This window comes from Telmatherina bonti (assembly GCF_933228915.1).
Source record: "Telmatherina bonti genome assembly, chromosome: 13".
NCBI lineage: Eukaryota > Metazoa > Chordata > Actinopteri > Atheriniformes > Telmatherinidae > Telmatherina > Telmatherina bonti.
The window spans coordinates 35,062,102-35,182,101 of NC_136611.1; the positions used below are offsets into that span (position 1 = coordinate 35,062,102).

Sequence of the window (120,000 nt, forward strand, 5' to 3'; positions counted from 1 at the left end):
TGTCCAAAGACATGCATGTTCGGTTAATTGGTTACTCTAAATTGCCCCTGGGAATGAGTGTGAGCATGAGTGTTTGTCTCTGTGTGGCCCAGTGATGGACTGTTAAGCTGTCCAGGGTGTACCCTGCCTTTGCCCAAAAAGACAGCTGGGATAGGCTCCTGCAACCCTGATTTGGATTAAGCGGTTTGGAAAATGAAGATTTTTAAAAGTAATTAAAGATTTTTACGTGTAGATAACCATTACGTTAAGTTAAACGTAACAATAACATAAGGCCAACTTATGCTCAGACTTACCATTAGGCACAACTAGGCGGTAGCCTAGGGCCCCCAGTTCTTTAGGGCCCCATAAAACTTGTCATAAGAAAAGAAATTGAAAAGGAACCATCCCACAGTAATACTATTCAGTGAACAAAGAAAGATAAAAGCAGGAAGCTGCCCTCAAAGTTACGTGACGTGATGATACATTCTTCGCTGCAAGTGCACCAACAACGTCGACATCTGTTGGGGAGAGTCTGTCTTGTGGAGGTAAATGACTAGTGAGTGTGAAAAGTGTGTCTGCTATATTAGAAATATTTCTTTATTCTGTTAAAGACGGGAAAGCCTATTGATAATTTTGTAGTAAACTTTGAATTTTCTTTCTATTTGTGACAGAGGATGTGAAATTTCAGGCTTCAGGGCTCTTTCTAAAATAACACGTGTTTCAAAGGTAACTTTGGCAAGTGTTTTTAGCCTTTACTGTGTTATGCAAATTTTTCAAATGCCAATTTTTTTCCCTTAATTTCTTAATTTCTCATTGTATGGCTGTCTTATTTTCTGTATTATTTTGTTAATTATTTTTAGATTGAGTGTTAATGTGTGTGACCGATGTGTAGACTGTTGGAAAGTTATGATAATATGGAACATAATGCATCCCGTATTGTTTCAAATCCAGGACGCAACATTTCTCTATCAAAGAATAATTCCGTATTTTACAGGATGGGTGGCAACCCTAGTTCTGGCTGCATGTTCATCTGCAGCTAATATCCTGTAGCTTGAACGTGCTAGCAGAGAACTTTAAAGTTTCCGACAGTCTTGACCAGGGGTCGGCAACCCAAAATGTTGAAAGAGCCATATTGGACCAAAAAAACAAAAAACAAATATCTCTGGAGCCGCAAAAAATTAAAAGCCTAATATAAGCCTTATCATGAAGGCAACACATGCTTTATGTATCTATATTAGCCTGCTATCGAAAGGACTAAGATGGCTACAAATACATAATGAGCCTTAATGATAAAATGTTTATTTTCCCCGCTGCACATCCTGTAGAGAATAACGCACCATGTGACTACTCTGTTGTACAATCCCGTCTCATGTTTAACTTCATTACAATTACGTTGCATTGATTAAATTAAAACAATGCAATAAAGAAATCTGATTTTTTTTAATGTCATTTTTATTTTTAAGAATTCGAAAAAAACAAAAAGGAATGTGCATAACGCGCCCCTTATCTGGGTAACAAACAGAGCGCAATAAAACGCAGCCTGCATTTATAAAAAATAAACCAGCAGCCTTTCAAAAAAGGTAAAGTATATCAAATCAAATTAATAGTTTGATTTCTGCCAAGCAAGTCAGTGCGAGGGTAAAACGCAGCAGCATCCTCTTCTCTTTAGACACGCAACCAACGCAGCTATCCTCCGACCTGAGCACCATTACCAAGTGTCATTCCACATATATACTGACAAAAATCAGAAATCATTTTATAAAAACATCCACTTTGTTACTCAGTCTGTGTCTAAGGATGATGTTCTTACCCGTTTAATGTGACTTCTGTTGTCGGACATCACTGGTCAGCTTCTCAACATGTAAGATGTAACTTGTGCTGAATTAATGTCCTTGATTTGCTGATCGGTGATGTTGCCGCCATTTTAATGGTCCTTTCCTTCACTGTCTTAGTGGAGAGGGGCATGTCTCTGATTTTCTGTATGATCTCGGTTTTGTTTTTGAAGTCTGGAAATACGTGTCCTGATATGCTGATGACTGAGTCCTTCATGTATCACCATCTGTGAACGGTTTTCCACAGTTTTCCACGCTTTATTATCTCCCGGGTTGGAGATGCAATCCACTTAAATCTATTTTTGCGCTTCTCGAATTTCTCCAGAAGTAATGCAATCACACATGCTTTCCCTCGAAATGTCTCTCTTTTACTCTTTTTGTTATTTGACAACTTCTCGCTACAGAGCAAACATTCAGGCAATCCTTCCGCATTGGCAATGAATGCAAATGATTCGGTCCAAGAAACGTTGAATCCTCTGTTCTCCTCGGTTAATTTTCTCTTTCTCCCTTTGGGATCCATGTCCCATCACACAGCCGCTGGTTTGTTTACAACGACACCTGCCTCCTCCCGCCCTGCTGACAGGCTACATGTGTCGCAGGCGATGACGCAAATCTTCCTTGACAGAAATGATGAAATTTAATATTTATTCTACACATTTTGACAGCGCTGGAAAACGTTAAGAATGTTTGTGTCATGTTTGTTCTCCTACACAACCAGATCAAAACAAAAATATATATCCCTCCCCCATCTTTTTCCATTTTTTAAACATTTTTGAAAAAGCTCCAGGGAGCCACTAGGGCGGCGCTAAAGAGCCGCGGGTTGCCGACCCCTGGTCTTGACTCATGCATGCAGCACTGTAAGAGCAGTCCCTCCCTCGGTAACAACCTGCTGCATCATCTGTGCAACATAGCGATACTGTACACTTCCATGTTGGCTGTCACCTTTCTCATGTTGCTGCATCGTTGAAGCATTGTTTTTATCTGAGGAAACACTGGAGAGTTTTGTTCTGGTTGATGGGTTAACACACCTATTAAATAGTAAGAATTGTAACTACTTTCTGAGCCCATTAATAATCTCGGAAAACAAAATTTGTTTTCTTGGGAACACAAGCAAAATTTTCCCGTCATCGCGATAAAATTGGTCAGTGGCTATATTCTCTTTTGATATTTCTTTAAAGCATTTGGTACAGTGGAACATCAATTTTTACACCATTCACTTGAAAAGCTGGGGTTTGGGGAGTTTTTCTGTAACACTATCAGAACCTTGTAAAGCAATTCCAACTGCTCCATTAAATTGGATCATCTGCTACATTTTATATCCAACGGGGCATCATACAAGGCTGTCCAATATCTCTTTTTCTTCTTGTTGCTCAGCGGTTGTGCTCCCACATAAAATCAAGCAATTCACAGGACATTTCTGTTGCAAACAGGACAATCCTTATTAGTCAACTTGCCAATGACATAACAGCTCTCGGATACCTTTAGCGATTGCCCATCTCAAGTCATTTTCCAAACCCTCGGGTCTCTGCCTCAACCATTGAAGGAATGCAGTGATGATCATATCTAAGATATCGCAATCAAAAACTCTGTAACATAGCTGATCTCAGAATTCATTGGTAGCAAGAGAAATGAGATGCAGGAATGTCTTAATAATCGCATAATCGAAAAATTATGAGATTAAACGCTTTAATGAACTATTAAGAGGACTTAACTGTTGATTTCAATACAATAAACTACACGTTTAAAATCAACTGGATAAAACATTATTTTAAATGTCCCACTTCTTTATGGTACAAGATTCCAGATTGTGTATTTTCAGTGGTAGGTGGCCTTAACTTTCTTTTACTTTGCAATTATAATTTAACAAAATTCCCCTGAAATGATCTACCTTTCATAATCAAGTGTTACTGGCAGGTCTTTAATCTATAAACACAACATCAGTCTCCATAACTGTATCATATGGAACAATAAATACATTCTGTATAAGAATTATTCAATCTTTTTTCAAAACTGGATTGATGACAACATTATCCAAGTAAACCAGTTGTTTCATCAAGATGGACATTTATACAGCTATGCTGAGTTTCTAAAACATTATGGAATTCCTGTTTCACCAAAGGAGTTTTCTTTGATTTTTTATGTGATCTCAGGTATCATCATCTCTCTGTTCAGAGGTGCTGAAAGTAGCTGCACTTCCTTATCCACAGGCCAATGAAACAAACTTTGGCAAAGCTTGTCTTTTATCATTTCTATCATCCTCCAAAAACGGGAAAAATTGGACAATTCGGGACTTTTTTCTCCAGGAAATCACCTGGTTGGGTTTTCAACTTCAACTTTATTTATTTATATAGCGTCAAATCACGGCAATGCCATCCCAAGACACTTTACAGACAGAGAGGAAAACATAATGAAAGTTTTCTTCTGAACATTAATTGTAACAACGTGTGGCTATTACCACAGAAGTTTTTCTTGACTAATAAGGTTAAGGAAATTTCATACAAAATGTTGCACAGGTTTTATCCAACTAATCACTACCTTCAAAGATTTAAATGTGATATAAGTACTAACTGCTCGTTTTGTGATGTCCAAAGAGAAACATTATCACATATATTTTGGCACTGACCATATATAAAGTGTCTTTGGGGTAAATTTAGACCACATCCACTTTTTGATATGTTGGGAAAAGTTTGAAACTCACTTCTTTTTAATTAATCTGCTACTTATTTTGACTAAATTTATCTATAAATCTAAATTCTTTCATCACAAGCCAAACTTCACTGAGTTGATCCTACATGTAAAACACTACACATGTTCAGAAACAGACAGTAAAAATAAAGAAGTTTAATTTATTTCTGCAAGCCTGATGTACTTTAATTTGATGCAGTAATAACCCCCTGGCATTTTGTTAATGTGTTGTTGTGTTTAATAAAGTTTATTAAAAAAAAAAAAAGAAGGAACGAGAGAAAGAAAACTGCTAATTGAGACCTAGAGCTTCATTTCCTTGCAAGGTATTTTCTACAACATTATTTAATTGATACCTTAGTTTAAACTGCAGCTGGTGCATCCAATGTAACTTTTATACAGACTAATGTTTGTTTCTGTCCTCTGCCACTACGCCACACGTAAAGGATAGGATAAAGACGTACGTTTTTTTTTTCTTCTTTTATTTTAATCTCCTCGTCGGGAGAGGAGGTGAGACTTCACATCCTTGGTGTTATATGTTTTGTTTAATAAGTAAGTGGCTGTTTTCTGGGTAATTATATGGTTGTGATATTCGTGCTTTGCAAGCAGCAACCTCTGGCAGTTAAGGTTTTTTTTTTTTTTTAAGATGGCGGGGTGAGATGACGAACTTTATGCAGGCTCCAGGACGTGGCTGTAACAGACCTTCCTAAATTAATTTTTAAGTATGGCATATGGTATGTTATGCTATAATGATTTTTTTTTTCTTCTTTCATTGACTATTGCTAAGAACCAATAACCATTTATTGGTGTTATGTTTTCTTTTAAAAAAAAAAAAAAGGGGCAGATATTACAAGAAATTTTATTTTTTCTGCTCCTTTTCGAGCATGGTGCTCTGTTTATTTTTTATTTTTTTGGGGGGGGGGGTTGGGTTGTACTGTAAAGTCTTGTTTTACCTTTTGTATGACCATAGAGATATAAATTAATTATATTATAAGCATCCTTAAACAAACAAACAAAAAAAAAAACTAGACTATTGCTGTTATTACATAACAGCAAGTGTGAATGTGATAATGTGTAATTACTGATATACAATGCAAAAAAGCTGAAGATGTAACTGAAATTAGGGGCAGCACAATCCAGCAGCTAGCAGATGTGCAGCATTCTTTCTAATCTGATAAAATATAAAAGAAATTCAAAGAAAATTTTTTTTTGAAGTGACAAAAATTGCAGAGAGAGAGAGCGAGAGAGAGGAAGAACTTCTTGAAGAACTAAGTTATATTGTGCAGAAATATTTGGTGAAATTTCAATCGTTGGAATTGAACCTACAACATCCTGCTCAAAAGCCCATTCTCTGAACTGCTAGAAAGCTCCTTATGCACAAAATGGACCAATTGCTGGGCTGAATATCTATCTTTGAATAACTGGAAAAGTTTAAAAGTGAAAAAAGCCAGAGCACATATCTCATGAATGACGTTAACAGAGGTAACTGAGTTGACTTGATATAACAAGGTGAACCCCCTCCCCCAAGTTTCTTTTTTAAATAAAATTGCAAAAAGTCTTAGCTGATACTAACTATGCTGATTTAGTAGTAACAAAATGACATTGCTGGTTGAAGAACACAGCTGGGAGCAATCATCTAACTTGACAAATTGTGAATGGAAGCAGCTTCAATAAAAGTAAAGTTCCACCAAAAACTTATGTAAAACTTGTTAGTTCATAAGTAGCACAGGGTCATGTGTACATGACTGTTGTGAAACTCTGCCAAAATAGCAATAGAATGAAGGTTGCCAGTATTAACAGGTCTGCCATTTACCAACCACTGGTAACTGGTGCAATTAACAACAGCAAAGCATGCTGGGTAGATCCACCCACCACAAAGTTGTCAGTATTTATAGTGCTTCCCATGTACCGGACACTGGAAACTGGTGCAGAGCTCTAATATTTTTTGCCATTGGTATAGGAATGCCTTTGCCACCAGTGTCTAATTAGCAGAATTCCAAAAAAGATGTGAAAGGTTTAACCTCTGTCAAGAAGCTAAATATAGTTTTAAATAGTTTGTAAAAACAACATAAATTCTGAAGTCAGTAGTTAAATTGCATTAATCATTGAAGAAAACCATTGCAGAAAACAATTTAAAATTGCCTGTGTGATCAGTTACAGACTTTATTGTTCAACATTAGGAACTTTGTTTTCTTCGAAGCATTTTCACAACAAAATTTTAGTATTGAACTGTCATTTATGGACAGTTTATTTTTTGTATTTGAATTATCATTTTGTATTAATTGTATAACTTTTCAAGAAAGACATTATTTTATTTGTAGTGACAGTCCACACTTTAACTGCACAGCCTGCAGCTGAAGCTGAAGCTGAAGCTGGATGGAACAGAACTTTGATGGAACAGTTCGCAGCACTCTATGTGCAACAACTGGAATTCCATCAAAATGCACAATGTTTGATGCTGTATTTGAACCCGTGCCTTGTATACCAATGCGTACTTGTGTACCAGTGCACAAAATGGACCAATCGCTGAGCTGCGATTGTTTTGTCCAATCACAGGAACAGATTTGAAAAAATGACAAAAACTTAAATAACTTGAAAAGTTTAAATGTTACAAAGACCAAAAGTCATAGCACATATTTCCTGACTGGGCTGAAAAGTTGGTTGAAGTGAGACAAAAGATGGAGGAGCAGCATTTTGAAAATTTTGCAGAAAAGACAACTTTTTTCCATCTAAGCATTTTTAACAATTTAAAACAGAACTGTCATTTCTGCACAGTTTATTTTTTTACTTTATATAAATACTTTGTATTAAGTGTACAACTTTTCAAGATCAACATTGTGTAGATGTTGTATGTGCAGACGACACATACTTTAACTGCATAGTTTGCAGCTGAAGCAGAAGCCTTTTGATGGACCACTACACTACACTCTGGGGGTGTTTTCTCAATTCAGGGTCTGCACACTTTGAAGTGCGGATTCGTCAGCTGCATATGTCATAGTGGCGCGCCAAGTGCTCTCTCAATTCAAAGACTCCTTCGAGTCCACCCCTCAAATGCACACTTCGTTTGGCTCCAAACCTTCGTCTTCGTCGTTTAGCTTAAAACGAAGGATACAAGAGATGTATCCTGTGCGCCCGCCTATCCAAGGATTCATTGCGTTCCTGATGGAAAAGAATATGCAGCAGAGCGCCGGTGTCGGTACCCCACCAGCCAGACCATTTATTTATTTATTTTCATGTATACACACACATATTTGTCCCAGCAGACAAGTTGGGAGGACACCAGTATTGAGTCCAATAAGCATAAATGAATTTCATTCCAGTCACCCTCAGATGCCTTCGTCCCCTTCCATTAAAGAAAATTGATTTGGCCTTGTGATTGGATGAAAGTCCTTCCAACCAAATGCGGACTGGACCTTGCAAAAATTCAGCACAGTGAGTCATTTTTTGCATAATGAGCTGAAAACTGCTTCAACGGGGTTTCGGAGCTCTGCACCGCTTTGGAGTGTCCGGTTCAATGTGCACCACTGTCCAGGATATCTTACCAACACCTGGTATAATATTCTTCCCCTGCAGAGGCTGTAGGTGGTATGTTACTTTGTTTTATATTATAAAATGAGCGTACATAAATTATAAGTCTCTGACTCCAGCTTATTTATTTTCAAAATATTGGTGTTCCTGTGTGTCCCTATTGGGTTTGCATTACTGCAGATGTGGTTGGAGAGGGGGGAGGCCAGTGATTCCACCTTCTTTCCTAGCTGCGGTGTCTTTGCAGAGGACACAATAATTGCCATCAAGGAGGAGGTGCAGGAAATGGAGAGAAATAAAGACCACCCTGACAGAAATTACACTAAAGATAAAGATAAACATGTGCATAAATAAGAGTTCTCCACCTCTGATGTGTTGCATAAATTCTGGAATGAAAGCAGCTGTTTGGTTTCAATATAAAAAGATGAATTTAAGATTGGGGACAAAATAAATAAATATATCAGTGATTCAATTAAAAAAAAAAAAAAAAAAAAAAAAAAAAAAATATATATATATATATATATATATATATACACACGCACACATATGTATTTATATATATGTGTGTGTGTGTATGTGTGTATATATCTATATATATATATTTTTTTAATTGAATTACTGATATATTTATTTATATATTTGTGCATTAATTTCCAATTTTAAACAATGACACATTTAATTAATTTATTTAATGTTTTAACAACACATTTAATTAATTAATTAATTATTTATTTAATTAATTCATTGTGGCACTTTTACTCCTCCTTATGTTCTGACCGACCCACCAGGGACACACCCACAACATATCTTTTCTATACAGTCCACCCTACAGCTCAACCTTTTAACCGTTATACAAATAAGGTATAACTTTTGATAAGTCAGTCAGTTGTGGAAATGTCTTATAGGGATTTTTATTTACTGCATGGTCTTGAAATCCAGCTTTGTCTTTTTATTTCAGGGTTCCCTGGAGATGTGCAGCAGCAGTTGGTGATTACAGAGGGAGTTCTTTGTAAATGGAGTCTGGGCAAGCAGGGTCTTGAGTCCCATCTCATAATAGAGGAACCAGTGGAAGTATAGTCAGCCAGGAAGGAGCATAGTTGATGATGGACTGGTGATGATGGCTACTGTGAAGATTATAATCGAGGCTCAGATTCTTTTTCATAATCAGCTCATCTTTATCAAACCCAAACTTAAAGCAACACAGTGGTAGAAGTTCTGATCAACAATCCTGATGAAGAGGACCAGAACTAACCAGTAATCCAGACCCAAGAATTTATTTACAGCCAAATAGTGACAAAAAGACGTCAGGCTCTTCACCAAAAAAAACCATTTGTCTGATTTTGAAACTGAAATGGAGGGTGGTGATGAGGACTGGAATGACAGCAGGCCACATGGGTCAGATATAAAGAGTGATGTGGAGAGTGACACTGCCATGATCCCACTCGGCTCTGAATGTGGTGAAGAGTTTCACTCCCAAAGATCTCATCAAAGACGCTTAACTAAAAGGTCTTTCAGCTCTGTGGACAAGGAGAAATGTTTAAAAACTTTGCAATGTGTCACTTTGCAGAAAAGAGTCCACTCAGGCAACAAAAATGTCAAATGTGAGATCTGTGGTAAAACCTGTCTTCATAAGGTGAATCTTAGAATGCACATGAGAATCCACACAGAAGACAAAGCATTCAGCTGTGATGAATGTGGACACAGATTTACTCAAAAGGCTAGCTTAAACCGACACATGAGAATCCACACAGGAGACAAACCATTCAGCTGTGATGAATGTGGACACAGATTTACTCAAAAGACAAGCTTAAACCGACACATGAGAATCCACACAGGAGACAAACCATTCACCTGTGATGAGTGTGGACATAGATTTAGTCACAAACATAGCTTAAACTTGTTTGTGACTAAATCTAATTCATGAGAATCCACACAGAAGCAAGACCATTTTTCTGTGAGCTTTGTGGCTAATTATTTAGGCGGCGTATTACATTAAAACGACATGCATGTCCACACAAAATAGAAGCTGCACAGATTTAGGATTTTTCTTAAAATCTGTAAACAATGGGTTGTGTACATTGTAGTTATGTTCAGGTTCATCTGGGTTGTCCATGATAGTTTCTTACGATCACCATCATCAAGATCACCATCATCCAGTTTTAACTATCTGCTGTATCCCAAGCACACAGAGATTCCTCCACATTCTCTGAATGATTTGAGGATATTATACGTTGTAGATGGTGGGATCTTAAAATGTCTGCAATTGTTCCACAGTTTTCACTCATTTGGTCTCAGGTTTGTGAACTTCTGTTTGCCTCTCTGAAATGCTCCTTATCTACCCAGTTATGTTACTAACCTGTTTCCAATCAAACTAATTAGTTGTCAAATGTTGCTTCCTGGATTTGTACCAGTTGCTTTTCCAGCCTGTTGTTTCCCTGTTCCAGCTTTTTACAAATCTGTTGTTGCCATCAAATTATAAATGCGCTCATATTTTCCAGAGTGATAAAATTTCTGTATGAACACTTTGTTTTTATGTTCAACTGGAAATTAAATACACGTTGACAAAACTCAGTAAATAATAGAATTCTCTTTTTTATTTACGCTTTACACAGTGTCACCACTTTTTTGTAGCGGGTGTTGCCACTTTACAGTTCTCTCTTTTTTTTTTTTTTTTTTTTTTAAATGGTTTTCTTGTTTATTACGGGGGTCTTAGTATCCTTGCCTTTTCATGTGTCCATTGTCCTCTAAGTGTTTTTGAATAAGTTTGAAAACTTATTAAATAAATATTATCAGAGCTTGTTCTGACCTTTTCCTCATAACACAACTATTCTTGTGAAACTTCATGCAAGATTTTGATCAACCTGGAGGTTAGTTTAAATAATGTTAATGAAGTGCATGCTGATTGGATGCCAGAAGGACAGCGTTGGAAGGGGTCGAGCTCAGTGCGTGTGAGGCGAAAACATCAACAGCTTGTGATGACAAGCTAACCTGATCAAACAGCAGCTTACTGAATTCGTAATGTTCATTTGTTTCAACCCAGCTCTGAGCCTGAGAATGGAGCCCATCTGGTGACATAAAAAAAAAAACAAAAACAAAAAACAACTCGCAGTTATGCATTACTAATGCATGGGAACGAGATACTTAATCGTGACCACGAGTTAATAATGTGTGGATCAACATAATTAAGTTGTGGCCTCATAAAAAAGAAAAAACAAGCAAGATCTTCAGACAAATTCCTCTCATTTCCACGTCAGGTTATTAGGCACTGGGCGCTAATATGTACCCAGATTTTGATTCAACTCAAACATACCAAGTTCATGTGATTAAAATTGCCTAATACGGGAATCTTGCTCATTAATTCTAAGTAACATGAGCTGTTTTGTCATTTTTAAATTGTAATTGTGTTTTTAAGTTCAATCAGCAGCTTCTACTAACATAAACTTAGTTTTTTTGTTACTTAAACATCTAATTTAGTTAAATTAATGATCAACTCTGAGTAAACTGTACTTTTTAAATGGTTATCTTATTGTAATTATTTGTTTGAGCTTTAACGACCTAATTTGATCAAGTTTTGAACTTGCCAAAACTCTAGTCAGTAAGGGTTTTAATAGACTGGCATTGATTAGCTCCTGTAGTAGCTGTCCAATAGTAGCAAGGTTGGTCGAAGCAGAGACTGGGACCTTGGACAGAGCGGGATGGATGTTGAGGACATCTTCAGACTCAGGCAACTCCGGCTCTTCCGACAGGAAAGGTGGAGCGGGGCTAGAGCTGTTGGATTTATGATGGGGCAGGGAGTCATCCAACTCCTGGCCAGTGTTAAACAGGTCGAGAGCCTTCTCCAGTGGATATTCGGTGACAGTGAACTACTCCTTGGCTGCAATGGTGACGAACTCCACACAGCGCTACTTCTCCTTCAGGCATGACATACAATTGCAGGAAGTTTTGGAAAACCGAGAACTTGGTTGAAGATAGTGTTAAAAAAAAAAAAAAAAAAGCATGCCCTCCCACTGCAAAACTGGAGTACTTCCATGTAGGTAAAGGTTACCCTTGACCTTCTGCACGATCTTCTGGAGGGCATAGTCCTAGTTGAGTTGTCCTTATGCCTTTCAGAGCTAAAGAATATTTTATTTTAGAACCACTAAATCAGCTCATCAGGTCCTTTGCATACACCTTTACTGACAAAGTTGACCAGCCACAGCCTATTACGAAAGGCTTCTTCACAAAAGGCACAATTGGGGGGAAATCCACATTAGAACTGGTGTCTTATTAGACTTCTTCCATTTATTGTTGGTCAGTATGTTTGTCCAGGGGAAAAGGCATGGGAAGTTCTCATGCTTGTCTAAGACAATGGAGCTCGTAGTTGCCCGCAGGTTCACTGAAGAGACACTTGAATTCTTGCAATGCTAGTTAGCTGAACAAAGACAACTGTTGCAGTTTATATTCCCAGAGATTACAACCTGTGATGGGGTTCTGTGCTGTACAGGAATATGGCACAGTCGTGGTTCCTTTGAGGTGGCTTTTTTCTGCGTCCCAATCCAATTCTCTGCAGTGCAGCAATATTTAGTGTCCAGCAAGATATTTACAATATGTACAAGTATTTTTCACCAATAGTTTCACAAATGTCAGCTCTGCAATCTCTTTCCATGTCCTACTTCTCACACCGTTGAGCTCCGACTGAGCTCCTTATGAGCTTATAGCCCCTCCCCTCAAACAGGAAACTTCCCTATTACCACATATAAATGTGTTTACTTAAGTTCCTCTTAGGTCCCCACATCAAATGCACATACAGAAAAATCACAAATTACACACATTTGCAAGTCGTAACCATTATTACAGTTATCTTAACACAAAGAAAATGAAGATAAGTGATGCAGTGCTGTGTTATACCGAGTCATGAGATGGTGACGTTATTTCCTCATGCCTACATGCATCGGCATCTTAAGGATGCCAGAATTTACCCAAACTACTAACGCAAGTGGAAGAAACACGGTAAGTAACCGTCCAGCAACCTATCCCCAGTATCGATAGTGAGAATACAAAGTGTGCACCCCTAATATTACGTTAAATGACAGGTGGATTGCCTGGAATGGGGCTGCTATGAGGTACAGCATGTGTGTCACTTGTGGCGTGCCTGTCTTCAGGAAACTAGTCAGATGAGTAGAGGTGTGTGTGTGTGTCTTTGTGTAGCGGTGTATGTACTCCGCATCGGTCGGTGGTGTGCGTGACAAGGCTTCTTTGACACACCGCCAAAGCACCGCTACATTGAGCATTATCCTTAACTCATCAACCCCTTAACAGTCACCCCCCAAAATGCCAAAAACGCTAACAAAGGCATACCCAAATTAAATTAGATACTGTTCTTTAACCCTTTGGAGTACATTCAAAAGCATGATCTCTTATTAAAGATAGTGTAATAATCGTCATCTTTCTTATCCAGTCTGGTCTGGTGTCAGAGGCAAAAGATCACCCACCACAACAGATTGCAGGTACAGACAATTAACTTTATTAGAACTACAATGATCTTCTAAAATGTCTGGAGCTGCAGCTGAAAAGAAAGACGTCAGCAGGCAGGGCGCTACACCACGTTCACGGTGCCCACACTGCAAACAAACAGTACAGTTAACACCCAAAGGCTCACAAGAGTAACTGCTCAGCACCACCACACAATGTACTGTATATTCACCATACACCACCCCATTTAGGACCACTGCAACCACAAGAAAGATCACACCCACGTATGACGGCAGGAATGTGGAGCGCCGCCTGTCTAGCTGGCTGCCCTACATAACTGTGCTGCAGACTTATAAAAGTTCTAAAAAGTATTTATGAAAGTCATCTTCATCTTCATGCCGCTTATGCGGGGTTGGGTCGCGGGGGCAGCAGCCTAAGCAGGGAAACCCAGACTTCCCTCTCCCCGGCCACATTTGCCAACTCTGCGGGGGGGATCCCGAGGCGTTCCCAGGCTAGCCGAGAGATATAATCCCTCCAGCGTGTCCTGGGTCTTCCCCGGAGTCTCCTCCCAGAGGGACGTGCCTGGAACATCTCACCAGGGAGGTCCAGGAGGCATCCTGACCAGATGCCCGAGCCACCTCAACTGATTCCTCTCTATACGGAGGAGCAGCGGCTCTACTCTGATCTCCTCCTGGATGACCGAGCTCCTCACCCTATCTCTAAGGGAGAGCCCGGCCACCCTGCGGAGGAAACTCATTTCAGCCGCCTGTATACGAGATCTCGTTCTTTCGGTCACGACCCACAGCTCATGACCATAGGTGAGGGTAGGAACGTAGATCGACTGGTAAGTAGATCGACTGGTAAATCGAGAGCTTCACCTTCTGGCTCAGCTCCTTCACCATGACAGACCGGCGCAGAGTCCACATTACTGCAGACGCCGCACCGATCCATCTGTCGATCTCGCGCTCCATCTTTCCCTCACTCGTGAACAAGAACCCGAGATATTTAAACTCCTCCACTTGAGGCAGGACCTGACTCCCGACCCGGAGAGGGCAATCCACCCTATTCCGGCTGAGGACCATGGTCTCAGATTTGGAGGTGCTGATTCTCATCCCAGCCGCTTCACACTCGGCCGCGAATCGCTCAAGCGAGAGCTGGAGATCACGACCAGATGAAGCCAACAGGACCACGTCATCTGCAAAAAGCAGGGACCCAATCCTGAGGCCACCAATTCGGATCCCCTCATCACCTCGGCTGCGCCTAGAAATTCTGTCCATATAAGTTATGAACAGAATCAGTGATAAAGGACAGCCTTGGCGGAGTCCAACCCTCACCGGAAACGAATCCGACTTTAAGGCTGAACGATTTTAGAAAATGATCTAATTGCGATTTTTCAAGCAGATATTGCAATTTCGATTCTGTTCACGATCTTCAAATTTCAGCTTTAGTGTAATATTTACAATGTACAGTAACATATACAAACCTGACATAAAATGGCATCATACCATCAAGACATTTAAAGCCATTGCTCTTATGGAAACTTACAACTAAAGGTCAGAACTGCTTTTGAATATATTTATTAACAAAAAATATGATGTACATTGTTTAAATTCCTTGACCAATAACTGCAATTAAAGACCGAAGAGAGTCACCTTTGACCATCTTACTTTGAAGAAAAAGGTAGTGTAAAAATCCTAAATTGTGTTAAGTTTAAAATAAATACAAAAAATAAAATGTCAAATAAGTAATATTTAGAATAACAAAATTCAATAATTTAAATAAAGTAAAAAAAAAAAAAAAAAAAAAAAAAAAAAAGGGTTCTGCACAACAGTATTACAATGAAGTATGACATGGTCAAGCTTTATTTGCTCAAGAGATTTAGCTATCAACATTTTTACCAACATCTTAAGACAACCCTAGATAAATCTGAAATATCTTTATAGTAAAATTCAAAAGCAATGGTAATAAAATTAAACTCTTAAAAAATACTATAAAATTATCAAGCACCCAACACAAAGTTCCAGTATGCAAAATATGCACAAGTTTCAATTTGAAATAATTGCAAAAGTATTTTTTTAACAAAAGCTGACAAGTTCAGCTGAAACAGAAAGAATAAAAGTTCAAAAGTCCTTATTCAACTAGTACCTACTTCCCTGATATCTCTACATAACTTTTCACAGATTTTTTGACAAGAAAACCAGCATGTCAACTTTTGAAGGTTTCAGACATGAGCGCTGACACGTAACAACGTTGCCACTAGCGCTAAAAAGCCTCTTGGATGGCGAGCTGGTGGCTGGTATGCACAGAAATTTACGAGCCAGTTTGCTCAGCCATGGAAAGTTAACTTTGTACATTCTCCACCAGGCCAGTGGATCCTCCTCTCCATCGATTGTAGGAGTCATTAGATAATTGTCCAGTTTAGCTTTTATGGCATCTTCCAACTGCATAGTGAATGAAGGAGGAGGACCAGCCTTGCTTTTGAAGAAGCTGGCCAATGACCTCTTTCCCTTCCCAGAGGTAGGTGCTTCTGCGTCTGCTGCATCCTGAGGTGTGGGATCTGTGGTGCTGAGACGGGCCCTCTTTTCCTGCAAAACATAGCAATACGACCTGTCAAAGCTCTGTTGTCTGATTTGATTTTGAGATATTTGCATTTTATGTAAACAAAAATACAGATCAGTGGAATAATATCACTGTATTGCATTTTGTATTACTTAAAATTACACAAAGAAACAAGACAAGTTACCTTTCGTGCCATCTGCTCCAGTTCAAGTTTCACTCTTCCTTTGATTTCTGGCATATTCTCTGCCCTTATGTAGACAGTCTTGAATCTTGGATCAAGGAAGGAAGTAATGTCCAGTAGCTCCTGGGTGGCTGGGTCACTGTATTTATCTTCAATGTAGCTGAGAGCTTTTGACTTTATTTCCTTGGTAAGATCTGTGTCCTCGTCGCTTTCAGTCAGGGTGGATGTTTTCAGGAGATGGAGAACTGGTTTCAGATACGGCAGACTCACATAGACAGGGCCACTGTGAATTCCTGAAGAGGACCAATGGATTTATTTATTGATTCAAGGACATCTGTGTCCTGCCACGTGGGGACCAGGTGACGCGTCTTCTTGTCTTCAGATAGAACAATGCTTTGCTCTGCTCCAACACCCTCCCAATCATTTTTTGCCTTGAGCCCAATCTCGTTGGACATTCTGTAATTAGTGAGTGCTCAGGTAAATGTAATTCTTGCTGGGCCTTATGCAGTGCTGTCTTCTTTTTCCAGCTATGAGAAAAGACTCCGACTATCTGTTTGCAAAGTCCTGTTGCCCGTTTAACTCTTGTATCATCTTTAACAGCATTTTCTGGACAAAAAAAGAACAAAAACATAAACCTTACTTGAGCATTATGGACTGATATAAAATAACAACAACAACAGGAAATAATAAGAATAATAATATTAACTTTGCCAAGAATATTTTTAAGCAAGGCAACAAAGGAAATGAAAGAAAACCATATTTCAAAAAGCAGTAAATAATTTACCAAAAGCACAGAATACATTGTTCATTATATCTTATAGATGTTATAGCTTATTTATTGTTCATAGAAATACAACACTGAAAAAAAACTGACGATACTGACCACAATTTGCACACATCATAAAGTTAAATCCATATAAATAAACAGCCTAACATCCACTCACTTCGACTTACCAATGGCAAGATGCAGCCTGTGTCCAAAACACTGAAGTCTGGTCCATTCACTTAGTTCCGCGGCTTTGATGACGTTTGCGGCGTTGTCGGTTGTGATGCACGTCTGGTCCTCTTCTTTCAGACCCCAACCTGACAGGCACTCTCTCAATCCCATCGCAATATTTTCTCCAGTGGGAAAGTACAGACAGCGACTTTTCAGTTCAAAGTCGTCATTTATAAAATGCACAGTTAAACTACAATACGGTTCCGCCGTTCTGCTTGACCACAAATCCATAGTTGTTGCATAATACTCCACATTTTTCAACTCACGAACCACTTTTTCTTTACACTCCGTGTACAGCTGTGGGATAGCAACTTGGCTGAAGTAGGTGCGTGAGGGAAATGCATATCTTCTGTCTTTGTTCTGACGAGGTTTTTAAATCCGTATTTGGTGACGGTGTTGATAGGCGCCATGTCCCTGGCAATGTATTGTGTTATGGCACTTGTTATCTCCCGGTGTCTTTTACTGCTCTTGTCATATGGAGTTATGCTGGCAAAAGATGCTGTAATTGTTGACTGTTTGCTGCAGTGGGCTTGTGCATCCTTTTCTCCAGACTTTTTACCGGACTTTTTTGTCATGCACTCCGCATGCAAATGTCCGTGGTGATTTTTTAAGTTCCGAAATAAATTGGTTGTATTTCCGCTAGACGTTGCAATTTTACAGGTTTTACACAGTACCTGCTTCTGGTGCACGTCTGCAGCCTCAAACCCAAAATATTCCCAAATGACAGACGTACTGTTTTTCTTGGGAATCAACTCCCTTAGCTCAACTTCTCGGTCCGCTGAAGCCATCTCAAAACAAGTAAAATTCCCAAAACACGAGGAGCAGGTTAATGCTGATTGGTTGGAATGACCGAGCCCTGAGCAGCATGCTGCTTCTGATTGGTGCGATTGGAAGCACGGTAGGGAGGGGGCATATAAGTGTGTGACAGTCAAAAGAACAGATCCTGGGTCAGTGGAAAAACCGCTGCTTTGGCGATCACGTGATGGCGTTGTCTAAAATCGCAATTTCGATCTGAACACAATAAATTGTTCAGCCCTATCCAAATTACTACCGGCAATCCGAACCAAGCTCTGACACCTGTCGTACAGGGACCGGACAGGGGGTCCGGTACCCCATACTCCCGGAGTACCCCCACAGGAGCCCACAGTCGAATGCCTTCTCCAGGTCCAGAAAACACATGTAGACTGGTTGGGCAAACTGGTGTACATATGGACACTCTTATGTTGGAACATGGTGATCGTTATGGACAATCCATGACGAACACCATTTGGGTTCGGGGGGGGGGGCATGCCTCCCAATCACTCCCCTCCAGGTCTCACTGTCATTGCCCACGTGAGCATTGAAGTCCCCCAGCAGAACAATGGAGTCCCCAGAAGGAGCACCCTCCAGCACTCCCTCCAAGGACTCCAGAAAGGGTGGGTACTCTGAACTGCTGTTCAGTGCATAAGCACAGACAACAGTCAGGACCCGTCCCCCCACCCGGAGGCGGAGGGAAACTACCCTTTCATCCACCGGGGTAAACCCCAACGTGCAGGCACCAAGCTGGGGGCTGATGAGAATGCCCACACCTGCTCGCCGCCTCTCACCATGAGCAACTCCAGAGTGGAAGAAAGTCCAGCCCCTTTCGAGGGTACTGGTTCCAGAGCCCAAGCCATGCGTCGAGGTGAGTCCAACTATATCTAGCCGGAACCGCTCAACCTCACGCACAAGCTCAGGCTCCTTCCCCACCAGGAAGGTGACGTTCCACGTCCCTAGAGCCACCTTCTGCGGCCGGGGATCCTGCTGCTGCCCAGCTCATATTGCACCCGACCCCTATGGCTCCTCCGGCAGATGGTGAGCCCACGGGAGGTGGGGCCCATGTAACCCTTTCGGGCTGAGCCCGACCAGGCCCCACGGGCGAAGGCCCGGCCACCAGACGCTCGCTCTCGTTCCCCACTTCCAGGCCTGGCTCCAGAGGGGGGTCCCGGTAACCCTCGTCCAGGCAAGGGAACGTTTCTGCCCGAATTTGTGTTCATCATAGGGGTCTTGTGAGCCGTACTTAGTCTGGTCCCTCCCCTAGACACCTGTTTGCCATGGGTGACCCTACCAGGGGCATAAAGCCCCAGACAACATAGCTGCTAGGACCTTTGGGACACACAAACCCCTCCACCACGATAAGGTGACGGCTCAGGGAGGGGATTTATGAAAGTTGTGCTCTAAAATAAAGAGCACAACTTTATTGTCAGACTGGGACAGGATAAGTCATCACTATCTCTTTTCCATATAATTCTTTGTTTATTTTAGAGCACAAAATTTATGAAAGTTGTGCTCTAAAATAAACAAAATATAAGAATTATATGGAAAAGAGATAGTGATGACTTATCCTGCCCCGGTCTGACGACAAGACTCTCCCGTGGGACCAGAGATTTGAAGTCTGCAGGACCAAGCAGTGATGTGGCTTCTGCCCAAAGGAATGTGCTGATCAGGGCTGATCAGATCTGTATGCTTGATGGCATTTTATTTGGATGCAGTCTGTGGAATGGACGTAGGAACTCTGAGATACACCAGCCAAGCACTTGCTAATCCCCAGTCCCTCGCTACCTAAACCAGGCATCCAGCCTCCCCTCCTAAACAGCAGGAACGCAGCTCCCCTACTCAGCTGTCTGCGCTGCCGGCAGCACTTTAAGCACCCACCCGCCAGAGTGCCCCCCAAGTACTTGCAAGTCAGAGGATTGCTTGTCGCACGCTGACAGCCACACCGAGATCCAGCCTCCTCCATTCCTCCACATCTCTCCTATTTCTCTCTTCTGCTGCAGCCAAAAATTCGTCCAGCCACTCTCCTCACGGGTGGACAGCATCAATCATCAACTCCAGGTCTGACACTCCCACGCTACAATAGCATTCTACATATTTACCCAGACCTTTCAAATTTATTGTAACTGTAACCAGCATAAAGTTATTATAGTTAGAACACAAGTAAATTTAAGTTTTTTTGGTTCACCTGAGTTTTTTCAATATGCTGCACATGTAAAATGGACTGGAAAATCAAATGTAGCTGTAGCATGAAGTCTTACCTATTACCAGTTAAAATTTGGTGACAATTATGTTCAGGCACTCCCCACTTTGGATGGTTACAACTTTAAAAAGCTCCACAACACTTCAACATACAGTCATCAAGAAGACCTTTACTAAAAGGTGGCATCAAGAGGAGTCCTGATGTATATTCATATTTTCTTTCATCATTATTGAAATTTACCATGTAGTGCATCACTGGACCCCAAGTTTTCAAACAAACCAGGTCCCACCTCTTTAGCAGACCAAACAGAACTAATGGAAATGTGCCAACAGTGAGAACGTGAACAAAGAAAACAGCTGACGCAGGCTTCCGGTGAAGGATGTGAAGAAGAGCAGACGCGTGCGAGGGGTGCTCCCACTACATATGATACTTATCCCGCCATATGATATCTATTTTGTATATTGGCTTAAGATAGTCTTAAAGACATCTCTAAAGCTGATCGAAAGTGTGGAACAGCGGCCCTTTCTTTGAAGTATGCCAAGATCTAAGAGACAACCTCAGGCCGATTCACTGAAACACCATGCCCAAACAATGGAATCCAGCATGGCGATGGTCCAGGAGTCAGAGACCGGGATTTTGGCGGAACTGCAATAGGCTCTACGGGCATTGATCAACAACGACATGAGACGGATGATCAAGATGGCGATTAATAAAGTCCTGGAGTCGTTTAAAAAAACTTTGGAATGACTGGAGTCGCACTGGGGTGACCATAAGAAACGCATCACGGAGTTGGAGGCTGGGCTCAGCAGCCTTAGAGACAGGCTGCTGACGCTGGAAGGAACGTGTGAGAAGCTTACAGCTGAGAATAAGGCCCTCCTCAGCCGCACAGTCGAGGCTGAGGATCGGAGCCGCAGATTCAATTCAAGGGATACAAATATTGATGAAAAACATCTTGAGGGGCAGAATGCCACTTAGTTCATGTCGAGATTTTTCCCAGAGGTACTGAAAGAAGTGTTCCCATCACCTCTGGTTCTGGATATAGCTCACAGGATCGGCCCAATTCGGCGTGATGGCAAACCCAGGGTGATGATTGTCCGGTTTCATTACCTTCAGGATAAAGTCAGGGCCCTAGCGGCTAGCAGAAATCATGTGGAGTGGCGAGTAGAAAGGATCAGATTCTTTACGGATTACAGTCCTTTTACATCCAAGCAACACGCTTCCTACGCAAATGTGAAATCCTTATGGTGTGTTCAAACCAAGTGCGTTTTGAGCGTCGAAAACGCTCAAAACGCTGAACGCTCGACGCTGGTCACTAAACTGCCACTTTTGTGTCCGACAGCCAAAACGCTCCCAACGCTCCTGCCACATCTGCCGCTTGTGTCTGGAGCATGCGGCAAACGTGGTGGAAAAGAGAGGAGGGAGGCGGCGCTTTCCTTCAGGTCAGTTTGAATGATGGCGGATTCAGTAGAGATATGGCATGGTTTTATTTAATAAATAAAGCTAGAGGACGTTGTCGTAGGGCAGTAATAGTCAGTGTTAATGCAACAAGAGCCGCACTCAGCAGAGATCCGCCGCCACCACCCCCAAACAAAGCGTTGTTAAGCAACGTATCCTGCTACGTTGCCAAATCAGTAAACCTTTAGCTTTTTAGCAAGGAATGGTTATCCTGATTATTGTATGGAGTAATGGCATCTCAGCCCCGTGTCTGGGTTCACCACAGGAATCCTCCAGGAGCTGCGAGCTGATCGCTCTGATTGGTTGAGGCCCCGCGTCGAGCGGCCAAAGTTCAGCTTTGTCCATCTCTGGCTTTTGAAGTGCGTTCCGCATGGAACGCGCGTCGAGCTTAAAAAACTTCTTAAATTTTCAGCGCGGAACGCCGACGCCCAAAACGCGATGCGAGAAAGCTTGACGCCCCCTTGCCGCACCTCCCCATAGACTTTACATGGAAACCTGCCGCTCTTGACGCTCAAAACGTATTTGGTCTGAACACACCGTTACTGTTTCATCAGAGAGTCAAGTTTCACTTCCTCTACCCAGCTGTCCTATGTGTGGAATATGGAAATCAGACTTATTACTAAATCCTCAGAGGAGGCCCAGCAGTTTTAGGTCTAACATTCTACTTCTAAACAAGGAAGATGGTGAAAACTTGTGAAACACAAGTAGGCTGAATGACAATATTGATTAATAATGAACAGTATCAGTAGTAGAGTACTTTGAATTTTGTGTTGGACCCCGCCTATTTCCCCTTTTTTTTCTTTTTGTATCCATTCTTTAAATACAATAGTTATGGGAAAGGAGAACAGGAGGGGAAACTTACCTTCGCTTTGTTAGATTTTTTTCTTTTTTCTTTATTCACACTTGGGGGTTAAGAAGAAGGGGGAAGAAGGAAAGGGGGAAAAAGGGGAAAGGGGAAAATGAATGTTAACTATATATGAAATTCATGTAAGATTTTTTTATGATTTGCCTTTTCCAAAAAAAATAGATTTGAAACACAAACAGCTGATGCTGCCCCAACAGAATGTCACATTTTTTTAAATACAAATACATATGTTCCTGATTAAATTATGGCAATATCAGACTACATGATGGTTACCTTGTTAGATTAAATTATCATAATTGTCATGTCGTGATAGGAAGAGCAAAGCTGCATCCATCACTGTGACCACACCATCCATTATGAATAATGTACTTCCTGTGTGGTAGCAGCCATTAAAAAAATACATATAGAAGTCTTTTGCAAACATTTACATGGCAGAGCAAAAGATAGATATAAGAAAATAAAACATGGGGCTCATTTGTACACTGCAGGAGGTTAAACCTTTAAGCTTGTCCCATTAGCATTTACATTAGCATTAGCATTATCTGCATCAAGTTAAGTCATGTCTCAGTTACGGCAAAAAAATACGTTTATATCAGTAGCTTACCGATTGCATTAATGGCGAGCTTAAAGTTGCAGTTGTCCCTCTTTCCAACCGCAGCAGGGTTGATACAGGGTCTCATTTATAAAACTCTGCACAGCAACAATGAGTACAGGTGGTGTACGTACGGAAAACAGGAAATGCGGCGCAAAGAAACTTCATGATTTATAAAGCAGTGTGCATGCACGTCCCATGCCTGTTTGCTTTTAAAATCAGTATAAACAATAAATTTTGCGCACGTGAGGGAACATCTTGCCACACGGTAGCTATAAAAAGTCATGCAAACACCCTGATAAACATTAATCAATCTCATTTCCATGACGGTTCAGCAGGGACAAAAAGCAAATAAGAGGAATTTTCTGGAATATGAAGTAGAAATTCTTCTACATAACGTAAAATGTAAACAAATTTTTCTTGGTGGACACCGGATGGACATCACCAACGTCAAAAAGGTAGAGGAGCGTCAGCAGGGGACAGATGCTGCAACACGCCTCATCAGACCACCGGACTTATCCAGAAAGTAAACAAAAAGTGATCAGACTTTCTCCCTACATTTAATAAAATGTAGGGAGAAAGTGCATTACTGTCAAGAGGAGGAGTATGTATGCCAGGGAGGAAGGGTGACTGCTGCCCTCTCCCACATACTAGAAGCTAGTGTGGAAAATGAACGTGTAGCCTACACAGATACGCTGAAACCAGATGTGCCAGAGACCTCAAATGATGCTGCTGCTAGTTTATTCCTTTGTTTCGGATTATATAATGAACACACACACGTGAAACGTCTCTGACTCCAGTTTATTTATTATAAAAATATTGGAATTCGTGTGTGTCCCTGCTGGGTTTGCAGCACTGCAAATGTGGTTGAAGAGGAGGCGGCCAGTGATTCCAAGTTTTGCCCCCCAGCAGGCGTGTCCTCGCAGAGGACATGATAATTGCCATCAAGGAGAAGGTGCAGGAGATGGGGAGAAATAAATTGCCTACCGCCCTGACAGAAATTACACTAAAAGATAAACTTTTAAATAAGTCATTATTCTCCACCTCTTGTGTTGCATCACTTCTAAACGTAAAGCAGCAGTTTGGTTCCAACATGAGGCGATGAGTTTGAGATCGGGGACAACAGCGCTTGTCGCTGGTGAACGTGACACACTCCATTTGGTACCATGTTATGTAGCGTCTCCACTATCTTGCAAACATTTGCAGCTGTACAACAGGTTTCCTCCTGGGCATCAAGGCCCCTCCACCTGCATTTCATCTGCCCAATGGCCTCTACCAAGGCATGTCTAGTTATGGTGCACATAGTTCTGTTACTCTGAGCTCTGTGTTGGGAAAAGGAGTGATAAGTCCCATCCTAAACTGTCAGTCATTTCCGTTTGGAAGGTGCCGGGCTTAACTCCAGAGTCTACATGCGCCTTGTTCATCAGCAGGGACAGATAAGCTACTGTGCGCCTTTATGCATTGCGGTCCATTTTATGTCCAACCACTTCATGTTCTGTATCTGCAAATGGGGGAACGACTCTGATCATAGCTTAATGATGGGCAACCACGTCATTTTAACTGCAATTATTCATTTAGAACTTTATTAATTGTCATCTGGCTTTTATAACATGTAGAACTGCTTAGTTTCAGAACATATTTTAGTGGTTGACATTTTACGTGGTGAAGTAACAACATCAAAAATAATTTTGCTAATGCTGTTCATGTACAACGTTCTATTGAAAGTTTATATTTGATTTTGAACAGATGTCTCAATTTTCACATTTCTATTTTGGGCATGATTACGTACATCTCCAAACTTGCCCCCCCGACTCTCCGAGGCAACAGAACCACTGCTCCAGTTATTGAAGGAGAACAGTTAGTTCGTGTGGGGCACAAATTATGATGTTGCTTTCCAACACATGAAGGCTTTGTTGACACAGGAACCGGGTCATGTTCTCATGTACTTCAATCACACCAAGAATGTGAAACTATAGGTTGACGCCTCCAAATGTGGTTCAGGAGCAGTCCTGCTTCAGGATGAAAGTCCAGTAGCATATGCAGCCAAAGCCCTGAATGACACTGAAAGAAAATATGCACAAATAGAGAAAGAGCTGTTTGCTGTGCTGTTGGGGTGTAAACAATTCCACCAGTTCCTGTACAGGTGACAGGTGATTGTTGAATCTGACCACAAGCCTCTGGAATCAATCATGAGCAAGCCACTCGTGGTAGCACCACCTCGACTTCAGCGCATGATATTGCAGCTCCAGAGGTTTGACATCACAATCGTACATAGGCCAGGAAAACATATTCCTGTTGCAGACACCTTGTCCAGAAAACCACTTGAATGGACTGATAATTCACTGTGTGAAGGGATGGACTCTCAAATACACACAGTAATCAGAAATGCCCCCGTGAGTGACAGGAAAATGTCAGAAATCAGAATAGCGACAGCACAGGATGAACAACTGTCAGTGTTGAGGCATGTCATCCAGTCAGGATGGCCGGAGTTGAACAAAAAATGTCCTCCTACGTCCCTGGCTATTGGAACCATTGAAACAGGTTATCTGTGGCAAATGGTATCCTGCTAAAGGGAGATAAAATAATCATGCCACACTCCTATCCGAAATGTTGTCACGCATACATGCTGGACATTTGGGGATGGAAAAGTCCAAGCAGGGGGCAAGAGATGTTTTGTTCTGGCCCGGGATGGGAAAACAAATAGAGACACTGGTTGGGTCCTGCAGCATCTGCCTGGAACGGCGCAAAGCAAATCCTAAGGAGTCAATGTTGCCTTATCCCATCCCTGAGTGATCTCAGCAGGTGGTAGCCACAGACCTGTTCACATGGAACAATAACGACTACGTAGTAGCAGTTGACTACTCCTGTAGAGATTATGAGAAAGAGAAGACTACCAGCCTGTCATCAGCAGCAATTATTACTAAACTAAAAGCTATGTTCGCCAGATTCGGCATGCCCCAGACTATGATTAGTGACAATGGACCCTGTTACAACTCACAGGAGTTTAGAGATTTTGCACATGCATGGGACATTGAACACATCCCAAGCAGCCTGCTATACCCACAGAGCAATGGGCTTGTTGAAAAGACTGCAGATTGCCAAAGCCCTTATGGACAAAGCCCATGCTCAATGAACTGACCCATATCTCAGCCTGTTGGAATACAGAAAAGCACCAGTGGAATGCTTTCTTGTCACCCGCTCAATTACTGATGAGTAGGCATTTACGCTCAATCTTGCCAGTCTCTGAGAAGCAGCTGCAGCCAGAACTTGCACCCCGCAGGTCAGTCCATGCCAGACGGGAACTATGTCAGAGACGACAAAAACTGTATTATGACCAGGACACCAAACTGCTGCCTGCACTGCCATCAGGAGCGACATTCCGCTTCCGACTGCCATCTGGATCATGGAAACCTGCAGCAGTCACTGGACCAGCAGCTACGCAGAGATCCTACAACATTGTGACTGATGAAGGTCAGACATTATGGCAAAACAGGCGTCACCTCCTGCAGACTCAGGAGTGCAACGCTAAGCAACATGCACATGGCCACCAGAAAAAGATTGAGGACAGCAAACTCAAAGCTTTACAACAGGTCAACACAGATCTGAAGACCCCCAAGAAGCCTTCACCGTTCGTATCTACAAGATCAGGCCGTGTAGTGAAGCCCAGAGTTTTCTTAGATCTGTAAAATTGCTATTCCCAGCTGTTCTCATTATTGTGTTATTCTTCTGTATCGATTGAACGGTAAATTACAACACCAATATAAGCTGTTTGTTGTAAGTTGTTACGTTCATAATGTTCTACATATGTAGTATGTGCTGGCAGATGTCGCACCTATTTTGCTAAAGCCGCATCACTAAAAGATCATTTCTTTTGGATGCCAGCACTTGTGTGTTTTATTATAATGGAGAGGATGCACTATCTGACAGAGTCAGATCTAATTTGTAGCTGAATCTGTCTTGATTGTTGTTTGCATGTACAGTTTGAAGCATGTTGCTTTGCATGGCACTGTTTAAATGCATTCACCGCAGTTATTCATTGTAAAAGAAAGGGGATGTAACATCCAGCGCATATTAAGATCTAGCATATATATATGTATACACACATATGTATGTATAATTAAAACAATTTAGTGGGTACCTTTGCTCGAGGTATTCAATGTCCATGGCTACTGCGATGAAAATGAGATAGTGAAGAACATGCTAATTTAATTCATACTTGTGTTCACAGTATTAACAATAAAATTATTTCACTCCAATGACTTACCTTTAAATAAGTCACTTTAAATACTTCATAAGGTTTTCTCTTGATAGGGGTTGATGTTTTTCCACTCCAAAGACCTCTCTCATAGCTGGACAAATCAGAATCACGATTACTCCTAAAGTATGCTTAGAAAACATCTGCAACACCAAATATATAACAGAGACTCTAAGTACAGTCGGAAACCCTGCTGTTGTAGCAAGTAAATGATCAGATTTTGCCGTATTGGTTGTTTAACTTTTACTGAAGCAGAGCTATGGTTTTCATCCCAGGAGGGGAAAGAGGAGTGAGGAGATGGGTCTGCTGGAACGTAGAGACCCACAGTAGATTTCTACGATCACACATTTATGAAATGATGATTTCAGACGTGTGAGGACTTTATGAATGACTCCAATGATGATACCGTTGTCATTCTCAAATGCTCTACATTGTGTATCTGTTTTTAAATTTTACAAAAGTACTTTTTTCACAAAGTATCACAGCGCAACGTAAAAATAATGCTGTAACATTGTCTTATAGAGGCTACGCGGTGCGTCATGTCGGATATCTACGGTCAGAGAATCAGAGTAACTGGAAAACGCTGCTGTTTGATAAGCCATTGCTAAATAAATAATATTCTCACATATGATCGAGTTCTGAAAAATCTTCCATTTACAGAAACAATTTTTTGTCTAGCTTCTAAATCTCTGAGCCGTGTTGGTAACCCATGTCTGACAAACGTAATTTATTGAACATTAACCGTAAAATAAAAATATATGACTATGGAAAACACTGTCTAACACAACCGAATGAAAAACGTTTCTTTAGGCCATTTTAGGCAGTGCATTTGACTTACTTGTCAAGAAGAAAGTTGTCAACTTCAGCATTTTAAACCTTTTAAAACTCTTCTCCTTCTTCAGTTCCTTCTACCAGGAGAAAGCTAGTCCGATGTTGATCCTCATTTTTAGCATTTCCTGCTCATGCTGCCTTTTAAGTGTCCTTTTGGCGAAAAGGGCTCCCGTGCTGCTCCTGCATATGTGTGGTCCTCCATCTTTGTTGATAACAATTTAACATGATTTTTCCCGCTGACGGCAAGCTTGCTTCTAGCAGCTTTAGCCGTTTTAAAAGGGCAAATTCACTGATGATTTTTCAGCCCAGTAAAATGTCTAACTAAGGTAATTAGTAAAAAAAAAAAAAAATTTGATCTACAGTTTATAATGCAATTCTTGGATTAACTAAACAAGTGGATCGCATCTGGAGCTTTATATGAAAAATTGGCGACTATTTATTCTGCCGTTGGTAGGGTGGCCAGATGTCACGCTTTGTGCAGGATAGGACCGCATTTCTATTACTTTTCACACGTTCCACAAAATGGGGCGCTGTCCCGCAATATGACCAGTCTTCACTTTTGTGAAGGAAGAAAAAACAAAACAAACTTGGCTTTTACTGATTGTGTGTGGCAAAATATTTGACGGCTGTCACATCACACCGCCTATTGATTTGAGTTACACTCAAACCCAACTAGGAGGCGGTACTTAATGCACATCTAGGATGCACCGGTGCACCCACTAACGAAAACAAATAAATAAATACACCGATTGATCATGGAGGACAGGGATACGACCGCAGCGTAGAAGAAAAGAAAGTATTGTTACATCAAAGACTGGGAAAGCATAAATTCCTAGGTTAAACCTGTTCGAGGAGGTTGTGAGACGGTTTGTTAAAGTAATTTTTCCATGTCACATGGCGGGAAATATTACGTGAAATGGCACAAAAATCCGAGTCACAAAAAAAACGCGCTACTCAGAGGGAGGCTTTATAGTAACAGATTTGTTGTTTGGTTCGTAATTTTATTAACAAAGAGAAGAATAGAAAGTTTATTTTTTTTAAAAAACTGTGGGAATCTCACATTGAGGCGAGGCTCTGCGAGTTAGAAGCCCAGCTCCACACTCAGTTAGGGAAGCAGTTAGTCAGCAAGCCCCCATTAGCCAGTGCGGAGCTACCAGCCAGGGCAGCCATCCCGAGCCGTCCCTCAGCAGTTCCCGCGCAGCCGGGAGCCGAGGCGGGCTGGACGACGGTCAGGCGGAAGCATAGCCCCAAACCAAAACCCACTGGCCACCACCGACCTGTTCACGTTTCTAACAGATTTTCCCCGCTCGGCGACACACCCGCTGAGGCAGAAACCCTGATTACAGGTAGTTTCATAGTCAGAAACGTGGCTCTAGAGACACCGGGGACCATAGTCAAATGCATTCCTGGGGCCAGAGCGGGCGACGTCGAATCGTATTTGAAACTGCTGGCTAAGGCTAAACGTAAATACCGTAAGATTGTAATTCACGTCGGCGGTAACGACACCCGGTTACGCCAATCGGAGGTCACTAAAATTAATGTTGCTTCGGTGTGTAACTTTGCCAAGAGCATGTCGGACTCCGTAGTTTTCTCTGGTCCCTTGCCAAATTTAATCAGCGATGACATGTTTAGCCGCATGTCATCCTTCAACCGCTGGTTGTCTAGGTGGTGTCCCGATAACAACGTGGGTTTTATAGATAATTGGAGCGCTTTTTGGGGAAAGCCTGGTCTTATTAGGAGAGATGGCATCCATCCCACGTTGGATGGAGCCGCTCTCTTATCTAGCAATATGGACTCTTTCATTAGTCAGCTAAATTGACAACTCAGGGTTGGGATCAGGAGGCAGAATTGTAGTCCTACACACTTTTCTGCAGCTTCCCACCTGCCGCCGCCCACCCAAAACCCCATTCCGACCTTATACAACTTCCCAGCAGTAAGAATTAAACAACACAAAAACACTTCTGGGGTTAATCGTAAAAACCTCATAAAAATAAAAACAATGGATCTAATAAAATCTGAAAATAAGACAATAAAGTGTGGCCTACTGAATATTAGATCCCTCCCAAATAAGTCTTTATTAGTCAATGACTTGATAGGTGATCACCACATTGATTTATTCTGTCTTACGGAAACCTGGTTACAGCAAGAGGATTATGTTAGTATTAATGAAGCTACGCCAGCTAACTATTTAAACTTTCACATTCCTAGAACTACAGGCAGAGGAGGAGGTGTTGCAGCTATCTTTAAGTCAGAATTTTTAATTAATCCTAAGCACAAAACTAACTATAAATCCTTTGAATTCCTGACATTAAATTTATCTCATCCAAAATGGAATTCAGAGAAACCGCTCCTTTTAGCATTAGTGTATCGCCCACCTGGACCTTACTCCGAGTTTCTGACCGAATTCTCTGATCTCTTGTCTGAGTTAGTGCTAACTACTGATAAGGTCATTGTACTAGGTGATTTTAATATTCATGTTGACGATGAAAATGATAGTTTAAACATTTCCTTTAGCTCTATTCTAAACTCAATTGGGTTTTCACAAAATGTCAATGGAGCCACTCACTCTCATGGTCATACTCTTGATCTTGTTCTAACATATGGTATTGAGACTGATAAGCTCAAAGTATTTCCTCAAAACCCTGTCTTGTCCGATCACTTCTTATTAACCTTTGAATTCACTTTATTTGATTACTCACTGACCAAAAATAAATTCTACTATAGTAGATGTTTATCAGACAATAATATTACAAAATTTAAACAATCAATTGAATCAATTTTTTCCCCTCTACCATGTGTTAGCATGACTGAGAGTCCCCCTTTAAGCCTTACTCCTGCTCAGATTGATCAACATGCTCATACTATAACAGCTTCAATGCGTACAACCTTGGATAATGTTGCTCCCCTAAAGAAGAAGAAATTAGGTAAGATTATGAAGGCTCCCTGGTTTAATTCCCAGCTTCAAGCTCTAAAACAGGCATCAAGGCGTTTGGAAAACAGATAGCGTTCATCAGGACTAGAGGAATCTCGCTTAACCTGGAAAGAAAGTTTAATCGTATACAAAAAAGCCTTACGTACGGCAAGAACAGCTTATTATTCATCATTGATAGAGGAAAACAAAAACAACCCTCGGTTTCTTTTCAGCACTGTAGCTAGGCTTACTAGGAGCCGGAGCGCTGTGGAGCCATGTATTCCTTTCTCACTTAGCTGTGATGATTTCATGTATTTTTTCAGGAATAAAATTGACACTATTAGAGATCAAATTCACAATAATCTTCCTTCTACCTATAATGTTGAGCCTGTTGTGGTCTCCGAAGCATCCTTAGAACCAGGATCTGACTTGTGTCTAAATAGTTTCTGTCCTGTCCAACCCTCTGTGGTGGAATTATGCGTATAGTGTAGTTTTAATATGTTACTCATTTATTTAGTTATATTAAGATATATATTCTGCATAGTTAGAGTAGTTCAGTAAGCTTGCTTTAGTAGATTCATGCATAAAACTAAGTGTTCTGCTCAAGGCCTGTTTCAGCTTTGACTGTTGTTATCTCCAAGCTAGCAGTTGTTTTGACTAGTGCTGCCTGCAAGGGTTGTTTGTGTATGCTTAAAGAACACTGTAGCACTCTGAGCAGGGGCAGAGCTCTCGAGACCTCTCGCCCGCAACATCTGTACATGCCCAATAAATTGAACAGAAAACAGTTGATTTATAGATTTATTTCTCATCGGATAAATTCCACGACAATTTGGTGTCAGAAGTGGGATCCCATGTGTTTCTGCCGGGACCGGACTGAGGGGCAGGCTGCCGGAATCCAAACAGATTCATCTTCAAACCTCGAATAGGCCTTAAGAGTGACGAGGGCCACAGTCACCGGTTTCGGTCGATCACGAAGGGATCTCAACCCACGTGTGGATTTATCTGGTGAGAAGTATATTTTTCCAAAATTATAATTTGATTGAAAGTGGTTTTTGATATAATATTATAGACTGAGTGATTCTTAATACTAATCGAACTGAAACAGTTTTGTTTATAAAATTGTCCACTGTTTTCATAATAATGGTGGTTGTGCTCCTTTTCCCCAGGACTGACTTTGACAATAAATAAAAATAAAGCAAAATTAAAACAAAAACAGAGACATAGACTCTACGAGATCAGGTTCCAAAATGAAGCCCTGTGAGTAGTACTACGAGATCAGGTTCCAAAAACGAAGCCCTGTGAGTACGAGATCAGGTTACTAAACGAAGCCCTGTGAGTAGAAATACGAGATCAGGTTCCAAAAAGAAGCCCTGTGAGTAGTACTACGAGATCAGGTTCCAAAACGAAGCCCTGTGAGTGCGAGACCAGGTTACTAAACGAAGCCCTGTGAGTAGAAATACGAGATCAGGTTCCAAAAAGAAGCCCTGTGAGTAGAAATACGAGATCAGGTTCCAAAACGAAGCCCTGTGAGTAGAAATACGAGATCAGGTTCCAAAAAGAAGCCCTGTGAGTAGAAATACGAGATCAGGTTCCAAAACGAAGCCCTGTGAGTACGAGATCAGGTTACTAAACGAAGCCCTGTGAGTAGACTTTTAGGACTGACATAACAGAAATATAAGACCAGGTGACGATGGGGACTATAGGGGGAAAGGAGGAGCAACCTAAACCAAATTTTATGAAGGTGTTTTTACAGCAGCAATATGTAAGTAAACTATTTAACGTTCTGCTGTGAAGAATGTGGGTTTCCAGAAGGAAGCTTTATGAGCATGTATCAGATGAAAAAGTTGGAACAGGAAAAAAAAAAAAAAAAAAAAGAGAAAAAGCAAAAATACATTAAAGTGTGGGCTGGTTCACTCTCCATAAGAGGAATTAAAAATAGAGGTCTGACCTGCTATTCTCTGGAGAGTTGTGTGGAAATATTGTAGGAGATTTTTGTTGTTTTTGGTGACTCTTTTCATGGGTGAATTAAAACTGTGATTGGCTGGCTTGGTTGACGTCACAGGGCCATAGCGGCCATTCACACAGAAATCAGTGTGTGTGTAAGTTTGCTCATATGGTGGCAAGTCCTGTGAAGGATCTGCAAATGGTAAAGAACAAGAATATATATATATATATATATATATATATATATATATATATATATATATATATATATATATATATATATATGTTAAAGATTGAAAATCAGATCACGGGCATTTCTCCAAAAGATGACAGTAAAGCCTGGTTCAGGCAGACTCTGTTAGATGTGACAGAACGTGCCTGGATGGACCAGGAAAGAAAAGAGAGAATATTATCTTCCCTTAACAATTTAGTGAAGAGGAGGTTAGAGATTAAATGAAAGACAAATATGTATTATTGCAGAGTTTAGCAAATTTTAAGAAATTTAGAAAAAACTGTTGGAAGCAGAGGACGAGTTCAGAGCACATCTAACATGTTTACTTGAAGAGTGTGTTCATTCAAGGCCTTATGCTCACAGAAGGGGATGATGTCATAGCATTTTTAGTTGTAACAACACATTGGATGAAGTAAAGAATAAACCGAAAGATGAGGGACGTGATGTGTGGCGTTGGGAGCTGATTCTGTTGGGTTGGTGTGCGTTGCGTGGACTGGATGGGCTTGGGCTTCTGTTTAATCCCTTTCAGACATTAAATGGTGACTTTTGTTTCTTTAAGATTACAGTTACTTTTATGTTTATTATGACTAAATAAATTGATGTTGACTGAAAATAAACGGAGGAAGAAAGTGGGCTGTGCTTGTTAAATACCCAGCTGAGAGAGATCTCGAGCTTTAAAACAGGAACGACACACCAACATCATCTTCATGTGTTAAAGCTGCGTTATCTTCTTGGCGAGGTCATGTTCAGCTTTCCCAGGGAAACACTGACTTATGGATCCACTGCCACTATAGTCTCACACAGATACAGTTATGATCCAAAGTCCAGGATTTTCACAGCACAGAACATGGTCCACATAATATGTTTAACAGTATGCAACAGAAGAACATTATAATTATGAGACTATAATCACATGACTAAATGATTCAGATGCAGCCTCAGAAGCTCGTCTGCTGCACGGCGTCGACCACGGCAGCTCACCGCTCCTTTAACCCTTGTCAGCATGCACCATGGTCTCCACAGGGACCCCAACATGTTAACATGCCCGAGGGGGATTCAGGGGGTGGACTGGGGGAGGGAAAGTTTTGGTCTGGACCACTGCAGAGTTCTGGGTGTCACACATGCTGTCAGTCAGGACACTGGAGCAGAAACGGTCCCTACAACATGCTGCAACACTCCACCTCCCTCCTGTGTCAGCTCTGAGTCCTGGAGCAGGACCTGATATGCAGATGTGACTGCATGGACCCGGCCGCTGCTGATGGGGCCCGGGGATCCCAGAACCAGAGGGTCTGGCAGAGCCCTGCTGGTTGTGACTGTGAACAGTGTGGATATGGATTTTATGGGGGACATGTGGGCTTGGTTTTCACCTTAGACCTCTGGAGGTGATGGATCCTCCTTGTCCTCAGACTGACTGTGGGATTTTCTGGAAGTAAAAGACTAACGGATGTGGCCGGCAGGCAGCACGAGTCCCACCCCGACTACAGAGTCAGAGGATGTTTTCTGGAATAAGCTGCACCCTGATTCTGTCAGAAAGACTGTTGTGTTCACTCAGTTCTCTGTGGAAAACCTGGATCTGCTTCCTTGAACCTTTGGCCCCTCCCTGATCCTTTACATGTCAGTCTTTATTAATTACACATATGAACCTGATTTATCAACCAGGAAGCTTTAATAGACATGTGTTGGGCACTTCCTGGCATAAATTTCTGCTTGTATGCTGATTGGTGGGGGGGGGGGTGTGGTGACTGTAGTGGATCTGATTCCTGAGCAGACTGAGTGGTCCGAGCTGAATGATTATACACACCTACATATATTCCTGGCCTTGTATCCACATGACCAGGCCACACAATTAGGCCAGAGATCAAACATTTTCATTATTTCTGCTTAGCTTCATACTACACTTTGAACATGCATACAAAGTTCTGCAGTCCTGCAGACTTTTGCAACTGAATGAGGTCCCAGTATTTTCTCTGCTCTGCTGCTGTGCAGCAAAACATCAGTTCTTACAGACAAAACAACTTCTGGCACGCTCTACATCTCTAGCTGTGCCTTATCACAAAACATTTATCTTCAGTGTCTCTGACAAAACATGCACCAGGCAGGCTGTTACGGTGGCAAACCTGTTTAAAGACAGCACACAGATGATCTCTGAGTATTCCCGGCTCGTGTACATTTCTAAATTTTCAGCCCAGACAACATCAGGCTGCATTAACTGTATGACAATAAATAAGGTGGTAATTTTCCTGGCTTCGGTGTACGCCACTCAGGTGCAATATGACCAATCGAAGAAAAATATTAGGAAAGGTTGGAATCCTCCATGTTTTTATTTGCTGACGGCCCGGTGTGTTAGTCCTGATCTGACTAAGTTAGTCCTATTAATTTCACATCAAGTGCTTTTATTTGACGAAGGGAAGCAACTCTTGTGAAGGCTGCCAGTAGACAGCCCGTTCTCTGGCTCAACATGCTCAACAAACAAATATTTGTACCCTGTAGGTCTTCAAAATACCATAAACGTGAGGCCGATCATCTGGGATGATATTGGTCTTTCCAAGGTTAAGCTAGTTATGCTAGACCGTTAGCCTTGGCCTTTTCTGATACACACATTTGTGTTAAGTCCAGTGGAGAAGTGTGTGTAACAGTGAAAAAACAACGTTCTCAAGAAGGAGGTGTTGCTGTGTGTGTGGGTGAGTGTGTGCACGTGCACATGTGTGTGTGTGTGTGTGTGAGTCTTGTTGTAGTGGATGAAATCATCTTTAACATCAGTGTTGGATGTTTTATTCCCGATTTGACTGTCAATCGACACACAGTCCTACATCCAGCCTCTCTACTCCCTGGTCCTGTCGATGACACGCTCCATGACTGTGTGGCTGGACTGGCCATCCTCTGCAGCCCCAGACCTGACCTCTTTGACCGACCTCGAGTTGACCCTGACTTGATGGCTCCGCTCTCAGAACCCAGACCCAGGTGTGGGTTTTGGAGCACTGTGGAAATACCATGGTTTCCTGACATCTGATGGTGACCCAGTTCGTCACCGTCGCCTTATTGACTCCCTTCTTTCTGCCATTTTGCTCCCCTGACAGGTTGCTGTATACACATGTGCACTAACTCTTCTGACCCTGTCTCTACAGGTGACTCTCCTGCAGATGAAGGCTGCGTCTCTGACCCACCCTCCTTTTACAGCCTCTCACTTCCTCTTTTCTCTCACGGCCCACAGATGGAGAGATTTCCTCCTTGGTCTCTCTCAGGCCTTTTCAGGCCTCTTGGACCAAAGCACTTCCTCTCGTGCTGTTGTCCATGCGCATGCGTAAAAGGGGAGGACTAAATTGGTCCCCCCGTAAATTCTTTTTGCAGGTCCACCCGAATGGGCATGGGCCCCTCCGAGGCTACCCCTCCTGGCACGACCCTGTGTGATAGTAATGTTTTAACATACTGTGCTGATCTCATGTGAACCTTTTCAGGCATTTGCTCTCAGGTTGCTGCAGACCTTCCTGAACCAGCGTCTAAGTAGCTCCGTTTACTTCCGCCTGGAGACTTTGTACTGATGAGAAGCTTCAAACGTCAGTGCTGGGACCACCTATTTCACATTCTTCTGGCGACCCAGACAGATGACCGTGCTACTTGGCTACCGTAATACCATACCATTGCTGCAGGGAGGTTCCTGCACTGACCGTGGCTCCCCGGCTTGCTGCTGATCCTGACGCAGCAGTGTAACGCACCACCCGACAGAGGGCAGAATAATCCCTGTGGTAGCGTGGGTAGTGAGACAGTCTACTCTCACACCTGAAGACCAGCCACCGTTCTCAAGCAATCTCAGTGTGGAGTGTAATTAGCGTCCATCTGCAAAAGTAGCGTGCCAAGCTCCAACGCAAGCTCCGCCCACCCGGCATCATGGAGAGAGATCGACCCTGGCGTCCATTTAGGGTTCATGTCTGATCATTGACGAGCTCAATGTGTTGCTTGGTTATTTTAGCTATCATCATTGTGTTTCCTATTGTCTTCTTTAATCAATCTGCTTCACCCCCTGTTAACTGCTCTGCCACTCACTACAGTTCCTTCTTTGACCCGCGGTCGCTGAGTGCCCAGAGGGGTTCTGAGGGCAACCTCCAGCGGTTAAAAGTGAAGCCTATGCTGAAGTGCATTCAGCTGCAGTTGCCCCTTCATCCACTAGGGGCTGGCTCCGAAACAGAGCAAATCCCCATAGGCTCCCATGTCACCTTGTTCCCATGGGGGTCCTTTTTATTGACAGGTACCAATCTCTGGCTTCAAGGACGAAGGACATAGAACAACCACGGTTTTTAGCCGGTGATCAATGTGACTTAGCTTTAGCCCGCTTACCTCCGTTAGCTGGGTAGCTCCCGTTATCTCGGGGTTAGCTCGGTTAGCTTTTAGCTACAGAAGCCTCAGAGTTCACTCGATGTCCATCATCCGCCATGACGCTCACAGCCCCCCTCTCAGCTCCACCTCTTTGCCCATATTTGTGTTTTCCGGGCGAGACGACGCGCATGACGCTACCAACATGGCGACGGTAGGAACCGCCCACCGAACTTCAATTCGGCTTTTCAGAAACCTATGGATGACGTCACGGAGACCCCGTCCATCTCTTTATACAGTCTGTGGTTCTAACAGGTAGACGCGCCGTCATGTATTTCCCTGCTAGCACTCTGAGGAGCCCCTGTGCGGTCTACTCTGTCATTATGATACATGCGCCATGTGTGTGCTCTGGTTCTTTGGATGGCATGGTGATCGGTGGACCGGTTGCCAGTGGTGTTTTTCTGATTCCACCTCTGCGTCTACTTGGGGGACCATTTTTTCCTAAACTGGAACTGACTGGTCTCCTTCCTCCTACGTGGATAATAAGAATTCTCGCAGGTGGTCTTGTGTGTTGAAATTAGACCTGACTAAGGCTACTTTGGTGTTCACGTTTAACACTACCTCTGAACCCCTTTTGTCACATCCTCCTCCTAGTCGATATCGGGGTGGTACTTTTAGTAACTCCTGTTGTCATGGGAGGTTATTTGTGTATGTTCCGGGCCCTCGCCGGGACCCGTTAGAAGATTTTCTCTTTGCAGTGATGTTGCGTTGTCGCCTCGTAGCTTGGCTGAGTCCTATGCTGATTTCCCTGTTGTAGGTTTTTTCCCGGGTCCCACGTCTGAACTTGAGAAGTAAGTGGATGATTGCTTTGAGATGATGACTGGCATGTCTGCTCAGAGTAATAATTGGATATTGCTGGCTGAGAAGGTAGACGTGTTTGTTGGAGTTGCCTGTGTGGTCTGCCTGGGGCCCAGACCTGTGCTGCATGTAGTTACCCCTCCACCTGAGTTTGACTCCACCTGTATGATTGTTTACTTTCTTCTGAAAACCCTAACCCTATCCCTTTCAGATAAGTATTTCCTTGGATGTTCCTTTCCTTGTTACCCGCACACAGTCCCCTCCTCTCTGGTTCAGGTGTGACGACGTGAGATTTTACTTGCTTCATGAGCTCCTCTCCGGGTTCTGGTTTTGTTGGGGTTTTGGTCCGTGCTTGGTGTGACAGTGTTTATGCTGTTATTTTTCTGTGGCCTGCGCCGGCCTTTGGTGGTGGTACGGTGGTCTGGTTCTTAGGGGCGTGCTGCCATCGAAGTGGGCTGGTATATATGCCCCTGTCACCCTTCTCTTGCCTACAGCTGTCTTCCTGGGTTTCCCATCTGCCCCCTTATCCGGTCACTCGGTCCAGGCACTCTGTTCATCCTGACGACTCAGCTGCTTCTGCCGACGTCAACGCTATTGGGGTTCCATTGCAGTACTTGCTGCCCTTTTTGTTCTGTGTTTGCTGTGTCGTCCCGTGTATCAGAGCCTTGTTGGTTGGGCTGATTGACTCTGCCTTAGGATGTCGCATTCCTCGGCTTGTTTATTACTCTCCCTGCTTCGGATCTCCCTCCCTTTGATCCTTTTTCCTTCTTTTTTGATAGTGATGGCTTTTCTGATTCTGACTCTGAGACGTGAGTGTTTTTCCTTTCAGGATGATTTTCTTCAACCCTGCCAGGAGTGACCATTCTGATGTTTTAGTTTCCTGCATCTTTTTGGGTAGTTAGTGTTATTTTATGGGTTTGTTTTGTTGCTTTGTTATGTTCATGAATTGTGTTTCTTTTGTGTTGATCCTGAAAGGATCAAAAGGGGGGAATGTGGTGGAATTATGCGTATAGTGTAGTTTTAATATGTTACTCATTTATTAAGTTATATTAAGATATATATTCTGCATAGTTAGAGTAGTTCAGTAAGCTTGCTTTAGTAGATTCATGCATAAAACTAAGTGTTCTGCTCAAGGCCTGTTTCAGCTTTGACTGTTGTTATCTCCAAGCTAGCAGTTGTTTTGACTAGTGCTGCCTGCAAGGGTTGTTTGTGTATGCTTAAAGAACACTGTAGCACTCTGAGCAGGGGCAGAGCTCTCGAGACCTCTCGCCCGCAACATCTGTACATGCCCAATAAATTGAACAGAAAACAGTTGATTTATAGATTTATTTCTCATCGGATAAATTCCACGACACCCTCTGAATTAACTAAAATAATAGCTTCATCTAAACCATCCACCTGTATCTTAGACCCTCTCCCAACGAGTCTCTTTAAGGACATTTTCCCTTTAATTAATACATCACTACTAAATCTTATCAATATGTCTTTAGTGACAGGATATGTACCACAATCATTTAAAACTGCTGTAATCAAGCCTTTACTTAAAAAGCAATCTCTGGATCCAGAGGTGATAGCAAATTATAGACCTATATCTAACCTCCCGTTTATGTCCAAAATTCTGGAGAAAATAGTTTCCGCTCAGCTACATGCCCACCTGAGCAGAAATAATTTATCCGAGGAGTTTCAGTCAGGATTTAGAGCTCATCATAGTACTGAGACAGCATTGGTGAAAGTTACTAATGACCTTCTTATGGCCTCAGACAAAGGACTTGTGTCCGTACTTATCTTGCTTGATCTTAGTGCTGCATTTGATACAGTCGATCATAACATTCTGTTACAAAGACTAGAACAGGTGATTGGAATTACAGGTACAGCGTTAAGCTGGTTTAAATCATATTTATCTGATAGACTTCAGTTTGTTCATGTAAATGACAAGTCCTCCTCCCAAACTACAGTAAGTCATGGAGTTCCTCAAGGTTCTGTACTTGGACCAATACTCTTCGCGCTATATATGCTCCCTTTAGGCAAAATTATTAGACAGCATGGAATAAACTTTCATTGTTATGCAGATGATACTCAAATATACTTATCCTTTAAACCAGATGAAACAAATCAGCCCAATAGGCTACAAAATTGTCTCATAGACATAAAGACCTGGATGTCTAGAAATTTTCTCCTCTTAAACTCAGATAAGACTGAAGTAATTCTCGTTGGATCTGAAAAACTCAGAGCTAAACTTTCCGGTTTTGTAATGAACCTGGATGGCATTACTTTAGCTTCCAGTGCTACAGTGAGAAACCTTGGAGTAATATTTGACCCTGACCTGTGCTTTGGCCCACATATTAAGCAGGTTACTAAAACAGCCTTCTTTCATTTACGTAATATAGCCAAAATTAGGGACATTCTGTCTCAGAGTGATGCAGAAAAACTGATTCACGCTTTTGTTACTTCGAGACTAGATTACTGTAACTCTCTATTACTGGGCTGTCCTAAATATGCCCTGAAAAGCCTTCAGCTGATCCAGAATTCTGCAGCCAGAGTCCTGACCAGAACCAGCAGGAGAGATCATATTTCTCCAGTTTTAGCCTCTCTTCATTGGCTGCCTGTTGAATCTAGAATAGAATTTAAAATCCTTCTCCTTACATATAAAGCCCTCCACAACCAGGCACCACTATATATCAAAGACCTCATAGTTCCTTATATACCAAGCAGAGTACTTCGTTCCCAGACTGCAGGCTTACTTGTGGTTCCTAGAGTCTCAAAGAGCCGAGCAGGAGGCAGAGCCTTTGGTTATCAGGCCCCTCTCTTATGGAATAAGCTCCCAGTTAGTGTTAGGGAAGCAGACACCCTCCCCACCTTTAAGACTAGGCTGAAGACTTATCTTTTTGATAGCTAGGGATGGTTAGCATCCCTTAGTTATGCTGCTATAGGTTTAGACTGCTGAGGGACATTTCCTGATACACTGAGCTTCTTTCTCTCTCTCTTTATCTCTCTCTTTTACCCCCCCCCCCCCCCTCTCCATAACAGTGTTGCATCATTAACATGTATGTCTCCTGTCTCAGCAGGTCTCCTGGCCGGGAGTAGCAGTTCCTGTTGTCTGTTGTCTTTCTGTCCTCTTCCCCCCCACACAGCAGAGGCAGATGGCTGCCTGTCCTGAGCCGGGTTCTGCCGGAGGTTTCCTTCCTGTTAAAAGGGAGTTTTTTCCTTCCCACTGTCGCCAGCTTGCTCAGGATGGGAGATTGAGTTGGACTCAACTCAATCTGTTGGTTTCCTTATATAGGCTGTTATGAATTGGCCTTCATTATGTTTTCCTCTCTGTCTGTAAAGTGTCTTGAGATGGCATTGCTGTGATTTGACGCTATATAAATAAAGTTGAATTGAATTGAATTGAATTGTATAATTTCAAGATGGCAGATTGTCATCTGGCTTATCCTAGAATATAGAAACAAATCTAAAATGTTTCTTTTCATGAGAATGTGTCGGCTTTCTAGCGGAGGTCATAATACACCAAAGATAACCCACATATAAATACAGAAATCAATTTAGGCCAGTTAACAGCAAAAAATGTGACACAATGTCCCTTTAACGGCTGCACGCGCTCCCGCGGTCAACTTCTGTCAGTGTCCCGGCGCGAGAGGACAGCTCGTTTAGAGGAAAATGCGATTGTAGCTCGCAGTCTACCTTCCTGTAACAGCCTAATGCTGAAATGTCCGTTTTGTCGATGCCGTTGACTTATTGATCCGGAAAAGCCACATCTGTGAATGTCCTTCTAACTTCACCGAAGTAACTACACTTACGAGACACGGAGTCTCGTCCTTGTGTCTTCAGTGTCCTCAACACTGACCTGTCGGTGCGACCAGAGGAGGAGCCGCTCGCTTCGTTGCTGTTGGGGTTCTGGTCCTGGTTCTGCTCCGCTGTTGTGGTTCTGTTCAGAAAAACTCCAGTTCCGCTCCGAAAGCGAACCGCCAAAATATCGCAAAACCTCCATTAGAAAACCAAAACCAAAACCACGCGCAAACTGTGCGTTCAGGCATAAAATAACCTCAACTCAAAATATTAATGAAGTTCGGTGAAAGCCTGAAGTGATTAAAGTAAAACACGGCGACATTACCGAGATAATACGGGAAGCACAGAAATCACTTCATATATTCATTTAATTAACAGATAATAACTAAAAGAGGAGCGTGCGTGATTCCTTCTAGAAACTTTGAAGTTGTAGCTGCTCCATGAACGTGTGGACAGACCTGTTGGTCTTCAGCATTTTCTTTATTGTCTTATATATATATCTATCTATCTATCTATCTATCTATCTATCTATCTATATATATATATATATATATATATATATATATATATATATATATATATATGTATATCTATCTATCTATCTATCTATCTATCTATATACATATATATATATATATATATATATATATATATATATATATATATATATATATATATATATATATATATATATATATATGTGTGTGTGTGTGTGTGTGTGTGTGTGTGTGTGTGTGTGTGTGTGTGTGTGTGAGACTTACATTTTTTATATAATTGGGAGCAAACCAGAGTTAAAATCTCCTGGCACACAGAAACTCTGTGTCTGAGGTCAAAATCCACTTGGACAGGTTTGTGGGGGTGAATGTAATAACAGCTGACTCTCAAATGAAATAATGCCCTTTGAGAATTTATGAAGATTCCACATTTTATTGACTGAAATGCATCATCATAGATTCTTTATAATAATTCATGGACACTATTGTAAATGATATTGTAGCGTTCTCCATATAAATCTCTCTGTAATAAATTAATTAAATCCCATTAATTGGCCTTTACATCCTAAAGGCAAAAACATAACCAGAAGCAGCAACATGCGTGAACATCGTTTCATCTCTTCGTTTTACTTGTTAATCAGCTAAAGCACTAATGTGCAGCAAAAACAAACTTTCTCTGTTAAAATGAGCCTGATGTCACCTGTCGTATCAGTTTTGTGGCAAGAGGAACAGCAGCAGATTGGAGACACTGACTGACAAGGCTTTAACAGGCTGCGCGCTCCCGCTGCCGTTGAATCAATTTCTGGCAGACAGTGGTGTTGTACAACACCGGTTTGGGCCAGCGTGGTTACCTCTCTCTTTATATACAGTCTGTGGTGGTTACCAAAGAAATGGGGTTTCAGACAGATCCAAGAAATAGATAAACTAGGCTGCTGTGTGATGCTTTTCACATAAATGTAAATAAGTGAGAAAGATGTAAGAGTGGTTCATACAGGGAATAAATCAAGCCCAAATAAGCAACCAGTGTTTTGAAAACAAGCCCAAAAATCCGCAACCCGTGACTGATGATATTTACAAAAGAACAAGCCCAAAGTCGCTTATAATAAGCGGACCTGGCAACACTGTCACTGTGGTTTCTGAACGTCTAATCAGACACTAATGACTGCATTGATCACTGATTGCATTTTAGACATGACACGGATGGCAGGAAACTTCCTTCAGCTCAACCAGAACAGTAAACTGATGCAGTTTATGTCTCTTTAGACATAATTTATGTGTTTGCTACGTTGTTTAAATGTTTCTGATTTGGGGGATTTAATGAGTTATGTTCTTTTTTGTTCTTTTTATTTTCATGTTTTTATTGTATGAAAAGTACTTTAAAAATAAAGATTGATTAGTTTTAGATCTTTTTCCTCCCTTTGTTCTCAGGACTCTTCTCATATTTCTGATGTGTTCCTCCTGTCATCAGAACACTTCATCATGTTGAAGCTCAGCTCACCAGGAGGAGAGAGGAGGCTCCAGGAGGAACTAGAAGGAGGAGAAATTGTGAAGTTTTATGTTTTCTGATGAAGTGGAGAAATAATTTCTTAGTAGTGGACTCAGACCAGCAGTTTTTAACAAGCATGCAGTCAAATATCAAATTTCCATTGTTCATAATAGCAGCAGGTTCGATACCGCCACACAAACTGCTTTGACTGCTTTAAATTCCTTTTGTGGTTTTTGACACAGTTGACAACTGAGTGGTTTTCTGCAGCAGTATCTCCCAGTAAACACTGGTTTTGGCTTTTACTGTAGAAAGTTTGAGAGAAACAAAGTTTCATATGTTCTGTCCTTTGTGTTATTGCCACACATGGCCACAAGGTGGCAGCATTACACTACATGTGAAAAAACTTCTTGCATTTTGCGCTTTAATTTTATTATAATGTAATATTATTTAAGAGCATGGTCAAAGTAAGCCGGTACAGTTTGGTACTGGTACCACTAAAAGATTCAGTGGCGGTATGCAGTAAGACAGGAGAGCAGCTCATTCAGAACCAGTTACAAGCTCAGTCTGGCTCACAAAAGAGATCTGCAGCAAACAACCTTGTTAAAAATGCATTTTAATTTGCTCCAAATAGTTTCTGAACTTAACTGTGCTGTATTTTAGCCTATGCTGGATGGAACCTTGGCCGGGTATCTCCCTCTTTTCCTCAACCCTCTTACCCTGTTTCTCCCCCTCCCCTGAGAGAGTCCGCTGGTCTCCTCTGCGCCTATCCTTAGAAATATGTACCATACGTTTAAATGTCCTAAATATATAGGTCTGTCATTGTTAAAGTTATGTTTTCTGATGAATCTACAAACAACCTTCATTGCCTGGGATGAAAACTGTTTTTACTGATGTCCTGCTTGCAGAGCAAAGTCTCGCCAGAACACCAACAATCCTCACATAGCAGCATGTGGACATGGTGAAGACAGCTTACTGAAGTTCACACTGAGCATCAGAACGAGGAAGAAAGGGACTTTAAGTGACTTAAGTTGTTGGTCTGAATATTTCATAAACTGCTGATCTACTGGGATTTTCACACACAACCACCTCTAAGGTTTACAGGGAATTACTTGTAAAAGAGAAAATGTCCATCAAGCAGCAGTTTTCTGGACCAAAGTTTGCAGAATATCATCTCTGAATGGACAACACGTCCAGCCTGGAAGCAGATGGTCTCCAGCAGCAGAAGACCACAGCGGGTTCCCTCCTGTCAGTAAGAACAGGAAACTGAGGCTACAATTCTCACCAGAACTGGACAATAGAAGATGATCTGATGAGTATTGAAGTATATTTTACATATTCTGTCATTTCTAATCACAAGTATAATCTTACATATTATTTAATTTATTATTATTAATCAATATATAATCAATAGATTATTTTATTATGACCTGATGTGACTCTATAACAGAAGTAAAAACAGGCACGCAAAGAGAGCACAGAAGAGGCAGAAACAGAGTTCCTGAAGAGAAAAGTCAAGGACAGTGGCTGGACGGATGTTTCAACTGAAACCACACACACACACACACATGACTCAAGTGTAAGTTATCAGTCATTTTCACACAGAGAGGAGCAGAAACTCCTTAGAAAGTGGACAATAGCAGGTTTGTGGAGCCATAGGAAAAGAGTAGGGAGGATGCAACTTTCACAGGAACTTCACCTGCTGACTCAACACCAGGACCGAAGGAGAAGACCACGGTCCTGCAGAAGGAGCGACGCTCTCCACAGACATACACTTCCATATGAATTTGCATATTCATGCATGCACATAGTCACATGATTTATCCAGTATCAAAGAGGAGGGTTGACGTATGACAAGCAAGATCTTCAGGCTGAACCTGGGACCCTCGCATTTGATGTATTAGCTTAGCAGCTAAGGGTATCAGCAAGACCTCCTCTCGAGATATGTACAATCTTCTTTTCCTGAACAAAGAATAGTCAATTCTAACTTGAATCCTCTGACTTGGTCTTTTTTCTCATTTCAACCAGATTTGAATTATGTAACTTCTGATCAATGGTTTAATGTGTTTGCATTTTTAAATATTACAGATTTAAGGCAAAACAACAACAACAGTCTCCATTTCAGCTCCACATCTACATGGTAGGATCAGAATCTGCTGGAAACATCATGACAACATGGATCCATCCTGCCGTCAGGATCAACGCTTACATGACGTAGACACAGCCTACCTGAGTCCTGCTGCTGACCATGTCCATCCCTTTCTGAGCACAGTGTAGCATCTTCTGATGGAAACTTCCAGCAGGATGATGCACCATGTCACAAAGCTCACATCATCTCCACCATGACGATGAGTTCACTGTCCTCCAACGGCTCCACAGTCACCAGATCTACATCCAGTGAGACAAATCTGCATCAACTGTGTGATCTATCTATATGTATCATAAATGTCACATTTGCTTTATAGGGTTAAAAATGTATTAATATAAATAAAAATTAAATCATAATAAAAAAATGACTGAAAAATATTAAAATATATCATCATGCCGGGCTGCTTGTATTAGTTGTTCTCAATGTAAAATATATATATTTGTCATATATTTATTTCTGAGCTGCCTGAATCGACTTTACCTCAAAGAATCACCGAGAAGTTTCTTCATCTGGAGAAGTAGTTTAACCCGACTGGGACATCAGCTTTAGCTTCACATTAAAACGCTTTGACAGTTCAGACATGTTGATGGCAGGAAACAAGAATGTTTTTTCAAAGAAATATGCATTTCCAATCATCACAACTGGTTAGCTGTGATTAGCCTGGGTGTTCCTCAGGATGGACAGCAGGGTGTTTAAGTACAGTAACCGAAGAGAGGAGGAGTAGGTGAAGAGGGGCCAGTAGTTGTGAGGGTGGAACAAGAACATCTGTGCTGGTGTATCTGCACCAGTCAGCTGCTTGTGTCTGCATGATCAAAAATACATTCCTGCGCCGCTTTCACAATTCATCTCAAGAAATGTCCAATATCTCACAAATGTGAGTCCAAACCTTCATTTCAGCATCCTACATCTTCTGAACGAACAATTCTGTAAAGGTTTACCCCCCCATTCATGAATTATTAAATAAAATGCCACACTTTTTCCACATACAATATTTTATTTCAACAGACATGTACAGATGCTTTTCTTTGTCTTTAATGTTATTTGACTTTTTATTTAGTTCGTTTATTTATTCTACAGAAAACGAATATTTTACCATCTTTATATAATAGAAATATTCTATAAAAATCAACTCGTATTATTTTCTTGTCTTGTTTATCACTGAGGTAAACTCGGTAATTATGTGTTTGTGTATATATGAAATTGATCTGACCTTATTTTAATATGCTAAGGACTGCATGTCATTGTTTTGTCTGCAGGTTGGTACCTCTGAATGTATGAAACGCAGCATCACAAAAGTGACTGACTGATAGTGAAAACTCAGTGCTATCTGGCACCTTGGCACACAAGACAGTTTGGCTTAGACATTTTTTGTTATAGACCCAGGTGCATATCACCTGGAAACTAATCACAAAAATACGCAAAGAAAATATTCACCTTCTATGGAAGACTGTGTCTCAAATCTTGATGACTTCTTTGTCGCCCTCATTGCGTTTTCCTTTACCTGTGTCAATGTTTGATGTCTCAGCAGCCAGTCTAGCCTTGTTTATTGCTTGATGTAAAGTCTTGGAATGTACAAAATATGAAAATAATAGTCCATCCATCCATCTTCTGCTGCTTATCTGGGGTTGGGTCGCGGGGGCAGCAGCCTAAGCAGGGAAGCTCAGACTTCCCTTTCCCAGCCACATTTTCCAACTTTGCGGGGGGATCCCGAGGCGTTCCCAGGCCAGCCAGGAGATTTAATCCCTCCAGCGTATCCTGGGTCTTCCCCGGGGTCTCCTCCCAGAGGGACGTGCCTGGAACACCTCACCAGGGAGGTCCAGGAGGCATCCTGACCAGATGCCCGAGCCACCTCAACTGGTTCCTCTCTATGCGGAGGAGCAGCGGCTCTACTCTGAGCCCCTCCTGGATGACCGAGCTCCTCACCCTATCTCTAAGGGAGAGCCCAGCCACCCTGCGGAGGAAACTCATTTCAGCCGCCTGTATACGAGATCTCCTTCTTTCGGTCACGACCCACAGCTCATGACCATAGGTGAGGGTAGGAACGTCGATCGACTGGTAAATCGAGAGCTTCACCTTCTGGCTCAGCTCCTTCTTCACCACGACAGACCGGCGCAGAGTCCGCATTACTGCAGACGCCGCACCGATCCGTCTGTCGATCTCGCGCTCCATCCTTCCCTCACTTGTGAACAAGACCCCGAGATATTTAAACTCCTCCACTTGAGGCAGGACCTGACTCCCGACCCGGAGAGGGCAATCCACCCTATTCCGGCTGAGGACCATGGTCTCAGTTTTGGAGGTGCTGATTCTCATCCCAGCCGCTTCACACTCGGCCGCGAATCGCTCAAGTGAGAGCTGGAGATCACGCCCAGATGAAGCCAACAGGACCACGTCATCCGCAAAAAGCAGAGACCCAATCCTGAGGCCACCAAGCCAGATCCCCTCAACACCTCGGCTGCGCCTAGAAATTCTGTCCATATAAGTTATAAACAGAATCGGTGATAAAGGGCAGCCTTGGCGGAGTCCAACCCTCACTGGAAACGATCTGACTTACTACCGGCAATGCAAACCAAGCTCTGACACCTGTCGTACAGGGACTGGACAGCTCGTACAAGGGGGTCCGGTACCCCATACTCCCAGAGTACCCCCCACAGGAGCCCCGGGGGTCGAATGCCTTCTCCAGGTCCACAAAACACATGTAGACTGGTTGGGCAAACTCCCATGCCCCCTCCAGGACCCCAAAGAGGGTATAGAGCTGGTCCACTGTTCCGCGCCCAGGACGAAAACCACACTGCTCCTCCTCAATCCAAGATTCAACTATCCGGCGGACCCTCCTCTCCAGGACCCCTGAATAGACCTTACCAGGGAGGCTGAGCAGTGTGATTCCCCTGTAATTGGAACACACCCTCCGGTCCCCCTTCTTAAAAAGGGGGACCACCACCCCAGTCTGCCAGTTCAGCAGCACAGTCCCCGATGTCCACGCGATGCTGCAGAGGCGTGTCAGCCAGGACAGCCCCACAACATCCAGAGCCTGAAGGAACTCTGAGCTGCCTGAATCGACTTTAATTTTTAATTTGACTGCATATAATTCTAGATTTGTTTTATCAACCATCACTTCAATCTAGTGGACAAAACTGTTGTTTTTTACAGATTCCTTGATTGCCTGGAACAACTTTCTTAGTTCAGTCCCAGTCCCAGTCTGTAGAAATTAGCGGTCCGTCCATCAGGACCTGGAGAACGGTTTGCAGCTGTCTTTTTAATAACTCCATCAAATTCTTCAATCCTTAGTTCCTCATAGCATATAGTTTTGTAAATATCATCAATAAAAGAAATAAGATTTTGTACTTTTTCAAAGAAAACTTCACCCCTGATTGCGAAAACAATGAAGGGAAAATATTACTATAAAATTCGAATATTTCCCTTTTTATGTGGTCTGGATGGGTAATTTCTTGATTATTTATTAGTATTGAGTTGATAGCATTATATTCTTATCTACGTTTCTCTAATTTACAAAAGTATGAGGTTTTTTTTTTTACCTTTTTCCATCCAGTTGGCTCTGGACCTTATGAACGCTCCTGCTTTTTTTTTAAGATGAAGCTCATTCAACTGGGATTGCAGGGAATTCATCCTTACATGATCCTCTTTGTTCCAATTTGCTTGCATATAATATGAAAGAAGTTCTTTAGTAATATTATTCTCAATTAGTTCCTTTTCCTTAGCCATTTTTTTACTGAAAGGGGTGCTACTATGGTATTTGGAGTTTTCTGAGCTTTCTACAGTGTTACAGTGTTGAATCCTCATCAGATATGTGAACGACACTGTTTTTTATCACCTAAACGCATGTTTGAGTTTGAGTTTGAGTTCCAGCACGCTCTCCGTTCGGTTTCCATGGCGACGAAAAAAGCGTTGTTTTAGAGAGTTTTTTCTACTTGGAAATCCTTGTGACGTCCCAGTGGATAAGGTTCGGTGATTGGTTACCTTCTACTGGTTAACAAGGGCATGTACAAATACATCAGGCGGGTGGAAAACGTGGGATAAAGTTATTTCCAACGATGGCTGGTGAGTTTACCAAAGAGAGACATCCTGCTGCATTCCTTGCTGTGGGTTGCTGTTTTCCACTTCGTTTTCAGGCTCTGATTCAGGTTCCAACATGTAGGGCTGGATGCTATGTGCTGACATTGTATTTTGCTTTATTATTGAGTTCATATTAGCCTAATCCTTCTGTTTATGAGATGTTACAATGACGGTGAAAGCAGGTGCGGTGCGCGCTCCCGATGTAGCGCGGTGGCGGGAGGCGGGGCTTAATGCGGAAGCGTCTCAATCCACTCGTTTTGCCCGCAGGCTGATCTGACAGCCTACGGAGAGGGTCGGTCTGAGGTAAATAAAAACTTCCGGATCTAAAATCTAAAAACATTAGATTTTTCTTGTTTTTTTTCGGGGAATAGAACACCAAAACTGGCTCTGTTTTTCCGTTTGTGATTGTAAATGAAAAAAACGAAAGAAAAAAAAGAACTGGTTTCTGTTTTTTCGATTTTGTTTTAACACGAAAACACGAGTTGCCTGAACGTACTCGGACCGTGAGTCCGTCTGCTGTGAGTCTTTCTCATTTTCAGCTTCTTTTGTTGCCTTGACAGGAAATAAATTATCAGAACGACTGAAACTTTTTTGATTAAGTTAAGAAAGGAGGAACAGTGGAGGAAGCTGAGGAGCTGAGACCACGGGTCAAGTAAACAGCCTGTACTACAAAAGTAAACATGTAAATAAGATCAGGTGTGTTTATCTCTGTAGTCGTGCTCTTTCTCCACCACTCTAGACTTGCCATTTCTGCTGCTTCATGAAGTCTGTTTGGTGTGTGTGTGTGTGTGTGTGTGTGTGTGTGTGTGTGTGTGTGTGTGTGTGTGTGTGTGTGTGTGTGGAGCCAGAGGTGCTTTTAGATGCAGTTTATTGAATCATTTCATAGTAACGCACCACATGTAACTTTCAGTAACTGTAACACTGTTGGAATGATAAAAAAAAAAAGTAATTAGATTACTCTGTTACTGAAGAAGTGAGGGCTTAAAGCTGTTTACAGATCACTACACTCTGGTTTTACACTGCTAGGGTTGTATATGATCTCAGCCTTATTCTGTAGGTCTTCTGCTTATCTGATGAGTCTCTGTGGCCCGCTGTCGGGGTCTCTGATGTCCAAGTCGCTACACTTGAGGAACTTGCAGAGATTCTGCACTCAGCTGACATAATACTGTGTATTCTGCCAAATCTCCCAAAGATCTGTAGAGGTTATTTAAGTGATGTGAGTCTCTGACATGATTTATGATGTTTTTCAGAGCAGAGATGGCGAATCAGGAAGACCCAGAACTTGCAACAGGTATTACTTGTATTACCAGTATTACTTGAAGCCTAAACCGACCAATCACAGCTCTGGTTCCTTCTGCGGCTTCAGTTTAATCTTGTATGTTTGAGGATATTTTCATGAGTCAGAGATTCCCCTTATATACAGAAATTAACTTATTTATGATTTCGGATTGAAAATCAGAATAAACGAACCACAAACTTCACATTTAAGTTTATTTCAGATGTTTAAGTTTTTCAGAAGATTTATTCAGAATTAAATGGAAATGAAAATGTTATGTAAACATGGCCAATGACACATGTTGATCTCTTTATTTCTGTAGAAAGAACAGCTTTCAAGATTCGACCTGAGTTTGTGAAGAGGGTGTCTGGACCAATCCTTCATATACTCTTAGATGACCTGGAAAGAGATCATGTTTTCAGTGCTTTTGAGAGAAATGATATACTTGAGAGGAACCAAACCAGACGCGGTAAGGCCCGCGCCCTCATTGACTCTGTGATCCGTAAAGGTGATGTGGCCTGCAAGATGATGTTTAAACATCTTAAAACCAACGATCCCAGTCTCTACTTCCAGCTGTTTCCTTTCTATGATCCGTCTGCTGTGGGAGGTAAGGCCATGTATCATTGTCATCTTGGCAACAATGCTGATGTACTGTACATAAATATGTCATTTTGGTTCACAAACATTGAGATTGTCCATATTTGTTGTGTTTTAGGTGAACAAAGCAACACTTTACTCTGCAGACTGGTGTTTAAAAGCATCAAACTGCATCTAGTCTGTATCTGAACCACCATCAGTGGCCTTTCTGTAATCCTTCTCCGTTCTTGGTGGTAAACTTGCTGAAAGATCATCGCGCTAGTTTGTGTTACTAGATCAAATAAATCTTATACTTTCTGAAATGTAATAGAAACGTGTTTCTAGCCACAGTTTTAGTTGACTGAATTATCATTTGTGGCTGATTTGATAGCTAAATGTTCATTCTTGCAGTTTATAAACTGCTAGAAAATAAACATCATGATCGTTTGTTTTCTTGTTTAGGGGCTCCTCTGACATGTCAGTGTAAATTCAAATCTTCACTGAGGTGGAAATTCCAGCGTGTGTTTGAGGGGATCGCTAAACCAGGAAAGCAAACCCTTCAAAATGTGATCTACTCAGAGCTCTACATCACAGAGGGAGGGGCTGCAGGGGTCTGTGATGAACATGAGTTTGAAGCAGCATCCTGGAAAGCAGACAGACCAGAAACAACCATCAGACTAGAAGACATCTTTAAACTGCCACCTGGAAGAGATGAACCAATCAGAACAGTGATGACAAAGGGAGTGGCTGGCATCGGGAAAACTGTCTTAACACAGAAGTTCACTCTGGACTGGGCTGAAGACAAAGCCAACCAGGACATCCAGTTCATATTCCCACTGACTTTCAGAGAGCTGAATGTGCTGAAAGAGAGAAAGTTCAGCTTGGTGGGACTTGTTCATCACTTCTTTACTGAAACTAAAGAAGCAGGAATCTGCAACTTTGAAGACTTCCAGGTCGTCTTCATCTTTGACGGTCTGGATGAGTGTCGACTTCCTCTGGACTTCCACAACAATGAGATCCTGACTGATGTTACAGAGTCCACCTCAGTGGATGTGCTGCTGACTAACCTCATCAGGGGGAACCTGCTTCCATCTGCTCGCCTCTGGATAACCACACAGCCTGCAGCAGCCAATCAGATCCCTCCTGACTGTGTTGGCATGGTGACAGAGGTCAGAGGGTTCACTGACCCACAGAAAGAGGAGTACTTCAGGAGGAGGTTCAGAGATGAGGAGCAGGCCAGCAGGATCATCTCCCACATGAAGACATCACGAAGCCTCCACATCATGTGCCACATCCCGGTCTTCTGCTGGATCCTTGCTACAGTTCTGGAGGATGAGCTGAAAACCAGAGAGGCAGGAGAGCTGCCCAAGACCCTGACTGAGATGTACATCCAATTCCTGCTGGTTCAGACCAAAGTCAAGAAGGTCAAGTATGATGGAGGAGCTGAGACAGATCCAGTCTGGAGTCCAGAGAGCAGGAAGATGATAAAGTCTCTGGGAAAACTGGCTTTTGAGCAGCTGCAGAAAGGAAACCTGATCTTCTATGAATCAGACCTGAACCTGATCTTCTATGAAGAAGACCTGACAGAGTGTAGCATCGATATCACAGAAGCCTCGGTGTACTCAGGAGTGTTCACACAGATCTTTAAAGAGGAGAGAGGGCTGTACCTGGGGAAGGTGTTCAGCTTCATCCATCTGAGTGTTCAGGAGTTTCTGGCTGCTCTTCATGTCCGTCGGACCGTCATCAAGTCTGGAGTCAATCTGATCAGACAGAAGTGGTTTAAATTATTCAGAGATGATCTAAACGATCTCCATCAGAGTGCTGTAGACGAGGCCTTACAGAGTCCAAATGGACACCTGGACTTGTTCCTCCGCTTCCTCCTGGGTCTTTCACTGGAGACCAATCAGAGACTCCTACGAGGCCTGATGTCACAGACAGGAAGGAGCTCACAGACCAATCAGGAAACAGTTCAGTACATCAAGAAGAAGCTCAGTGAGAATGTGTCTGCAGAGAGAAGCATCAATCTGTTCCACTGTCTGAATGAACTGAATGATGGTTCTCTAGTGGAGGAGGTCCAGCAGTCCCTGAGATCAGGACGTCTCTCCACAGATAAACTGTCTCCTGCTCAGTGGTCAGCTCTGAGCTTCATCCTGCTGTCATCAGAAGAAGATCTGGATGTGTTTGACCTGCAGAAATACTCTCCTTCAGAGGAGGTTCTTCTGAGGCTGCTGCCAGTGGTCAAAGCCTCCAACAAAGCTCTGTAAGTGTACTGCTTGTCTTAGCTGGTATTTCGCTAAAGGAAAATTGAATAAATAATGGATTTTAAAGTTGTTTTTCTTTTACATGTATGGTCTTTGGTCAGGTTGGGTGGCTGCAACCTCTCAGAGAGAAGCTGTGAAGCTCTGTGCTCAGTTGTCAGCTCACCATCATCAAGTCTTCGAGAGCTGGACCTGAGTAACAACGACCTGCACGATGCAGGAGTGAACATCTTGTGTGGTGGACTGGAGAATCCACACTGTGTTCTTAAAACTCTCAGGTATGAATTTAATCAGACCTTTCATTTCATGACTTTTTTAAACAACAATTTTTAATTAACAGAACATGTTAGAAGTTGTTTTGTATTTTTGCTCATTAGGCTACATTTACACTACAGGCTGACGTGACCCAAATCTGGTGGTTTTGCCCCTATGTGGCCTGTTGCTGACCTTTTTGTAACAGTCTGAACGACACAGATCTGATATGTTCTAATGCAACCCAGGCCGCTTAGACATGTGGTCCTAAATCCGACAAGTAGCAGGTCTTTTCCCGTGCGACTTCAGTCTGAACGGTCAGGTCGTATTAATCCGACTGATTTGCCATTGACACGCGACAAACATCATTATTCTGCGTTTAACAAACCAGAAGCACCCAAATTCAGCAATGGCGGCTGACAATGTGTTTCCAAACATTTCTCTGTACAGTCGTTGCTGCCACAGGGCCACAAAATGCCAAAATGTTTGCTTTCCTCTTCCGTAATCTTCTCCTTAAAACCAACCCATTGTAGCTGACGCTTGGCTTCAGCAATGAAGAAAGGCTTTGAAGAGTGCCATACCGGTGCAAATCTTTATTCGGCACCGTGAAAACTAAAATACAAGGAAATGACCAAAAGGAAGGTAAACACACTGAAGGTACAAAATTTAAAAACATCTTAATTATTTGCGATTGAATATCCTTTATATATAACCCTTAAATAATAGAAAGCCAACTAATCAAACAAACTGAACAACAATTACATTTTTATAGATGAAACGAAAAACCATAAAAGCCAGTAACAATTCACCACAAGGTCTAAAACAAAACCTAGCACACCTCATTCCACACCTGATTATTCTTCCTCTTCACCCTTACACCAACCCAGTAGCATAACACTGCCACTTAGTGGCGGGTCATTGCGGCGAACATGACCGTCATTTACACCCACTGACAACGTTGTGGCTACGGTTGGACAAAAACATTAAAATAGCATATGCTCTGCTGTTACGTCCATATTTACTTCCGCAAACACAAAGACGTTACAGGCACGCTCACTGCATGTCGCCATGTCTTCTACGCATGCGGGACAGTTTTGGTGCGCATGAGGTTTATACAGGAGATCACATACAAGTCGGAAATGTGAACAGACTCTCCAGATATTTGGATTTCACAAAAAAATCCAATATGATCATTTAGCCCTGCAGTCGGAACGTAGCCTATGAGTAGTTGTCTTACAAAACCCAAAAGCAAGCCAGCTGGAAATGAACAAAACGGATAATAATTTTTTATTCAAATTCAATCCGTTTGGGGTATTGTGATGCACAGATGAATTGAAATAAAAGAAACGGTCTCGTGCGCTCTTGGACCATTTCAAATGGAAACAGGAAGCAGACATCATGGGTTCAGCGCATGACATCATGAGAAATCAAAACCAAAGCATGCACATGTGTGTAAAGTAGGCGACTCTGGATGGTAAAAACAGCCTGCAGTCAGATAAGGGTAAAAATTCTGACAGTAATCTGATCAATCCCAGACCACTGCCATCTGATGCAGCGCCATGTTTGTCTGTTATGTAGGTGACAATAAGTCAAAGTTGTGCTGCGTTAACCAAAAGAAGAATTTGGGTTCTTCCTTGTCGTTTATCATTATTTTGTCCATCGGTAATCCTTGGTGCACGTCAGACGGAGAGTAGAACATGTTTTTAACCGAGTCCCCCAGTCCTGGTCCATGCACCGTATGATTTCCTGATCCTGCATGTTTTGCATCTCCAGCCTGTCAGGCTGCCTTATCACAGAGGAAGGCTGTGCTTCTCTGGCTTCTGCTCTGACCCTCAACCCCCTCCATTTGAGAGAGCTGGACCTGAGCTACAACCACCCAGGAGAGGAAGGAGTGAAGCTTTTGACTGCTCGACTGCAGGATCCACACTGCAGACTTGATATTCTCAGGTAAGGAGAGACTGCTAAAACTACACACTGTGTGTGATAGAGGAGGAAGAAGTGAAACTTCTTCTCTGTCCCTATTTGAGTCCTAATTTTTACCTGTTGTTTTGATATCAGCCTTCATTGGACGGTTGCTTGGGTCGGAAATTTGAATTTGACCATTGGTCAGTTTTGTTGAGAAGACGCTTTGCATGTGCAGTTGATGCTTTAAACACCATTAGAAACATTTCATATTTTTTTTTAACTCCCATAATAGCAGTTTATTCTTTCTACAGTTGTAGGTGGGTGACATAATTAGATAACTCCAGTCCTCAGGATCTGCCATCCTGCATTTTGGTGATGCTCTGCATCTCAACTCAAGTCATTGAGCAGGATGGTTCAGAAGTTGACAAGTATTTTAGCATCACTTCATTGCCTCCCCATACATTTTAGAGTTCGCTTTAAAGTTTTTTTATTTGTTTCTTAGTCCCTACATGGTCTGGCCCCCCTGTACCTCTCTTAGCTGCTCACCACATACTTGCCAGCCCGATGCCTCAGAACAGCTGATCAGCTCCTTCTAGAGGTACCGAGGTCCAGGTGGAAGCTCAGAAGGGACAAAGCATTTGTAGTTGCTTCTCCAAAACTGTGGAATTCTCTGCGGCTACAAACTGGAGAAGCTGCATCGCTTCCAACTTTTACATCGCTACCAACTTCTCTTTTTTCCTTTTTATTTTTTTTTTGTCTTGCCCAGCATGTAAGCAGGCAAAATGGATTTTCTGGATGCTGTGTTCTGCTGGGCAAATTTACTTTGCCAAGGGAAGCATCATAGATATAACGCCCCCCTTGATATTCTGGATTTTAATTTTATTTTTCTATTTATTTTGCATAATTGTTTGTATTACAAAGTTTGTACTGCTGGACCGGACCGGAGAGGACAGAAGAGGGACAGAAAGAGAACTGAAAAGAAGAGAAAACAGAAAACGCCTTGTAGAGAGAAAAAAAGAGAGAAAGAAAAAAGAAAGAATGAGAAAGAGAACAACCTACATACATTTGCATGTACATAAGCACACATACACACCCGCTTATATACACACATCTGTACACCTATACACACTGGAGTCCTGTTCCCCCTGCGGGAGGATGAAGCCATCAGCTATCAGGAAAACCCAGAGCTCACAAGCTAAATCAGACACAGAGGAAGAAAACCAGCCGTTGTTAGTAAATGAACCTGCAGGCGACTCAGTGACTGTGTCACATGCAGAACCTACAGAGTGGAACGTGTTCAGAGAAGAGTGATCGTGCCAATGTGGCCCCGCCCACACAGTGTGGCCCCGCCCACACAAAGGCAAGAGGAAGACCCGGAGAATCCCGAGGCTCGAGCAGCTGGTGGCCGTCCCCAAGCACAGACCCCACCCACCCCGCTCCGGAGCCAGCCATGCATCCACCCAGCAGAGCCCCCCACGGTCAGGGGGAACAGGCCGCAGCAGGCCAGGACCGGCCACCCAGGGCAGACAGAGTGTGGGCCACAGGACCCCAGGAGCACAAAGGCAGATTCTGCTTTTTATTCTCTTATGTGCTGTTTATTGTTTTTGTTTAAATGTTTTAATTTCTTTTACTTTTGATGGCTTTTATTGTTTTATCTTTTATTCCTTTAACTTCTATTGTTACAATCTCACTGCATGTTTTTAATGTTCAGCACTTTGTTGCAGCTGAAAGTGCTGTATAAATAAAGTCGAGCTGAGACAGTCAGGAGGTCTTCAGCAGGGAAACAGTAAAACCTGCAGGATGGCAGATCTCGAGGACCGGGGTTGGCGACCACAGTTGGCACAAACACTTAAACTTTAGATTAGTTTAACCACAAGAGTATAAAGAATGATTTAATGAAGCGAGGGAATCAGTTGAATGTGCACTTAAAGTGGATATGGTCTGCTTGGGTGAATATGCTCAGATGTTTGTCTGCTTGTCTTCTCCCTGTGGAACAAAGTGCATTTCAGGTCCATGTGACGTCCATGTTTGCTTGTTGAAAGAAACAGTGCTGCTCTGATTCCTCCCTTCCTTTCAGGGTGGAACCTGCTGGAAAACAATGGTTGAAACCAGGTCTGAGGAAGTGTGAGTTAGATTTTCATTGTATTCATCTGAAACCATCTTCACGCTGTTGCATCAGAGTCAGTAGATCAGTAACTTAAGTGTTCGTTCTCTCCGTCAGATTCTTGTCCACTCACTATCGACACAAACACAGTGAACAAGAGCCTCAAACTGTCTGACGGCAACAACAAAGTAACTTATGTGGATCAAGAACAGCCTTATCCTGATCATCCAGACAGATTTGACTTTTGGCCTCAGCTGCTGTGTGAAAATGCTCTAACAGGTCGCTGCTACTGGGAGGTTGAGTGGAAAGGATGTGTTCATATATCAGTGAACACCAAAGAAACCAAAAGGAGAGGAAACCACAGAGACTGTGTTTTTGGATGTACTGATCAGTCCTGGAGCCTGAAATGCTCTGATGGTGGACATTACTCAGTTTGGCACAACGGCAGTGCAACATCTGTCTCCTCCTCCTCTTCTTCCTCTTCCTCTTCCTCTTCTGCTTCTACGTCCACGTCCTCTTCCTCCATCTCTAACAGAGTAGCAGTGTATGTGGACTTTCCTGCTGGAACTCTGTCCTTCTACAGAGTCCCCTCCGACACACTGATCCACCTCCACACCTTCCATGCCACGTTCACTGAACCTCTGCTTCCTGGATTTGGGTTACGGTCTGGTTCATCTGTAGACCTGTGTTCAGTTGAGTATAAATAATCTATTTTTGTTAGATACCAGATATTTCAGCTTTAACATGCAGTGATTCATTTCCAAAATGAACCAGTCTAAGTTGTTCAGTCACATTTGCGTCTCTGCATAAGTTGTGATGTTGAATGGTAACATCATGTCTGTTTGAAATGTCAGAAAAATGAATTTAAAACATCCTTTATTTGTTTTTTTTGTTTCAGGATAAGAAACATCTGACTGAAAGTGGCAAACGATTTTTTAGGTACGAGCTGCTGAGTAAAGAAAGAACTAACTAACCTAAACATGGCCTCAGAAAACAGTTTTAACTCTTCTTTATCCTTCCAGTGTCAGTGAAGGAACGGCGAAAGCCTCCAGAGACCAAGCATGTAAGCACTAAAGCTGCATCTCTTTAAAATCGATGTTCTGCATCTACTCTGAAGTTGCTTGTTTTTATTTTCCTCTCAGGTGGATCTGACATGCTCAGGGAAGACACGAAGTACATGGAGGTGAGACATGACTATTTCCCAGTGTTCCTCATGGATTAAAGGCCTGTAACACTGCGAAGGACGGAAAACAAACGTCCTCAGATTTATTCATGTCCTTCCATTACAGAAAAGGCAAAATTCACAACAGTTATTCCAATAACTGTAGACTGAAAATTAATAACAAATCAACCTGAGCTGAATTAGAATTTAGTAAAATGAGACAATGCTTTTTAATTAAGCTGAGCCAATAACAAGAAAAAACAAACAAAATGAGGAGCAGTGGACCGGAATACCTGCCAACAGGTGAAGAAGTCTGAGTGACACAAAATATTTGATCGCTTTTAAAGAATTCTTCAACAGAATATGAGTTTGACGTAAACTACATTAGTTTATCATGTTTAATTGCCTGTTTTGTTTGTCTTGAAATGTTTCTAAAGAGCCACAGTTCAAAGGCAATGTCATGATTTTTATTAAGTTTATTTTTGTCAGTTTCTCCTTATTTCAGTGACAGCTGTTTATTGTCTTTAATGGGACGGAATGAATATTACTTATTAAATATCCATATGCACGGACATTTAACGGATATGACTATGAGATCAGAAACCCGCCATAATCTGAAACCAAAAGAAAACGTTTTTTATGTGTTTCAAAACTGAAAACCTAAAAATAAAGTTTTGCAAGTTCGAAAGTATATTTTGAAACCTTGAAAGTTTTTTTTCTAAAGCTTAAAAAATGTTTTAATGTCTACATTTTTTTTAATGTTAAATCAAATTGTGTACTTGAATTATTATTTTACATAAAGTCCCTCATCGATGTTTTACTCAAGCTGGGCTGGTTTGCATGCAGTAACTGCATTTCCTATAAGTCATGTAAATATGAAAGTAAGGGAACGATGAGCACCTGGCCTGGTTTGGTTTCATGGTTTTCATTCACTGTTCAGTAGGAAGCAATGCTACTTTGATACCTCATAAGCTAACTGCTAACACTGACGTTTTCATAACAATGCATTATTATCATGATTTGTGCCAAAGTTTCAGCTTTATTTGATACTTGAAACAATCATTTATAGTAGAGACTGTTCACCGGCATCATGTGGCCTGTGGGAAGTTACAGTTTTAGCGCCCCTAGTGGCCAAAACATACACGGTATCCTTTTAACAGATGGCTGCTAAATCGGATCTGACTGCATCAAGCAGAAATATGAGACACATTTCCTTTTTTTTGTTGTTGACATGCTATTTAAGGGCTAAGTGGGGTTTATATGTGACCTGAATGTCTTGCTTCATGATTGATTTTGTTATTTTCTCATAAATTGCTCATATTTTATCCTGTATTTCAGCATCTGGCTAACTTCAAACCTGAAGTGGTAACTCAACATTCACGAGTCTCATACAGGTAATGTGATGGCACTCATGCTTCTGTTAAAGGTATCCAGGTGTCCATGTCCAAGCAAATCCTTCTAAACATGACTTTTTCTGTATTCATTACTTGTATGTTGAAGCAAATGCTTCAGTGATTCAGTGAGTCATAGGCAGAACCTCTGGCATCTCATCAGTTTGACCTGACGATGTGTAGGATGTTGATCTTAGTTTCATACATTTATGGTACTCCAGAGCATGTTTACGCCTACGTTGGTGCAGGAAATTGCTCCTGTTGCTGTCTCCAGTAACAGCTTTATCTCATCAGCTTTTCAGAAAGCAGCTGTTTGTGCCTTGTCCAATATTTTGAAACCAAAGTACACTACCAGTCAAAAGTTTGGACACGCTTTTCCATTAAATCCTACGGGGTAACGTGTCCAAACGTTTGACTGATAGTGTATCTCCTGACGATGGATACAACTCTTGATTTTTTTTAAATTCATTTCAATAGAAGAGTTCTTCTGTGTGTCCAGGTTCAACTTCACTGTGTTCTGCTTCACTTTCTGACCTTACTCTGTCTATTTTCACAACTTCACAAACCTTTAGAAAAGGGGGGGGGGTTCGATGAAAACTAATCACTCAAACCAGCCCCATTTCCTCATGGAGCCTCCAGTTGTTCCACTAATGCAGCTCAGTTTTATTTAATCCAGACTGAGTCAAGACAGATGTGGACAGTCTGATCTAATTTGAATCGTATCTCTGGCTGAAATAAGTGGGACAAAAGGCAAAACAAGGTTACTGTTGTTCTGGTGGATCCGGTTGTTCAAATGTCTCCAAACGTTGGCCAAACTGCAGGAGTTAGCAGAACAGATTGCAGGAAGTTGCCAGCAGACCAAATAACGTAGTTGTGCCTTGTAATAGTGTATTCCACTTTCTATTCTGTGTTTTTTCAGGAAGATATTTTAATTCTGTATAAATGTTTGGCAAAAATAGTCTGATCTGGTCTTTCCACTTTACAGATGGATGAACTTTGACTATGTGACTTTATCATCAGCCTGAAATCAGAAATCGTCAGACCACATCTACACATGACCTCACCACAAAGATAGAAGTTTACCCTTACTTGCGCAGTAACCATTGAGCTAAATAACCATCCCATCACCCTGCGTCTGATTGGTCAACTGCTAGGAGTATTTGTCACGCATGCACATCAGCTGCTTTCTTCATAGAAACACAGGCAGAAACGATAAACAAACCAACCAAAGTAATGACACTGGAAACAATGTCAACATCAAACATGCAGCCGTACAAGTTCGAGCCTGAATGGGACCCAATAAACGAGTTGGAACAACTCAGCAACCCACAGCCACGAATGCAGCAGGACATATCTGGTAAATACTCGCTTTCCAGCTAAAGTCCCAAAAAAAGTTGTTAGCTGCTTTTAACTCGACTTTTACAATCGGTCCCTGTAATAGGTGTACATGTGGCAGATGTACCACAGTGCCAGCTACTTTATTCTTTCATGTAGCTTATCACCGGGATGTTGTAAGTCTGATCAAAACAGAACCAACATTTTTTTGGCTGCTTCTGTTTTACTAACTCCAACATGCGTTTAGGGGGATTAGAAATGGTGCAGCTCATTTGTCTAACGAGTTTTCACTATAACACTGTAAAAAAAAACTCGAAATAAAAAAGCCCCTTTTAATAGACTGCAGTGTGTACAAAACTCTGCTGCTAGACTTGTGACAGATACACCTGAAACAGCCAATATTACCTCTATTTATCTGACCTTCACCGGCTACCAGTCCAGTTTTGTACTGACTTTATAATATTTGTTTTGGCGCTGCATGCACTCCATAGTCAGGTTCTGCAGTATATTGCTGGCCTGAAATGACCCTATACCTTTTGTTTGGTTGACGCTGTGGACTCCTGAAGCAGTTGAAGTATATTTTGTTTAGGAAAGCTTTTGGTTGATGGTGTAGTTGTTGTTCTGTTGTGCTGTAATCATTTACTCATTTATGTGCAACGCTTTGTGATTTTTATCTGCAAAAGGTGTGTTCTGGGATAAAAATGACCAAGAGTCTGGATGGGTTAGAAAAAGATTTGGTAGGTTTTTTTTAGAATGAGACAAATAAGTAAACAGCTGGAAATGAGAAGAATGAACCTGAAAAAACCATTTAGAAGACGAGCATTCAAATTTTTTATTCAGATCCTGGTCCGTTTGCTTGTAAAGTCTGCTTCGTTTAGGGGAATGTGAATTTGAATATGCATTTACCCACAATGCAACATTACATCATATGCAGGAAGGGGCTTTGTTTTTTTAGTCCACTTCCTGTATTTAGTCCACTTGATACGGGCCGAGACCTGCATCTGTAGACGTCTTATTTGGTCTGAATCAGAATCCGTTTGGCGCATTCACATTTACCCAAACAAAGTGGACTTTCTGAGCAAACGGACAGGTGATGTGAACGTGCCCTCAGTTACCCCCACAACTGAACCGAGATCCCAATCATATCGAGTCTAGTGGACTTTCCTGGTGTAAATACACCCTTAGTTTTTATTTTTTTTTGAGGACACCTCACCACCTCAGTATATAAGCAGAACAAGGCCCCTAATTATCAACAATATGAGATCAATAATTTGACATATTGTCTATTAAAGAAAAAGATGTACGAAAAGGCTGGGCGGCTTGGCGACTGTATTTAGTAGGTTTTTTGAGGAATTAGTGTTGGGCTAGGTAATGTTGGGGAGCTAGCAAGATGTGAAAGTGGCTCCCTGTCTTGGCTCCTCCCCCTCTGATTTATCTCCTTGCGTGATTCAAGGCTTTTTTTTTGCAGCTTTTTCCACCAACAATTTTCTCTTTCTCGGCTGTTTAGCGGGAGGATAAAATAAACCGAGCCGGGTCGGGAAATCCTACCTGCATTTTCTCAGCCATGTTTGCCTTCTGAGTTTCTTCTTCACGACTTTGTATTTTCATCCTAACACGCTGTTTATATGCAGGGTGAGGCTATCAGGTATGCGGTGCTGGAGGGGGACTTCACTTCGGTCCGAACGTTTTGATTGATCAGAGTTTTTACAGATTTACAGTAAACTGAGGGGTCTAACTATATTTCTTATTTTTCATGATTACAAAATGTATAGACTTCTATCAGGACGAGGAACCACTTCACTCAGAGTAAAAAAACAATGTCTCTGAGCAACGTTACCTACTATAGCTTTCATGGTAGATGCATTTCGGATATTAACTTAAACTGATGTTAGAACTCATTCCATAAAATATGTCATGCTTGAAATATTAAGATTGATAACTTAGGAACATCGAAAATCTGTTATTTGATTTAAATAGATTTTAATATTTCATATCACATAAGCAGAGTGAGGCCAGATTTTGCCTGGAGGAATGGTGTTCAGAGAGTCCTGTTTCAACCCGCCTTATCAACTGGCTCTGTTTATGTGGAATGCACCTCCTCCTTAGATGAGTCAATATGACTGAAATAAGTGAAACTTTCCTGTAATCCTGCCAGGTGCTCTGCTGCATACATGCTTAATGCTGCAGCAATGCAGTGGTGCAAAAAGGTCCCCCTTGAACAGTTCCCAATGTTCCCAACATCATTCAGGCTGTTTAAACCAGTATTTACAGTGTAAGACAACCATTAAGAAGTTTTTTTCCCAACATTGTTATCACTGAGTCCTCCTGTGTCCTGCAGGTTCATGTGTCCTGGTCCAGGTGAGTTCCAGTGCAGTCTGACCAAACTGGTGTTCATCATGACTCGGGAGGCGGAGCTCCTGTATAGGACCATCCCGTGGCCTGACCATCTCCTAGAACCGGCTGGCAAGACGCCTGCAGGGCTGCTCTTCAACATCAAATGCTCTGAAGGGGCAGTCTGTCAGCTCCACCTCCCACACTGTGAAACAAAGGATGGTGAGCACTGCTGTCCCAAATGCTTCCAAAAGTTGTAAATCAGCTCAATAACTCGATAAGTGACAGAATATCAGGCGCCAAAAAGCAGAAGTTTGGTACTTTTGTATTTTCACAGCTTTGCGTATTGGTGGCCTGCTGTCTGTTGCACACATCGATGACGATGATGGTAACGGGATGAGCATCCTGGAGCCACTGAAGATCACAGACACACATGTAGTCGTGAACACCCTCCACCTCTCTTCTTTCGGCCTCCTCTGGGATTACATCCTCAGATTTCTGAATATCCAGATTCCGCTAAGAGGTCAGGTGCGGCTGTTCCTCAGACCTCCAATGAGAGGGCCTTCTACACTCTGTGTGTTTTTGCTGCAGGACAACATCCCTCTGCCAGAGGTAAATCTGGGAGATGTCCCTCACAACTGCTGTAAACTTGTGTTTTAGAGCAGTTCGGCTGTTTATTCCTTATGAGTCATAAAGTTGAACCTTCATTTAAATACATTTTTTTTAATAGTTATTAGAAATATTCATCCTATGTCTTCACTCACACTTTTTAAAATGCCATTGTCTAAGGTTTCTGCTCAACATGCTGATTCAGAGCACATCAGTGGCTTTGACTGTCTTCTCACTGCTGGTCAAAGTTACAGTGTTCACTGTGAACCCAAACACTTGGAGATAGATCCTAAGGTAAGCCACACTGCAGCACACTGGCTCATTAAAGCTGGGGTAGGTAATGTTGGGGAGCGAGCAAGATTTGAAAGTGGCACCCTGTCTTGGCTCCTCCCCCTCCAATCAATAATCTGTTTGAGACACGCCTGGCGTCGAAGATGGTGGATCCGTCTCGTAGCTATGGAAACAAATAGCCTCTGTCACCACAGTGGCTAATCATTACGTTCATCGGCAAAACATACAAATTTGTGTTACTGTAACTTTAAAAAACTGACGATAATATATTGTCCGAACCACACCGTCCTCTCTCTTTTTCTCTTTCTCGGCTGTTTAGCGGGAGGATAAAATAAACCGAGCGGGATCAGGGAAATCCTTCCTGCATTTTCTCAGCCATGTTTGCCTTCCGAGTTTCTTCTTCACGACTTTGTATTTTCATCCTAACACGCTGTTTATATGCAGGGTGTGGCTATCAGGGATGCACTGCTGGAGGGGGAGGAGGGGAGCCGGGAGAAGAAGCTACGAAATATAAGAAATAAACAACTCCATTTGGGTCTGAACATTTGGATTGGTCAGCGTTTTTACAGTAAACTGAGGGGTCTAACTATATTTCTTATTGTTCATGATTACAAAATGTATAGACTGCTATCAGGACGAGGAACCACTTCACCCAGAGGAACATGTCTCTGAGCAACATTACCTACCCCAGCTTTAATGCATTTCTGTTAACAGAAGATTCACAGTTAAGTACTTGAACTTTACACCAGGCTGAAGAAAAAATGCTCATATTGGTTTTCAGAGTGTAGAGTTTTACACAAAGAGTGGAGCAAATTTTCATCCAACATTTCGAGTTTTCCTGCATACAGTCCCAGAGAAGATGACTTTGATGGTCCGAACGCAAGACGGAAAGGAAGTTCAGGAACACAGTTTCTATCTGGGAGGTAAAGCGTTCACACTTCACCGTATATTGAATATGCTTTAACATGAGGTATAATATGTTCAGAGCTGCAGCATTGTTCCACTCTGAATGATAGGAAAACTTGTTTTATCCTCAGCTGAAGGCACTGGTCCCTCTCTGTCTGGAACTGGGCGGATTTAGGCTCAGATGACACCACACACTCCTCCACTATGACACACAACATTCACCAACCCCTATGCATTTGACTGTATCTGTGTTTTGCAGCATGATGTTTCATACGACAGCTTACATCATGTGCCTGAATTGCTTCAAGTCCCTGCTTTCATTGCTGTTGTGCTACTTTTTCGTTGTTCATCAGAGATCTATTTGAGATGAATGGTCAGAATTTGAGAAATTTGACTTTTTGGAAACGAAGCTACTTCTGAACACTACCTGAATAATAATGGATTTATATCTTTGATCAAATATTCATCATTTAACCACATCCATTCTTGGTGATGGTACACATGTAGCTACTGACAGAAACATGACAGCCAATGTGCTCCAACGGCCTCTCTGACAACCACAGAAACATTCATACTTACTCATTCACCAGTGATGCCCACACTGCAGTCCTGGGAGTGAAGTGTTTTACCCATAGACCGAAAGATGGACGGAGCCTCTGGTGGTTAAAAGTGCAGCCTATGTGGGAGTGCCAAAAGTTGCAGTTCCCCCCTCATCCACTAGGGCAGTGGTTCCCAAACTTTTTGTGCTCAAGGCACACCAGGTGACAAGTGAAAATCTCCAGGCACACTTTTTGTGCCAAAAAGCCCCTTAAGAACATGTGTAATCACTTGTATTATGTAAAATATCTGTCATCATTATTTACTAATGCCAAATAAAATGTTGTCACCCATCTCTGACTTGGCACGGATGGTTGATGGTTTGCTCCGTACAAGAAAGCGCTCCATTTTCCCTCTCGTTTTGCTTTCAGGATGAATGTGTCACAGTCCTATAATGTCCACCAGCGCATATACGTGATCAACCAAATTGGTAGATTTCTTTAAGATTTATTTTTCTTTTGCCTTTTTTGTAGTTTGCACCTGTATTATTAATTAAATGCTAGCTAGGCAGCGATATGATAGATTATCTATTATGATAAAAATAACTGCAATGAATTGTTACAATATCACAAGGCACACCTGCACTTGACTCACGGCACACCGTTAGGGAACCACTGCACTAGGGCCTCCAAAACAGAGCAAATCCCCATAGACTACGATGTTCAAAAGACCAACTTCATAAAAGAAATAAACATGTTTACAGACTGGTAAAAAACATTTTAGGTTTAATAGGTCAGATTTACCTTCATGACAACTGTGGGGGGAGTGAATTTTTGTCTAAGTCCCCCGTTTAGAAGTATTCTCAAAATTCAGCATATTTATAATTTCTATGGATGCATGATTGACAGCAAAAACACAAAATAGATGACACATTGTTTATTGAACACTTAGTTGGATTGACAGATACCCGATCTCCTGCTTCATGAAGGAGGAATGTAGAACAACCGCGGTTTTTAGCCGGTTAACAACGTGACTTATCTTTAGCCCGCTTACCTCTGTTAGCTGGTTAGCTCCTGTTAGCTCCGGGTTAGCTCGGATAGCTCTTAGTTACAGAAAGCTCGGAGTTCGTGAGATGTCAATCATCCATGACACACTCACAGCCCCCCTCTCAGCTGAATTCCCCTGAATTAAGATTATACACAGTCCAAAGCCAATGTTCAAATGCTGTGCTAAAATAAGTGATGTGGTTTCACATTGAACCTGACATAAAAAGAATACATCTTGTCCTTGTCAATGACATTTGACTTCATCTTTAACTGATGTTGAAGGAAAAGCTTAGACTCTGGGCATTGCTTGCGGGTCTTCTTGTACTGGGATTTAAGACATTATAAAAATACTCACAGTAATCCTTTGCAATCATGCCCTTATGATACCTCGACTTTAAACCTCTTACTGCATGATGGTATCAGTGGGCACTTAAACACTACTGACATTTAGCTTCAGGACTTATGGAAGTTAGTTCATGAATTTGACTGTCTATTTCCTGGTTGTTTGTCCAGATTCTCTACAGGGAAATGTTCGAGTTAACGTCAAAGCGCCAGTGCAGGTGAGGCTGTTATTTGTATGATGATCTTGGTAAAAGCTTAGTAGAAGGAGCAGAAGACTCCTGAATACAAACTGAACAGTCTGATGGTGAGATGGTGTTTAAAATCTCCTCTTTCATTCAACACCGTCCTGAACTTTTACCAGAAACCAAAGATCAAGAAAGTCCTCATCACCATCCTGGATCAGCTGGATACAGATGGCTTTGACAGGTTCAAATTCTTCCTGGATGATGATTTGTGGAATATCACAAAGAAGGATTTATCGGACACAAAGAGGGAGGACGTTGTCACCCTGATGCTGCAACGTTGCAACTCTGTGGAGGCGATGAGGAGCATATTAACAGTCATGAGAATGACCAAACTCGTAGAAGAGCTGAGAGAACTCGAGATAAGGATGAATCATGAGTGAAAAATCATTTCATACTGGGACACATCTGTCAGAACATTTACTAAAACAGCTGTTCTTGTTCCGCTTCTGGTTTCCTCCAGGATATCCCACATATCACCAACTATTATATTTACCACCATAAACAAATGGGGTGACCTGAGATAAGTTCTACTGTAGAAATATTTGAGGTTGGCAGATTTATAGATATATTTTTGTATATACAGACTATATGCATGTAAATATCTGTGATGTTTACTTTACAGTAAAAATAAATACATATTAAAAATGCATTAAATGTGTTTGATTTGGCACTCGGCTTTCATTCAATTCAACTTTATTTGTACAGCGCCACTTCACAACAATGTTGTCACAGGGCACTTTACATACACATCATTTCAAGCCAGTTCATACATCCTATAATAATAGATCCTATAATAATATATATTCCTATAATAGAAACCAACTAATTGCATCGAGTCATGACTTCGATCCAATCTCCCATCCTGAGCTGCAGTCGCTGCAGGCGACAGTGGGAAGGAAAAAACTCCCCTTTAACAGGAAGAAAACCTCCGGCAGAACCCGGCTCAGGGAGGGCAGCCATCTGCCTCGACTGGTTGGGGTGGAGAGGACAGGAAAGACAGATCAACATGTACAACTGCACTTATTCAGGAAGACCTGCGAAAATGAGAAATAAGTTAGAGACGGCAATATTGGCATATATTTATACATTAATATATTAGAGAAATAGAGCGAGGTACTTCTCAGTGCATCAGGTAACATCCCCATTGCTACATAAGTAATGGATGGCTAGACTACCCATAACTATAAGAGCAATGAGCAGAACCTGGACAGTTGGGTCCCGTACATGCAGACTCCAACTCAGGAGATGCTCATATCCTAACTATAAGAATCATGGAAAAGGAAGGTTTTCAGCTCGATCTTAAAGGTGTGGAGGGAGTCTGCCTCCCGAACCCACGGTGGGAGCTGGTTCCATAAGAGGAGCCTGATAGCTAAAGGCTCTTCCTCCCATAGTACTCTTTGAGACTCTGGGAACCACCAGTAAACCTGCAGTCTGAGAACAAAGTGCTCTATTGGAAATATATGGAACTATAAGATCTTTTATGTACAATGGAGCTTGGTCATGGAGAACTTTATATGTAAGGAGAAGAATTTTATACTTTATCCTGGATTTATCAGGGAGCCAGTGTAGAGAGTCTAAAACTGGTGAAATATGATCTCTCCTGCTAGTCCTCATCAGAACCCTCGCTGCAGCATTTTGGATCAGCTGGAGACTTTTCAGGGCATATTTGGGACAACCCATAAAGAAGGAATAGCAGTAATCCAGTCTGGAAGTAATGAAGGCATGGACTAATTTTTCTGCATCTTTCATCATTCAGCATCTTTTTCATCATCTTTCTTTTACATATCCTATTAATAGAGATGAATTGATCAGGTCCAGTACAGATGTATTGATTAAGAAACATATTTCCTTGAATAATCTGGTTGGGATGGGGTCTAAAATACAGGTTGAAGTTATAGATGAAGCCATTATGTTGGTTGACTCGGAGAGCTGTACAGGCAAGAAACAGTCCAAATGAAAATCAGCTTCTAAAGACGTCTCTAAGGCTGCTGCAGATGAAATAGCATTAGTAGTGTTAAAGTTATTACTGATTTCCTTCCTGATAGAAACCATTTTGTTTACAAAGAAACTCATAAAGTCATCACAGCTGAGGTTCAAAGGATTTTTAGGATAGGAGTCTATAGATTTTTAGGTATTAATAGCAGCAGGGTTGATCAGCAGCACGTTCTCACTCTCACGTGTCACTTTCAAGATGAAGTGTAAATGGAATGGACTTGTACTTATATGGCACTTTTCAAGTCATGGCGACCTCTCAAAGTGTTTTACACTACTTGTCATATTCACCCACTCACACACACACTCGTACCCCGAAAGGCACATCAGGGCAACTTGAGGTTTAGTGTCTTGCCCCAGGACACCTCGGCGTGTAGTCAGGGAAAGCCTGGAATCAATCTCCCGACTTTCCACTCGAAAGACAACTGCTCTTCCTCTTAAGCTACAGCTGCCCCTTGAAGGTGTCTGGCACTTTTACTTTGCTCCTAAAAGTAGATAATGACTCTGCAGCTCGTTCTACCACCCGGGAACTGCAGAGGAAAACAAGTCTGGCTACTGATTTTGCGCCATGTTGTGGTGGGAGCACTATACATCTTTCACTCCCTCTCCACAGCATAACTGTGTATGGAAGTGTAGCTCTGGATAAAAGAGGGAAGGTAAACAGGAGCCATTAATTCTATGTGACCTGGTCCAGGTGATGCTCACACTGGACTGTGTGTCTATCTATTGACTGTATGTTAATCTGTGACACTACTCACCTGGAGCTGATCTGGGAACCTTGGTTCTCTTGTAAGATCATCAGGTAACTCCACCAAGATGGCTTGGGTACTTGGTATCCCTTGAAACTTTGGCATGCCTTTCACCCTCGCTACACCACCTGGACGTGTTGCTAATGGTTTATGCTGGGCAAACCATACAAACCCTCTTACTTGGTTTTCAGTCTCAGGTGAGAACTTTGATATTTCCTCCAAAGTCTTTTGAATGCTGGATGAATGCGTTTTACAACTGTGATGTTTTACTCCCCCTTTGTCACTTTTACTGAATCGTCTCACTGTTGGTGTGTTTGTGCCAACAACCATAGCTGTATTATCTTTGACAACTGGATCAGGACAGGCAAGTACAAGTGCATCAGTGGTCTCTGTCACACCAACATCAGGTTTCCTTAAATTTCAGCTTGAGTGACAAATAGCCATTATATGAGTAATTAGTAGGATTGAGCCCCTATATTTTTAAAGCACTGATCAGTCTCAATGGCAGGTGTGTCAGATATCGTCATAAAACGATCAGTAGAGTAAGGTGACTTGAGAACCAGTATTAAGTATGGATTTTTTGCGTAAATTCCTTCAATCTGGACTGGTACAGCAGAACTTGGGCCAACTTAGCCTTTCAGGATAGTGTCTTCCACTACCTCCTCAGTTTGATGCTCTTGGAATGTGTCTTTACTTTAAGGACACTTGGCAGTTCCTCTACTGGGCCCTGTAGTAGTTTCCCAATTTCTGAGTTTTATTAGTCATTTATTGACTCTTTGGAGGTTCTCAACCCCATCACACTCTCTCACATAGCGTCCATCCTCTCTGCATCTATAACAAAAGATCCCAGGAAGATTGGTGTTCTTTGAATTTTGAGAAATCAGGCGTCTTTTATATTTAATTTTAGTTGCATTGTCAAGTTTGGGACTTGTTTCAATTTGAGCAGCTGCTGTTGAAACTGTTGCAACTTTAGGACTATTCATCTCAGATTTGAGTTCACTGAGCTCTGTCTTGAGTATTTCAACCTCCAGATCAGTCTTACTTTCAGGTGCTGGCTTGGGGATTGAGGCAACCAGTTTTGACATGACTATGTTTTTTGCATCAGTTCTGCCTTGTAACATATCTTGCCCTTCTCTGAATTCCTTCAGAAGATCATTGAATGAAGGTGGCGGTCTAAGTTTATGGGTCATGCATATGCTCATTGCAATCTTGTTATGTGGTAAGGCACCTTGTACAACTTGTTCGATGGGAAGTCGATTCATGTCGGACAACTGCAACCCTCCTTTTCTGAAGATCCAGTGCAACACTGTCAAGTCTCAATAGGTGCGTGGAGAGGTTTTCACCTTCACTTTGAAACATTTGTCAGAACTTGACTAGGAGATCAGATGAAGTTTCAGTAGTTCCAAAGACAGGGTTGTTTCAAGAGCTTTTAGTCATTCACAATGGCATGCGGGTTTTGTACCCTGAGGAATCTTATATCAGCGGGAAAGAGAGATAAAGAGAGAGAGAAAGAAGCTCAGTGTATCAGGAAATGTCCCTCAGTAGTCTAAACCTATAGCAGCATAACTAAGGGATGCTAACCATCCCTAGCTATAGGACTTATCAAAAAGATAAGTCTTCAGCCTAGTCTTAAAGGTGGGGAGGGTGTCTGCTTCCCTAACACTAACTGGGAGCTTATTCCATAAGAGAGGGGCCTGATAACCAAAGGCTCTGCCTCCTGCTCGGCTCTTTGAGACTCTAGGAACCACAAGTAAGCCTGCCGTCTGCGAACGAAGTACTCTGCTTGGTATATAAGGAACAATGAGGTCTTTGATATATAGTGGTGCCTGGCTGTGGAGGGTTTTATATGTAAGGAGAAGGATTTTAAATTCTATTCTAGATTCAACAGGCAGCCAATGAAGAGAGGCTAAAACTGGAGAAATATGATCTCTCCTGCTGGTTCTGGTCAGGACTCTGGCTGCAGAATTCTGGATCAGCTGAAGGGTTTTCAGGGCATATTTAGGACAGCCCAGTAATAGAGAGTTACAGTAATCTAGTCTCGAAGTAACAAAAGCATGAACCAGTTTTTCTACATCACTCTGAGACAGAATGTCCCTAATTTTGGCTATATTACGTAAATGAAAGAAGGCTGTTTTAGTAACCTGCTTAATATGTGGACCAAAGGACAGGTCAGGGTCAAATATTACTCCAAGGTTTCTCACTGTAGCACTGGAAGCTAAAGTAATGCCATCCAGGTTCATTACAAAACCGGAAAATTTAGCTCTGAGTTTTTCAGATCCAACGAGAATTACTTCAGTCTTATCTGAGTTTAAGAGGAGAAAATTTCTAGACATCCAAGTCTTTATTTCTATGAGACAATTTTGTAGCCTATCGGGCTGATTTGTTTAATCTGGTTTAAAGGATAAGTATATTTGAGTATCATCTGCATAACAATGAAAGTTTATTCCATGTTGTCTAATAATTTTGCCTAAAGGGAGCATATAGCAAGGCTTTGACAGAAGCAGTCTTTAAGCAGGTTTGTGTTGTCTTTTTAAAATTAAAAGAAAAAGCATTCCAGTTTCAAATAAAGTCCTGAACTATGTGTGCCGCCATTTTGGACCTAACTACTGTGCACTGTCAGAGGCTGTCCAGTAAAAGATAAAAATCTTAAACAGTAAACAAGCAGCAGACTGCTCATCCTCTATCCCCCACTTCACTGTAACCTCATTACTAGTGCAGCGTTGACCATGGCAGAAGGATCCTCTCTCTGGCTCTCTCTCCTCCCGTCGGCATCGGTCTTGAGATGGCTGGTGGCACTGGGCCCCGGCCCTGGATGGATGCCTGGATGGGAGCCGGGGATCCTCCAGCCCCGGAGTGCTGATGCTGGGCTGCTGGGCATTGGGGGGGCAACTGGGGTACTGCCTCCTGTGGCACCTGGTGGGCTGGGCCTTGCCCCTCTGCCCTAGGGTTGTCCTGGTGAGGCAGGGGTGGGGTGGGCTACGGACGTGTCCTTGTCCTTGGGGTTCCCGCCCCTAGTATCGTGGTAGCACCGGCCCACGGCAGTGATGCTCTGGGCGGGCTGGGCCCGCTGGGTCTTGGCCGGGGCTCTGCTGGGGGGTAAGGCTGGTTCTGGGGTGAGGTGGGGTGCTGGCTCACTGTGCGGCCCGTGCTTCAGTGCCCGGTGGGCTGGCTTGCCGTCGCCCTGTGCTACTTAATGCCCCTACCTTGTCGCACTAGGAGGCGCCTGCCTGGGGGCTTCCTCTGCTCTGGGCTCGGGGGACGGTGGCTCTCTCTGCTTTGGCTGCCTGGGCTGCCTGTGTTTGGCCGGGCTTGCTGGGCCCTGGGGGCATTAAACTCCTCCCCGACGCCTCGGATCATGGTCGTGCTCCCCTTACAAGCAGTGTTAATTTTATTGACGAAATATTTTCGTCTTCGTCAACGACTTTTTTTTTTCAGACAAAAACAAAACATCAACTTCATAAACCCCAGCACGGATGGATGAAAACTATAACGAAATATACTGACAGTTTCGGCAACGAATAAAAACTAGACAAAAAATACTCGAAAACAACAACATCCAATCAAAACACAGGCTAATGTATGTAAAGGTGGGAGAAATGGAAAAGACATCCAATCAGAACTCACACCCAGGCATAGCAAGGCAGCAACGAAACAGTTACCTGGGAAGATGCTATAAACAGTTCACCTGCGTTTCGTGATGAGATCTTAAAACAATGATATAATCCGAAATGAAAACAAAATGTGGTGCTTTACCTGCTTTTTGCATTCAAACTAGTTCTGTCTCTTTCACAGTATTAATGTGAAAAATACCTGGAGTCTCCATGTTTGTTTGTTTTTTTTTCCATGAACAATGCCTGTTTTTTTAAGGAGAGCAGATCAAATGTTCCAATTTTATTTTGAGAAAAGAGAAAGGCAGAGTTAATAAAAAATAAAAAAAATCACCTAAGTAAAATCTGTGTTTGTATTAAAAGGTCAAATTTGAAAGTCAGTATTCAGACAAACTTCAAGCACTTCATGGAAGTTTTGAAAAATCATTTTACATTTTTATTTTAGTCAACTCAATCTACTGTAGTTTAGTCAACTATATTATTATGATATTTAGTCGACTAAAACTGGACTATAACTAAGGGAATTATGATGACTTAATTATGACAAAAACTAAATAACATTTTAGTCATAAGACTATGACAAAAATTAAATTCGAAATCTCATGTCAAAATTAACACTGCTTACAAGCACTCAGCTGATCTTTGATTGCACGATCACAGGTTGAACACTCACACGTGCACGCCCACAAAGCGCTCATCTTCCCATCTGCTTCCTACTAAATATTGCTGATGATTCTCAGCAGGTGTGTTTGATAACAGTTAGTATTGCAATTGTTATTTTATTAATTCATTTATTTATCCTTTTTTGTTTTGCATAATGTCACTATTCTACTTATATCGTGTTGTACTGCAGTACTGTAGTAGCTTATTTTGTTTTGCAAATACTGTGACTTTAGCAGCGTAGAAACGCCTTTCTCTCTCTCTCTTTCTCTCCCTTCAACTTCTTAAAAAAAAAAAAAAACTAGTGCAGTGTTGTATCCAGTGTTACTACCAGGATATGACCTGGTTATTACTCTGGTAATTATGGTGTATTACACAGCTATTACTTCTGTATTATTTTACCACAATTTTACTATATTATTACCAGGTACAAGTACTACAGAGTTTTCTATTCAGTTATTTGACATATTTTATGTTTGTGAAACATCCATCCATCCATCTTCTGCCGCTCATTGGGGGTCGGGTCACGGGGGCAGCAGCCTAAGCAGGGAAGCCCAGACTTCCCTCCCCCCAGCCACATTTACCAACTCTGCGGGGGGATCCCGAGGCGTTCCCAGGCCAGCCGAGAGATGTAATCCCTCCAGCGTGTCCTGGGTCTTCCCCGGGGTCTCCTCCCCGAGGGACGTGCCTGGAACACCTCACCAGGGAGGTCCAGGAGGCATCCTGACCAGATGCCCGAGCCACCTCAACTGGTTCCTCTCGATGCGGAGGAGCGGCGGCTCTACTCTGATCTCCTCCCGGATGACCGAGCTCCTCACCCTATCTCTAAGGGAGAGCCCGGCCACCCTGCGGAGGAAACTCATTTCAGCCGCCTGTATACAACCTGCCTGTTTGTGAAACATTTTAACAAAAGAAGCAACACTAACCCAACCTACATAAGAAATTAAAACATTTAATGGTTCGGGTCACATTTTCTGGTTTAGACATTTATATATTACATAAAATATTACTCAGTATCTCAGGAAATTACTAGATTGATATTCACTCCACTTTAACCAATAATCTGACATGATATGATGATAAACAGTCTTTAAAACTTTCCTAAAATTCCTGATGAGCAGATTTTTGTCTTCTGCCCCTTAATAGAAACCAGAATATCACATCACATGATAATAAATGTCTCTACAAAAATGTTACTTTTTTACATTTTGTTAAACAGACAAATAAAGACCTCATAAAATAAAAATGTGACTTTTCCAACCATTTTTTTACGGGTTGGGAATGGGAGGGTGAAATGTATAATTTAATCTTAAATCATTGAACTTGTTGTCTCACATGTTGAAAATAAAATCCATGATGTTTGTACATGAGATAAAAATCCCCTTCATGTCTCTGTCTCAGCCTCTGGCGGTCCTGTGCAAACACAAAGACATTTTCGTCTGTCCACCATGAAAAGTATGAATATGATGAAGACTAGAACAAGCGCAGGTGATGATGATGAAGACGGACGGATCTACATGAGCGAACATTTACTGGCCTCATCTGCAGCCTTCAGGAAGGAACCATAGAATTTATATTTCTGTGTGAACTCGGCTTGTTTTCTGGCTTCATCTCTGAGTCTCCTGTTCATGTCTTCTAGTCTTTTCTTGTGTCTTTCCTCCAACTCCTTCCTCTCTTTGTCGCGCTCTTCCATCATCCTTTCTTCTTTTCTCCTTTGTGAGTTTTCATGCGTGACTTTTTGCTTCTCGTACTCCTCTTGCAGACATTTGATCCTTCTCTCCTCCCTCTCTTGACTCTCTATCTCTTCCCGGAATCGTTTTTCCCACCACTCCGTTCGCTCTTTCTCCCAGGCTTCTTGTTTTTCATGCATTTCTTGTCTGAACTTCTTCAGCTGTTGTTCAGTGATTTGTTTTTCTGCCAGCTCTGACATGAGTTTTTGTTCGTCTTCCCACCTTTGCTGTTGTTGTTCTTCCTCCTGCTTTCTTCTCTGCCTCTCTTCCTCTTTTCTAATTGCCTGTTCTTTCTTTCTCTGTTGCTGTTCCTTGACGATGTTTTCTCTCAGGTCCTGAAGCTGCTTTTCTCTCAGTTTCTTCTCCTTCTCAGTGTCCTCTCTCTCTCTTTCTAGTCTCCTTTCTATGGCTTTCTTTTCCTCCTCATGTTGTCTTACCAGGTCTTCCCTCATTTTCTCCATTTCTTCTTCTTTCTCTTTCAGAATTCTCTGGAATTCTTTCTTCATCGTTGCTTCAGCCTGTTGCAGCATGTCATTGGTGAAACATCTGCCTCCGTTTTCCTTCACCATGGTGCGGATCTTTCTCATCAGCTCGCTGACTTGTGAGCGGTCTCCATCATGGTTATTAAAAATATGGTATCTTCCTCCACAGTCAGCCACCAGCTTCTTGAAGGAATCATCAGTTTCCTTTTCAATGTACTCTTCGATGTTCACACCATCATATTGCAGCTGATCTCCTTTAGTTAAAAGAATGATGGTGAACTTCTCTGAGTTCTTCCCAAAGGCTTTCTTGATGTGTTGTAATGTCTCCTTTTCCTCAGGCGTGAATCGACCGATCTGTATCACTAGCAGGAAGACGTGTGGTCCAGGAGCCAGCAGATGGATGCACTTCATCAGCTCATCCTGAACTTCTTCATGGGTCAAACTGTTGTCAAACAGACCAGGAGTGTCAACCACAATCGCAGGATGTCCATCCACTTCCGTTTTCTCTTTCCGGCATTTTTTTGTGACTGTTTTTTGGCTTGTTTTGGTTTCAAACTCTTTTCTTCCCAGTATGGTGTTCCCAGAGGAGCTTTTCCCACTGCCGGTCTTCCCAATCAGCACAATCCTGAGAGTCTCTGAATTCTGCTTCTCTTCATCAGCTGCACAATCACAGGACATCAGATTAGATTAAAATAAACAATAATAATTAAAATATATTAGATTTCTATTGTGTTTTATTGCTAAAGGCACTTGTCTCCATTATTCATCCTCTCCTTATTCATACACAGTGATTGTAACATATGTATAACCATAAATGATCTGGGGAGTGAAATGTGGCGACCAATCGGAACCAGCATCTTTTCCAACCACCACCAAACATTCGTCCATGTTCAGCGATGCCGCTGTAAGCAGTCATCTCCAGGGACGTGGAGCGATCTCTAGGGTTCGGTAGGCAGAAAGTCGCAAACTGCCCTGGACACAAAAATGATGATTTCAACGTGAGGGCAGGTAAGTCCCTGCTTAATCTAACACAAGATTGTAAAACACCATTAAAAACGTGCTAAACTAGCTAAATGATTTGGTAGCAGTCCCCAGACCAGTTTAACTTTGTCATGACAACCAGAAGCGTATGTTGACATTTTTCCTCAAAAGAAAGACGTGAACATTGTTCAAGCCTCTCTAGCAGGATCATCCCTCTGGTGAAAATGTCAGCCAACTTTGAGAGAGAAGCGTCAATTCACTAATTCTCTGTAAACGTATGTCAACCACGGCATCGTGCAGTAACGTAAAAAGACAGTGTAGCAATCTGCCTTTTTACACATATGATTTTATATAGTGGAACAGACTGTGCATACACAAACACACATCATTTAGGCGAAATGAGAGGTAAAGGCAGAGCAGAACTGTACCTACGGCCTCGACTGTACGCCGCAGGGTGAGTTGTGGAGCTTCTCTGTCTGGCCAGCAGGAGGTGCTGGTGAGTCACTTTTATTGAGCTATGAAAAGCACTACATGCCTTCAGTTTCATATTTATTGTTACTATCTATAGATTATAGGATATTATCATCTGATCAGATTATATTAATGATAACAATTATATAAAAGAAAGTGAAAATATATAAAGTAATGATTAAAATGGAGTGATTTCATGCCTTAGGTCGGCACTGCCTACACCTTCTGCACACCACTCATCTCTGAGTTTTCATCATGTGGATGCAGAGAGTGAGTTTCTGCAGCACCAGAGGCGAATCAATGCTATTTATGGTACATCATCACATCAGCTTTTATTCTGTTGTGTCACATATGACAAAATAGTTGAGGAAAAGGTAAAAGTTCAATACCAATTAACTATTTATCACTCCTACTCTTGACTGGTCACTCATCAGTCACACTAACAGTCACACTAATACTCAGAAAAGCTTTTAAATCTGGGCCCTGATGCAATAGTTTTGAAGGAGCAGCATCCAGTACTGCAGAGAAACTCCACCCATCATAGTGGAAGTCCCTGTTCATTAAGACAAGCTCAGCTGGTAGGGCAGCTTAGGCCTCTGTCCAGAAGAGTGGATCGGAACAACAATTAAAACCCTGTGCAGAACCTTCAGACTGCCGGGTCTGTGTGTCTGGAGCTGGGCATAATGCTTTATTGTCAGGGTTGCTCAATACAGTCCAAGCAGAACCATGATCCAGCAGATTTTCTGTGTCTCCCTGCTGCAACACACCAGATTTACAGAACCTTATAGGTTATAAATCTATTTAGTTCCATTGAGGTGTGTTGTAGCAGGAAACATTGAAAACCTGCTAGATTGCAGCTCCCGTAGGACTAGAATAACCCTGCTTTATCTCAACTCTCACACACACTCACACTCCACACACACATTTGGAGAGAGATGAATGAATGAACAAAGGACATACCAGCAGCAGTCATCCTGGCTTTCATCTCCATAAGTTCGGCCCATAGTCGAATGTTTTGATCCATTTGTACAGAAGCAAAGGTCTGGGTTGTGTAACAGCTTCTGTGGACAGATTGCATCTTCTCCACAGCATCCAGCAGCTCTGGGACCCACTGCTTCTCATTGATGTTAAGAACAATAGATCTTCTTCCACAGCTCTGCCAGAGTGCCTGGATGTCTTTATCTCCTTGAATAAAATGGACAACAGCCGGAGCTGCAGCATCTGACTGCACGGTGAACAGAATCACGGTAAAGTCATTGACTCGGGAGCTGAACATGCTCTGGACGGTCTGCAACTCTCCCTTGTCCTCATCAGTGAGGGGACCAACAGGTAGGACCAAGAGGAAGGCGTGGACCCCCTCAGGATCACAGAGGGAGACACAGCTGAGTGATTCCTCCATCGCTGCCTGCCGAGGTTTTCCATTTAAGGCCGGCATCTCCACCAGAGAAAGCCAACGTCCACACACCTCCCCCTGACGTTTAACACACTCTGATGAGCTGGAGACTGAACGAACCTTCGTCTGACCTAAAATGGCCTCGGCTATTAAAGTCTTCCCCGCACCTCGCTTCCCAAACACGACAAGGTTTAAAGATGGTTTCATTGGTTCCCACTCTGGCCTTCTTTTCTCTCCTGCGATGGTGAGGAAGGCTCTTTTGTTCTCATGCACAATGCTCTCAATCTTCTCCATCAGCTGCTGATGATCACGTTCCCGCATATTGTACCGTCTTCCCTCACATCCTCTGAGGAGCTCCTGCAGAGATGTGTTTCTTTCATCATCCTCATGTGTTTCAATCACCATCGAGTGTTTAAAGGCGTGCTGACCAAACAAACCCAGGGTGGACTTCAGACTCTGTCCATCCTGCTCTGTGAAGTCGGAAGGCTTGACCAGGACCAGCAGAACATTTGGTCCAGGAAGACGGAGACAGTATTCCATCTCTTCTCTCGTCATTTTCAGATTTTCTGGAGCTTTCTGAACTATCAAGGAAGTTCCTCTCCATTCTCCATGGACAACCTGGCCGGTCCTCCAAACATCTGAAAGGTCCTCGTCTCTTTTCTTCATGATGAACTTACAGAGTTCCCTCTTCATTGACTGGCTTGTTCCAAGAAGCATGATGCTGATTTCACTTCCTGTGAAGCAGCAAACACAAAAGTCAGTGGAAAAGACCCCTCGTTTGTCCCTGTAGGTCCTTCAAATCCCTTCCTGTCACTACGATCAGGAAATGGTGGGGGTAGACGAATGGACTAGAAATACAGGATATTAGTCCCTGAGTGACTCCCCGACCCTCAACACTCCTCCCTTGTAATGGGACATTACTAATGTTGGCATGTTTACATCTACCAACAAATAAGGCTTTCTTCTTAGAAAGATTTCCCTTTAATACCTCAAACATTAGCAGCGAGACAGATCATCTGTTTAACCAGAAAACTGATCAATGACTTTGTTTAAAGAAAAACAGCAACAGCAAGCAGCGAGGCAAGAATGACTTAGTAAAACAGCTGAAAAAATGTCATGACAAGAAGATTTCGTTAGACTCACCTCCAGATGGAGCAGATTCCATAAGTATGGGATTTCTGCAGGGCTTCACGCTCTGACAGATCACATGTCGTCCTTTGTTCAGGTCTATGATCTGTTTGATGCTGCTGAACAAGTTATAAGTTTGGTGGAAGTTCATCCACTGGAACATTTGCCTGCATTGTCTGATCATGTCCTGTAAAGGTGGGCGGCGTAAGGAGAGGAAGGTTTGATATGAACTCTGCTTTCTGCTTTTTGATATGATAAGCAGTGAATGATTAAAAGATTCTTTGCTGAAGAGTTGCAGGACTGTGCAGAGCCGCAGTTTGTGTTGTTCAGTGAAGTCTTCAGGTTGCAGAACCAGCAGGAACACATGAGGACCAGGAGAACACAGTCTCACACAGTCTTCTACATCTTCCCTCAGTTGGTCTTCAGACTTGCTGGCAGACAGCACATCTGGCATGTGAATAAGAACTGTTTCTGTGTTCTGAACCAGTCCACGCATTTTCACGCAGTGGTCCGGTTCTTCCTCAGTGGTGACTGCTGCCTCTCCCAGCAGCAAGTTTGCAAGTGAACACTGCTCAGACAGGCTGTCCCCCAACGAAACCAAACGCAGCTCTGACACTGAAATGATAGAAATGAAAGAGAACTGATGGACAGATGTGGCTGAACAAACCAAACTATTCCATCAATGTAAGTTAAACCAGGAAAAAATAGCGTGGTCTTCAGACTTACTGTTGGGTGGCAGGAATTGGAAGCTGTTCCTGCGTCTACGTGGATTCACTCCCTCAGGTGCTGTAAAGACGAAACAAAACATGCAAATGTGTTTCTTCAGACACACATAATATGTACAACTATTTTATAAACATACATGATGCGTCTCATCACATTTCTTCATTAGACATCAGATTCAGCAGCTCCATCCTGCTCAGTGGTGTAGTTCAGGGTGTACACGGCTATATGAAGTATACCTGCTACTAAACCCCCTGTGATGCTGCTTTTACAGTTACAAACATCCCTACACATGTAGCTACGTCGATGCTACATGTCGATGCTACATACAAGGTTACCGATGCTGCACTGGTGCCATTAGCCATCAGCAGCGTTAACTTTAGCCTGAACATAGACATAATAAAGACATATATGTCTATGAGCCTGTCTCTCACCAGTCTGTTTGCTGGTTTTGTCATTTAATAACTCTTCCTCCCTGAAACCGAAGAGTAGAAATTATGAGACAATGAGCAAAAATATACTGAAGGATGTTTGGGGAAAACTAAACAGTCGCTTTTTCAAAAACAGCATTTTCCTGGGCTTTTTTCCCTGTTTTTTTTTAAAAAGGGTGACAAATTGAGCGTATACCCACTTCTCAAAGGAACCACTACACCACTGATCCTACTCCCCATCTATTCCCCATCTCCTCTCCACCTCCAAACAACTTTCCCTCCAGCAATATTCATGAACTGTATGAACCTGTTTTTGACATTCTTACATATGCTGTGTTCTCCATCAGGCGCGACCATGACTGTGACATCACCACAAACAACATGACGGAGGTGTTTGTACATTAACCACTGTTGATGCTCCACTGTCTTGGTCAGAGAGGAGCTAATGGCTCTGTATCTCCATCCTTTCTACCTTCTCGGATAATTCCCCGAACTGGTCTTTGTACTTGTCTATATTTACCCCAGAGCCAACCCCATCACAGCGACCCGCCACATCAAGTGCAGTCTGGACAAGTTAGACCAGGGGTCGGCAACCCGCGGCTCTGGAGCCGCATGCGGCTCTTTAGCGCCGCCCTAGTGGCTCCCTGGAGCTTTTTCAAAAATGTTTTAAAAAATGGAAAAAGATGGGGGAGGGATATATATTTTTGTTTTGATCTGGTTGTGTAGGAGGACAAACATGACACAAACATTCTTAACGTTTCCCAATGCTGTAAAAATGTGTAGAATAAATATTAAATTTCATCATTTCTGTCAAGGAAGATTTGCGTCATCGCCTGCGACACATGTAGCCTGTCAGCAGGGCGGGAGGAGGCAGGTGGCGTTGTAAACAAACCAGCGGCTGTGTGATGGGACATGGATCCCAAAGGGAAAAAGAGAAAATTAACCGAGGAGAACAGAGGATTCAACGTTTCTTGGACTGAATCATTTACATTCATTGCCAATGCGGAAGGATTGCCTGAATGTTTGCTCTGTAGCGAGAAGTTGTCAAACAACAAAAAGAGTCATGTGGAAAGACATTTCCAGGGAAAGCATGCTACATTTGCAGCCAGTACCCAGTTGGGAGTGACACAAAAAGTGCGATTGCATCACTTCTGGAGAAATTAGAGAAGCGCAAAAATAGATTTAAGTGGATTGTATCTCCAAACTCCACTACTGCTGCAAGTTTAGTTGCAACCCAGGAGATAATAAAGCATAGAAAACCGTACACAGATGGTGACTACATGAAGGACTCAGTCATCAGCATATCAGGACACGTATTTCCAGACTTCAGAAACAAAACCGAGATCATACAGAAAATCAGAGACATGCCCCTCTCCACTAAGACAGTGAAGGAAAGGACCATTAAAATGGCGGCAACATCACCGATCAACAAATCAAGGACATTAATTCAGCACAAGTTACATCTTACATGTTGAGAAGCTGACCAGTGATGTCCGACAACAGAAGTCACATTAAACGGGGAAGAACATCATCCTTCATAGACACAGACTGAGTAACAAAGTGGATGTTTTTATAAAATGATTTCTGATTTTTGTCAGTATATATCTGGAATGACACTTGGTAATGGTGCTCAGGTCGGAGGATAGCTGCGTTGGTTGCGTGTCTAAAGAGAAGAGGATGCTGCTGCGTTTTACCCTCGTACTGACTTGCTTGGCATTGCACAGAAATCAAACTGTATTAATTTGATTTGATATACTTTACCTTTTTAAAAGGCTGCTGGTTTATTTTTTATAAATGCAGGCTGTGTTTTATTGCGCTCTGTTTGTTGCCCAGATAAGGGGCGCGTTATGCACATTCCTTTTTGTTGTTTTCGAATTCTTAAAAATAAAAATGACATAAAAAAAATCAGATTTCTTCATTGCATTGTTTTAATTTGATCAAAGCAACGAAACATAATTCATTAATATAGTAATGAAGTTAAACATGAGGCAGCATCGTACAACCGAGTCGTCACGTGGTGCGTCATTCTCTACAGGATGTGCAGCGGGGAAAATAAACATTTTATCATCAAGGCTCATTATGCATTTGTAGCCAACTTAGTCATTTTGATAGTCAGCTAATATAGATACATAAAGCATGTGTTGCCTTCATGATAAGGCTTATATTAGGCTTTTATTTTTTTGCGGCTCCGGACATATTTGTTTTTTGTTTTTTTGGTCCAATATGGCTCTTTCAACATTTTGGTTTGCCGACCCCTGAGTTAGAACAAATATCCTGTTTCTCCCCAAAATTCATTCTAGGTGATTTCAATCACTGCAACCCTGTTAAATCCCTTAAAGGCTTTGATCAGTACATTGCATGCACCACCTGCTTGGGAAAGACACTCGACAGATGCTATGGTTCTGTTCCTGATGAGATCTGTCACCCTTTCCCCACTAGGTTCTGTTTACCATCTCACCATCCTGCCTACGTCCAGAAGGGGACCAAAACCATCAAACAATGGACCAATGAGAGCAAAGCCACCCTTCAAGGTTGCTTTGAGACCACCAACTGGAGCAACCATCTCTCCTCCGATGACCAGCAGTGGATGTGGTTTCACCATACATGAGGAAATGATCATCCCCACTAAGACTGTCACCATCTTTCAAACAATAAACTGGGTCACAAAGGAACCAGAGGTCATCATTGATGCGAATAGGGCTTATCTTCTTCTCTGAGGCTGAGTTGAAGAAGAAGAAGGTCAACAAAGAGGCTAAGACGTTCAGTAAGATTGCCCAGCTTAACTACATGAAGATGGAGGAGAATTCTCACAGGGAAACCTCCTCTCATCTTGGAATGGACTCAACAGAATGGTTGCTTTTACCACCAACAGCGACCATGTCAACATCGCTGGCAGCAGCACAGGATCTCTTCCCAATGACCTTAAATTCCTTCTGTTCCAGATTTAAGACCAACAACCCGCCCCAGCTAGCGAATATCAGATCCAGCTTCAAACCTGGCGACAGACATGTATAAAGTACTAGAAATCAAGACTCAAGTAAAAGTACAAGTACTCTATGACTGAAGTTACTTGAATAGAAGCTAAAGTGTTCTTGAAGTCCCCCACTTAAGTAGAAGTACTAAAGTATTCAGCATTTTTTGTACCTAAGTATTAAAAGTAGTTTATTTTAGAATGTTTACTCAAGTACTGAAAGTTAAATTAGTTCATTATGTTGTGTGGTTATTTAAGACAACATTAAACTTTGTATATATTGTATGTTTATGATTTCTAACGTTTAGCCTGACATTCAGAAATCCTTTAGCTGGAGCAGTAGAACATGAACAGGAAGATCCAGGAAATAAAACACACATCCAGTGTGTTCATTCCCCTCCATAGCTTTTTCCCTTCCTAAACCAGTAAGCACACTTTAAAAGTTTTTTCTTTTTTATGTAAAGACGTCTCTCTTCATCCATAACTTGGGAACTAAAGGTAAGTCGGCCACTTATAAGCTGGTTCTTCTGTGAAAACTAAAGTGATTAGTATTGTTGATTCCCCTGCGGCATAAAGCCCCAGACAACATAGCTGCTATGATATTCGGGACACACAAACCCCTCCACCACCATAAGGGGATGGCTCAAGAGGTCCCACTCTTTTTATTTTTTGAACTGGCATTAAGCTGAAACTTACTACATGCATACAGAGATTGTCTATAGCGACACACATAACACTCTAACAAGTATAATGTATTTAAACAAATTACCATCGTGTTTTTTTTCTTTTTCTTTCTTGTAACGAATAACGACGCAAGACAATAAAAATGTGTCAGAGTAAAAGTATTATAGTTCCGCTTTTTACACTTTTAATTCCACCTGGGGGGATAAATGAAGTTTATTCTGATTCTCAGTCAGGATGTTTTTACTGTTCATGTACATGTGTATAAATATAAATAAGTATTTTCCTATTAAGAAAATGTTGTTTTTAGTCAAAGTCTTTAGTAAAACCAAAATTTATGTTGATGCAGATCAAACTGCCTGAACTTACTGGATGCTGATGCCATCCCGTCACTCTGCTGGGGACAGAAAAATGTTCAGTCGTACAACTTGCTGTTGTTAAAAACAAAACAATCACTGTTAGAATAAGCATTTAAATGAATTTTAATTTGCTTTGTTTGGAAAAACTTATAATTAGTTCTTAATCCCAGGAGCATGAGAGCATGAGGAAGTTTTGTCTTTATAAATGAATAAATAGACAATCGTGTCTGTCCTTGTGAATAAGCTCACTGTCTTCTTCATCAGGACCAACTTGTAACGGGTCTAACCCCGCATTTAATTCCTGGTATGATAGAAAGTGGAAAAATTACTCAGAGACTTTGCTCCATGTTGACAAGAAGCATCACACAGTTGCAGCACAACATAATGAGAACGTCACCAGATCTACATCTCAAAGCTGCTCTGCTGGATGTAGATCTGGTGACTGTGGAGCCGTTGGAGGACAGTGAACTCATCGTCATGGTGGAGATGATGTGAGCTTTGTGACATGGTGCATCATCCTGCTGGAAGTTTCCATCAGAAGATGCTACACTGTGCTCAGAAAGGGATGGACATGGTCAGCAGCAGGACTCAGGTAGGCTGTGCTGGTTAAACCAGGTCATAGTGGGACACTATTCCAGCAGCATCAGCCTGAAGCGTTGATCCTGACGGCAGGATGGATCCATGTTGTCATGATGTTTCCAGCAGATTCTGATCCTACCATGTGAATGTGGAGCTGAACTGGAGACTCATCAGACCAGCAATGTTTCTCCATCTTCTATTGTCCAGTTCTGGTGAGTCTGTGTGGATTGTAGCCTCAGTTTCCTGTTCTTAAGAGGTCTCAGATGAATAAAGCTCCTCAGACCTCTAGAACTGAACTGATTTAGCCTCACATGCTGTATTTATATTTATCTTTGTATGTATTTCAACTGATGCCTGCAAACACTTTGTTTTTTCTGTAAACATATAAAGAAATAAACGGGGTGCATAAATGTCTGGAATATGAAAACTGTTCCTGTAAATGTAGGAAATGCTTCAGCTTCATGTGTACAGGGTTAAAAGTCCAGCATGTTTAATCATTATCCTCAGTTTTATGGTGAACATTATTGCTATATATTAGTTTATACCTTGACTTTGGACTTCAAGCTTCAGTAAATTCTTATTTGTTCCAAGAGTGAAAAAATCAGTTGTGTTCAAATCAGATAAATTAAAACCAGAAGAAGGAAATTCTGTGTTTATCTTTCAGACAAATGTCGGAAAATAAAGTCTGTATGTTTAATTTTTCTTTAACATTTATTTCCTTTCAATTCATTTATTGTTATTTAGTCTGTTAGTTGTTGAAGACAGTCTTCCTGGAGTCTGTCCAGCGTGCTGCCATACATTAGTTTACAATGATCACATAATTATAATCAAGTAAAAACACAAACATTCAGTTTTGTCATTTGTTTGTCACCTGAAGCTTTTTGGTGTTTGTGTTGGCAGCAACATGCACACAATGATAATTCATGTCCATTTTCTACTGGGCACAAACAGCCGACACTTAGCGGATTCAAAACTGCATATTCAGTATCGCTTACCTTATAAGTGAAATATCATGCTCTCTGTTCAGGAATGAAGAGACCACATGTCCACACTGATGCAAACTCACCTCTGTCACCTTCAGTCACCACCAGGAAACTGATCCAAGTCAATGTTTAACTTTCAAACTGCAGCATTACGTCACAAAACTGATTCTGGAAAACATGCTTCAGTGATGAAACAGACAATGTGGGACATTGGATGGAAAAGCAACTTGTTGAGTGATCAGATTGTCAGAAAAAGTCCAACGTTAACAGGTAGGCTTGGAAACGTTTAGCTTCCTACATTTTAACAGGAATATTCAGGGAGCGTTCATTCGACCGTAGGGGTCGGGTGCAATGTGAGCTGGGCGGCAGCAAGGGGCGGGGACCCTGGTGGTCCGATCCCCGGCTGCAGAAGCTGGCTCTAGGGACGTGGAACGTCACTTCTCTGGTGGGGAAGGAGCCTGAGCTTGTGCATGAGGTTGAGCGGTTCCGGCTAGATATAGTGGGACTCACCTCGACGCATGGCTTGGGCTCTGGAACCAGTTCCCTCAAAAGGGGCTGGACCTTCTTCCACTCTGGAGTTGCTCACGGTGAGAGGCGCCGAGCAGGTGTGGGCATTCTCATCAGCCCCCAGCTTGGTGCCTGCACGTTGGGGTTTACCTCGGTTTCCCTCCGCCTTCAGGTGGAAGTACGGGTTCTGACTGTTGTCTGTACAGATGCACCAAAGAGCAGTTCGGAGTACCCACCATTCCTGGAACCCCAGGAGGGAGTGTTGGAGGGTGTTCCTTCTGGGGACTCCATTGTTCTGCTGGGGGACTTCAATCAATGCTCATGTGGGCAATGACAGTGTGAGACCTGGAGGGGAGTGACTGGGAGGAACATTTGACCAGCTCTATACCTTCTTCGAGGTCCTGGAGCTGGTCCATGTGCTTTGTGGACCTGGAGAAGGCATTCGACCGTGTCCCCCGGGGGCTCCTGTGGGGGGTACTCCAGGAGTATGGGGTACCGGAAACCCCTTGTACGAGCTGTCCGGTCCCTGTATGACAGATGTCAGAGCTTGGTCCACATTGCCGGTAGTAAGTCGGATTTGTTTCCAGTGAGGGTTGGACTCCGCCAAGGCTGCCCTTTATCACCCATTCTGTTCATGACTTATACGAACAGAATTTCTAGGCACAGCCGAGGTGATGAGGGGATCCGAATTGGTGGCCTCAGGATTGGGTCCCTGCTTTTTGCAGATGACGTGGTCCTGTTGGCTTCATCTGGTCGTGATCTCCAGCTCTCGCTTGAGCGATTCGCAACCAAGTGTGAAGCGGCTGGGATGAGAATCAGCACCTCCAAATCTGAGACCATGGTCCTCAGCTGGAATAGGGTGGATTGCCCTCTCCGGGTCGGGAGTCAGGTCCTGCCTCAAGTGGAGGAGTTTAAATATCTCGGGGTCTTGTTCACGAGTGAGGGAAGGATGGAGCGCGAGATTGACAGACTGATCGGTGCAGCGTCTGCAGTAATGCGGGCTCTGCGCCGGTCTGTCGTGGTGAAGAAGGAGCTGAGCCAGAAGGCGAAGCTCTCAATTTACCAGTCGATCTACGTTCCTACCCTCACCTATGGTCATGAGCTGTGGGTCGTGACCAAAAGAACGAGATCTCGTATACAGGCGGCTGAAATGAGTTTCTTCCGCAGGGTGGCCGGGCTCTCCTTTTCTTTTTAAAATGAAATTAAATTAAATTAAAAAATACTTTATTAATCCCCAAAGGGAAAGTCAATATTGTAGTATATAATAATAACTAGAGGAGGTCTTGTTCCGGAGGCTGATGGCTGCTGGCAGGAATGATCTTCTGTATCTTTCAGTCTTACATCGGACCTGAAGAAGCCTCTCACTAAACACACTTTGTTGTTTCATCACTGTGTTGTGGAGAGGGTGTGAAGAATCCTCCATCATCTTCATCAGCTTGTGCAGCATTCTTCTTTGGACAATCAGCTCCAGCGGCTCCAGAGTTACTCCAAGCACAGAAGCAGCTTTCTGGATCAGTTTGTTGATTCTCTTCAAGTCTCTGGTTCTGATGCTACTACCCCAGCAGATGCTGCAAAGCTGACTGCACTCTCCACAACAGACTTCTAGAAGATATGCAACATCTTGGTGCAGACGTTAAACCATCTCAGCTTCCTTAAGAAGTACAGTCTGCTCTGACCTTTCTTGTAGATGTAGTCAGTGTTGCATTTCCAGTCCAGTTTGTTGTCCAGCTGAACTCCAAGATACTTGTATTCCTCCACCACCTCCACCTCCTCTCCCAGGATGGAAACAGTGCTTTGTTTATTCTTCTTCCTCCTGAAGTCAACAATCATCTCTTTTGTTTTGCTGGTATTAAATATGAGATGATTGTCACCGCACCATTTAACAAACTGACTGACCAGTTCTCTGTACTCTGCTTCTTGTCCATCCCTGATACACCCCACAACTGCAGAGTCATCAGAGTATTTCTGCAGATGACAGGACTCAGAGTTGTACTGGAAGTCTGAGGTGTACAGAGTGAAGAGGAATGGCCAGAGTACAGTTCCTTGTGGTGCACCAGTGCTGCTGACCTCCATCTCAGACACACAACCTTTCAGTCTCACAAACTGGGGTCTGTTTGTGAGGTAGTCATAGATCCAGGTGGTTGTGGAGGTATCCACCTGGAATTTATGGAGCTTCTCACATAACAAAGCAGGCTGAATGGTATTAAAAGCACTGAGAAATGAAAGAACATGACCCTCAGAGTGCTGCCTGAATGGTCCAGATGAGAGTGTGCTCTCTGGAGCAGGTATATGATGGCATCTTCAACCCCAAGTCCATTACGATATGCAAACTGGAATGGGTCCTGAAAGGTGTTTACTTGCTTGTTGAGGTGAGCCAGTAAGAGTCTCTCCAGGACTTTCATGATGTGAGATGTCAGGGCAACTGGTCTGTAGTCACTTGGTTCAGCTGGTTGTGTTTTTTTAGGCACTGGAACAAGGCAGGAGGTTTTCCACAGCACTGGGACTCTATTTTGTCTCAGACTGGTGTTGAAAAGGTGCTGGAGAATCGGACATAGTTGTTCTGAGCACGTCTTGAGAACTCTGGGACTGACACCATCTGGACCTGCAGCCTTGTTCTGGTTCAGTTTCTCAAGTTGCTTCTTAACCTGATTGCAGGAGACAAACAAGGTGGAGGTCTCAGGATGTCCTGATGTGGAGGGAGATGAAGCTGTGTTCTGGTCCATGACTGAGCTGCAGGGTGACAGATTGGAGGCGTGACAGGAAAGCAGTGGGCTTATGGAGGGTGTGTGGTCTGTTGGGCTGGAGGTAGGGGGTGAACTGAACCTGTTGAAGAATATGTTCAGCTCATTAGCTCTGTCCAGACCTCCATCAGGCTGGTCCCCCTTTAACTTGAAGCCGGTGATCTTCTTCATTCCAGACCACACATCCCTCAGGTTATTCTGCTGGAGCTGACTTTCTAACTTCTTCCTGTAGTCCTCCTTGCACTTCTTAGTTTGTGTTTTAAGTAGTTTTTGTGTTGCCCTCAATAACTCCCTGTCTCCATCCCTGAAGGCTTTCTTTTTGATGTTCAGCAGCTTTTTCAGGTCTCTGGTGATCCAGGGTTTGTTATTGGGGAAGCACCTCACTGTTCTTGTTGGGACGATGCTGTCCACACAGAAGTTTATGTAATCTGTCACACACTCAGTCATGGCGTTGATGTCGTCTCCATGAGGTTCACAGAGGACGTTCCAGTCTGTAGCCTCAAAGCCTCCTCTAAGAGCATCTCGGTGAAGCACATCATACTGCACTCTCTGTATTCTTTCTGAGACCTTGTTAGCATCTCCAGCTCATCCATTTTGTTAGTTAGCGATCTCACATCACCCATCAAAACTGTTGGAAGAAATGGTTTAAATCTCCATCGCTTTCTCCTCTGCCTCCCTCCCGCTCTGCATCCTGTTATCCTTCTTTTCAACTCCATCGGGATTTGATGTGTTGTTTCGCTGATCATCCTGATTTGGGAGAGTTTAATTAGTTTATCCCAATTGTAAACAAGTCTTTCGCTGCCATGGAAACCCATCATAACAAGTCTTTAGAGAGCCAAAAATATGCAGAAAAATCTCTCTTGCAGCACACCCTCCCAACTGGCATGAAATCCTCAGAAAAAAAGACCTAATTTCAGCTAATATCGATGAGAAGAGTTTGTACTTTAAAAAAAAATCAAGATAGCAAATCCGAGCTACTACAATTTGCTACCATCAGACAGCACAATCTGAAAACTCTTTGAAAAACTTTTTTTTTTTTTTTTTTTTTTTAATCTTTTTTTAGATGCACATTGGTTTTAGTAGCAGTCACAACATTCACATGATCTCAAGCACTGGGAAAGTCAGTCACCCAGTATTGATTATTTAAGGAAGATCTGCCACCAAACTGTGAAAGCTTTGTAAAGTCCAGAACTAGTAAACAAAATTCTGTTTCATCAGCTGCAAACTTGATTAACCTCTTCATGACAAGACCCCCTTTTATAGAGGGTCAACATGAAATCCTGCAGTCCAGCAGATGATAGCAGGAATCAGCAATGCTAGCATGTAGCATAGCAGCGGAGTAAAGCCTCCCGAAGACACGGCTTTGCTCTTTGTACCAAAAGGAAAATAAATCCTCTGATTTGACTGACTAATTTATGAGGCTTATAAAAGCTGTAAGTCACATTATTTCCTCCATCACATGAACACACAATTAATATTTCATCAATTTATTCAGTATAATATGTCTGTTCCAGCTTAATTTGGTCCCAAAAAGTCGTAAACATTAACTCAACTCAAATGTAGGTGAAAGCAGCTTCACTCATAAACTCACTTGCCTTTCACCAAAAATAGACAACATAGTGACTCATTCAGAAATATCTTCTTACAACTCTTCTAACATTTGTTCTGAAGAAGTCTTTTTTTAAACCTTTCCATGAGATTCATAAATTTATTCATAGAACATGGAATTGTTCGTATGTTTCCTATTAATTTGGTGAATAGTAATCTCAAGTCGATAGGACAGAGCAGGTTGTGCTTTGCAGGTAAACACCCAGAAAACAATTTAGTTTTAGAAAACACCCAGTTTTAACAATTTACAGCCGTTTCACCTATCTTCCTGAGAGGTTCCTGTTAAAATTGTCATATATTGTTCCCATAATTGCACAAATTTTTCTAGTTTACCTTTGGAAATATAAGTCAGTCTCTCCAGTCCAATGTTTTCTGAAAGTTCTCTTTTCCATTGTGTAATTGAAGGTGGCTCCATATTCTTCCAATTTAAAGCAATGACCCTCCTGGCATGCAACAATCCAAAATCCAGCAGTTTAATTTGTTTTTTAGTCTGTTGAAGATTTTCTGGATATATTCCCAGTATACAAAGTCTGGCACATAATGGCATTTTGATTCCAAATATTTCAGACAAACATTTTAAAATGCTTTCCCAAAACCTTTGTATATCCGGGCATTCCCATAGACAGTGGATGAGCGTTCCTTTATCATTCCGATATTTGGTACATGGGTCAGGAATATTGCTTGTCATACAGTGAAGTTTCTCAGGAGTTATGTAGACCCTTGTTAACCATTTATATTGTAGGAGTTTTAGTCTTTAGTTTAGTATTTATAGTTTGTTTTTTAGCTTTAAAACATGCCTCATTCCATTCTAATTCACCTATATCTTCTGCTATATCAGTTCTCCATGTGTTTAATTTGTCTGTTGTAGACTCTTTATAATGTGACATTATTAGATTATAATATTTAGAAAATAGTCCTTTTTCTTCGTTTTTTCTAATTAAACTTTCTGATTTTTTCCTCAATTAAAGATTAATTAGGAATATACATAATATCAGAAGATCTAGATGACATGAAACTTTTTAACTGTAAATATTTAAAGACGTGTTTTGAAAGGATTTGATATCTGTCACACAGATCTTGAAATGTAAGTAACATTCCATTAACATACAAATCTTTAATAGTATGAATGCCTTTCATTTTCCATATTTTAAATCCACTATCATTTTTACCAGGTGTAAACTGATAGTTACCCCACAAAGGGGAAAACTGGGAGATAGTTGTAGATTCTTCTACATGGTTATGAGCTGTGTGCCAGATAACAATAGTATTCCTCAAAAAAGGGTTTTTGGTTTGTTTTTTTAAATGTTTTCAAGTCTGCAGAGTAAAGGTAGCTATATATTGGTAAATCTGGAATCGACTGTTGTTCAATATTCACCCAAGTTGGGGAAGACTTTGTGCTAAAATAATCTCGCTGATGCTAGCTGGGCTGCCATATAATACCATCTTAAGTTTGGAAGTTGAAGCCCTCCTCTGTCATAGGGTAGGTATAATAATTTATACCAAAGTCTTGCTTTCCTATTGTTTCAAATAAATTGAGTAAATAACTTATTTAAATTTTCATAAAATGACATTGGTAATGCCAAGGGGAGAGTCTGAAAATAATACAGAAATTTTGGCAAAACTGACATTTTTTATCACGTGTATTCGTCCTGTCATTGATATGGGTAGATTTGACCACCTGTTCAACATTTCTGTAACCTTGTTTACTAAGGGATTATAATTTGTAGAAATAATTTTTTTAAAAATCTGGCATAATTTCAATGCTTGAATATTTAAAACCATTTATAGCAATTGTAAATTCAGTGTGTACAGGGGGGTTCCTTCTTTCTTCCTCATTCAAAAACATGAGTACTGACTTTGTATTGTTAATTTTATAGCCTGAAATCTTTCCAAATTCTTCAATTGAACTTACCAAATTGGGAATAGTGTTCTTTAAATCTGTCAAAAAGAAAACAATATCGTCAGCAAACAAAGAGATAAGATGACTCAGATCTCCAAGCCATTCTGATAAACAGGAAAATTAATTTTACTGCTAATAATATAATTTTAGACCCAGATGGAAGATTCATGATAATGACATTATCTATCCAAAACATGAAGTTATGCATCGCAAATATTTATGGCCCAAACATTGACGACCCATCCTTTTTACTCCTTCTTCTCCTTACTATACGATCACCTTGATAACACACTTATCATTGGGGGCGACCTCAACATGACCTTCAACTCTGGGACGGACAAGGGGGGCGGAGCAGGGAAACACAGGGTCTGGCAGTCAACAAGAGTTGTTAAACAATACATGGAGGATTTTGGTCTTTGTGATGTCTGGCGCTCACAACACCTCACTGCTAGAGAGTACACTTACTTTTCATCTGTCCACCACTCATACTCCAGAATAGACGACTTCCTCACTAACAGCTCTATGATGAACAGTATCTCAGAAACTAAAATCCATTCCATCACTATCAGTGATCATGCACCAGTATCATTTACCCTAATTAATAAGAAAACTAAACCATCTTATAGCAAATGGAGATTTAATACATCATTACTTAAAGATCCTGATTTTATCAGTTACTTCAAGTGGGAGTGGTCTTTGTATATAGAAAACAATGACATACCAGGAACGTCAGCATGTGTTCTTTGGGAGGCAGGAAAAGCAGTCATGAGAGGGAAAATAATTTCATTTTCATCACATAAGAAAAAGAAGGAGAGTTCAGAAATATCTGAACTAGAGCTTAAAATAAAATCACTAGAAGATGCCTACAAGGCTTCTCCAGAAGAGCAAGTTCTGAATCACATAAGAAAGGCTAAACTAGAGCTGAATGAAATAATTAACCAAAAAACCCAGTTTTTGCTACAAAGACTTCGCTTAGAGAATTTTGAACATAGCAACAAATCTGGAAGATTTCTCGCAAATCAATTAAAAGCAAACAAGGAGAAAACAACCATCTCCTCTGTTAAAGATTCAAGAGGAAATATCCTCCATGATCTTGATGGAATAAATGACACGTTTAGGGATTTCTATAAAACATTATATTCCTCAGAAACAGATCCATCAGACAACAGCATTGAGGAATTTCTCAGCTACCTCAATCTTCCAAAGTTACAACAGGATCAGGAAATGGTTTTGGACGCACCCATTTCAGTAGGGGAACTACATGAAGCTTTAAAACACATGCCCAGCAATAAAGCTCCAGGACCAGACGGTTTTCCAGTTGAATATTATAAAGAATTTTGGTCTACACTAGCACCCACTTTTTATAAAATGGTTTCAGAAATTAAGGAAAAAGGCCAAATATCTCAAAACATGAATTTGGCTCGTATTACAGTAATACTGAAACCAGGAAAAGACCCCAAACTCCCATCTAGTTATCGTCCAATATCACTAATGAACGTAGATCTTAAAATAATCAGTAAAGTGCTTGCTACAAGACTAGAAAAAATAACCCCACTTATCATACATCCTGATCAAACAGGATTTATCAAGGGACGACATTCCACCACTAATACGCGCAGACTAATAAATCTAATTGATTATGCCACCATACATAACCTGGAAACTACAATAATCTCTCTAGATGCTGAAAAAGCATTTGACAGGGTGAACTGGAAATTCTTATTTGCACCATTAAGAAAATTCGGGTTTGGCTCATCGTTTATCGACTGGATAAAGATACTGTATAGCAATCCAAATGCATGCGTCAGGACAAATGATCAAACTTCTCACAGCTTCAGATTGCAGAGAGGCACCAGACAAGGCTGTCCACTCTCCCCCTCACTTTTTGCAATCTTTATTGAACCCTTAGCAGTTAGCATTAGACAAAACAAAGACATTAAAGGCATTAACTGTAGAAATATGGAGCATAAGACCAGTCTTTATGCTGATGATGTATTACTTTTCCTTCAAAATTCACAATCATCCATCTGTCAGACAATCGCACTCATCAATAAATTCTCATCAATTTCTGAATATTCCATTAATTGGTCTAAAACCACCGTTCTACCCATCAACTGTTCCTTCCATAATACTCCTGACACTGCTTTACAGTCAGGAGATATTAGATACTTGGGAATAAACATCTCACCCAGACTGTCAGACCTTACAAAGCTAAATTATGTCCCTCTACTAAAAACAGTTGAGGACGATCTCACACGGTGGAAATGTTTACCCATATCACTAATGGGAAGAGTTGCAACTATAAAAATGATGATTCTACCTAAAATCAATTATCTGTTTTCAATGATCCCCATTAAACCTCCATCGACCTGGTTTAAATCGCTGGACTCTCATGTCACTAGATTTCTCTGGAAAGACAAACCACCACGGATTAGTCTATAAACACTCCAGAAGACTAAAGATAGCCAAGTCCTTGCTTATTCCATGCAAACTTACACCTATTTGGAACAATCCCGACATCCAGGAAAACCAGAAAATGATAAACTTCCCTCAGTGGAAGAATAAAGGAGTAAAACAGTTAGAACATTTAATAGAAAATGGAAACTTTCTCCTAATAGGTAACTTGCAGCTACCTATTAGGATTGCAGAATTCTTAAATCTCAATGCCCCGAAACTGTTATCCAAAATATATAGATTACTATCAAAGCTAGACGATTCCATATGTCTCCCAACTTCTAAATGGGAAGCAGACTTATCCAGTAACTTTGACCAAAATGAATGGTCACAAATCTGTTCAAATACATTTACAATGACTAAGAATTCAAACATGCAACTAATACAATTTAAAATTCTGCATAGAACTCATTATACAGGACACAGGATGTTCAGGATGGGTCTGTCACAATCAAACATCTGTCCACACTGCACTGGCAACACGACTGACAGCTACTACCATGCTTTGTGGTCTTGCCCACCTGTCCAGGAATTCTGGTTTCAGGTATGTAAAGATCTGTCAAATTGCTTCAAATGTAACATCCCTACAAACCCCAAACTGGGCCTACTGGGTTACTTGGGTGAAATTAACATAGAATTTAATTCTGCAAACTTAATCCTCACCAGTTTATGTATCGCAAAGAAAACTATCCTTCTAAACTGGAAAAGCAAACAAAGTCTGTGTATCCAGCAGTTCAGAAATCTCTTATTAGATCACATCAGTGTCGAGATGATGTCTGCCTCCTCAAGGGATCAGTCAGCTGAACTTTATTCCCTCTGGTCCCCTGTGATCAGCTCCATCACTTAGTATGGGGGGAGAATGTGACCTCATCGCACTCGGGGTTGGTGGCCATTTGGGGGTCTCTGGAGGCTGTGGGTCTGTGGTGGGCTCCTGGTGGGGATCTTAATTGCTTCACTGCTGGGGTGGCTAAGTTTCTACTGTGGACCTGGATGGGCCAGCAGCTGGAGTTGCCACGCGGCAGCGGGGCGAGGTCGCTGGCGGGTGCTGGGTTGGCGGGCTTTGACTCCGTAACGGGCACCTGTGCCACTGCGGGGTGGGCTGTGTGTGTGTGTGTGTGTATGTGTATATATATATATATATATATATATTTATATACGTATATATATATATATATATATATATATATATATATATATATATATATATATATATATATATATATATATGTATGTATATATATATATATATGTATATGTATTATGTATGTGTATGTATATAAGTATATATATATGTATATATACATATATATATATATATATATATATATATATATATATATATATATATATATATATATATATACACATATATATATATATATATATATATATATATATCATTTGCTTTTCAAAGGAAAACATGTCAACATGGACCCAAACTTTAGTAATTTGGACGTTTTATTGAACAACTTTCAAAGATAACATACAAAACAAAATATTTTAGTTTAAAGAGTTTCATAATTTCATATAAGAAACTATTCTAAATTAGTATTTTGCTTTCTTGATCTAAATGTTTTATTTCTGTCCGACAGTCAGCTGATGGGTCTCCTTTCTGATGTCTTCTATGATCGAACACCATGTTGAGCAGCAGCTTTACGTGTAGATGACCTGACACAGTTTCTCCTTTTTCATTTTTATTTGTACTTCCAATTGAAGAGTGTTTCTATACTTATTAGAGCCAATTGAAGAGACCATAGTGTTGGGGACCCTAATCATTGTTGTCTCTGCAGACTCCACATATTATGTCAGTATGAAGTAAACATATGGATACGATTAAAATTTCTGCTTCATATAAAATACAACTGACATAATCAAATAGTTGTCATACCCTTCTATTGTAAGGCCTACTGTTAAATTGCATAACACAGAAGACAAAAGAAAAAATTTTCCCTGACATTGTTCATCTTACTAGTCCAAAGGAAGGACCGTGCCAAGTCTCCCCTCACTGCTGTAATGGATTTTTGTTGACAGTACTTATGTATTTAAAAGCTCATTTATCCCAACACTGAATTATTGTAGTGTTCATGGATTCATAAAGTGAGTCTGCTGCTAGGGTGTTGCACAGGAAAACTGGAAGGGGTAAATGTTAAAAAACTGATTACTACAGTACAATACACGTGTTCATTTAGCATATTTAGCTCACAAAAAATGGAAACTAAGCTAGTATAGAACTGAATTTTGTCGCTTGTAAAGCACTCTGAACAAAAGTGGGTTCTCAGTCGCAGCTCCAGTATCAGAAAGTGACTGCATTAGTGCGAGTGTATCTTTCTGTGAACGTACGTCTTGCAAGTGAAGTCTTGAAAACATTTGTATTAGAAATAAGAATAAAAGGTAAAGAAACCTTTTTGATTCAGAAAGGTATCAGAAATCGAGACTTTTATCATTATGTCAGAGCGACAAAACAGAATGTGTTACTTTACCGTACCTTTCGCCATTCTTAATTTTAATACAAATGTTTTCAAGACCTTGCTCGTTAGATGTACATGCACAGGAAAGTACACTTAAGCCACTGCGGGCACAAATTCTGATGACAAATTATTTTACTGTCACACTGGGTTTTGGCTCAGATAAATAGTTTTCCACTAAAAGAAAATGGGATTGGCAACCTTGTTTTTATAACCCCCTCTTTTTATTAAACTGGGCAATACAGAAAAGATTAAAAGAAATTGATAATAAAGGAATAATATTTATAATTATCTAAACATTAAAAAGATATTTTAATGGAGCTTTTTTATGCTGCACTAAGCTGTATCTTCACTGATCTCACAATTTGATTCAATTACAATGATCTTGTCTGATTTGATTAAACAGTATATTGATCCTCAATTTTCTTTATCACAGCACACTGATACCATCTTCATCAATAAATAAAAGAAGTCTGATAATGATGAAATCTGTATTTCTATGTATATCAGAAATCAATCTTAATGTCATAATAATGTTTGTCAAAATTAAGAGATTAGGATTGATTTCTGACATAATATTTTTAAAAAAATATCTAAACTTCTTTTTTCTTACTGAATTGATTATGGAAAGTCTAAACACACATTTTTGTTTAGGTTATCTTATATGGCCAGAAAATGTTTTCCTTCAAGTATTTTAGTATTTAGCAAAAGCAATTACTCTGTGCGTGGGTTTTTCCTGAAAGGTAAGAGATTCGCTAACATTTAAGCACAACTTAAGTATACATTGGGTTAGTGGTCATAGTATTGTAGATTAAAACAGATTCTTTAAAAAAAAAAATCTTAATGCATAACTACATAGACAGTACTCTTGACCCGATTCATTGATGATACAATGGCTATATTAGTAATACTCAAGCTTTTTGTGCTCTGTATGTTCTGTTTTAATACATTTATACTGTATTTTACTCAGATATTTTGAGAGAGTAATATAACCCGCCACAGCCGTTGCCTCAGTTTGTATTTTGAACAGCTTGAATGCCGAAAGAAAAAGCGCAGTATACAATGAAAGTACACGATCTGGCGATTGAAATTGTGAGATTTATATTTATATGAGTGACATTTCTTGACACTTATTAATGTATTCACTGACCTTCCAATATTACAATTCTGTTGCAGTAATAACCATCCTTATTGCTTAGTATTAAATGTTTGTACGCCACGGATGGTTAATATTCAGCACGCTGAAAACTGGATGGTCACGGAGCACCCCAGGCAACATGTTTTATGTTTGTTTTTTTTTTTTTGCTTTTGCTGTACCTCGCAATAAGTTTTGCAGTAAGGGATCATCTGACAGACACTGATTTCTATGTTCAGGAGAAGGCGCACAGTTCGCTAGCTATTTTGCTCAGTTTCGTTCCTTTCAGCATCAAGTCAACATAACACGCACACACACCTGCCATTATGTCCATGTCAACACAAAAAGGAGGTTATAATGCTTTAACTGATTGATTACAAGTGCAGACCAAGAGGTTTGCTGTAATCAGGAACGACACCAAGCATGTTGCTGCTTTACTGATGTTTCTGCTTGTTTAGACTGTAAAGTTCAGTTGATGTGATTTTTTTTAATATGTTAAATATGTTCCAATTTTCATCTATTTATGACTGAAATTGTTATGATGTGGTGGTTTCTGTTTTGATGTGGTGGTTTCATTCAGTGCCTTAGTTTCTAGTTTCCTGTTTTATTTTGTAGTTTTTCCTGTTTAGTTCTCTTGGTTCTTGTTTAACTTCATTAATTTTCTGTTCATTGGTTTCACCTGGGTTCATTTGTTTCACCTGTGTCTCGTTTTGTTCCAGTGTATTTATACCCCTCTGTTTCAGTTGTGTTTGTTGGATCATTTTGTTGCCTTTTGTTGCCTTACATGGTTGTTAGTCTCCCTGAGTACCTTAAACCTTCTGGAATCTACACCTCCCCGCTTTCTCATCTCTGTGTTTGGGTCCACATCTCCACTTCATCATAACAGAAATGTACTTGCTTAGTACTCTGTTATTTAAAATGAAGATGTTAAAATAAACCTACATCATAATAGACACATGCATTAAAGATGTCTTTTTTACTGCACTATTTAGAAGCTTATCTGATGGCTGCGGCACATTGTTGATCAGCTGTTTTTAACTGTAGATCTGCTACACAAAACAAACTGGCTTAATATTAAAGTAATTGGAAAAGAGACAGACAAATGCAAATGAAAAAGGCAAAAATCAACACAGAAATCAGAAAGGAGTCAAGAACACCATCAACAGGGATTAGAAAACTTTGATGTTCTCAGAGACCAACCTGGTCCAACCTGGAGGATCTGTCAGAACCATCAGATTCACAGAATAACAGCGGATGAAAACTGACATGTGATGAAGAGTGTAGACAAAATAGCATGACACAATGAAAGTCTTAATTCTTCTTCATAATAATAACCTCGCCAACCTGCTCAATGAACCTGACAGATCTGCCAAGTTAGCAGATATTTAATAAACTCCAGTTTCCATTTATTTTTGTGTATGTAAATATTTAATCATAGACTATTAGAGCAAACTGTTTACTAAAAGTGCAGAAGGTGCATGGTGACAAGGATGTTGCTCCTTTACTGCTTTGAGAATTACGACTTTCATTGTGTCACTATTTTGTCCACACTCTTCATCAGAAGCTGCATCTGATCGCTGTGACATCATTCATCAGCTGTTACTCGGTAAATCTGATGGACTTGACAGATCCACCAGCTTGACCTCGCCCCCTGATGGATTCTGTGTGAGAAAATAAACGCTTCCTCATCCCCAGACTCGTTTTATGATGTCATTTCTGATTTTCTCCTTAATTAATTTTTTTGTGTTTATATGTCTTTTTTTCAATGACTTCAGGCCTATAAAGCTGGTTTGCATCTGTTGCAGCGCTACATTTAAAACAGCTGATCAACCACATGTCAGCAGTCTGATGCTTCTGAGGAAGAGCACAGACAAAATAGTCGGAAAAAAATCTATAATATATTGTTCTATTATGTAGGCCCATTTTCAATGCAATTAACATCTTGATAATCAAAAATAAACTGTGGACTACTGAGCAGTTACATAATTCAGTCATGAAAATGAATGGAAATTGGAATGTATATAATAAATCATCAATAGGTTAAATCACTAGCAAGACAATGGCAACATTGAAGCATAATACATAAAGCAGCAATATGCTTGGTACCGTTAATTACAGCAAACCTCTTGGTCTTGTATTGATCTACAACATATTTTCTGTGATAAGATGGACATCATGTCAGGTGTGTGTGTGTGTGTTTTCTTGACTTGATGATAAGATGTAGATATGTAGACCTCAAACATCTAAAGAAACTGGGAAAAAAGATTTTAACTGCCTGTGCACTTTAATAAACATGTAATCAGTGTTGATCAGAAAACCCCTGCTGCAAGGCAGTGCAAAACTTATATTTTGGTAATGCAAAATTATTGCAAGAGCACGCAAAAGGGAAAAAATTTTTACCCATGTCTCCTGGGGTCTCCTGGGGTCTCCTGGGGCCTCCTGGGGCTCTGTAGGATGACGTCACAATTTTTTTTTAAAAAACTCAGATAGAAACCATGTAAAATCACTTATTACCTTGGCTTGCACCAATGGTCAGCTTCAGATCACTGTGCCATTGTCTCTATCTCAGTGTGGAATGATGATAGGCTACTTATTGATAATCCAGGTTTTACTTTTTCTGACAGACTGTCAAAATGGATGAAGGAAGCCAAAGAGAAGTGTGAGTACCCGATATACGTTTCACAAATTGTTGACAGATTTGAAAGATTTACTGTCCCATTTACTTGATCAACATCTTTCCCCTTAACAGTCCTGAAAAAATGTGAGAACTGCTGCAGCAAATGCAGGACACTACGGCTCTGCAACTGAACCGGATAGGGCAGTTTCCACCTGCTCCACCTGCTCCTAGGCTGGCTTCTAGAAGAAGTGCTCTGCCTGCAGTTATCCAGCATCCTGCCCTTCCAACAAGTGTCCCCCGAATGCAGTTTGGGTCACGGCAGCTACCTGATACACCCAGCCGCATCCCACCTGCTACACCTTTCCAAGCCCCTCCTGCTCCATCTTTCCAGATCCCAGCAGCTCCACCCAGTCACACTCCACCTGCTTCATCTTATCCCTACCAAAGTGTTTCACCGTGCAATATTGTTTACCAACCCCAGTCTGACAATGTTCAAGTACGGTTGGCAAGGCTTTTTCGATCAAATCAAAGAGGGTTAGGCGCTGGGGTGAGAAAGAGGAAGCAGGAGACCCCTTGGTCACACACTTTTGTTTGCCTGAGCCTCAATGGACTTCTATGCCAACAGCAGAGGAGTTTCACTACTATTCCTTTTGTGGATTGGGCCAAAAACCAGTGTGGTTTACTCACAATGAAGGAGACCATTCTTACTTCAGTGAGCACCTCTTCTCTGCCTTCCCGCCTCTTAAGGATGGCGGTGGGTTTATCCGAGCCCGTGGGAGCAGAGGAAAAGTTTTGTATGACCTTCCAATACCTCCAGAGGGATACACCCTGAGCTTTGTTCGCTCAGTTTCTACAAGGGCTCCCTTGTACATTACCCCACTTCAACGCAGCCTTACTTTCAGCCATCAGTCAGTTACTGAGGCAGGTTTTCTTCTTTTTTAATTGGTGTATATGCTTTATATTGTATGACCATGCAACTTATTTTTATACCCTTTTTTATACCCTTTGTACAATGTGCTTAGGTCCCTAAAGTAATGGAAAAGTATCTAACCTGCCAGCCATTGATTCAACTTTGTGACTTGGGTGACCATATACTGGAGTGGTACTAAAGAACATTATTTTTGCAAAAATATAAAACATATTAGAAATTTGAAGATAACTGATAACTGGTCAAGTTATTTATCTGCTAATGATACATTGCTGATATTATATATATATATATATATATATATATATATATATATATATATATATATATATATATACTTATAAAACACTGTTTATTGTACATGAGCTGAGGTGATAATCATGTACTTTCTATTTAGACCAATATCAGAAGATCTAGTTTCGCTCAGAGAAGATATAAGTGACACGGACGACATTTGGGAAAGCAGAACAACAAAATGCTTAAATGGCAGAAAGCCAGTTTTAAAGAAAAATATAAATACCAATGAAATGGTAACTTTGACTGATCCTTATCTAACAGTGATCACCTTGAAAAGCAAAACAACAGCTTTGGTCATTAAAAACAACAAAAAAAAATTACATTCACAGGAAAAAAAAAACCAATATTACTGTAAATAATGAAAGTGAAATAAAATAAATGGAAATAAAAGTGAATTAAATTGGGCCCTTGATAATAATTCCACAAAGTTCAATGAAGTCCAAAAGAAACACCATCAATTGTCCATGTTATTCTCTGTCCTTAGTTCGTCCGTGCTTGACAGTCCTTTAATGTGAGATTGTTTATGTAACTGTTCATCTACCCAGGTGTGTTCTTATCTGTGTGGTGATATAACTGCCTTCTGCAGATGCACAATGAACGGTTGCCGACGTCACACCTTCCACGCATGTGAGTCGATATCCTGCTTCACGTTCCTCTGGTCCAGGCTCTGGCTCGCCATCATAACTCAGTCATACACCAAAAAAAACCCCAACCTGCATAGAGCAGCAGTTTTTTCCATTACAAATCTATTTATCTTTAAATCAACTGTACAGTTTTCATTCTTCTTTTAAATCTAAATATATGAACATGAACTGTTCACAATAACAACCACATACAGCTATCAAATGAGTTCTAACAGCCAACACACATAAATGGTGTATACCAATTGTTTCCAAAGATTACATATTTTCCAACCACATAGTGCACAATTTAGCTTAATTACATCAAATCACGTCTTAAAATGATTAACCAAATTACTGCCTCTCAATAACTTCATTGCACACTCTTTTGTACCTCCGGTTGGTTTTAAACATAGTCTTAGCGACAAAATAACATACAACACAATAATACAACCACAAAAAAATGAGTGAGTAATTAGCCATTGTCAGCAGCAGCTAGCATAATAAGCTAATTGCTAACAGTTATTACTCACCGGAGTTTGGTTTTCTCACAATAAAACGCCACAGGGATGTCTGGTAAACACAAAAATAAACCTCCTTGCAGGTGTGGATACCTTCCAAAGCAAAACTCAGAAGAAAAATATAGCTTTGACCACTCTTTATTGACCTATTAACATGAACAAGTTCTCTTTTCGGTTGAAACGTGTCTGTTCTCATTGCATCACGTGCAGAATAAAAACATGCAGAGGAAGAGAACACACGGGGAAATTGAAGCGTACTCTGCTGGTACAACAATATTACAACAAAATTACAACAATTACAAAAACTGAACAGTGGAAATTTGGGGATTTCTGTTGTGTACAACTAATGGGTGTTACATATACATACATATATATATATATATATATATATATATATATAAATAACTGAAACAGAATCAACTGAAACAGAATCATTTCATTCTGCTTTATTTTTTTTCCTTTCTACAGTACAAGGGCAGAAGAATCAAGGAATGAGTATGTTCCATGTTCAGTTCTTAGAATAAAACTTTTCGGGTCGCAGGTAAGTGACGGGGGAGGACGCAGGTAAGTGACGTAATGCTGTAGGCAAGTAGTGAGGTTGAGACGGCGGAGTCCCACTAGGCAAACGTAAACTATTCATTCATTAATTTATTAATGTGTGCGTTTTGCCAAATTAATCTGAAATTAATTTGAACATTCTCCTAAGTAGGTAAATAGTGTCCCTTTAAGGTGCATTCTGGAGCACAACGAGGAGGATTTGGCCAGCCTGATGGACTTCATAGATCAGTGTTTCGACAGAGTTGTCATGGGGAAGCCAAAGCAAACATCGACCCCAGCCGCATCATCTCAGGCTAAAAGACAGCGGAACGAGGATTCATCCGGAGCCATTTCGTCGCCGGGGAACGACACGACCGATGTTCTTATTTCTATCGATAAAAAGCTCAGTAGTTTCAATGCGCGCTTGAGCCTGGTGGAGATTCTCCACAAAGAGTTTCAGGCCTTGCGGGAATCACTGGAATTCAGCCAGAAGCAAGTGGAAACACTGGCCACAGAAAACGCGATCCTCAGAGAGTCGGTTAAATCCCTCACCGAGGGACTGACCAGAGTCTCCGAGGAGAACAAGAAGATGAAGGAAGCGGTGCTGGATCTGCAAGCCAGAAGCATGAGGGACAACTTGGTGTTTGCAGGGATTCCAGAACAAGCGGATGAGGACCCCGAGACCACAGTCAAAAACTTCATCCAGACTCATCTAAAGCTCCCGGAAGAAACGGTGGGGAACATCGCCTTTCACTGAGTTCACCGTCTGGGCGGAAGGAAACCCGGAGCCGGCCGGCCACGACCCATCGTAGCCAAGTTTGTTAACTACAAACAAAAGGAGCAGGTGAAGAGTCAGGGCCGTGAACTTCGGGGCCTTCATTATGCAGTTAATGACCAGTTTCCAAGAGAGATCCTGGATCGGCGGAGAGTTTTGTTCCCTATCAGGAGAAAATCCATCGCCGAAGGAGCTCGCGCTGTCATCGCCGTGGATAAATTATTTATCAATGGACAGTTGTACCGCGACCCAAACATCACTCCGTGGCTCTACTGACTTGTTGGTATGTTCCTTAATAATCTTAAATCTTAAATAAGTTATGCCATATTTGTAATACTGTGGTTTCAAAATAATTATCAGTATTTTCTCCACCCGTCTCTGCTACACCGTTCTCGTCACGGATGTTTCTTTTACATTATTTTCTTCCTTTGGCACGGTCACTTTTTTCTCTTTTCACTTTTCTTTGTTTGAACCCTTTCACTTTTATCAGTAATGTCACCTACTTCTCTATTTATATGTTTCATGGCGCACGCACAAGATTAAACATCGGACACAACGTTATGCATGATTCACACATACACTCACAGTTAAGTATGAGGAAAGCACACATAGAGACACTTAACGCGCAGATCCAGGTACCGCACACAGCTGACAGGCGCACAAGCAGCGGGTTACACACAGACACACGCTGTGGTAATATGCACATAACCTCCATCTCTGCTGGTTTATGGATACACTGAGGTTTGTAATATGCAGATAGTCTTCGTTTTTGTTGGTTTATGGATGCACTGAGGTTTGTCTCTTGGAATGTGCGTGGAGCTGGTACAAGAGAGAAGAGGTTAAAAACTCTTAATCAGATGCGTGAAATGAAGGCAGACATCGTTCTCCTGCAGGAGACTCATTTATCTAATTCAACAATAAATCTTTCAACGGACCAGTTTCCACATGTTTACTCAGCTTGCTATAATTCCAGACAAAGAGGAGTAGCCACTCTTATTAATAAAAGTTTAAAATTTGACATTGATCAAACAATCACAGATCCAGAAGGCAGATTTTTAATAGTTACATTATCTATTCAAAATGTTAAGTTAACTATTGCAAATGTTTATGGCCCAAATGTTGATGACTCCTCCTTTTTTCACTCCCTCTTTACTTCGCTCTATGATCACTTAGATAACACAATCATTGTAGCAGGGGACTTAAATGTTATTCTTGACAAATACAGTTCATCAGGGAAGTATCGAGGTTGGAAATCAGCTGAAACGGTTAAACAGTACATGAAGGATTTTGGTCTTTGCGATGCATGGCGTTCTCATCACCCGACACTGCGAGAATACACTTTCTTCTCTTCAGTTCACCATACCTATTCTAGACTAGATTACTTCCTAATCAGCAGTTCACTCATGAGTGACATATCAGAGATAAAGATCCATCCCATAATCATCAGTGATCATGCACCTGTATCATTAACCCTTAGAAGTAAAAACTGTAAGCCAGCCACTAGAAACTGGAGATTTAATACATCATTACTTACAGATTCTGAGTTTATCAGTTACTTTAAAAGAGAATGGTCCTCATATCTAGAAAACAATAACAGACCAGAAACTTCAGCGTGTGTTCTGTGGGAAGCAGGAAAAGCAGTAATGAGAGGGAAAATAATATCCTTCTCTTCCCATAAGAAAAAGAAGGAAACTTTGAGAACATCAGAATTAGAACTCAGAATTAAATCACTAGAGGAAGCTTACCATGTCTCCCCAGAAGAACACACACTGAATGATATTAGAAAAGCCAAATTAGAACTTAATGAAATAATAGATAAAAGAACACAATTCATGGTGCAAAGACTTCGATTGGACAATTTTGAACATGGTAACAAATCTGGAAAGTTCCTGGCTAACCAACTAAAGGCAAATAAGGAGAAAACAACAATTTCCTCTATAAAAGATTCAGAAGGAAATATCAGCCATGATCCTGACATGATAAACAATACTTTCAAAGAATTTTACAAAGCATTATATTCATCACAAATAAATCCAACAGATGAGAATATTAACCAATTTCTTAGCAGCATCAATCTTCCTAAAATAAATCAGGAAAATAAAATGGCTCTAGATTCACCTATTTCAGTTCATGAGCTCCATGAAGCTCTCCACCGTATGCCAAATAATAAAGCACCGGGTCCAGATGGTTATCCAGCTGAATTCTACAAAGAATTCTGGACCACACTGGCTCCAACCTTTTACAGCATGGTATTAGAAATAAAGGAAAAGCAAAAAATACCCTCCAGTATGAACTTGGCTAATATTTCTGTCCTATTAAAACCAGGAAAGGACCCTACACTCCCATCCAGTTACCGTCCAATTTCATTAATAAACGTAGATCTCAAAATAATCAGCAAAGCTCTAGCCAGAAGGATAGAGAAAATAACCCCTTCCATTATTCACCCTGATCAAACAGGCTTTATAAAAGGTAGACATTCCTACACTAACATGCGCAGATTAATTAACATAATAGATTATTCAACTCTACACAATCTGAAGTCCACAGTTATATCTTTAGATGCAGAAAAAGCATTTGACCGTGTAAACTGGAAACTTTTATTTGCAACTTTAAAAGAATTTGGGTTTGGGTCATCATTTATTGACTGGATAAAAATATTATACAACAACCCAAATGCAAGTGTGAAGACCAATGACAAAACTTCTCCAAACTTCTGCTTACAGAGAGGCACCACACAGGGCTGCCCACTTTCTCCATCACTCTTTGCCATTTTTATCGAACCCCTGGCAGCTGCCATAAGACAAAACCCAGAAATCAAAGGAATTCAAGCTAAAAATATTGAACATAAAATTAGTCTTTATGCAGATGACGTTTTACTTTTCCTTCACAACTCACAAACAACACTTTCTCAAACAATCACACTAATTAAAACATTCTCTTCAATATCAGACTATTCTATTAACTGGTTAAAGACTACAGCAATGCCCATTAACTGTGACTTTAAAAACATATCTAACACCACTATACAGTCAGGAAATATTAGTTATTTAGGTATAATAATCTCTCCCAGACTAACTGAACTAATAAAGTTAAATCATGATCAGCTAATAAAAACAGTAGAGGATGACCTCTCAAGGTGGAACCGCTTGCCCATATCACTTATGGGGAGGGTTTCCACTGTTAAAATGATGGTTTTACCAAAAGTTAATTACCTTTTCTCAATGGTTCCCATCAGACCATCCTCCACTTGGTTTAAATCACTAGACTCCCACATATCCAGATTTCTCTGGAAAAACAAGCCATCCCGCATTAGTCTAAAAACTTTACAACAGACCAAAGACAGAGGTGGGTTGGACCTGCCAAATTTTAATCAATATTTCTTATGTAATAGGCTGCAATGCATCTCCAAGTGGCTTAATCCAAGTTCTTTGGATGAGCCATGGCTGGATGTTGAGCAAGCATTGTGTGAGGATTTAGTCATCTCTGATTTACCATTCATCAGCTCAACTGTCAAGTCATATAAGTGTTTTAAAAGCATTAACATCAGCTCCAGTTTAACGGCTTGGTGGGAATTCCTGAAAGTAACCAAGTCTGCGCTTATTCCATGTAAGCTCACACCCATCTGGAACAATCCTGACTTCCTGCAAAACAAAAAGATGATAAACTTCCCTCGGTGGAAGAATAAAGGAGTAAAGCAGTTAGAACATATAGTAGAAAATGGAAACTTTCTGCCATTTGATGCAATTTCTTCACGGTATGAATTCAGCAGCACCAAATTCTTAGAATACCACCAACTTAAATCTATCATAAGTAAGAAATACACCACTGATCAACTAAACTTACAGTTACCTATAAGGGTTGCAGAATTCCTAAATCTTAAGGCCCCGAAGCTACTATCCAAAATATACAGATTACTATTGAAGCTAGAAGATTCCATCTCTCTCCCAACTTCTAAATGGGAAGCAGACTTATCCAGCAACTTCAATCAAAATGAATGGTCACAAATCTGCTTAAACACATTCAAAATGACTAAGAATTCAAGCATGCAATTAATACAATTCAAAATTCTACACAGAACTCATTATACGGGACACAGGATGTTCAAGATGGGTCTGTTACACTCACATATCTGTCCACACTGTACTGACAACATGATTGACAGCTACTACCATGCCTTATGGTCTTGTCCACCTGTCCAGAGATTCTGGCTCCAGGTATGTAAAGATCTGTCAGACTGGTTTAAATGTAATATCCCTGCAAACCCCAAATTGTGCCTATTGAGTCACTTAGGTGAAAATAACATAGGGTTTAATTTAGCAAAACCAATCCTCAGCAGCCTGTGCATCGCAAAGAAAACTATCCTTGTGAACTGGAAAAGAAAACAGAATCTGTGTATCCAGCAGTTTAGAAATCTGTTATTAGATTACATCAGCATGGAAATGATGTCTGCCTCCTCAAAGGATCAGTCAGCTGAATTTCACTCTCTCTGGTCTCCTGTGATCAGCTCCATCACTTAGTGTAGGGGGGAGAGTGTGACCTCATCCCGCTCGGGGCTGGGGAGTGGCTGGGTGGCTCAGGTGGCTATGGGTCTGGGGTGGACCCCTGGGCGGGGATCTTGGCTGCTTCATTACTGGGGGGGCTAGGTTTACAGACCTGGCGGGAGGCCTTGGGTTGATCAATGGTTGGAGTTGCCTTTTGGCGGTGGGGCGAGGTCGCTGGCGGGGGCTGGATCGGCGGGTATTGGCTCCGTGACGGGTGGCCGTGCCGCTGTGGGGTGGGCGGGGTGCGGGTCCTGGGCTCCGGTGCCCGGGGCTGTCCCCTGCTTCTCGGGGATGGGGGGTCGGCCCTGCCGTGGGGGGGTTGGGCTGACCTGGACCTGCCGCTGCAGCGGGGGCAGGTCCGTGCCCTGGTGCCCGGCAGAGGGACCCGGGCCCAAGATAGTTGAGGATGGGGGGTGCCTGTGTATATATGGGGTGTGTATGGAGGAGTGTAGTGGTACATGAATGTATGGGGGGTAGGGGTGCGTGTATGTGGGAGTGTGTTGAGGCATGTATGTGTGGGGGTGTATGTATGAGGGAGTGCCGTGGTGTATATGCGGGGTGTGTATAGAGGATTGTAGCGGTACATGAAGGTATAGGGGGTGAGGGGTGTGTGTATGCGGGAGTGTGTGAGGGGTGTTGGGGTGGAGGTTTAGGGGACTGTGATAGTACATGAGTGTGTGGGGTGTAGGAAGTGTGTGGTGGTTTATATGTGGGGGGTTTATGGGGAGTGTAGTGGAGCATGAGTTTGTGGGGGGTAGGGTTGTGTGTAAGGGGGAGTGTGTTAGGGCATGTAGGTGTGGGGGTGGAGGTTTTGGGGCGTGTGATAGTACATGATTGTGTGGGGGGTTGGGGTTGTGAATGAGGGAGTGGGTGTGTGTGTGTGTGTGTGTGTGTGTGTGTGTATGTATGGGAAGGGGTAAGGGCTTGTGTGTGGATAATCTGGTGTTAAATGCATGGGAGATAGGGGTGTGTATATAGAGGAGTATTGAGATGCATGTGTATGGGGGGTAGTGGCCCGTGTGTAGGGGGGAGTGGGGGGGGTGCATGTGTATGTAGGTGTATAGGGGGGTGAAGGGTCATGATTATGAAGGGGATAGGACTTCAGTGAGAGAAGTGGGGAGTTGTAGTGGTTTGTTCTAGGGTAGGTAGAATGAGAAGGGGTGTTTTGTGATGGGCAGGGGGGGGAGTGGGATGTAGGGTTTTGGAGGTGGACTAATCTTTTGGCCGTGTATCTGTTAGAATGGGTGTGTATGTGTATAGATGTATGTGTGGGTCTGTAGGTGTGTGTGTGTGTGTAGATGTGTGTGTATACCAGGCTGATGGTGAGGGGGTGTGAATGTGTTGGTGTGTAAAGGAGAAGGGAATGCAATGTGTCTCTGGGTGGGGGCGTCTCCTAGGGGTGTGGGGGCGGTGGGCCCTTGGTCTGTCTCTCCTTCTCCCGCCCCTCCTCTTCTTTGCCCCCCCCCCCCACTTTTGCATGTGGTTCGTTGGTGCCTTCTGGGGCCGGTGGCGGCTCCTTTATTGGGGTTGCTGAGGACCCTGGTTGTTGGGGCAGCTGCCCTTGGCCTGTCCTGGCCTTTGGGGGCCCCGGGAATGGGGGACGTGCCTCGTGCCGCAGGTGGCTCATCTTCTTGAGGGAGGCGCGCTTCCCTCGGGACCTAAATCCCCGGACTCCCCTCCTTCCCTTCTTCCACCACACAGGCAGGGCGTTGGGAGGTGGACACGTTGATCTGGATGGTGAGAGAGGCCATCAAGGTGGTTTCGATCGCTGCACCCAGCATCGGTTCACCTCCCAGTTTTAATTACACTTAGTCAACATAACACAAAAAACACACACTGACAACACATGGACATATTTTGGGGGGCGGGCCATGCAGTGTGCGGTGGGCGGGGCTTGCTTCTTCCCAATTTTAATTGCAAACAACACACACTTCACAATCATTCATAAGCTGGGAGGGAGGGGGTGACAATGGGGTCCTGCCACGCCCCTATTTCTGGGGCTGTGCCGGGGGGGTTGGGCGGGGGAGTGGTGCTGTTCAGGGGGCCTGGGTCTGGGCTGGCCTGGCGGGGGTGGGACTGCTGCTGGCCCTGGGTGGTGCTGGATCGGCTGCATGTGTGGAGTGGTGGGGGGGCATTGACAGGGGTGGGGGGTAGTTGTGGGGCCCTGATCGGGGCCCTCCTATCCCCTGCTCCCCCGGGGGTATCTCACAGGGGACACGTTGGGAAAGAAAGGTGAGGGCGTGCATGAGCCAATGGATGAAGTGGTGAATGAATGTTAGGGTAGAGGGGGGGTGGGGGGATCAGGGTGAAAGAATTTAGGAAAGTGGATGGCCACTGGGATAGGAGGAAGGGGGGGGTGTATGCAGATGGGTGGGGGTGTGTATGTGGGGTTATGTTGGTGGTACAGGGAAGTGATGGGGTGGGTGTACAATGAGGACTGTGAATGTGGATAGAGGGGTGTAGGGAGGTGTGTGTGTGTGTGTGTGTAGAGTGGGGTATGCGTGTATGGAAGAATGGGTGATTATAGAGGGAGCAGGGATGTGTGTGTGAGGGGGTGTGTGTGTATAAAGAACGGGGGTAGGAGAGTGTGAGTTTGAGCGTGTGTAAGAGAATGGGTGTATAGGGTGTGTTTAAGGAGGAAGTGTGGATGCGTGTGGGTGTGGGTGTGTGTGTGTGTGTGTGTGTGTGTGTGCGTGCGTGTGTGTGCGTGTGTGTGTGTGTGTGTGTGTGTGTGTGTTTGTGTGCGTGGGTGCGTGGAGGGTCTTGGTGCTCGGGGAGCGCTGCTGGTGCGCTGGGGTGCGGCCTGGCTGCCGCTCGGTGGCGGTCTGGGGATCTGGGATCTCTGGGCTCTTGGGGGCTGTGTGGTGGGGTTAGGTTAGATTGTTATCAAACAATCACTCTTGGGGCCGTGGGGCCCGCGCTCTGTCTGCCCTGGGTGGCCGGTGCCCGGCGGGGCCGGTCCTCGCTGGTCCGGGCCTGCTGGGGCCTGTTCCCCCTGACTGCGGGGGACTCTGGCTGGGACCCCCCTCTGCCTCCTCTTGGGTCGGTGCATGGCTGGCTCCGGGGTGGGGCGGTTGGGGTCTGCGCCTGGGGATGGCTGCCGATGGCCCCGGTCTCGGGGGTCCTCCTGGCGTGCCTCTTGCCTTTGTGTGGGAGGGGTCACACTGGCATGATCACCTTTTCCGGAACACGTTCCACTCTGCATGTTCTGCATGTGACACAGTCACCGAGTCGTCTGCAGTTTTATTCACTAACAGCAGCTGGTTTTCTCATTTCTGTTTGTTTCTCATTTATATTTCACTTTTTAGATTCATAGTTTAGTTACTATGATCTAAAGTTGGCTTGTATGTGTATGTATATGTGTTAATACTGGCAAGTGCGTATATGTTTGTACGTATGTATGTGTGTGTATGTGTGTGCAAAGAGGTGTGTGTGTAAATGTATGTATGTGTATATGTATATGTGTACATATGTATATATTTGTGTATATATATATTATGTGTGTATACGTGTGTGTATATGTATGTGTATGTATGCGTGTGTATGTGTGTGTATATGTATGTGTGTGCCTGTATGTGTGTATGTATACATCTGTAGGTTGTTTTCTTTCTTTTTGTTTTTGGGTTATTTTTTAGTTGTTTTTTTCTCTCCCTTTATCTCTTTCCCTTTTCTTATGAGGTGTTTCTTCTCCTTTCTCTTTCTGTCTTTTGTCTGTCCTCTCTGGTCCAGCAGTACAAACTCTACAATTCAAACAACAATACAAAATAAATATAGAAATAAAATAAAAATTCAGAAAGTCAAGGGGATCATTATATCTATAAAGCTTCCCTTGGCAGAGAAAATTTGCTCAGCAGAACATCCAGACCATCATTCTGCTTGCCTAAATGCTGGACAAGACAAAAAAAAAAAAAAAAAAAAAAAGAATAAAACTTTTCTGAAACTATAACCTGAATCTACCCATGCTGTTTGGTTTTTCTCAGAGACGAAATGGATGAAGACCTGACGATTGCTATACAGCGGTCTTTACAGGTCAGTTAATGTATTCAAACATTACGAAAGCCAGTATTGTTTTAATAGTTCAAATAAAGTTTGAATTTTTTTCATGCCATTTTATTTCTACCATCTCAGGAGCAGGTGGCAGCGGCGGAACAGTAAGTGTTTATTGTGTACATGTTTGTAATAAACACAAGGGCAAAACACTATTTTTTATGAAAATCTATATTCTTTACAGGCAATCAATAATTGTTATAGAGGAAGAGGTTGGAGCAGCTGCAGGTCTGATAAAGTAAGTTGTTCAAACTAAAACACCCTCATTTCTTCGGTCTCAGTATGTGTTATTTCTTCTTTTTATGGAAAGGTTAGGATTATTTTTATTTTTTTGTATTGTGTTTGTGCATGCAGTACTCATCTTGAGGTCCAAGAGCAGGAAGCTGTACTTGAAGTTGAAGCTGTCAGGGCCCCTGAAGGTGTTCGAAAGTAAGTTCTCTAACATTAAACTGGTAAAATTGGCTGAGTGGCCTGAGTTTCAGCTTGGTTCTGTGTTATTCTCTTGTCATTAATGTTACATGTCTGTATGTCAAACCTTGGACGAGCTGGCTTGAACTTTGAATTTCCCCTTGTGGATGAATAAAGTATCTTTGATTTGATTGATTGATTTGATCAAACTATAAATTCTCTGAGATTTACATGTCTGAAAGGTTTATGAATTTTAAATGTTATACTCATTGTCCTAAAAGTTACTATTGTTATTTGGAAACCTATAGTCCACAGAGGCGCAGCCAGGAGCAGATGATGGTGGAGGTGGTTGAACTGGACGAGGACCCAGAAAATGAAGAGACAAGCGAGTTAGTGTTATACACTTTTGCTTTTTTGTTAAATATAAAAGTGAGACACTGTGCAATTTCTTACCCAATTCAAAGGTTGTGTTTTTTTATCCAAACGCTTCTGCAAATATGAACTATGTTGTGTAATCCCCACACTTCCAAAAATGCAAATGTGTTTTGTTCTTACAGGTCTCCAGATTTAAAGAGTGTCCTCAGAGATCTGGAAAAAAAATCTTCTGACAGCTTCAACCCTCATCCAGAATTCTTTAAATGTGTGCTGAGAGTTCCTTCTTGAAGGTTCTTTCAGAGCCTTTAGACGAACTCAGTTCAACCCCTGTCATCGGGTGATGATAACCTTTGTAGACAACGAGGGACAGAGTGAGGGGGCCGTGGATGATGGTGGTCCCAGCCGGGAATACTTTTGACTTCTCATAGCCGCGCTAAGAGACAGCCGCTACTTTGAGGGGCCAGAGGAGAGCAAAAATCTTTCTCTAGTACCCCGAGGTATGCAGCTATGCAATACGGGAAGTCTTTAAATATATAGTTCAAACATAAAGTAAAGTGTTTTATTTCTTCTGACAACATAACTTTTCTTATTGAGTCCACTTGTTACTCTCCAAATGTTGAAGGTCTGGAGGTTGGGGACTATAAAGTCATCGGACAAATGCTTTCCCTGGCACTTCTCCAAGGAGGAGTACGGCCCTCATTTTTGTCGTCAAGGCTGTATGCATTTGTTGTGTCGGCAACAAACAGGCCCAGTATTAGTGGAGGAGGTTGGTGACTGGGAACTGCGTCAACATCTGGAGAAAGTGAGTAGCACATTTACCTGTATTTATGGTTTCATTTAGGTTGTCAAATATATTTGATTCATATGATGGTTCTCATTGAGACAGATCAAAGCTGCAGAAAATTTGGAGGAGGCTCGGCATGCTGTCGAGGAAGCCTCGGTGGCGCTGCATGCCTTGGGCTGTGAGAGGTCTCTCACAGACATGGAGAGCAGGCAGGCTCTCATTGAGGACGCAGCAAAGGCACGTGTTGAGGGGCGGACCAAAGCAGCACTGGATCAGTGAGTTACAATCTATGTACTGAATATAGCTATGTCAAGAGGGATCCAGTGTCAAAAACGTTTAGGAATAAAATATACTATGTATAGTACACGTGTCACAATACTATACATAGAGAATGGGGTTTTGTATTTTTCAATGGACAAGTAATGTGACACATAAGCATTATGGGTTTCTAATCGTGAATATTACATATGGATGTATGCACAAACCCATGGAAAATTTGTCAGACATAGTTAATTCAACCAACGTGTTTTTTCTTGATTGTTATTGGTAATAATCACACAGGCCCTGAAGATAAGACAATAATATTAACAATGTAGGCGACACATAATGTTAACTCTAGATCTTCTGTTTGGTTTCCCTTAACGAGGCTAATTATTATGAATTGGCTCAAATTGATGTGTTTGAGATGACTTTGTCATAAAGTGGCACTATACAAATTAAGTTGAAATTAATTAAATTCATACCTGGAAAAATCCATTAAACTACATTTGAATTCATAACAGTAAAGAGGAAATACCAAATATCCCTGGTAAAAATGAACACATGGAAAGTTGAAATAGCTTTAATAGCTCCAGCTAATCTCTATTTACGAGTCAACACACTTCATTAACCACACTAAAATTTATCTGACAGGAAACATAGATTGGATCAGTGAGTGGTAACTTTAGTCTGGTCATGACTGAGAGGTGATCATCGCTTTGGCTTGAAGCTAGGTGCTGCATGAAGGTCGATCCACTTCTGTGTTCTGGGGAGGGGTTCATGCAAAAGCTGCTACTGCGTGCAGAGTGGAGTAAACTATACATGCTTTTGCATTAGTCACTAAAAGTCTCCTGTTTCACCAAAAAAAAAACTGTTACATTTGTTGATAGTCCTTTTTTCTTTAAGTCTAAGTCTAAGACATACATATATATATATATATATATATATTATATATATATATATATATATATATATATATATATATATATATATATATATATATATATATATATATATATATATCATTGTATATACATTTATTTTTATTGATTTTGTATAAGTAAGATTATTTCTTTTTTAACAGAATTATTGAGGGATTGGACTGCCTCAAGGTAGCAGGGGCAATGAGGACCCATACTGAGGTCCTTCGGCCCATCTTCATTTCAGGACACAGCAAGTTAACTGTGGAAAGTATGTTGAGTCTTTTTGAGACCGTCCTTTCCCTACCTGGCAGCATGCTCGGCGAAGTGAAAATGTGACCCTGACATTTTGGAGGGACTGGTTGATTGATGTTGGCGGTAGGTTGTGTATACACTAAATTTCTTAGTAAAATTGTTAATTTCTCTAGAGAGTTGTCAAGTATACATTGTTATTTCTCATTCAGATGGTTCACAATCAGTCAGCCTGGAAAAGATTTTCATTTTTGCTTCCGGAGTGGACCAAATCCTACCACTGGGTTTCCCCCAGAGGCCTCAAATCGAGTATCTTCATGCCCCACACGCGATATCCGGAAGCCCAACACATGCAGCGTTGTTTTGAGGCTTCCTATTCATTCCACAT

General features: G+C 41.7%; 1 protein-coding gene across 1 annotated transcript; it reads left to right on the plus strand.

Moving 5' to 3' along the window:
• Nucleotides 1–34,207: 34,207 nt before the first annotated feature.
• Nucleotides 34,208–74,602, plus strand: LOC306764564 (NACHT, LRR and PYD domains-containing protein 3-like; the record flags this gene model as incomplete). Its single annotated transcript, XM_079251738.1, has 19 exons — nt 34,208–34,283; nt 36,412–36,565; nt 36,635–36,688; nt 36,756–36,818; nt 36,934–36,990; nt 51,686–51,726; nt 52,034–52,318; nt 52,750–54,547; nt 54,650–54,823; nt 56,571–56,744; nt 58,780–58,826; nt 58,924–59,470; nt 59,829–59,869; nt 59,949–59,989; nt 64,326–64,339; nt 65,033–65,247; nt 65,363–65,637; nt 65,815–65,928; nt 74,456–74,602. The coding sequence occupies 19 exons, from the start codon at nt 34,208–34,210 to the stop codon at nt 74,600–74,602; spliced, it is 4,317 nt and encodes a 1,438-aa protein (XP_079107864.1).
• Nucleotides 74,603–120,000: the final 45,398 nt, after the last annotated feature.